General features: G+C 42.0%; 1 protein-coding gene across 2 annotated transcripts; it reads left to right on the plus strand.

Annotated features, from left to right (window-relative positions):
- The first annotated feature begins 9,226 nt into the window (after positions 1-9,226).
- Positions 9,227-116,036, plus strand: FBLN2 (fibulin 2). Of its 2 annotated transcripts, XM_074835975.1 has the most exons (18): positions 9,227-9,386; positions 37,050-38,514; positions 79,720-79,831; positions 83,987-84,116; positions 88,258-88,444; positions 89,874-90,080; positions 92,544-92,660; positions 93,096-93,197; positions 94,587-94,727; positions 100,794-100,928; positions 103,091-103,228; positions 103,548-103,691; positions 107,296-107,424; positions 107,941-108,066; positions 108,708-108,824; positions 109,664-109,792; positions 113,933-114,056; positions 115,093-116,036. In XM_074835975.1, exons 2-18 carry the CDS (start codon positions 37,134-37,136, stop codon positions 115,448-115,450), a joined length of 3,777 nt encoding a protein of 1,258 aa, XP_074692076.1. In that variant the 5' UTR covers positions 9,227-9,386; positions 37,050-37,133; the 3' UTR covers positions 115,451-116,036. The 2 variants fall into 2 exon arrangements, with proteins under 2 accessions (XP_074692076.1, XP_074692077.1); XM_074835976.1 differs by lacking the exon at positions 94,587-94,727.
- Positions 116,037-144,179: the final 28,143 nt, after the last annotated feature.

Raw genomic sequence — 144,179 nt, forward strand, 5'->3', positions numbered from 1 at the left:
ATTGCAGGAGAGCCTGGAGGTGAGCAGGCAACACAGGTAAGTGGGCCTTTCTGCCACGCTGCTTTGATAACCCCAGTTTTCAGTTTACAGGTCTCAACAACAACAACAAAAACAAACGAACTAAATTTCCTCTGTGATCCTTTCTTCTCCCTTGGCTTACACCGGAGACCACTGGAACGGGTTCTGTGGGCAGCTGCGGATCTGCCCACCGCTGCCTGAAAACTTCAGAGCCACACTTTCCCAGAAACTGTAACGTGTTGAGAAAACAGACCAGACTGCTGCAAGTAAAGACCCTTGCTATAGAGTTGGGGTTTTTTTTCTGTTGTTTGGTTGTGGGTTTTTTTTCTGATGGTTATAAAACTAACAGGCCACATTTTTCATTCTCTTTGGCATTGTTAAGGAAAAATAGGGATATAGGGATATCCCTAAACAGTTTACATCTGTGTTCTGAATCTTGAAGAAAACACCCAGCCAAATTTCAGAAGAGAAACTGGAGACAGCTGTGAAAGGGGCGTTGTTGCTGTCTGTTTTATAGGGTCATCTATTCCCTTCAGTAGTAACAGGAGAACCATGTCCAAGGCAATCATGAGTTGGCCTTTGAGTATGAACTAACCAGGGCCACATAGCATTACAGCCTTGTTACTTTCCTAAACAGCAGCATCCATAAATTCAGCAAAGAAGTATGTGCTGTATGCGGATGCCTATTGCATGGATCCAGCTCCAAAGCTGCAGTTTCAGCTACGGTGGAAAAAAAAAGAAAAGGAAACACCTCAGTTGGATTTTTCCAGAGCAGGTAACATTGGGATTACTTTTAAACTTTGAAATGAGATGATTTTGTGTGAAGTAGGTATATTTGTGCAGAATGACATCTTCAAATAGTCCCTGTGGGGCTCATGAGATGGTTTTGCTAAGAACTTGGCTAGCTGTGTGCCTGTGCTGCCCAACAACAAGGATGTTTTGCCTCGCTAGATGATAACTTTCACATGTTGTTAGAGATCCATCACAGCAGAAGTCAGTACTAACCAGCTCACATGGCCTTCAGCTTTCCAAGATTTAATCATCAGGTCTCTAGGCTGATTCAAGTTTTTATTAGCTCCACACCTTATCCAATTTGGAAAGCCTCTAATATGAGGCCTTGTTCCTGGCTGGAGGAGAGCTGTGATATGCCAGCACTTGGTGACAGTCACCCATTTCCCCACAGCAGTCAAAACACAATTTTACTTGTTTCTTTGGATCATTTGCATTTTAAATCAAACAAGGAAATCAGCAATGATAATTGTATACTAAATAACAGTAGGTTAATTTCTAGCCCAATTGGTTTATTTTAACATAAGGCTAGTTTTCCGTGGAAGAGGTTCTGAAAGCCTAAGGCTGATGTTTTTATGAGAAAATAGCTTTTTGGGGGAAAAAAAATGAGAATGAGTATTCTGGTGGTGGCTACCACTGCCTGGTGGGATCAGGAGACAGATTTAGTGGTAAAACCAGCAGCCTGTGCCATGTCCGTCCCCACAGACATCGGTGTGTTACTGGAGGGCAGAGCCAGGCAGTGTGGCACAGCTCTGCCAGCCTCGTGGCTGGATCCACACCCGCACTGGGGCAGCTTCTTGGATGCTTTAATGATAATGGCTTGTAGTAGCTACTGAAAGGCATTATGGCAAGGAATGGTCCGTCATGCTCCTTCGGGATAGCAGGCAGTGTCAAACAGCAGCCTGCATATGGGGTAACTTTGTGACATCTGGAGAAATAGCCGTTTGGGTGGTTTATTTGTATAGTAGGTATTTATTACGAACACAGGATGTTACTAGGGCTCAGACCCTGCATTCTTGGCCTCAATGCAAACATTATTATTTAGGCCATCCAGCAGAGGAAAACAATGATCTGTGTCAAGTAATTATAAGGGTTTACGCACTTCTTTGTCAAAGGGTCCATGCTGTACCTCCCAAATGCACAGTTTATTGCCAATGACCCGCACTCGTTGGCGGCAGGTCTCTGCCTGTGCAGGCTGAGCTGGAAAACTCCTCAGCTGTGGCCGTCTCTGCCTTAGTCTTGTGTGTCACTGTGGCTGGGGTTACACCAGGCTCCCCACAAAAATTCAGGGGCTGATTAGAACAGGCTCCTGTGTAAGAGTCATGTGTGAGGACTGAGCAACGCCCAGTGTCTGGAGCAGATGAGGCAAAACAACAGCCTTGGTTAACAAGGTAAAGTGCTGCTGGGATCTGAGATCCTGCTGCAGAGCAGAGAACTGTGGAAGGCTTAAACAGTGTTTCCCTCCACATTTGTGAGCACTAGAGATGAGGTAGTCTTATTTATGATTCTAGCTGTTTTGAAGGACTGTATGTTTCTGGCAATTTTCTGGTAACTCGGGGAGTGGGCAAAGGTAGTAGGTAACTCCAGATAGCAAAGCAGAAACTGGGGAAATGGTACCTCCCATGCAGTGAAACACAGAAAGATCAGATGGAAATCAGACCTCGCTTCAGGGATGAAGACACACTCTTCCCATTTTGGGTTGGTAATGGAGTGTGTTATGAGGATGACGAGCTTGCAATTGGAATCTAGATGGGAATATTCAGGCCCAGAATGAAACCTTTACAAAATTAATTTATAGTTTGGAAAGGAAAGAAGGGGAGCCTGCATAGGCTGGTACCTGTGAAAAGCACACAGAACTAGTACTGTGGACATGGGAGTGAACCCCAGATTTTACAGGAACACAGGAATGTGCCTGCAGGGCTGTCTGTGCCATGGTGAACACACATGCGATTTTTGGGGAGTTCTGTGGTGCTGGCAGTGTGCACGTGGGCAAAGGTGCTGGCTCCTTCTGATAGCTGCAGGATACTGCAGCAGGAGATGGATACGTGCTCATCTTGGAAGCAAATGCAAGGACTATTAATTTTAAGGTGGCCATACAAATATGAGTCACCATGCTACTCTGAGCAGAAAAAAATTCAGCAGTTGGGAGGTATTTAAACTAAATATCTAAGTAAAGGAATGACAGAAGATACTATTTACTTCAGATTAAAAGCCTGGCAAGTCCTCGCTTGCACTGAAAGGGCAAGGGATTAAAAAAGAAAAACCCACACAAATTTAAGGGAGAGCTTAAAGTTATCCCCAACACCGTGCCTGGGGCTGGCTGCATGCCCCTGCAGCCTCTCCAATTTCATCCTTTCTCCTTCCCTGGCAGGTGGCCGCTGCCCTGCCTCTAGCAGTGCGGCTCTTGGGGGCTGCTGCTCACGGTGCAGGGCCGTGGTGGTCCTGGGCCCCTGGGACCACCCTGCGCCCCTGCCCCATGCTCAGATCCTAACTGGACCTGGAGAAGCAATGGTCCAATGTTACCAAACAGGGGCCTTTTGCTGCCTTCTGTTTCCTTTGCTGTCAATCCCTCTCTTAGTTTTACTGCCTGCCAGTTGCTCAGTCGATGTCCTTTGGGAGATGTCCTAATCCTTAATTCCTCCTTTGCTCTGAAGAGCTCTGGGCAATGCCACCTATTTGCCCTGTCACTAAATCCTCTCCAGACGAATTACTGTCTTGTGAAGTTAATTTGTTCCATGCACCAGTGAGGGACAAAACTGTAAGAGGACTCCAGACTTTGAAAACTGGAGTGGCTCTTTACAAGAACAGCAGCGCAGAGCGTGCACAGCTTCACGGGGCATTTCAGCCCTGCTCGCAGTCCAGCTGCCACACCTCCCCTTGCTTACTTTCTTCTTGCAACCTGTAGTCACCCTGGCTTTCACACTGGCTGCTCTCCTGCATCCTACCTACTGCTATATCCAGCACGGCTGGGTGCAGTGCTGACAGATCTCTGCACCCACAGAGAACCCTGCTGACATTAGCAGAGCTGTGTGTGGGTGCAAAAACCCACATAAAAAGAGCCCACACAGAGAGAGCCCGTGGGCTCTGGGTCCTAGTTGGCAACCTTAAATATTTGTGATGTTCTGCTGAAATGACATTTCAATACTGTTATCCTTTCTAAATTAAGAGCGTGTTTCAGAATCATAATGCATTACTCGGAGGGTAGCTTCACATGATGCAGCGTGTTGGCGGTCATTCTTATGTTGGATGTTTGTTTTGTTTACAACCTGCATGCAATTTGCTGCAGCAAGTCTGAAGTGGATTTCAACAGACTGCGTTAGTCAGCTCATCCGCCATGAAAAGAGCTAGAGCTTCATCTGGTTTTGAAAACTTTCAAGGTCAATACTCAACACTTTCAAAAAAGAAAACAATAAAAAGAAACTCGTCATTTCAATTGCATCCTAAACTTCCTCACTCTCAAAATGTTCAGGTACAGAGATCCTGTGAGAGGAACTGGGATGACCAGGAGGAAATGGGAGATGCCAACAGGGCTGACTGGGGAAAAACAGAACTCCGCCTGCTCACTGCACATCTGTGTGGATGTCAGATTTGAGCCACTACTGTGTAATCGGACATCAGTCCAAAGTAAAGGGTGTCTGACATGCTCAGCTGGGATTTCTTGGGAACTTTACATGTGACAAAAATGAAGGTAACAAGCCCTGGAAGAGGGCATGTTGTACCTGTTTCTGTGGCTATGGGGCAATGGAAGAGCTTGCCTTGGCAGAGGATTTGTCTCAATAGCATCTGCAGTCCAAAAGTTCATCAATGAGGTGACGTTTGCTGGCATCAGAGTGCTGATTTCTGGCAGCCATGCTTTCTGTTGTGTACTTATTGATGGTGAAAAAGTTTGAGAACAAGGCATAGCTTCAAGTCAGTTTCCAAGACGAAGATAATTTTCCTGCTATTTGTCTTGAAGAGCCCTTTGATCTTAGATTTGGGTACATTTCTCAGATACTTGCAGTAAAATGTCAGAATCTGAAAGAATACCTTATCAAATGCTGCTTATAAGTGCTCTTGGTTTGTCAGTACATTCAATTAACAGCAAGTCGTTGTCAGGCACTCTTGCTTCTTGCTCGAAGAATTATGCTTTCCTCTTTTTCACATGCATGACTTTAGTTCCTCCAAGGGCACTGAATGTGTACTGAATTTGGCCAAATACCTGCAGGAAAACTGGCTGATGATTAAGAAAGGGTGATGCTGTTTTCTTCCTAAACTGTCCAAGTATGTAATTCTCACACTGCATTTATCCAGCACTGCAGGAATCTTCTCTTGTAAGCTGTTTCTTTAACTTTCCACTGTTAAGAGTTCAACCATGCAGGTCACGGTGAATCTTTTTGAGTCCTGGTGATCAGAAATCTCTGGAACAGTATAAGCTTTTCTCCACTGGGTTCGGAGTAGACATACATAGTAATTGATTTGTTTGGGTTGGGCTAGTCTATCAGTTGTGCAATTTTTCTCTCATTTGAAATGTGTTAGAATATTGACTCCCTGGTATTTCAAAGCAGCAACATCTGCTAAAAGCTTTTCCTATGTGAGCTGTACATTTCTTCTGTTGCTCAACTGCACTCTGCAATAAAAGGCAAGCCGTTGAATGGCCTGACTTTGGCCAAGCAGGCATTGTTTTCTGTTGCTTTGTAACATCCTCACAAATTCTGAAAAACTGTGGTTGAATGAGGACATGTGAGGAAATATTTCAGTCTGAGTCTGCCCACACTTGACAATTGCTCAGCTCTGCTCTGTGGTTACTCAACCAGAGTACCACTGCTTTAAAGTGGGAATGCTATAGCCATGTGGAAGAGAGAGTCATGGAAGACATGTGGCAAAAGAATTCCTACAATTTACAGTGGCAGAAAAAAGGGATAGAGGACACTGGTGGTGTGGTTCCCACTGGTCTTCAATTAGGAAATTGTTGCTTAGGAAACACTAAAGACTTTTTTTGTGTTAGCTCTGGAATTCTAAAATGTCACATCTTCTCTCCCCCAGTTTGGGTCCTCTTCTTTGGGGCTTTTATTTGGAAAAGCTCCAGTTACTTCTAAGTGGGTCAAGTTCTCTAGCATTAACTAGACCATGTACAGAGGCTTCTCTATGTGTTCTGGTTTCCCGCCTGTCTCTTGGAAGGAGGCAGTGCTACCCCCCCCCTCCTTTGGTGCCCAATGCAGAGTGCAGAGTTTCAGAAGTGTTGGAGGTGCAGAAAATGTCTGAATGGAAGTCCAAAAAAACATTTTTCCTCCTTAAGTCAGACTTCCAAGGAGTTAGTTTTGCTTTCCAAAGCTAGTCCCTGAGTGGGTATGTGCTAATCGCACCAGTGATGATGGCTGCTCTGTATCTTTCTGTGGATTCACACGACCTGCCTTACCCTTTCAGTCCCCAAACAATGTTTTTTGTCAGTTTTCTTTCATTCAGAGATGATGGATATTTCCACTTAGCCTCACTTCATGAAATCCTGGATGTATTAGTTCTTCAGTGTCACTTGAAGTGAAAGCAAAGTATTTTAAGTGATCTTATGATGTTAAAAAAATTACTCTGTTTCTGAGGCATATTTTTATTCAGACAAATTGAATGAAAGCACTGCCTGAGGACAGGCAACCAGCATAGGACTCCAAGTTTCCATTTAAGTTTAGGACTTCCTGGGTTAATCCAGGTGAGTGGTGTTGTGGTGAGGTGCCACAGAGCTGAGCTGGCAGGTTCTTAACAGCGATTTTGCTCTGCTGTGCTGAGGAGTTTCTGTCATCTACAGTAAGGTCCTCTGGGGCTATGTTGCATTTGTTATTGCTGTTTTACACTGATACATAGAGGGATGAATTGGTTTGTCCTAGTGGCATGTCAGGAGATCACTGGTAGAGTCTGCTGCCCATGTCACAGTTACCCACTCTGACAGTGCCATTGCTCTCCTTCAACTCAGTCCTCAGCTGCTGGACACAAGACTGAGGCCGTGCACACGACTTCTCCACACCTCTCCTCTCCTAAAGGTGCACCAACAAACGCTGAGTCTGTGGTCATGTTTCCTCTTGAAGTCCCCCCGTTGCTATATATTCAGCTCTGGGCATAGCAAGGGCATTGGAAACACTATTGTACAAGTGGTGAGAAGGATTTTTAACGTCTGTCTTTAATGGGTGTGGTTGTCGGGATCTGCTGCCTCTACCTGTGTTGGTTGTGTTGGTGGAGCAAAAATGGTGATAACGGTCACCGGGTGTTTCAGGGAGAGGAAACCTGAAGATCTAACACAGTCAGGGGTGCAGCCTGCACACCGCTCTTAGATCTGAGGACGGATCTGTGTGCCTGAAAGCTTCTTAAATATCTTCCATGTCCATCAGTTGGTCTGATGAGAGGTTTTGCCCCTACCTACAGACTTTGCCTTACTGAGGCCATCATGGCTTTAACAACAAAAACTGCTGGAGTGATTTCAGAAGTCTTCTGTAATTCCTGTTTTAGTTTTATCACGGTCCCGGGGTTAACTCCATTGGTGTCTCCTGATCTTCCTCAAACATGTGTGACTCAGACCCCGCGGTGTGGAGCTGGCAGATGTGGGCTCACTCCCAGCTCAGCCACAAACCCACTGCAAAGCCCAGATGAAGTGTTACCACTGGCTCTGCCGCTTCCCATCTGCTCATGGCACAGCTGGGTGACAGCAAGTGGCACTCTTGGGCTGTCACCACAGGATTTAAGGAGACTTTAAACGCTACCTTCAGAGCAGCACTGTTCACGTTGCATCTTCGCAGAAGTAGGGAGGAATCAGAGTCCTCTGCTCTTTCTATGCTTTCTTTTCTCCTTCAGATGAAATTCGAGACTGTGTAAGATCAATTTCGGAGGGTTGATTGTTTCCTCACAAAGTAAATAGCCTTTTTCTCTCTGGCTAAAGTTGCACAATAATTTTGTATAGTTGGTCTAGCCCTGAGGGTGTCCAGCAGTGATCGGCAGCAAACCCCCTCCCCACACACACTGCAACATCACACAATAAGACAGTCCCACTTTCCCAAGCTTTGGCTGGGTCAGAGACAGGATACCACAGTACTCAGAAATGGAAATTCTTACACTGCTACTTTTCCCTAATTGTACACACATTTTGTCTGTGCAGATTTCAAACTTGCCTGTGAATGGGAGCTGCTGAGAGCCAGAGGCAGCCCCAAAGTTTCTTCAATAATGTTGCATTTTTACTGTCACAGACTGGGCTGAGTGGCGTTTGCTACAAGGAGGAGAGGAGAGTGCAGGAAGAGCAGGGCATGACGAGGAACCTCTCCCCCAGGGTGGCAGTGACAGGAGGTGACCGAGCACTGCAAGAGAGTCACCACCTCTCTCTCACTGCAGCAGCAGATGCTGCTCCATCCCTTGGTTGCTGGGAAAGGCAAAGCCAGCAGGCAGACCACAGATGCTCTGCTACATCCATCGGCCGGTTGCGCAGGCAGCTGCCCACGTTGCCTGCGCTCGGGGCAGGCTGGTGGTGCGGCGCCATTTTGGTGAGGGCTGAAGCGGTGGCCGTGGTGGGACACCGAGTGCCCCGCTCCTGCGGCCCTTCCCACACACGCTTGGGCAGGGCTGTCCTCTGCCACCAGCTTCGGTGGGCAGCAAACAGGACGAGCAGTGAGGCCTGGACGTGCGGGAGGTGTTTGGTCGGTCTCCTTCTCCCGTAACTAAACGCCAGAGAAGATGGAGGTGCTCTGCTGTGTAGGAGCAGCCCAGCTGGGTGTCCCTGTGCTGCCTGCCCCAGGGCTTGTTGCGGAGGTTGGGGGCTGGCCCTACAGCCAGGCTAAGGGCTGGAAACTTGTGCTGAAGGGGCAGAAATGCGAGGGGGGAGCTGGGCCTGGTGCCCCAAAGGGAGGTCGCAGCGCTCCCCATCCGGGGCGAGACAGGCCCCCCCTGACCGGGCCAGGGTGCTGGAGCGAGCCCCCTGCGCTTGCAAGCACCTCTCTGCTGCCTGGCGGGGGGGAAGGACCCTGGGTTATTTTTAAGACCCTCTGAGGGATGTTTTCTCGATGACATAGCGCCGCAGTGACTTCGTTCTTCCCAAGGACTTGTCTCTAATTTATACCAGGATGGGTTTCTATAAACAGGCTCTATTGTCATGTAAATATGACAACTGGACCCTCTCGATGTAAAGATTAGGATCAAAATCACCAAATGTTTCCGTGGCGGCTTTCGGCGAGGTAAGTTTGGGGCCACGTAGATCTCAGTAAGCAGCAGTGGGATGAAAAGAAAATTAAAAGCGCTTCTCAGCACAAGTTTGAAGCCACCTTCGATTGACTGAGTGGGCTTAACCTGGGCAAACCCGGGAGCTGAGGCACCTCTGCCCTGCGGCGGGCGCGGGGCTCGGCGTTCATCCCCCGCTTTTTTTTTTTTTTTTTTTTCCCCTTAAATTGCAAACCCCAGGAAATAGGATGCAGACTTTTCTCCTCCACGTGAGCGTTATAAAACAGCGGCTCTCATTGTTCCAGCACGTCCAGCCCCGCTCCGCGGGCTCTCCGGGGCGGCGGGCACTCGCCTCCCGCCCGGCCCGCGCTGCCGTGGCCGCGGAGCGGAGCGGCGGCACCAGCCCCCGGTGTCAGGTTAGACAAACACCCCGCGCCGCCGGTCAGCCCCGCCGCAGCTTTCCGGCCCCTCCCTCCGGCTCCCGGGGTCCCCTCGCCCCTTCCCCCGCGGAGCGGAGCGGAGCAGCGCGGCGCGGAGCGGGGCGGTAAGTGGAGCGGCGGGGGAGCGCGGGCGCGGAGCCCCGGGCGCGGCTCCCGCTCCGCGGAGCCCAGCTGTAGGTGCCGGTGCCGGTGCCGGTCCCGGGCGGAGCCGGCTGCAGCCCCTCGGTGCAGGGGCCGCGATTCAAAGCCCTTTCCCAGCTACTGGGACAAATATGCAAATATTTCCTTACGCTGTTTCTCTTCTCTTTCTCCTTTTCTGTTTTACTTTTTTGTTGTTGTTCTGAAAGTGGCAAATTGTTGAAGAAGAAAAGTTTCTGTAGATGTTTTAGAGCTGTTGCTTTATTGAAAACAACTCCCTGGGTGGAGGCGAGAGCAGCCTGCGGTTCGGTGGGAGTGTTGGCAAATCAAATGTCATTTGGAGGTGGGGGGAAATCTGGCAAAATTGTTCCATGAACACGTTCTCCAAGTTGTACAGACTTGCTCGCCTCGTGTGAGCTTAACGAAAACCAACGGGAAGTTTGAAAGGAAGAGGAGAAAATACATGGGATAAGTAAGAAAAGTGCTCTCAGCCTGCTTTTGCTGGTGTGCGTGGATTCCTGGAGCGAGCTGCGCCGGGGGCAAGTGCTCGCTGGCTGCCTCCCTGGCACAGTGGAACAGGGGGGCTGCATCGTGGAGATTTTGGGGACTAAGCTTGCGGGATCAGTGGAGAAACGCAGCTCCTGGCAGCAGAATCGCTCACAGCGTGGTCAGGGCTTGAGCGAGAGCCAGCCTGCTCTCTGCCCCCATGCCTCCCCTCACCTTATCTCTTCCTTTTGTCACTCAGGGGCTTGTGCTGGAGCCTGTGGGTCGGCCCAGAGCTGAGCCCCCCACCAGGAGCGAGGCCAGAGGTGGTGGGGTTGGGGACATGGTCTGTGCTCCCTTCAGGAAGGTCCTTTGAGCTTACAGGTGCCACACTGTCATTGAGGTTTTTTCTCTAAGCCTTTGGTACTGAGGGAAAAGGTGGTGTTATTATTGCTGAGTTATTTTAGTACTGAGTTTTGGTTCTTTGCATCCATAGGTGATGAGCAGAGGGGTGGTGCTTGAGAGTGTATCCGTTCCTATGATTTTCTAACACACCATCAGCACCTGGATTCTCTCCTTTCCTGCTCTTCCTCATGGGACATTTTTGGTTTAGGCATCCTTGTCCTTTCAGTTGCAGAGGGAGGCTATGGGCACATCCCATAAACATGGCTTTATTTATAACTTGGTTAGACTGTCATTTAACAACAAAAACTACAGCTTATGGTATACAGCTAATAGGTGTAAAAGTATCTGAGAAAGATACAGCTTTCTAGACATAAAACTCTTTTTAATATGAAATACTTTCCCCTAATGGCAGAATGGGGCCTGTAGAGGCCAAAAAAGGGTCTTTTAACAGCTTCTTTTCCCAAATGGAGTCAGCTGGACCTTCAAAATCACTTTGAAGACAGCTACACCAGCATTCATAGGGCTGGTGTTGGTGTAAAAATATCATCCAAAAATCACACCCTTAATTGGCATTACTGTGTTGGCAAACCTTTTCCAGTGCAGCCTCATTCTTCAACAGCCGTATTATTTTAATTGTATCCATGTATTCTGTATCACAGGCAAGGCTCTGAGTAGGATTTATGGAATTCAGTGTGGTGTCTGGAGCTTTACCTTTCTCAGCAAAGACAAGAACTGATGGCAAAGCAGTTGAGGCCTTCAGTCCTGGTAGCTCCTCAGGGATTCCACTTTTGTGGGACTGCTGGTCTGAGCGTGCTGTAGTAAAGCTGCTCTGCAAGCTATACTGGGATAAGTAATAGGTAAACACTAGCCTTGCAGTGTATTTAAATACTAGGAAAAAATGGGTTTTCTTTTAATTCAAATCAGTTTCTGTGATTGGAGAGATCTCTCACTCTTTTCCGTCCATCCATCCGTCCACTTTAACACTGTCTCAGTTGCATTAGGTGATAATGTGGCATGATATACCTCTAAATTTATCTGATCTACTTGAAGCTGGAAGAAGCTGTCTTCATGCAGTTTTGTGCGCTGAGTGGTAGGTAGCCTTTCAGGGGTGATGCGAGTCCCACAGTGTTTGGTGGCATTAAAGGTGACATTCCATGCCTGGCTCAGACATGCAGCATGGGAGAGCAACAACAACCCCCACACCTGAGGGCTGGTTGGGTGAGCGTAGCTGAGGATCAGTTGCCTCGGAGGAAGAAGCCCGTGAGCACACAGGAGTCTGCCCCGGAGTGCTCATGAGTGTAGCTTTACTCCTGCAGAGGCGCCAGATGAAGCCCACCAGACATCCCAGACTGGCTTTTAGCTCGGGTGGTAGATTGCTATAGAACAGCAGCACAGTGAGAAAATGGCATCTTCTCAACTGCTAGCTCTCTGGTTGGTATTGAGCCCTGTTATTATGCTTTTTTGGAAATATTTTGGTTTGCTGGACAGTTCCTCAACAACAGGAGGGTCAGTGCTGGGGCATTTCCATGCTGCCAGAACCGCTCCAGCCCTGTGGATGTCCATTTCTCTGGATCTGCAGGAGCAGATGGTAGTTACATCCCATCTCCAGGCTGTGACCTGCTTTCACTCCATGTTAAAAACTATGCTTTCTGTGCCTTGTTTGTGTGTGTTGGAGCCTCTAAGGGCTCCTGTGCTCCTCATCATTGTAGTGTCTGGTGTCTGCTCTCAGTTCTCAAAACCCTCATGGAGACTGTTGGGTATGGAGGGTCCCTTGGCTGTCTTTCCTTTTCATCCTTGTGCCCTTAGATTTTGCATCCCGTCTAAGCCAAACCAAGCCTACTGCCTACCATGCCTTTCACAGCTGCCAGCCTACTGCCTACCATGCCTTTCACAGCTGCCTTCTTTCCTTTATTCTGGGAGATGACAAATGTTTACAGTCTTGGTCTTCTCTTTCAAGCTGTTCTTTGGAAATTTTTCCATGCCTGGGAGTTTCTTCCCCTAGATTGTGGGTAAGAGGTGGGATTTAACTGCTTCTGGCAAAACCAGAAGTGTCCCTTAAATTATCCAGAGATTTTTGTGGTTGCGGAAAGACTTACAGTGGGCACATGCTTTCTTACAGCTGCCTTCTGGCTTCTCAGCATCAAGCCCTGAAGTAACCAGACTGCTGCTAGCTGGCCTGCCAGTGCTGGGGGCTGCTTGCCTCTTCCATGAGCCTTTGACCTTGGGGCAGCCGTGATGTCAGCTGGCCTCACACTGCCCTGGGAGAGGGCTGTGCCTGCCAGGAGCTCCCCTTCCTCTGTCCCAGGGCTGAATTGTAGTGAGGTGTTTCTTTTCTAAGTTGTATGCAGATCCCTAGTGGCAGAAGGAACCTTGACTCTTAATTATTCTGCCTCTTATCTTCTCTTAGATGTACCAAGCCCATGCGTTTAGAATAAGGCTCTGATATAGTGATATGGTCTCATGCATTCACTTTTGTTTAGCTTTTCCCCTCATTCTCCTGCATTAGAAATTTGCATTTCCTTCCAGCTCACTGGCATAATATTAACCTTTCTTTTCACCGGAAGTGACATGTTGCCTTTAATAACAGGGGCCTGGATTTAATATCCCAAGAGGTCCTTTTCCGATTCCATGTTCATATAGATCAGGAGCTAAAAGAAAGAGACTTCTGAAAGGGGCTTTCCAAAAAGTGGTTTGTTTTCTCCTGCTTACATTATTGTGGTCTTTTTGTAAGAAATCAAACTGTTGAAACAAACATATATCCCACTTAGATATAAAGAAATTGCAGCTCACTTGTGGCCTGGATCACTCCTTCTTCTGCTGAATATCATTAGAGCAAGACCAGACCCTGTGAGATACCTTTTCATTCTTGTGTGTTACAAACCTAATATATTATTCATGAAAATGAAACTGTGTTAATTACATCTCCTGGTCTGCTTTAAGAAAGACATACATTCCTGTCTGTCTTGTTTGCTAATGAACTCTGTGGATTGAATCCAAAATCAGGGAGAAGTTTAAGCACTGTCACTGATCCACGCATGCAACTCACCCTGACTTCGTTGTCCAGATGTGACCTTCAGGCTTCCCGCATAGGGGCGGCTGTGGAAGTAAATGTTTGACCGGGACATGTCACTGACATTTATTGCTGGGTGCACTAGAGCCTGTCGCTTTCATCAGTGTGGTCTCATTTTTATGAATGAAGGCAGGCAACGACTGCCGAGCTGTCCAAACCGGTGCCAGGAATCCAGTATTGTAGAGATGTGGGTGGAGACGGGAGCGTGAGAAGTGCTTCTGTGCCGGCGGTCCCGCCGTGGTACAGCTGCATGCCCAGCCCCAGGCGTGATGGATGGCTGTGCCACTTCTGCCGTCTGGAGGTGGTATGGGCTCAGGGGATCCTGGGGAGAAAAAGTCATGAAGAAGTATGTCACTGACACACTCCTTTTTGTGAAGTGAAGGCTGAATAGGTGTCCCTCCTCACCTCACAGACTCTTTCCTGCCTATTTCGGTAGGAATCTTTTTTTTTATCCTTAGCATGAAACTTTTTCTAGTTCAGTTCTGGTTTTTACTCTTGACTCTGTTCAGTGAACACACCTTGGAGCTCACTTTTTCCTGTATCCACAAAACCTTTTAGTAACTGCTACCCCTTTACACCTGTACATGTATAGTCAAAAAAGGATCTTAACGTGATTTTGTCTAGACTTGTGATGGAGGCAGAGAGAGAGAAGGCAGTTCTGGGGCATGGATACATGACTTTTTGGAAGTAGAAAATATAACCAGCAAAGATTATATCCCCAACAGAGCTGGCAGAAAGGGGTCTTATGGGTGTTCTTAATCCACCTCACTGCAAAGTCAGCCAGGTTAGCTCAAACCACCTTTGTTTTTGACTTAAATTAGCTGAGTCTGCACTAGCGCAGTGAATGTTCTCTCTGTCCCTCCTGCCAGACATGCGGTGGGGGACTACCAGCCAGCTGCTGGTCCTCAGCCAACTCCTGCTATAGCCACATCCAGGAGAGACTGTCTGTGTGTCCCCCAGACTTTGCTTAAATGGGAGCTGAGCCATTTGTCCAGTGTCAACACAACCACGTTTGTCAGACAGAATCAGCTTAAGATGTGCCCCTTACCCTCACATTTAAGCTGTGCTAAATCATTTCAGCTTGGTACCTATCCCCCAGCTCTTAGCTCAGGTCCCATTAACAGTTCTTTCTGGGAAATTTCACAGGTCACTGGTGCTCTGTGGCAGCCATCATGAGTGGGACCAGCTGAAATGTTCAGGTGTCTCTGTGGTTCAGCTATTTTACCTATGGAAGGACAGACCTGTTCTTTTACCTGAGAATTTGTGAACCGTTTAGGATGATACTGGATATGCCTGCATGCACAGAGATTTAGAGGATGCCTATGAGATTTGGATTTCTATTTAAATTAAAAGGCAATTTATTATCTGTGTTTCTGTGACAATCCCGTTTGAAGTGTTCTATAGAAACAGCTTCTAGGACTTTTGCTTTTCTTTACTGTGCACTGGGCTTTGGAGGCCAGGTTACTTATAAAAAAAGCAAAAGAAGATGGAAGCTGGAAAAGTACTGTTTTGCTGGTGTCATGAATCTTTAGATAGGAGAGAGACAGAATACATTTAAAACTCTGAGGTGTTGTGTAGCCTGAAACCTTTTCACAGGAGAATGCTACTTTAAGTACATATCTGGAATGGGAAAAAGAAAATCACTTCTGCAAATGATTATTTTTTTAAGAATTAAAAACAACTGTTTAGAAATGATTAATTATTGTGATGTGTGAGTTCTGTAAAGTTTCATCTATTCACAGTAGTATTTCATATGATTTAAAGTTGTTTGCTCAAGGTTTGCTTTTACCGTGTCATTAAATGTCATGGATTTGTTCCAGCTGTCCTCCACAAACGTATCACTTGTGATGGATTTTGCATGGGAGCAGGCTGCCAGATTTTAGTTTTGATACCAAAGCTGGATTTTGTTTTATTTTTAATATAGTTTTGCTTTGCAGAATGTAAGGCTTTTAATCGAGTTGGCAGAGAAGATGCTAGCAACAGTATTGGGCAGAGTTATTGGACCTGGCTGGATTGCACCTTCTGAAACCCCTTGAGACTGGGGGCAAGGGTGGGCATCTGTGCAGATATCTGACCTCTCTGACCACTACTGGACCTTTTCCCCTGGTATTGGCTGTGCATGGTCACTGCCTCCCGTGGCTGTCACTGCCTCCTGGCAGGAGGTAGCAGTCCTCCTAGCTGCTGGCTGCATAGTTCGCATCAGCACTTCCTAATTTGCTTTAGGCAAAATCAAGTGGATTATCTCAAGCCACTAATTAGACTATTGAAGATAATCCTGCTGGCTTTTGGGTTTGTCTCTTTCCTTCCTGCTGTGAATTAGGGAGGACTGTGAGAAGCTGCTCGACCAGCCACATCTGAAGGGAGCTGGGCTGTTGCTGGGTGTAAGGACAGGCAGCTGGAGGTCTCCTCACCAGCACTGCTGCAGCTGAGAGCAGGGATAGTCACCACAGACTCACTGACAGCCTAATGAAGTCACTATGGAAGGAGAACGTCTTCCTTACTAAGCCTCTGAGGCTCGCCTAGTGGCTCTACCAGGCCTGTTGAGGCTTATTTTTTACTTATTCAATTTTCATAACCAGAACACTTACCTTTGGTAGCATGTCATGTTTTCCTATTCTGAACTAATGAGCCTCATGCATGGAGCTCTGTCATATAATCAATCTAACAAACCATCTGATGATCTTGAAAGGCTGGGTATGCTTAATGTATAGAACTTGGATGGCCACTTGGAAATTATATAATCTGATACTGTACAAAGCACATCGATTTGGGGAATTACTCCTCAGTTGCGAAGTAAATGGAGCTGCTCAGTAAGAGGAACTGCAGTATGCTCTGAAACATTACTTTGCCTTTAGAGCAAAACCAAAAATGCAGTCTGCTTTCTGACATGCGGTTTGGTTCCTGGCATGGCTGCTTGGATATCCAGAAGGATATGTCCTGTGGAAAGGACAGAAAGGTAATAATTTGTGGCCTTTTCTAAAATGAAGACATTAATAGCAAGAGCACATGATAAGCAATCTCTCTTTGGGTTTTTTTTTAAGATTTTTTTTCATTCTTCTCAGTGTTAACATAATATACTATACCCTGGGGTGTTGCAAGCGTCTGAATATTTAGGATGAGTAAAAGAACGAGAACATGTAATAGTGTCTCTTCAGCCTGGGCAAACAGGTTAACTTGAGTGTGTCACTTTTATTCCTACATTTAAATAGAATGAACTAAGATGCTAGTAATCAAAAAGGAAACTCACTGGTATATACTTATATTTACTAAAATGTCTCCTCTATAAAGAGTGAAGGAATAAATTGGCACTTTATGATGTTTAGCATGAAGATGAAGCCTATCTCTACACTAGACAGTTGCATGTATTTAATTCTAATTCTTAGTTACATTTCTATAGTTGGTGGTTACTTGCCTCTGAGACTAGAAATAGCATTTTGTTGCATGCTTGTGCAGTGCTGGGCACTGTGGGACTCTTAACATGCAACTAAGGTTCCATGTGCTGCCATGATTGTGATACGTCTTTGCACTGGAAAAAAAAAAAACTAAAATAGATAGTGAAGTGTGTCAAGCAAGCATGTGGGGTTTTAAATAAAATAGTCTCCAGTGGGTTTAAAATGAAATGTTTCCATTTCTTTTTAAGCCTGCTTTTCTAAAACTCCTTTAAAGAGGCTAAATAACATCTGCCATCAGTAACATCCTTGTGTTTGGGCCCTAGCCCTGGGAGTGCAAAGCACATGACGTTCATATTAGTCCCTAGGAAAGGGTGAAGAGCGAGGTGTTCCCAGGCAAGCGCTTGGGCAGGAGCAGAGCTCAGGATTTGTGTAGTAATGCTACTAACAACTTCTAGTTGTTTTTCAATGGCATTTTTTCCTGATGGGTAAATTAAGTAGGTCTCCTTTCCTCATTAAAAGAAAAGCTAAGCTAAGTTAAAGAAGAAAAATGCCTTTCTGCGACTCACGTCCTGTTTTCCTCCTCATTCAATCAGCACAGATTTTAAGTTGCAGAGTGAGTGTTGTCCATCTGACCTACCTCCCCTCCCCTCCTTAATGACACTGATATTAGAACTATGGGAAAACTTAGACTGTTGGCAAAATGGGTGGAAAATCAAATGTTTAATGTTTTGCTTGAACATTTTGTGGTTTCTCCTGAAATTCTTTGTCTGAAACAAAGGATGTTCTTTGTTCTTTTTGGGGGGGTTGCTTTTTATTTGAAAAAATATGCAGTGTCATTGTGGATTAGAGAAGTTTCTACAGAAGTGGCATAAATTCTCTACAAAATCTTTTTTTTTTTTTAACCTGGAAAAAAAGGAGGACAGTTAGAAACTGCAAAAAATTGTCGGTTTTGATGGTGAAAAATGGTTTGTTGGCAAATTCTTACAAGCACATTCAGAATCAAAATGTCAGTGATTTGGAAAAATCTTGGAGTAATTTCACATGACCCCCTCTTGGAAGCTTCTAGGTTTTGCATTCTTTGCTCCAGCACAGTTCCCACTGAAGAAATACTTCAAAAAACAAGATTATGGAGTCTTTTAAAAATGTCATTCCTTGCTTTTTGGGTACCGCACTGAGTTGTGTTTATATATCTTATCCTGATTTATATGATCAGAATTAAGCATTCATGGATTTGTTTGGAGTCTGGAAAAGATATGAGCTGAACCACAAGATAGGCAGTGGCTGCCCTGCTGAACTCACAGGCTGTGAATGCCCAGGCTCTTCCAGCTGGATGCTGGGCTGCTATAGCGGTGTGCTGCCCTCTCTTCCAGGCATCCCAGAGTTACCTGTCCCCTGGCTGTGCAGCACTTCGAGCGCTCCCTGGCCCTCCTCACCATTTATGGGCCTGAGGAGCAGCAGTGGGCACAGAGGATGGGCTGGAGGCAGTGGTCGGTTCCCTCTGCAGAGCTGCAGCTGGCAAGGGGGGTGTCTGCAACCTGGGGAGCAGAAAAAAAAGCAAAGCCCTAGGAGCAAGCAGTGAGGGGAGGTGCTGGAGCACCACACTTGGCACGCTGAGCACCTGCACAGTGCCCAGTACAGGGCCTCTGAGCTCTAAGGGACTGTCTGAAGCAAAAAAAAAATGGTGGTTTTGTGATGATGTGGGTGAAAGGACCTTCTAGTCACGTATCTTCTACTCTTTCAGCCAGACTGGCTTTGTGATGCTGGCTTGCACTGTTAAGTAGCTGCTAGTTGTCACTGGAAGAGTATTCCTTTGTTATTTCAGAATTACTGAGACACTTAATTGGCTGTTCATTAACTGCCTTAGAGAAAAATAAGATCTGATTAATCATCATTTCAGCAAATTATAGCCTGCTCTACAGGCTAATGAAATTAAGCAGTGAAGAGCTGGCTTCCTGCAGTTAGCGATGACCTGCCCTAGCTGTGCAGCCCTCACTGCCTGGTCCTGACCTGGAGGGCTTGAGGTGTGCAGAAATCAGAGGGGTCACCGACATGAATTGGGAACGGGGAGCGTAGAGTCCCATGTTAATGGGGTGAGGACCATGGAGCGCTGCCCGGGGCACGATGGAGATGATGCCTGTGCCTGGCAGAGGTACAAGTTGACATAAATGCAGCCAGCCAACAAGAGACACATTTGTTGGCCATAATTCTTAACCTTGGAGATCACTTTACTTTTTGTAAGCAATCATTCTTATAACTGGTCAAGATCAAATTTCTGAGCTGAGATCTTGAATTCATCATTGAAGAATGTATATTTTTCCCTGAAATACTGCTATATAGTACATTATTCCAAGTTTTACCTTACACACATGCTGATTTGAAACATAACTGGTTTTAGTAAATTATGCAACGGAAGATGTGACTAGTACCTTTGCTTTGAAACAAAGATCTAGAGTTTGAAGAAAGGAAAACTCTGCGGGTACGTAATACAATTGTTAGAAATCCCACACAAGGTATTTGCAGGTGTTACTCACAAGGCCAAGAATTTAAAAAGCAGGTTCCTTGCATGAAATTGCTTTGCCGCCTTCTGGCCAAGAGTTAAAGCTCCCCCAAAGCTTTTCTGTTTTCTGCCATCTTTGTGTCTTACATCCTTCTTTTTCCAAGATTCCTGACTGTTGCTCCCCTTCAGTCTCTTTCAGGGGCCCTTTCTTAGCTGTTTAAAAGCAGCTATAGCTGCTCTCCCCCCATCTGCCTAGGATTAGCAGAGAGAAGAATAGAAGCCTTCCATTTCTTTGGCAAGTGGGGCTCCTTCAGCCTCCCTGTGTAACTCAATTTAGCAGTGTTTGAGACATTGACATTGTTGACATTGGGATTCTGTGGAATTTGCTTTCAAGAAGGTTGGGGAATAGCACAACCGTTGACAATTTGCACTTTACCTTTTTCAAGACCTAAACATTCAGGAAAAGCCTACACCAGATTGGTGCTAGTTGTTAATCACCTGGGTTTTAGTGTGTGGCACTTAGGACCTGGTAGTGTGGTTGGGGCTGCACAAACAGGAGTGACAGGACTTGAGGACTGCTCAACCCCTTCTCTGTGCCTTCAACGTTGCGTGTGTGTTTGGCAGCTTCACAATTGGTTTAACTCTTCCCTGTGCAGAATTTGGGAAGAAGAGGCATTTCCTTCTTCTCTGAAGTGTAGTCTTCATTAAGCATGATGATGATTGCAAATACAAACCAGAAATAGATCAATAGAAGACTATGGACAGAAGAATTAATTGAAGAAAGTTCAGAGGCTGCTTTTTTTTTTTTTTTTTTTTTTTTGGTAGAAAGGTTTCTTCTCTTAGCAGAAGAAACTGAGATTGTTTCTCACTTAGCTGATGGCAACACTGGAGAGGGATGGATAGGACTCTTGCTGCCCAACCCACGTAACACCTTCATTGCCAAAGATCCCAGACCGGGTGCCCAGGCTACCAGAGCTACCTCAGTGGAGAGCCTTGGTATTGGCCACGGGGATGGTGACGGCCCCAGCACTGTGGTGGCGGCCCTGAGCAAGGAGGGCTGGCCCCCTTGGGTGTGGGGGCTACGGTCCCTTCTGTGCTGGGCACCCAGGGAAGGCGGGACAAGGGCCTCAGTGGCCCAGTGAATCCCCCATCGCAGGGTTTGGTAAGTGGGAATAAGTTGTTTAACAGCCCCATTTGAGGGGAGGAGGAAGCCCCAGTGCTGCCCTGGCTGTACCTGGGTCAGGCGGCCCTAGGCACAGCTTTGAAATGTGAAGCAGCTTCCTTAGGCATTGCGGGGGGTAAAAAGTGAATTAACCATATCATAGGCACATGGTACTTCCCTGCTCAGATTACACTACAAAATCTGGGCAGTTCTTAAGATAGAGCTGGAAAAGGGGATTTGGGAGTGTGAGCAGCACTTGGAGCAGAGCACAGCTGACATGGCTGGGAACAAAAGGTGATAGGAAAACTCACTGCATCTACATTGCTGCACATCCACAGGTCAGCAGAAATCCTTCCTAACTGGACATTTGTTGCAAATTTACAGGGAGAAGTGTAAAATAACTTTGTTTGAGTGCTGGCTTTGCTTTGTGCCTTGTGTTCTGCTAGTTGCAAAGATTGTATCTGGCTGTGTTTCTCTTTGATTTTGTACTTTGTTTTCCAGATTTACTTTCTAACTGTTCATCAGACTCTAAAGCTCTTGTTAAATATCTTCTGTTAGATGCAGTTTAAAGACTTAAGTAGATAGGGGCAGATTTGCTTTGTTAGTTAAGACTGCTAAAGCTGTGTCTACTCTGCTCGTGGACAAAGCTTTTTGCAGTACGGATTTTTTTTTTTTTTTGCAAAATACTCCATAAGCAACACATGTGTTTGTGCTAGTAGTCAGATCTTCACGGACTTTTTTTCTACCTTCTCCTCAGAAGTGAGCTTCTTACAAAAACAATTATTTTTACTGCCGCTTCTGGCCTTTTGACTGGGAATTCAGAGAGCATTTTACCTCACATACTGAAGCGAAAGTTAGGTTTGCTTTTGTTAATGTAAGTCAAGAAGTAGCAATGATTCAGTGTGACAGGCTGAATGTGAGCCATATGAGCCGAGCTGCGCAAGCATAAAGGATGATTGTGCTGCAAAATATCTCCAAGTAATTTAGATTTTGACACACTTACCACTTCTCAAATTGCGTTTCCCCCTCCCCGCCACTCCTGCCCTTCCCCCACCATCCAGGATCTGATGTGATGGAAAAATATATGCATTGTCTCTGGGAGTAGTAATGGTTGGGCTAAAAATGCTTTGCTTCTGCGAATTTTATTATAGCAATGCGAGAGCTTCACAAAGAGATTATAATAATTGTATACGCTTACATACGTAGTCTTAAATAACAACTTTATGGGCTTAAATAGCTAACTTTTCAGATGATAATTCTTATCACTTAGAGCATGTAAATGTCATCTACGTATCCATTTCACTAACGGGTTATGAAACGCACCGGTATATAGCAGTTTTCTGATTTAAGATGTGTAACTTTTGCATGGAGCCACTGGAGCACAGCTCACACGCAGCTCCCGGCGCGTGTGACAAGAGTTGCATGTTAGGGAGGACTGCTTGTCCCCAGGAAGCCCAGAGAACCGGGCAGAGTGCCACTTGAGTCCCACTCTTGGATGGAGGATTTTATAGTGCCATTTTTTTCCAATTAAGCACTATTGATTTATTTTGTGCATGGTTTATTTTTTTGTTGTAGACTTCTTTCCTTTTTTTTAATCTGTGGTTTCTCTGTATGAATGGCAAATGAAGGCTATTTTAATGTTGACTCAAATGATACATACTCATAGTGGGATTTTTATGTCCAGCCTTTTTATTGATTAAACATCTGCATGTCTTAGCATTTGGATGCAGAAACGAATAGCAAATGGCAGTTCATTTCTGGCTAGGGTTTCTTACCAATAAGTTAAAGGCAGGGCGGGGAGGTTTGTGTGTATGTGTATGTGAGTATAATGTATTAGGGTAACATCTATAAAATAAGACATATTTTAATGGCTCTTAAGAGAACAGAATTCAATCTTCAAGTTTATGAAGTATATCATGCAGATACAACAGACACATACCAGGGTAAATGAGAACAGAATTTGGTTTTTTAGTGCATCTGTTCTAACCCATTGGCCCAGTCCAAGCCTCCCCCTGAAGTTATTAGAAAGGACCCTGCTGACACTGATGGAAGTGGGGATAAAGCCAGCCATTAAGATGGTCTCGATTGTGACACGCCTTTGCTCTTTAATGTTGAATGTGAAGTTTTTAAAGAAGCAAACCAAAAATAATACATTGGATACTATTTTTAAGGCAAAATCCCAGAAAAATGTCTGTCATCAGGTTCCAAACGACTCCTTCCTTCACTTTAACAATGAGTTATCCATTATATGGTCTTAATTTATGGAATGTTAAACAGTTTCTGGCATTACTGTGCCCCTGCAGGAAGAACAGATGGTACTTTTGAATGAGTTTTGCTATGGGATAAAATGTTCCAGGTCTTCAACAGATCATATCCATCTGTAAGAAGGGAATAGCATTTGTGCAAAATAAACAGGGTAGAGTCGAACAACTTGAAATCCTCTGCTACAGTGCCTGTAGGCTGAGGTGGTAGTATGCATTGGAAGGTAACGTGGGAAGCTATCGCTTAACATTATTTTAAAGGTAAACACTTACTTTGGTTAAACATCCCAAATGGGAAATCTTATATATCAGGACTCGGAAGGCAGTGGTCAGTATATAACATAGTCAGTATATACTGACAGTAGTCTGTGTATACCAAGAGTATGTTACATTTATAATCAGATAGATTGGCTATGTCTTCGTCTTGTCTCCATGCAATAAAGTTCTGTCTTGTTTGATTTATAGAGCTTTGGCTCTGTGAGAATAGTGTGGAAGCAATGAAGACTCAGATCCTGACAGTCCTTATCATGGCAATGTATCGTGTAGCCAACCCCCTACAGAACTGAGCAGAACATCTCCATCGTGATGCACATCTTGCACCCTCCGTAAAAGTTAGTCTTACAAGTCAAACAGAGGATTGCCAGAACTGTGAGAAGTTGCACCACTTTCCTTCTCCATTCTTCTAAATGACCAGGAACTGCTAGGATGATGGAATCGGTCATTTTTCAGAGCTCTGCTGTGATTCTGCCAGTTGGCCTCTCGGGGAATGATTGCTTTCTCCTCACTGGCCTCTGCACTTTTATGTTCCACATCTGGTGAAGGAATATCCCCTTCAGTTTATAGAACTGTAAGCAAGACAGATAAATTTTGTTCATACTCCCTGTAGAGTTATTTGCAAATTGAAAAATTACAGGCTCTTCAGCTTTATCTACCTGAAAATAAGGTAATTAATCATGTAAGGTCTCCGTATGGTGCATAAAGACAAGCTCACATCTAGGGGGCAATCCATCCATCATAAACAGATTATCAGTGATACTAGTTGCCCTCTGAAGTTTTACCCACCTCTCCACTGACCATAGAGGTAGCTTCATCAGTGAAGTAACTTCTACAAAACTGAAGTTAAATTGAACCTGTGATCTGTAGAGAACTTAAATTCATAGTTCCATTTGTTCTATTCTTGTTCTTTGTGCTTTGAATACCCAAGATCACTGTATCAGCAACTTCCTTTTGGAATTGATTCTGCAAAGTTGTAGTACCTTTATATTATTGGAAATCTAGGGAAAATCTTTCCTCTCCCAGCCTCCAAAATCAGTCAGCTGGGTGTGAACGTCTGACTGGGCTGCCAAAGTGTTTAAAATCATTCTGGGGTGAGGCAAGGTCGTGCCACAGGAAGGCTCTCTGCAGGTGCCTCTTTCTGCCGGACGGCTGCACGTTAGCCTGGCCTTGGAGGCTGCATTTGTAGAAGCACTAATGGAGGAATTTGAGAGAAGACTGGAAAGCTGAAATACCTCTCAGTTCACCTTCTTTACTTTCCTTGGTCTTTGGGATTTGTTTGGGTTTTGTTCTTTGAGTTGTGGGGTTTTTTATACCAAATGTTCTGTGATTTTGGGAGACCTTATTTTATCTTTTGCATATTAGTAACTTTGTCATCTTAATTTTTCTTGCCAGTCATGTGCTGGACTGTGAATAACTAGTGTGGAGGGAGGGAGTATCAGCTCATTCTTCTTCCGTTGTATTAATGATTTCCTTCCCCTTGCATAAATCGTCTTTACAGTTGCAGGATTTGTTCAGCTGGAATATAAAATGGCTTCCTCCCCTTCCAGGAGAAAATTGACCAAACATATATATGTATTTTAACGTACCAAGACCAAACAAATTGTGCGCACTAGTCAATACTACCTTTGTGGAGTATTGTTCATTGTAATGAAAATCAGATTCAATTTACTGTTTGGTTAGGGTGTTCAACAAAAACATGATGTTGTGAAAGGGAAAGAAGTATGCTTATTTAAATTATATGCACATCTGTAAGGTAACATATAAAAATATTCAATCAGCCTTTTATGTTAGCGGGAGTGCCTGCATGTACATAATTTCATGCAAAAATAGTGCTCTCATCAGTTGATTGCTGTGGATTCTCTCTCCAACATTGGAGGAATACCTGGGTGTGGCCTGACATGAAAAGCAAAGTTTACATCAGTGTTTTCATTTCCCAGAAATTTTATAAGAGAATATGGGGCTAGCTTACTTTTCAGTATATTTGGAAGGAGCTGCCTTTTTCTTATAAATGTTGGAGAAATCTGGTAGGTTTCTTCAGTGGTGGCACCTGTTCTCTTCTGGGCAGCACTTAAATTTCCATTTTGTTAGATATCTTAAAAACATAGTATGTTCCCCATTAGAACAAAGCCAAATTTTGTAGTATCAGTGGTTCTGGATTGTCAAGATTTCTAATTTTGAATGTTCTGCCTTTAGTTGCAAGTTATCATGGTTTTACTTGTATTTGTTGATGATCGGTAACTTAAAATATTCAGGAGTATGGGTTGCGTATTTACACAGCAGATCATACTAGTTTCCTGTGGTAATCGAAAATGTAATGTATAACTTACAAAGTAAACAAGACTTGTTCTTCTAGTGTCGTTCTGGTTTGTAGAGTAAATATGGTACAGAACCACAAATCATTATGAACACAAGAACTTCATACATGCATCTGAGGGAAGAAGTCATCTAAATGTATTTAGACATACAGCAAACTATCTGTGGTGATCGCTGAGTATGTCAGTTTGAGATTCTGTACAGTATACAGAAAAAAACCAGTGATCCTATCTCCAAGAAATTATCCTCCAAATTAAGGCTATACCTTGGACAATTTGGGTCTGGTCCAAAGCTACTGAAATCAATGGAAGGAGTTCAGGATCCAGGGTCCGCATGTGCAGCAGACAAAAAGGTTGTGCACCTTCCTTAGAGAGCAAAAGCATGCCAGGGGAGTACAAAAAATATGTGTATTTGTATGTTTCTATATCTGTTTATGTTGAAACCTTTCAGCAAGAATTAATATGAGATATTTTGGTTTTATGAGTTTCAAAGTACCAGTCAGTGCTTTCATTTTATGACAGCCTCTAAATAGCTTTAAATCTCTTTCAGGTTGGTTATAAATAAATTTGCCTCCCAGAAGAGAACAGGTCTTATCACTGAAGAAACGAACCAGACTTTCTCCAACATCTAGTACAATGCCTCCTCTGAAATGCTTCTCTAGATTTTAATCTTCAGTAAACGAGGTAGCATTACTGGCCTTGGCATCTCTTGAAGGGTAGAGAGGGCTCAGAGCACTATCCATCCATGCCCTCTCTGGCAGAGTACTGAATCTCGGTGTCTGTAGGAGCTAGACGTCTTCCTGGTCAGCATCAAGTTTAGTTCATACAGTTGTGTGACAGAGCAGATATAATAAAAGATCCCAGGCAGTGTGTGTGTTCTGGGTGTGTGGGATCCTGACCTGCTTGTCCCATCACCTTTAGGACTTGCTGACCGCAGAGGAGCAAAACCTTCCTCAGCCTCATGCCCAGCCAGTGAAGCACAGGATAGTTTACTTTCCAAAAATGGGAGTCACACAGCAACTCCTAACTTCTCTTACACAACTCTTTGCAATCTTTGAGGATCAGTGAAGAATAAGCACAGGGTGGAAGATGGGAGGTATTGCAAGTGTAACTTCTATTAGTTACATCTGGCATTATTGTTGTCTCTGAATGATAGGCTCTGAGATGAAATAGCAGCGGAGGCATCTTTTTGCATTTTGGTATCCAACAAACCAAATTAATTCCATTATCTTTTATGGAAAGTTTGTGCAGGAACAGTTTTGATTGATGGATTACATCTGCGGCTGCTGACTGATTAGCAGCATGATAGATGTAGCTTCATTTACAGGGATTTGCTTTCATTCATGAGGAAAAATTGAAGGCTTCTTTCCAGCACATTTTTTGCATTAAAACTTTTCAAAGTGCTCAACAAATGGTAGGCTTTGATTTCCATTTGTTTAATGCCTGTGGTAATTAACATTTCTGTGAGAACATTTTAACCAAATGTTCTAGTTTTTCATCCATTAAAATAATAATAATTTTTTTGCTTTAGCTAAAGAATTTAATTGGTATATATAATAACCCTGATATGGGATTTCTTTTGTCACCATATGAGAGGAAACTCTTCCTGAGGAATGATAATTGCTTTTTCTGGACTTCATTAATTTATAATTGGCAATATGCCTCATGGTACATCCAGTCCACTTACTACAGATATGCTCTGTCTGCAGTCCATTGTCTCATGGTGTGGGCGGAGTGAGGGCATATATGTGAGTGCTGAAATAAATCCGAGCTCCTTTCCTTTATACCAAAGAATATCTGGACAGCTACTCAACCACATTAATTAGCTGAATGTTTTTCAACGCAAAATTACAAGGCTGGATCCTTAACCCAGCCTGTCTTTTTGGAGTTTATTTCTAAACCCCTATCTCCTCCTTCATGGCTTATAGAAAACCACAGAAGTGGGAAATCAAGAAACGGGGCTGAGTGGTGGCAGAGCAAAGGAGATGACTGTTTTGTGATACTGGTACCAGTTTCTGTTGGGAGATGCAGCCAACCATGTATTTTTTACACTTCCATTTCATCCTGTATCCATGTTTCTCTCATGCAGGTTCAGGCACAGCCTGGCCTCTGGTAGTAGAGGTCATATGTAACCTGTCCTGCAGTGAAGCTCCAAGATTTTGGTGCATGCCAGGCTTACTCCAGATAAGCCTTATAAGTAGAAGTAGCAGTCAGGACAGTTGTTTCTCTTGCACTGCTTATTCTTGTCCCTTCCTTTGAACAGGAAGTTTCTCTGTTCAGATTAGAGCACCGCAAACTCTCAGGATCGCTGTCAAGGGCAGAACTAGCAAATCTGGGATGATTTCATCAGTAATAACGCGCTCAGGGCTACATAGAGGGCTGAAAATTTTATAAATGAAAAATTCTGAGAACACTTAGTGTAAGGAAGAAAATGAAATCCCAGTGACTCGAGACAGAGATATCTCCTCAAAGCGTGAGGTGGAGATGAAGACGACAGCAATGATGCCTCCAAAACCTGAAAAGGATCACAAGCTGTGGTGTGCTTGCAATGGATAAATTTGAGCTAGCATTTTATCCACCAGTCTTAATAAACTAAGGAGTCTTCCTTCTCCATTTTTTCCCCCCACCCTTTGTTCAGAAGAATAGGGCAGAGAATGCCCTCTCTGTATGGAACAAAGACTGCGATGGCCTTGTGTGCTGTCGCTAAGTGTTATTTATTTAAGAGCCAGAGCACAGGCAGGACAGTGGGTGTGCAAAAGTTCACCTACAGTCATGTGAGTCTCAGCTAGGTGCGTTCTGCAGCTGGGAGAGCGGAAGATGTATTTTCTCAGCTGTGGAGCAGAGTACAGCTAATGAAAGGAGTTGGTTTGTTGCTACAGTTGGTTGCTGAGAGCACATTTACTCTCTTGAGGGACAGATTTGGATCCTGTTGAGTCATAAAGGAAAAGAGCTTGATCTTGGGTCCTTCTGGGGATTTTGCTACATTGTGAAAAATCATTGTGCCTTTTGAGGGGAACATGTCAAGATTCACAGTCTACTCCTAAAGAAATCCTGATTGTAGACAGCAACTGTATGTGTTGTGGATCAAAAGAGATACGTTAACAGAGCTCTGTATAAAAGTTGTGGAGAACTGTGAACCAAATTAGTAAGAGACTATAAAACATTCATTGTACACTACATGTTATTTTCACCTCATCAGGAGACAGAATTTCATTATTAATCATGAAAATGACGAGGCCAGGACACATTTACTGAAAAATTATTTACTACAAACCTACTGTATTGACATTTTGTTTTGACACTCATTTGGAATTAATTGGCAGACTAAAGCAAACCCTTCCAAGTTACTCTGGAGAGTCTCAAATCGAATTCTTCAATTCTGAGGTTGAAATTCAGGTGATGGAAGAACTGCCACTTCTCTGGCTCATGAGTAGTTTTGCCTCACAGGTAGACTGTGGAAAACTGTTGCAGTTCCCTTCAGTCTTCCCTCAGTGAAAACAGTTAATTATTTCCAAATTGGCACATGGCAGTGCACAGGGCAGGAAAGGCCACTTGCTAAGCTGTCAGTTAAATAGTAGACTTTCTTTTGCCTAATTTGTATTTTAGTGTGGGGGTGGGGGAATTTTCATTTTCAACAGTTCCAAAAGGGCTGCCTGATAGAGGTAGATAGTACCCAGATGTGCTTCTCTTTAATGCCCAGATGCTCCAACCAATATGTTTCCTAACAAAAGGAGATCTGTATTACTGACTGTCGCTGCTTAGGGCAGTGAGGTTCAAAGTGCTGGCAGGACTCGTGCGTAATAGAAGACTGGATTAAGAAAACAAACAAACTCAAAGCTTAAATCTGTGGCTTACAGAAAGTTCTAAGTAGCATCATAGTCATTTCATGGAGGAAAGAAGAAATGGGGAGAGGGGATCGCAGAGGGAGTGGAAATGAGATTTTGCATGCCACTGTCCTTGAGGTTTGCAGCTGGTTTTTGCCTTTGAGAGAGTCAACAGCAGCCCTGCAAATATGTGAGCTCTGTAAAACACTGGGGATGGGCAGAGGACTGGAGTATCCTGGAGGAAGATTAGGAAAAGAAGGGAGAAGAGAGAAATGTAATCCAGGATCTTGAAAGCATGCTTTTTGAGGAGCATGGTTATGAGACTGTACAGGGTATGTTCTGCTTGAGTGAGTTACGGTTTCTTACCAAAAAGTATCTAAATAATGGGGAGCATCCTGGAAACTAGGGATTTGTTTCTTCCTGAGAGGAAGGAAGGAGTGGAGCTCTTTAAGTAAATCAGAAAAAATTCTTTCCTTCACTTATCAGAACAGCTACCAGTATTGACAATGTTCACCCCAGAGCATTGAGCTGGTGCTGGAGACAGCACCTGTGGCAGGGCCATCACTGGAGCTGTGCTACCACATCTCCTGAGGCTTTCTGCATATGTGTGGTTGCTTGAGGTGCTGTGGAGCTGAGGGACACGCTCTGCCTGCCTGCTGCCAAAAGAGCTCTCTCTGTGCAAATTAGTTCATAACTTATGAGCTTTGACAAGTTTTTGTTGGCTGTGCCTTGGGAAATGTTTTTGAGTGGCTGTTGCTGAGTTTGCTTTAATCTTTTCCCACATTTTTTTGGCTGTCATGGAAATAGCTGGATTATTTAATTGTGTTTTTGAGGTGCCTATATGGTCACCTGAAACTTGGTGATGTAAAAAAACCAAAAAAAGTATCAATAACCAACACATTTATTTTCACTAAAAAGAAAGAGTTAGGCTCCTTCTGCAGCAGAGGTGCGTGACCCTGGCCCAGCTGCAAGTACATGCTGAGCCTCCTGTGCATGGACTTGCATCGTCCTGAGAGAAACCGGATCTTAGTTGCTTTGTCAGAGACTCCGTGTCAGGGCACTTGGCATGTTTCAGCTCCTCTAGCCCCCCGTCCATGCACAGCCGTGTTGCTGAGCTCTCCATTGCCAGCATGTCAGAGCTGGGACGAGGACCAGCCGCGTGCGCTGGGCGGGACAGTGTTTCTCTTTGCGTTCTTTCCCCCATGTGAGTCGTTTCGCTCCTCTGCAGCTGTCATCCTCCCACTGAGTCACTCTGGATCTGCTGCAGTGGCGACTCCCAATGACACAGAATTTCACTCTTCAGTGAGCCAAGTACCTGCCCTGTTATTTTGGGCTGGTCTGGGGTGAGAGGGAGCACTGACACAATAGACCTTCAAGATACGATTCTCTCCTTGGCTCTGCCCTGTCGTTCACTTGGAAAAAGGCTGCCTTCACGCTCCAGGACTTCAAAAATGGCTTCCAAAGCTGGACATTCTGGAAGAATAAATCCTAGAGCTGCCTGGTCACTGTTGCTAATGCTTGGCTACTTCAGCTGAAATACCTTGGGTGATGCTTTTCCATTACTGCAGAGTGTCAGGTTCCTGTTTGGATGTGAGCGTGGGGAATGTCCTGGAGAGCGTTGGGAGCATCTCTGCCCGGGGGCGCTTCTGCTGGAAAGGGAGGTCTTATCGGAGCTGCTTTTGAGAAACTGCGTGAGTTTTGATCCCGTGCTGCTTGCTCCTTGTTTGTTCCACTCTTGAGTTCTCTGTTGAATTAAGTCATGATCCGCCAGACTCCCAAATGTCCATTTTTTAAGCTTTTTCATGAAAAGGGGGTTAACAGTAACTGATTTCTTATTGAAAATAAAGCTGAGGAAAACCGCCTGCAAAAGCTATGACTTCTGAAAACAGGCTGATTTTGCCAAGAACTGGAGTGTTGACAACACTGAAGTGACTAAGCATCTTGTGCTTTACTTTTGATAAGAAAAAGCAGCTCACTGAATTTGGATTTACACTGGGGCTTAACCTACCCTCTTCTCTTCCTCCCCAGCCCAGGTGCCCCGAATGAGAAAGCTGGCTTCAGCTCATCTCAAATTTCATTAATTAGCAGGCAGAAATGACTGGCTCTATGCACTGTATATTGCATAAGAGAAGTAAAGGAAACCCTTCACCACTTTTCATTCATCCATCTGGTGAATAGCACTTTAGTTACCTCTGCTAGCAAGATGGGCTGGGAGCAGCCAGCAGCAATCCCTTCCAGCGGTTGGTGAGATCACAAGTTTCCGGATTGAGAGGGTGTGAAAGGAAGAGCTAATCCGCTGGCTGGCACAGCCGAGTAAGGAGTTGCTGGGTTTAGGTTTTTTTTCAGTTTTTCATACAAGAAAGATCTCTCACAAATTTCCATTTTCTCTTGCATTCAAAAGGGTTTGTTTTAAAATTGATATTTCCTTCCGTCCCCTCCCTTCTTCCTCCCTTAGTCTAAACTATGACCGCAGCCATTTAAGAGCTGCTGGCAGCTGCAGCAGACCAGAGAGTTCTGGCTGGGGAGAGGTGCTAAAATACACAGACTGGTGAAATACGTTAGCCTTGTTGTTTAGTATGGGTGCGCACATGCGCTTCAGCCTACTACTGTGCTCTACGCAATGCTTTCACCAGTGTGCTAGAGAGGAGATTCAACATTGCAGACCAGGGCTGTGTTTGGCCCCTGGACAAGTACAGTCTGGGCCTGTAAACCAGTCTGGACTGGGTGGCACTGGGAGACTAGGAGAACCATTCATAGCATCTCTGTAGACTGATGAACTTGCTTTGTGCTGCACAGGTGCTGAGTGCCACTACGACATTTGCTTTCCCACAGCTTAGTGCATAGACAAACTTCTTCGCATGCATGAAATCCTGGGTGCAGCTTAATGGACAAACTAAGTGGCTCACCCCCACAGTTGCACCCCACAGGGAGTGTGCTCCCAGTACATGGCACAGGAGGGATCAAACAGATGTCTGCCACTTTCTGCTTTCACATCAGGCTTGCATCTGGCCCTGCACACTGTTCAAAAGGAGAAGATGTATATCAAAACAGCATTTCTATTTTTACCATCCTTGAAAAGGGCAACTTAGTGAAGAATTGAGAGGTAGGATAGAGAAAAGAATTGTTCTGTCTAAACCTGTTTGCAGGGATCTGCAGCTGGTTAAATCACAGGTACATCTTCAAAGCTGGAAGTCAGTGGATTCTCATGTAAGTGTTGTCCTCTGCTGTAGGCTGCATTTATTTATTGCTTTTTGTTTATAAGTGGTTGCCTCTTTTTAGTCCGTGAACATTTGAAAGAATGCTCTTGGTCCTGCAGTATCTCTTCATGCATGCACACCTTCTGCAGTTGTTCTGCCATCTCTGGGGCAGCCTTCACAGAACGATGGTGTTCGTGTGAAGTCTTTGAAGGAAAGTGCTTCCTGTCACCTCTGCTTACCTAGAATAAGCTTTCTGATTCAGCAGTGAAATGAAACCATCTGGAGAAAGAATCTCTCAATAAAATACTCCTCTTAATTTAAAGAAGTTACACATTTAAAATGTCTACATCTTCTCTGGGAACACACTGGTTTCATCAACATTTTCAAGTAATACAGCTGAACTGTTTTAATCAAGTCAGCATTCTTCCTTTTGACTTTATGTTATGGCTTTGATTGAAGTAAATCACTCTGAGTATATTGTTTTGCAAAAATGTCAGAATTTATAACTTTTTGGCCCCACATTGGATTGAAGTAAGCATTGTGAAATCTTGTTTTGTTCTACCCACTTCCCCTGCCAGGAGACAGGAATATGATGTTTTTCAGCCAGTGCTAGTTATAATTTTGATGGTTGCTGCTGTTAGCCTTGGATGTCCTGTCACACAGATATTGGTTTCATCTGCAGCATGAAGCATTCTCATTTCCTTTTCCATGAAGATGTGTGCCTGTAGTTCATGTTCATTTGGACTCTTACTTTTTTAAGCTGTTTTTCCATTAGGTGTCTTTGCTTTGCGTTTCCTAGGAATTGTTTTTAAAGAAGGAATTGAGGAGTAAGGAACTCCTTTGTGGTGTGACCATCCTCTATTCACTGCTGATTTGCCTCACAGATTTACTTCTGTTGACTTTGAGGGACTTTCAGTCCCAATCCAGAGCGTTAGCCCTGCCTTGCATGAGCACTCATGCTTTCTCAGGATGCACTGTGTACACTGTGGCAACTGCTACTTTAATAGTGGCCCAGTACAACCCCACTAAAGCCAACAGGGTTAGCACCTGAACCAAAGGAGAGCAGGATATGCAGCACAGCAGGTTAGGAGACTTCAGAAAGGACATAAATTGAAGCTTTCTGGGTCATGAAGCGATGCATGAGGACTGGGATGACACTTGGGTTACTTTGCTGTAGAGCTCTGTAAAGCTTTCAACAGAGACTTTGAAAGACCTTTATTTTAGGACTTAATTTGTTGTGACATCTCACCCAACTGAGCAGCAAAAGTCAATGACATTGGTAAGAGTGGGTGAAGGACAGAGCTGAGAGTAAAAATACCTGATTCTCATTTAGGTGAAGCCCTTGCATATTGTCCCAGTTGTGTAAAAGGACATTACAGAAAGCATTAAAATAGCTAATGGAAACAAGTTATTCCAATAGGATCTACTGGTATTAAACTCCCCTGTCCTCCAGAGGTAGTGCATTTTTTACCCTCTTGGTATAGACACCTTTACTTAACAGCTCCAGCTTTTGATGCCATGAGCAAGCTGCTGTCTCCAGAGCGTTGTTTCAGCAGTGGGGAAGGGCATCATTCCAGAGGCAGTTGCACATCAGCTGCGTGGGCTGGCAAGAGCACACACACTGTTTGGGGGGATGCATTTTCTCAGTGGGGCTTAATAGTCGTGTCTGTGTGCTTCACTCAAAGCAGTTTTTCTCTGTGCCTGAAGTAGAAACTGTTTCTTTGATATGCAAGTTTATGGGTTTGGTGGGGAGGGGTGGAGAGCAATGGGTGTGGGGAACAGATGGAGAAAGCACAGGGAAAATGCAATGGTTTAAAGGAATAAAAAGAAATACTTTTGTTGGAATCATGACACCAGAAACAAGGAGCCTCTGATGAAGGAAAGTGAGCCTGAGGATAGGGAAGACTGTGGTGTTATCAACAGAAAAAGGGTTTATAAGGATTTCAGCCTTATCAGTTTGAGGTTGGTAGCTTGAGAAACCAAATGTTGAGGGATGTGGAAATGATCAAAAGAGAAAGAGTACAGAGGGACTGAATAAGGCATTGAGCTGAAAGTGTGAGAGACAGGGACAGGGCTTGCTGTGGGAGAGGGGCTGTGAGCTCTCCGGGCCCCTCTCTGGGCAAGAGGCAAGGGAGAGAGGAGAGGAACAGAGTCAAAACTGGAGGTGACCTGACAAGCAAACAAACCCTTGGACAGAAAGGGGGTGCAGATGAGGAGGGGAGGAGGTAACTGTACAGGGGAGGGCAGTCGAGCTGCTCCTTTCATGAAAACAGGACTGTCCCATGATAAACCCTCATCTGTGCTTGAACTTCTAGGCATGCTAGATATAAAATATGACTGGCTTTCTGCTTCTTCCTTCAGGATATGAGGTAATTTGGTGGCTTCTTGTTGGGAGTTCAAATTTATGCCTGATTAGTGACTGCTTGTATTGGGAGACCTGAACATACGAGTAGGGCAGGCAAACACCGTTCACAGGGTTGTCCTGTCCCCATTGTCCCATTTACCTGACTGGCTGTGCTGCCCAGGACAGCAATAGTTGACTGTGAGCAGTTTGGATATAAAGTGGGTGATGTACACAAGCTCGCCCTTTATATGCCCACCGGTGCTGATTACCAAGGCAATGCTGTGCCCTACCTCCATGCTCGCAGAGGCTGCCCAAACCTGGGGCTGTGACACCCAAATGGCCCATTGGGGTCCCAGGGCTTTCTGAGCTTGGGAAACACTGACGTGGGAGAGGGGGGCACGGGCCAGGGCAGAGCTGTGCTCGGCTGCCACCAGCAAGTGCTCTGGTGGGCGCAGGGCCCGAGCAACGGACTTACCTGCGCTGGAGCACGGGAGGTACCAACGGGAGGGCATGGCGACAAAATCATGCTGTGGGATCCTTACAGAAGAAGCTTATCTTTAAGTGTCCTTCCAGTTGTCATTTCCCAGCTAAAGCTGTGTAATAATTACAAATTTGGATTACCTGGAAAAGCTGCTGAAAGTAGGATAAATTATTAATTCCCAGACTGGATTCTGAAGAATTAATTTCAGCACCACATATTGAAAATTCTCTAGTTTTGAGAGCAGTTCTGGAAAAGTGATATTCTTCCAAGCCATTTTTATACTTTCTGACAATTTTATTTTTCCTTCAATCGGTATCCTTTAACACACTCAACTAATATACTCAAATTAGTAGTAGAAAAGCTACATTTGTAAGAATTATATCTCTGTACAACGTACTGAAGTAATTCAAATTCCAGGGCAGAACTGTGGAAATTCTTAGCACAGTTTGTCCGTATCTTATCAGAACAGGCACGCTTTTCCCACGGCCTGGCCGCTTTCCAGCGGGGCCAAAGCAGACTTGTTGGAAGCCCAGTTTGAATGGGAGAAGTAATCTTTCTGAATGGATTTTTTGGCAGGATTCCTGTTGCATGTGTGGTTTATTGTTCTTGGTGATGTGACTACATTTTAACCCCTAGATAAATGTTTTAGGGTCTTTATGTTTTTGATGATGGAAGGGGTTCTGGAAAAATAATCAGATTGCTAATTCTATAAAATTTTATGGGCAAATCTTTTTCTGCTTTAACTACTTTTCCATGTTAATTGTGTAGCTTTTTGAGCATGCCTTTGATACAAAGGACAACAGCTGATTAACTCTCAGGCTTTTCTATGGTCAAAGTAACTAAAAGGCAAACAACTTTTCCTCAACACGTTTTAACAAAGTGTTATTATGCCAATTCATTTTATATATACATATATTTAGTTTTTATTTTCATAGTGTACTAATTCAATATAAAGTATTACTTGTGTTGTCAAAAATAAGAGAAGTGGTTGCCAAAGGTGGCATATCCTCAGTTGGTGTAAATGTCCCATGCATATACAGTTGTAACTCCAGTGAAGTCAGACTCGATCCCTCTGTGCGCTACAGGCCTGCTGTGGAGTTGTGCCAACTTCTGTGAGCTGAGGATCCAGCCTCTAATATGTAGTACAGGATAGCTAATATGATGTTTAACCACACAGTAACCGCAATATACAAAGAAGTTCTATTTTAGCGCTGCTGGGGCAAAAAAATAACTGTTAATGCCGAAGACTGAAGTGCAGAAGATTGCTAAGTGGGGGAAGGGGGCAGAAAAAAACTCCTCTTATTTTGAGTTAACATATGTACAGACAAATTCTCATGTTTCAAGGCTAAGTTTTGTCTAAGAAAGATCTTTAAGATTTGGGTCTTTGTAATTAAAACTTGAAGAATGATTATCTTAAACTTACATCTGCAGAAGAAGAACTGTGTATTTACTTATTATCTGCCAAAAAATCTGTCTCTTTTTAGCTCGAAAGATTAACAAAAAGGCATTGAAGTATAAAGACCTTCTTTTTATTGAAATATATATACATTTTGTGAACAGATTCAAATGAACAGTTGCAATCTTTTTTTCTTTATTTTTCTTTCTTTTTCAAAATGGGGGTGGCGGGGAAGCATGCAACTCCAAACTTAGTGCCTACAATGCTTGGAAGACATTATGATTAATTTTGTACTTAGGTTTCCAGATGTTGGATTTTGTCCCAACTTTTAAAGACCTCTAATGTTTAACAGGATATGCGCTGAGTATAGTCTTTAACAGAGTTTTCTTTCATAACTCTAGGATCTATGAGAAAAGGTAACTCGGGAACACACTGCAGAGTCGGAGCTGAATCTACAGCCTTCTAGGAAAAATAAAATAAAATAAATGTGCAAGTTTGGACTGGAGCTATATTTGTTTGGGAAGACTATGGATAGGCACCAGAGCTGGCAGCGGAGCTGTCTGAATGCCCTCCTCCTTGTGCTGCTGTGGGCTGGCATTTCCCATGCACAGAGGGACTGCACGGGTGTGAAGTGCCAGCCCCTGGACAACTGCATCGAGGACGTGCTGGAGCCTGGCGAGTGCTGTGCCACGTGTCTGCAGCACGGCTGCACGTGCGAAGGCTACCAATACTACGACTGCGTCAACGTGGGCTTTATCAATGGCAAAGTACCCGAAGGGCAGTCTTACTTTGTGGACTTTGGAAGCACTGAGTGCTCGTGCCCTAAGGGAGGAGGCAAGATCAGCTGCCAGTTCATGCTGTGCCCAGAGTTGCCCCCAAACTGCATTGATGCGGTGGTGCCAGCTGACGGGTGTCCTCAGTGTGGGAGAATAGGCTGCCTCCATGAGGGCCAGAAGTATGTAGCAGGACACACTTTCCACATGCCCCCCTGCAAGGTTTGCCATTGCCCAAACGCTGGGGGTGAGCTGATGTGCTACCAGCTTCCAGACTGTAACACGTTCGCCTTAAACACTGCAAGTCCAATAGATGCTGAAGACAGCGAACCGGAGAGGCACTACGACGATCCATACAGCTACGACCAGGAGGCACCAGAAGGAGACAACACCCAGGTGGAGTCTCCAAAAAAATACAGGAGTTATTCGTCCCACCTAGAGCAAGAGAGCATCAGCCAAGAGCAAAGCGAGGATTATGACTACCTACCAGCCAGCATTGCTCCTTCAGCTTTGGCTCCGGCCGATCCGTACACTGAGGAGACGGCTGCACCGCTCACCACACCAGTGCCTAAGGCCTCCTCTGAAGTTCGCAGTGCCACAGAAAGAAGTGAGCGGAAGCGGGTGCCCCGCACCACTGCAGCATCCCTCCAGCAAGCAACACAAAAGGAAGCACCAGTAACCACCAGTGCTCCTCCAAAGCACACAACGGCCACCACTGAGACACCCAAGCACCTGGAGGAATTGGAGAGGAGACCAAAGGGGAAGCAAGGGGACAAAGAGAGGCATGAGCAAGAAAGAGCCCCCCACTCTAAAATGAAAAAACATGCCAGAAAAGAAGACCCAGGGAACAGCATGTATCTAGGCTTGAAAGAGGTGAATTTAACAGAGCCGAGTTGGCCAAAATCTTCCCATGAAACACATGAGGGAAATGCTTTCCCCAAGGTAAAGTTCAGTGCAACAACCTCTCCTCCTGTTGCTCTAAAGGAAGACCGCAGTCAGTCATCCCAAAAGCAGTCACAGACGCTTTATCGTTACCATCCCGAGGAAGATGGGGACCCCAACTCCATTCACGCTAACCCCAGGTTACCAGAAGGTAAGAACTACTTCCAGTGTAGATGTCTAGAGAACATTTACTCATAATAACATTGGTGCATATCCACTGTTCTGTTCTTCTTACTGCTCCACATGGGCATGAAATCAGGCAAAACTCCAGTTGCCTTCTTTCATCTCTTTCAGAAGATGGTTTGTGTTTCATTTGACATAATAGATACCGTTTCACTATTGCCTACCTTGCTTTGATTTTGCAGACTGTGGATGGTGTTTTCTGGTATTTTAACTTTATTCCAGATGATGATTTGTTAAACTCTGACCTTTTCCTTCCATTACTTGCTTTTAATTTCTAATGTGATGTTAGAGAAACATCTTACAAGGATTTAATTAGTTATCTGCTTGGATCCTCCAGTTACCAACTGAATGTAATCACATTTGTAGCTTTTGTCTTTTGCTGGGGAGGAAGTGAAACAGTTGTGCTTCTACTACGAAAATATTTACAGCGCTTGTTGTAATATTTATGCTATGGTTGAAAGGCTGTCTAAGCTCGTTAGTACAAGAACTTGATAGATACACTCAAATACCCCTGAGGACTAGTAGGGAGAAAAAGAACAGCCTCTTGCTTTGTGTTTTTTGGAGGCTGGAAGTTTATGATATTTATGATCAACTGTGGCAAGCGTACGTATTTCCTCTCTGCCTCCGGATTCTTCTTGACATCTGCAGTGGATGTTGATTATATGCTTTATGCAATGCTCATTACTGTAATGAATGCAAACTTCATCGCTATAAATTAGCACATATACAGCTCATATTTCCAATTCATTTTTCATCAAATCAAGAGTAATATCTCCTTTCTCAAGATGCGGCACAAAATGTTCTCATGAGACTCAGATGTATAATACTTGCAGTCTGAGTAGAGAATACTGATTACTCCCTAGCTGGTGATATTTCTTCCTGGGTTATCTAGGTAGCCCTTAAACATCTTGAGCTGCCTAGTCCATCTACTCAAGAAGTTTAAGGCATATAGGAGGAGAGCAGATTTGGAGCTGAGACCCTAGGTCCCAACACAAACAGCACCTCATGACTGTTTACCAAACAAAAGATGTATGAGGTCTGTGAATGGAGATGCTAGCCTTTTTCTTTCACTTCCACTTATGTTTTTATTGTAAATGCTGACCTCACAATTAGTGATAAGAGGTATAATCTGAGTTGGACCTTGACTTCTTGATTTCACCAAAACAATGCTCTAGAAACCAGTCTTACCTGAAGAACCTCACTGCATTCTAGGAGTACACCAGGAGCAGTGTTTGAACACCGCTGCCTTGAAATAAGAGAACTTTAGCTGAACACACATACCATCCAGAGGGATGCCATTAGGAGGTGTAGACTTTCAAAGGTGATTTAATAGATAGTTAATGTGTTCCAAGCCTTACCTCTATGCTACCTTCTCTTCACAGACACCTGTTGTATTTTACTTCTAGCTCCTTTTGTTATGTGAAAGATGAATCAAACAGGGGTCACTGGCTGATTTTCCTAGGGGACTGATTCCAGCCTTCCAGTTTGTGTAACCTGAATAAGACAATCTGTCCATAACACCTTCATTTGCTCTATACAAATGCAGGTGGCAAAAAGCATCTGCCTACACGGTGCACTGAGTTCATCTGCAGTCAGATTTTATGCTGTTTAGTACTACCATGCAGTTTAAGCGCAAAGCTCTTCCCTTGTATTTGTTGCAGCATACCACAAAATCTGATCTGAGCTGTGCATCAAGGCTGTGCATAACACATGGGTCTGAGTTAGGACTAATATGCAATAATCTGTGTTCTGAGGTAATTTAAAAGCTATCTATTTAAAATTAAATTCCCTCTTTTTTCCTCTCAAAAAGGAAAGATGGGTGGAGCATCCTGGAATTTTCAATGAGAGGGTTCACGAAATCCTATTGAGGTGCAAGTGTTTAGCAGCAGAGCTAACTACTACACTTTAGAGTATCCTTGGGTGATTTCCAATCTGTGATTCCTGGAAACTGCTTGGCTGAGACAGGTCTGGTTGGGGTCTGGATTAGGTCGGGATGCCTGTTGGATAGGAGCAAAATGTAATGGATGGCATGTCAGGCATGAATTGTCTAGCCTACAGAAGCAGGCTTGGAAATCACTGGATGCCATTTTTGCCTTAGCTGAGAGATAGATAGAGATCATTTCCTTTAAATATTGTAGAAGTAGAAATGAAAATAAATAGCCCTTGGGAACACCGCGCTTTCTGCCTGGCTGTTGATAATGCAGCTCTGAGGCTGCTGGTTCTCTGGCCCACGGAGTTGCTGCACATCCCAGGAGTGAGCGCCAGTGGCATTGCACCCTGTGCATCACCCCGCAGCTGCTGGCAAGTGGGGCCTGGCCAGGTAGCCCCTGTCTCTCCGTCTGCTCCACCATTCCCATTAGGAATAGCTGGTGGAAGCAGATCTGTACAGGCTGTAAAGGAACTACAGAACCTGTCCAAAAAAGAGGAATCTCCCTAGAGATGGCTAGCACCAGCACTCGTGCCTACGGACTGCTGTATTTACACTTGTTTTGTTGTTTTAGTTGATGTGGTTGTGACTCATGTGAGTAGATCCATACGTTTCAAGTAATAAAACACATCTTCTGTCTCTTTGACTCCTGAGCAAGTGATAGAGGGTGAGTGAAGATATTTGTCAGACTTGAAAGAAAAATTAATTTTGCCTTCAGATATAGAACGAGAACATAAATTTAGTGCATGTATTTCCACCTATAAAATGGCATAATTTACCAGAATTGCCAAATAACTTTCTACACTCAAGAATCAGCAGCATGATGTAAACTCTGTCAATCCCCTCATTTTTAAAACCTGTGAGGCCATTTTGCTGTTTCCTAATGAGGCTGCCATTCTTCCAGCGGGGCGGTGCCGCACCTCTGAGTGCAGTTGGGCTTTTTCTGGGAGGCTGCACACGGGCAGCCCCAAGACCATGTTGAGGTTCTGTCCAGCCCTTTGGGGTGTGACGTGAGCCAGCCCTCAGGCAGGCACAGAGTCGCTCATGTCCCAAAACAAGTGGGTGCTCCCAGGCCACCAGCCGCACCCTGCCCTGCCGTGGGCTCCCAGCAGCCGCGAGCAGGGGTTCTGCTGGACCCGCTCTCAGGAGGGTGCTGTGGGGTGCTGAGGCCATCGCTCACAGTGCGGGGAGGGCATTTTGGCTGCTGTGAACACTGTGATTGCAGAGGGTCACAGTGCGTGGGGAAGATGCCTGCAGCCCGAGGGGCTGGAGGTGACCATGCCTTTCCAGCAGCGGCTGCCTCGGAGCAGGGCTGGTGTATGGGGATGGATTTTCGTTATTTTGTGTTTTTCCTTCCATGAAATCATCAATGTGGTTATTAACATTTCATCTTAATTGCTTTTCTTCTGGAAACATTATTTATTTAAGTTCCAGAGTGATGCATTTTTGTGAAAGTAGAGATATTTAGATACATTTTAAAACTTTTTTTTTTTCAGCCTTTCTCTCCAGAGTTTAGAAAAGTATAGGAGGCTTCACAGAAGCATTTGCTGCCACTAAAAATTCAGCCCAACTTAGATGGCTATTGCATTTGTTCTTCCTATTAACTGTATCCTGGCACCAGAACTCAGCTGTGGTTGGATCCCTGATGCCTTTGGTTAAAAACTTGGCTTCATTACTTATATTTTATGTATCTCACTTTGGTTTTATATGTAGCTGAGTTTTCATCTCCCAAGTCTCTGATGGCTCATATGTAATCTAATGGTGGAAACAACGTGGAGTACTTTGCTCTGGAAAGGTTAATTCCGTGTTTTGATCTCTTTCTCCTTTTGTGCTTCATTTTTCATCTGTGCTGCAGTACAACTCTGTCAGGCTGGCACACAGTTTTCACTGAGGCGCCGTCCCTGGCGAGGCTGCCCTGGGGTATGTGCTGAGCTCTGCCCGGCCCAAGGACGGAAATAACTCTGCATCTGAAAAGCTGCTGTTGTTAGACGCAAGCATATACAACGAGATGTAATATTGCACTGTATTTTGCATCAGCCAGCTAAGATGATCTATTTAGCATCTTCACTCATGGACTCCAGTGAATTGCCGTTTGTTTTGGGAATTTTTTCCTCTCTCCTTTTTTGGCTGCTCTGAGCTTTTCTGGACCAGCCGTTTTGCTGATTCTCTGGGTGCTGTGTGAGGCCAGGCCCTCACTGGTGGCCCTCCGGGGCAGCAGCATCCCTCACAGCCCCCAGGGAGGATGTGGGTGCTGCTGCCATGACAGAATTGAGTCCTGTTGCAAACTCACTGGTAAAAGGATGACTTTGGGGAGCTGGTTTCTCCATTTCCAAAGTGTAAAGTGCAGCACCAGCTCTGCAGGGCTGTGTGAGACCAGTGGATGCTCTCCTGCCTCTGCCCGGGTGACTGCTGCTGCTGGTGGATCTCTGCCACCCTGTGCTCTGTGCCAGCCTGTAGCACTCCCTGCCGTGGAAACGTTTGCCTTTCACTCCCAGTGTGAGTGCACTTGTCATAGATCCTGAATATAGACTGAAGAGCAACCTCCTTCAGCAACATACAGACCTATTGAAGTTTCTGTGGCAAATGCTAATGACTCCATTCCTAAAGGAACTGTAAGTGTAAAGTAGAGGCAGGAACTGTAAGTGTAAAGTAGAGGCAATTACTCAGCTGAGAAAGTGTAAATTAAGTACTTTCACCAAGGGAAGGGATGAGATTGATGGAGACTATTCTCTTTATACAGTCTCTTTCCAAACATTGATCTTAGCCTGTCATTTACTGCAAGAGCAGCAAACAGAGGGAGTTTTAATTTCTGTATTTCCTATTTCCTCATCCTAAAAAATGCCCTGAACAGAGGAAGGTTGAATAAAACATCTTTAAAGATCTTACTGTCAAGTTTTGTTATGATTTTCCCACTTTTCTCCATCTCCCTATGCTCTGCCAGTGGAGTGCTGTTTCTTGGATAAATGTAACTCAGGTAGCAAACAGCCTCATTGTGGATGTTTTATGATTTGCATTCTGGTTTTGGCAGGATGAATAGCAATTTGTGTCTAGCAGGAACCACTGTGTTTCAGAATGGAGGTGTTTTTCCACTTAAACTCATCCACAACTGGGGGTTTTTTATCATGGTCGTTTTTAGAGATAAGGATAATTGCTCTCCAACTGAAGTAAATTGCACCAAGTAAATATTTGCGAGCCAAGATCAGTGGATATGAGAATGGCATTTATTGCATGTGAATCCTGATCAGGTAGGAGGAACTGGGAGGCTCTCATGTAACTTCTAAGGATGTAGTTGAGATTTCAACCAACCCATCTACTCCATGTTTGCTGCTGTTGAGGCTCATGAAGAAAGATGACCTTGAATTTCTGAACTGAGGACAAACAGGAAACAAGATCCATAAAGCAGAGCTGCAGTGAGGGTTTCTGAGGCATTCCCTGAGCACACCAACACTGTTCCCTCCTGTTCTCACCATAAAATGCACTGGAGGTGGGAGAATGCTATGGATGGTGCTTCAGAAACACATTTGAAATTACTTTGTATTTTTTGATACCAGGTGAAGTGTTCTTTCACGTTTACTTGAATTACCTCAGGCTTAATCCTATGTTGTCTACTTTGTCCCAGTTCTCTGCAACAGGAAGAAATCAGCTTTGAGCCCTCAAACTAAGATAACTGAGGAATAAAATTATTCAGGAAAGTGGGGTGCAGGGAGAAAAAGCCTCTGGGCTAAGTGTGAATCAGCATGAATTACAGCCCCAGGTGACATGGCTCAGTTGTCTCTTTGGTAGTTAAAGTTCTGAGATAGTGAGATTATAGAGGAAGATAGTGTGAATGGGTATAAGGCAGCCTGAGATAGAAAGAGGAAGTCTAAAATAATAGTAAAATTAAGAAGTGTTTTAAGAGAGAACTGCAAAATAGATCTGTCTGTTCTGCCATTTTCTGCCAAAATGGCATTCATACCTTATTAGGTAGCCAGATGCTAGTTTAGGAGGAAAAAGAAAAAATGTTTCCTAATTAAAAAATACCATGTATGGTATGGGGCGGGGGGGGAGGGGGCTGATCCTCTCATGGCTTCTAGTGCACAACCTCTTCCTGCACCCCTTCCCTTGCTCACCTCCGTGCTGTGACCCCAATGCCCATGGCCAGCCACCCCCTCCTTGTCCAGCCCCATGGGCCTGGTTGGTGGTGAAGCCATGAGCATCTCCTGCCAGGACCTCTCTCAGACCAGCTGGCAGGTTTGGGCTGCTGGGCCGCTGCCAACCAGCCCTGCTGACAGTGGACCCGTCAGTTCAAGTTTGTGCTTGAGCAGAGCGTTGGCAGGATGAAGCACGGCTGGGTCTGCCCCCCTGCACACAAGGTTTGGAAGGAAACCTGCCCGGGGTGCAGTAGTCACCACAGTTGTGTTTCCCTGTCTTTTTAGTTGTCTTCCTTCCAATATCTAAAAGTGTAAGCAGGGGCTGAGGTTGGACAGCAAGATGAAGGGAACCACTTGGGCACTTTCTGCTTCATCAAGACCAGTAATTTCAAGTGTGTGTGCACTAAACACTGCTTGTGGCATGAATTTGTGAGCAAAGGGTGCAAGGAAAACCAAAGCCTGCCCCAATGACACGGAGGAGCATATTCAGACTAATTGTGTGCAGACTCTGAAATAAACAGTAGCCAAAAGTGTCAAATCTCCAGGCACTGGACTGCCAGATGTGGCCTGGCTTTCTGTTTCCAAAGCAATTGCTCTCAGTGGATGCAGCATTAGGCCTGCATCAAGTGCTTTGAGTAGTCCCACTTGAGGAATTTGAGCACAGATCAGGAGGGCTGATCTAGCCTGCCAGCCTAGGCGTGTAGGCAGCAGCTGAATTGTGAGTATCCAGACTTGCCCTACCCAGGAGCACACTTCTGGGGTCAGTGTTGATGGTTTGGTGTTTGTGTCTAGGTGATCTCTCTGGATGTGTTGCTGCATGACTGCTGCTTGCCTGTTTGTGTTTTGGGAACTGCTATGGGTCAGACCACTGCTCTGGTTTTCCAGCTGGCTGGGCTTCAGCGTGCCTCTGAAAGCTGCAGGCTCTGAATTTAGAGCATTATTCTTTCTTTGCAAGAATCCCCCTGGTGAGCCCAAGCCCTCCTCACCACAGACCTGCTTCCATTCATCATGTGCAACCCCTTGCTAAAATGGAGATACTAACCACAGGTCATGAGCTCCTGATTAGCAATACTTTGGTGTCAGGTTTTTATGGTGCTGTTTTGGTCCTTAACTCTGGTAGAATATTTTAAGTGGTAGCTGTATATTGAACCAGGAGCTCATGATCTTTAGTTAGAGAAAATGGTTTAGAGGATCTTTTCTTAAAGATGTGAAGATCTGTGAAGCGGTGCAAGCACAAGCTTGGTATGCAGAATGCCAAGTTTCAGTGCCATGCTTTACTAAAAACTGTCTGTATAACCTGTCATAGTCAGATGTATGCAGATTTTTAAGAGCCTAAACAATTTACAGAACTGCTTAGGTCTCGAGGTCTTTTCTTTTTAAACCCCAGTACCTGTCAATCTAGTAGAGATGTTTGAGAAGGTGGCTCTCTGTCTTCCTGAGTTACCCATAAAACGAAGGTAACAGCTCCTCACTTCAGCGTGATCTTACAGGTGAGGCTATGAATCACTGGGGACCATGGCAAGCAGGTACAACGTGCAGTACAAGGTGGGACAAACATGTATGTTCCTTCAGATCTTGCTAGTCTTGCCTTCATTAAATACACTCTGAAGAGCAAGGTCTTTTTCCCAGCACCTGGTGCGATGATGTGGTGTAGTCAGATTTCCCATCCGCTGATGGTGCATTTTATACACTGAGTTCTTTTTCCTGCAGCACAAGGACTATTACTCATGCAGTTGGCTGGAGCAGTTTTTTATAAGGAAATTCATTGTGTTAAGTGTTGGCACACTTAACACAGTGGGGAGGTGCAGAGAATGTTTGAAGAAAAAGTGAAACAGGATGAAACATTCACACCTGGCTGGGGAATGCGTATTGGCAGTATGGGTGTCCCATCCTGCCCTGGAGGAGCCCAGCACTGCTGGCGCTGCTGGCACAAGCCCAAAGGCAGTGTCTGCATGGGATGGGTTTCCCACAGTGACACTGAACACAGACAAGGGTTTTCAAATATCCTTAACTTCATGGGATTTAGTTACCAAGATAGTTTAAAACTTCTGTGTTGAAATAATAAATTCAACAGGAGTTGAGCATGTAAGCTATGATGGCATCAAGATATTTTTGGAAACCCATCCCGTGTACCTATTTTGTAGAGGTAAACATCATCATTTGTGAAAAGTTAGCTCCATCCATGATTTGCAACAAGAACATTTGATCTCAATTCTGAGATTAAAACGTGCTGGAGACAAACTATGGAAATAAGATGGGAGTTTTCTTGTACAAATTAATTAACCACTTGAAAAGACAAGGCTGTTGGGCTCACCAGGTTTCTCAAGGGGACTGCATTTGCTGGTTATTTATAGTATGTATCTGAGAGTATTTTTTTGTATGTGTGTTTGATACTTCTTCAGAAAACAGAATGTAAATGAGACTTCTTTGCAATAGTGTTTGTAGTATTCTGATCAATCACTGAGGAATTAAAAATGACCCTGAATATAGCTCCTTGTTAGAGAAAGGCAAATATAAGTAGCAATTTCTGATCCAAATTTTGTGAGACAATAACCTTTTGAACAGTTTCAAATATGTAGGCCAAATAAACGTAGTTTTCTAGCATATGCTTACTCATGAAAGGATTTGTAATTTCATTACCCCGGGCCTCACAGCGAGCAATATCTCTTACCTCTTAGGGATTCTTAGGTAACAAGCCAGCAGTAATTGGAATTTTATAAAGATCCCCTTATGTGTGAGCAGGTTTTATGTTTTATTGACTATTCCCAGTCTGTCTGTGCTGTGCCTGAGATGACCAATTCTCTTCCAAAGCCACCAAAAAGTCCTAAACCACCATCCCGAGGCCCTGGTGTTGCTGGCATTAAGCCAAAGTCTGAGAGAGGGATAGGGGAAAAAAGTAACTGTGCTCTCTTTAGGACCAGCAAAGCTCCACTCCACACTCTCCCCTTTTCTGCCTTTGCCTGGGGGGCCAGGGAGCTGCAATGCCCCCCTGGAGCCACTTGCCTTTGCTCTGACACTCAGTGTGGGGTGGCAGTGACTTGCCAAGCACATTGCAGTGAATGAATTTGTAAGCAGCAGCATTACAGAGCCTCTGGGTCTGCAACTGTTCACTGCCTGGAGGAACTGCTGGGTTTTACTCCCATCACTGGGGCACACTGATGGTGATGATGCCTAATTAGGGGGTAGCAGTTGCTAACGTGGATGCTCAGGGGTGTTAGAGGGAGGCAGCTGCTCCCTGCAGACAGCCTGGGGAGCGCGGGGGTCTGGGGCCAAGGTGGGTGCGCAGGCAGTGTGCTGGGGCTACACATGCACGGCTGCCTCGCCTGCCCCTGCACAGCCTGGGCATGCTCTGTGTTGCTCTGGCTGCAATTTATTTGACCCCATCATACACCAAAAAAGGAGCAATTTAGAAAAACACACAGAACAGTAATTCCTTCTCCCTTGTTGCTATGAGTGCTGGTTGCTCTTGTGTTGCTGTTGTGAACTACAGGGATGCTGACTGTATTGAAAAGGGCTCAGAGTGGTTTGACCATAGTTTTGCATTACGAAGTGCTAAAATAAATCATGGTTCCAACAACTCTGGGTTTAAAACCTTTTAACAGTATAAGTAGTTGCATTGAAAGGGGAAGATTTGCATCAGTAACTTTTAAAAGATGTTACGGAAGTTGATGCTCTTGTGAACTGTTGCTCTGTGTACAACATGCATCTTTAAAATAATGAAAATCATCAAATGAAACCTCCTGGCCTCACTGTTACCATTCATAAGGCAAGTTACTGCGTGCATCTCCAGGGACCAGTGCTGCACAAGTAACAGGTTTGTACACCCTGCTGTATGCCTTTCCACTAAGGTTATTTGAACTGGGCACATGAGTAAGTCTCAGGGATAAGTAAGGTAAGTACTTAGGATAAGCTTTATTTTGTATGAGGTCACTATGTAGAAATTTTATTTCAACAAGAATAATTTGCATCTTCTCTCCTGAGCTAGCCATCTGTGCTGCACCTTTACCTTCCCTGCTTTTTTTGGCTGTCACTAGACCTCACTGTGGAATTTCCTTCTCCTTATTTGCTGCGGGTCTCCTCCTCCCCTTCCTATAGCCCTCAAGGAGCCAACTTTTGTGGCTTTGCAATTAAGGAGATGTTTCTGTTCACCTGAAGTCAGCCCTTTGGGGCATGCTGATAGCTGCAGGTTGGAGGAGGGGCAGCCCCTGGCTGCTGCAATGGCTGTGGGTGGCTGCAGCCCAGCATGGGGACTTTGTGGCCAAGCACAGGGACTTTGCAGCCTGGTATGGCCAGCAGACAGCGGGGACCAGTACAGGAACTCTTCTGGGAGAGCTGCAGGAAGGAAATGGAGGAAGACGTGCCTCCAGTCGTGTTAGGGAAGCCAGCAGGTTACCAAAAACCAAATAAACTGAAAAGGCAACTAAGTGCTCAGTGCAGGATGATCAGTGAGCGCTGTCAAAAAGGGACAGAGGTGGGAAAAAATGGCATTTGCCATGGATATCATACATAGTCCAAGAAATTTTAAGCCAGACCCAGTACAGTATGTCACCGACATGCTTTTGGTGTATTTTTTTGAATAATAAGCTCAATAGCACTGTGTGAGGGCTATGGTCTGGCATTGAGCTGTAATAGCGCTCACGTCCTCCTTATGTCCAGTGTGAGCAACAGCATCAGCTGTGTTTGGAGCAAGGGAGCTGGAGTTTGACTGGAGCTGGAGTTTGACTGGAGCTGGCTCACATGCAGAGAACAGAATTGAGAAGAAAATGAATGAGCTCTTGCAATGAGAACATCTGGCTAAACTTCAGTTTCCTTTTCTTCTCACCTCTCACTATTTATATGTTAGTTTCTGTCTGAGTTTTGAAAGACATTGTATGTGCTACTTACTGGAATACTTTTCTGAGCACAAGTTAAATTGATTATTATTACAGAGTTATACATCTTGTATGAAGTGGAGCATCAAAAATGCTTCTTCTATTTGTATTCTGATTGAGACATCCTACAGGGACTTCGGAAACAATTATATTTTGCTGTCAGTGGTTTGTAACATAGAATTCATTAATACCGAACCTACTGTGTGCTGATAGCACATGGCACATGCAAAAGAAATTCCAGAAACACAAACCTTGCTTCAGTGGGGAACAGAATTTCCTGAAAGCAAACACTGAAAGGAAAAGGATGTTCTCTTCTCCAGCTAGCTTAGCGTTGAAAGAGGATAGCCTTGTGTGCCTGATATATGTGTTTTGGGAGGACAGGTTTTGCAGAAGACTCATGTTCAAACTTGTCTAGTTTGTCATTAAAAAAGTAAAGTTCATTACTGAAAACATACCTTTTTAATGCAAATGGAACTTACTGTATATAATGGTCATTTCTTATGACTCTTTCCATAAGGCTAAAAAGCTCTTTTGCATTGAACAAGCAGAATGGGAAACTTTCAGCTAGTTTAATGGTGTTTAAGAAGCCCTTTTTAAAAATAATGATTCTGAGAAAACACTAGGAGGAGGACTTCTAGATAAGAATATTAAGTCAATCCATTATCTGCTTGGTGGCATGGAAAGCCTTACACCCACCCAACAACTCTGCCAAATGCTGTCAGTATTTGGCTATCAAACTTCCAGTTGATGGCTATTTCTCTCTGAAGTTCAAGTAGACCCAATTGTAATTCTTCAGCTACCTCTATAAAACATCTTGTTTATGGCCTAAAAGCAGATGAAGATTAGTATTGTTCTCCCTCTTATCCAAGAATCCTTCCTCTGCAATGTGCATTAATTTTCCTTGTGTTGGAATTGCCTTGCATGAAACTACTAGTAGTTTTCATTTCCAGCTTCAAAACTACAGTATTCTAGCCAAATGATTTTGTAAGAGATTTACTCTGAGGAGCTGTTTTCATTGAAGATAACATACTTAAGTAATGTCTCGTGTAATGATGATAAAACATGTACTTTTACTGGTTCTGGATCAAATTTGATAATCATTGTCTTAACTCATGGCATTGAAATCAAAAGAAAAGTATAGTAACATCAGCGATGACTAGGTTTTACGTTAGAAGGTTACATAAATGTTTCATTTCAATCAGTTTGGATTGACTGTGGTCACAAACAAATTGTGGTTTTGCTTGTATCTTTTAAGCGAGGTGGAGGATAAATATGGAAACTTTCCAAAATCTTGTGCGCTGGTCTCAGAAGTTTTGGTTGTTGCATTAAACTAATGAATGTGCTTTACATTATGTTCTTGAAATGCAGGCTTTTGTCTTGCTTGGCCTATGGCCCCGGGAAACAATTTTCCTTGTAGTGTCTGCACTCTTTCTCCTTTGTACTTGGCCCCAGGGACAAGAGGAGCAGGTTTGTACTGTGGCATGACCGGGAATCCGCTGTAGGACGGGCAGGGACTCTCATTGCCTTGGTGAAACTAACAATTCAGATGAAAAGAGATATACTGCTGGTTTTCTTATTGTTGATGAATTTAACCAACCAGCTAGAATGAATAGGAGCTTTTGGAGTCAACCAGTTACATTTGCCTTTCAGTGTGAATAATTTTGTATGCTGAAAAATTCTGGCATGTGATAGAGAGGTCAGCTTAGGCTTACTATTTATGCTCACACTCCTGTACTAAGGTTAAATGAGTTTAATACTTTGGGGCTGAACTAAGCATCCTTTAACCTTCAGTCCTGAGTCCCCATTCTCACTTTGGTGAGTGCTGACCTTGCAGAATGCCAGCACAGTCTGGCAGAGCAAGCAGCTGGTGTGTAAGGTAACGTCAGTGACTTTGAAGGTGGAACGCTTCATCAGCACTGCTGTTTGTCTGCGCTCCTTTAAACTATGGGATCTGACCTTTATTAAGTAATATTAAAGACCCATTTTGGTATGGTGAACAGCTTTACATAGTCTTGAAATCTGACCCTGATATTTCAGAGAGATTGCTCACTGTTATTCAGCTTTTAAATGGAGTCAGTAACATTTCTTGAAAAAAGACTTTGAAGGTCGGATCCTGTCCTGTCAATGCCATATTAACTCCATTACTTTCAGTAAGGTATACACTCATTTTAGCTGTATGGCTTCCTCCTATATTACTTTAAAATGGTAAAGGGCAACTGTTAAGCATTAGAAATTCTAAAAAATAAATGTGGTCTTTAAGAAAGAACTCGTTACATCTCACATGAACATACAACAGTTGGTGTCACTTCACAAAGCTTTCCTTGCAGTCAGAAAAAAATTGTTATATTTTTCGGTCAGACTCAAATTCCTCTCCCAGATCTTACAGTTGATTTATAGTAAATGAATACCTCATAAAATGTACAATCATTATACAAAAACATTATTATAGTCATTTGTCTTTTTGCTTGTAAATTCCACCAATCGAATGTCTGGGTAATGAATGTTAATGGAGATGGCAGTCAATAGCACTGACAGAGTCCACAGCACCACACAGTGCTGAGGGTCATGAATGAGCCCCTATTCCCATCACAGGCAGGAAGGGCCTTGATGCCTGCTGATCCGGCATCACAAACCACATTCCTTTAGGAAAAAAGAGCTGGTGTTGATCGATGAATATGCTTCCCCCATCCATGCCCGTATAATAGAACTGAGATTCACACTGCTGTGTTTCAGATGTGACACAGAAACGTCCAGACTCCCCCAGGGAGTTAATCCTGCACCTCACCATAAGTATCTGGATTATGGTCAGTTTTGTAGATGAGTATAGTTCTGTCTTTCAGATATTAGAGGAAGACCAATTAGTTATTTTGCTACTCTATAAACCCAGAGTAATTACACTATCTCTTAAATATGTTGGTATGAGAGTTGTCCTTGTGCACTGCCTTCATACTGGGTCAGAATACTGCTGTTCTGGCAGCAAATCTTGGTTTACTTCGGTCCAGTTGCAATACAGGTAAGCCCTGGTACTGGCAAAGAAATCTTCACAGCACTTTCATATTTTATATTCTTTATGGCAAGAAATGAAAAAATATAGATATGCTGCGAGATTAAGGATTTAGCCATTTCCTGGAAGACCAGAGGACCACACTGCTGAAATGGTGATTGATTCTATTCTCAAAGATGAACTAGGGAGTTTTTCTAAACCCAACTTGTTTGTTTTGGCTGGCTGTTTGCTGCCACCTTGCTGAGATTTTTCTTTTGCTGCTTGAATCGACTCCACACTCTTCAGAACCTGAAAATTGTCAAAGCTGATAACAAATAAGAAGGAGCAAGTGTTGGTGCAGTGGAAGGAGAATGCAAGTTAGCAGCAGGTGTTAAGAAGACCATATTTCTGGTGTCGTAGCCCGTGCCACACGGTGCCATGGGTGTGTGTTGCCCTACCTGTGCATATTCCCAAGAACGGAAAGCAGATTATATGCTTTCATAACCCGTCTTCTCTCTGCTGCTCTGCTAGTTCTAGTGGTACAGTGCAGGTTTGTTCAGCAGTGCCTCTCATGGGACTGAAAAGGTAAAGTTCAGGCTTTATCTATGCAGTATCTTGATCTAATTAGGAGAAGACACTACATGCTGGCTCCTGCAGACCAGTTTCAGGGCTTGTTTATGCATGCAGGTGGTGGAGAGTAAGGAGACAGCTATACCTGCATGAATAGATGTGCAGGCTGAGCTGTAGTATAGAATTTAAAGTTGGTGTTCATTACAGAATTTACACACAGAGAGCATGCAGGATGAATGTGTAAATACAGCCAACAATCTGATGTGTGTGTTTCTGTTGGGTATCAAATGCCTTAAAAAAAGGCACAAAGTAACTTCCAGCTGTGTGCTGGGGAGCTGTGTGATAAGACTGGAAAATGTATTTATCTTATTTGCCCTCTTCTTTTTTACTCCCTGGAAGGAACATTTGCTTATTAACTTTCAGACTGCTGAGCATCTTTTAACTAATTGTGTATACTTAAAAAAAGTCCTCGGTCTGACACTAAAATACTTCCTAACGTTCTCTGAATCAGTCTGTCAAGCAGGGGAGACTTCAGTTCTGCGACAGTGATGTCCATTGCCACAATTTATGTAATTGAAAATAGAAGTTTTGTAAGTAGGAGTTTATAGGTGGCAAAATTACCCCACAGGTTTACACAGTGCTATAGGAATGCTTGCCAGCTCAATGTAAAGACTTAGCATATAGGCAGACAGAAACTTTATTCATGTCCCTTGAAAGTGCAGTGCTGCAGAGAGCCCCATGGGTTTTGTAGCTGGAGGTGAAGCCATACTGCAAAGTATCCCTTGTGAAATAGGGAGCGTTTGCTTGGGTAACTGAGTTGAGCCCCAAGGCTCAGAAAATCCTCAAAGTAATGCAAAGTAGGTCCTGGTTTGCAAAACCAACACAACACAGCAAATGCATTTCTAACTGTAGCTTGATAACAAGAATATGTAAACAGACTTCACCTGGTTTCACACTTAACTGCAACATTTCTTGCAGCTCAGACTTGCCTGGCTTTTTCTTCCGTAAATTAATTAATTTGACAAATGATTAATTTGACAAATTTCTGCCTTTTGTAGCAAGTCATGTTCAGAAAATGGAAGAGTGAAAATCTAGTATGCAGTAAAGGTGCTTGCCAAGTGTTGTGCCACACATGCTTCTAAAGGAGACTAATAAGCAATTTCCAGCGTCGAAATGTATGCCTTGGACATCACCTACAAAATTAAGGAAGGAGTGCTGAATCCTACAACATGTTTCAAATAATCTGATATTTGAGATTATTTGTAAGGTTCCATCTCCCGGAGTCATGTGGCTGCCCCCCAAAAAATTACCTTTCATTTAAAAGATTTAAAAAAAAAAAAAAAAAAGTAGGAGAGCCACACAGTCTTCCTTAAAGAGAAAAACTCAATCTCAAGTGTTTAAAAACAAACAAACAAACCCCACCCCACCTGGTAAACAGCAAGTTAAAAGATTTCAAATATGTATATGTTTCTGCTCAGCCCCTCTTGCAGTCCTTGCTCTGTGGGCACCGTAGGGGGTGGCGCAGGGCCGTGGGGGGTGGCCATGAGCCTGGGGAGAGCCGTCTGTCCGAGCATCTCTCCTTGTGTGCAACTGGAGCACATTCATAAGAGGGTCACTGCAGCAAGGAGGAATCAAAGAAGATCCAGGCAAATTTGGAGTATGAGAGCCAAATTAAGGCATTTGTCTTGTGGAGACCCACAGAAATCACTAAAGAGGGAAAATGGAGCCTTGCTGAAAATTTCAGCAAGGGAAGGGAGATTAGCAGACAGGTATGTCCTACTTTGTCACACACCACGAGCTGTTAGAGGAGTGGGTGGTGGGGTGGGCTTGGTATTTTTTCTATTTTACTTTCAACCTGGAGGCGGCTAAATAGGAATGTTTTAAAATAGTATCATAGTTGCCATAGATACTTGACTAAATTTGAAAATAGAGGTCTGGACCAAGCTTTTAGTTTGTCCGCCAAAGCAAAACTTGGACCTGAGTGATGAAACCTGAGTAGGTTTGAGGAGTCATGCCGAAGCTTGCGTTGCCACAGTCAGTGATTCAGCCGCGATGCAGAGGATGTGGATGTGTTTGATGTCACTGAGAAGCTCCAGCAAGGGTTCACATGGGCCTGGAGACTCTGGGAAGGGAAAAATCCTTCATGCTTCAAACGTTTTCCTCCTTTTTTTGCCCCAGGAGGTCTGTAAAGCTCGGAAAAATGCCATGGAATGCTGCTTTCCTGGGACTGGTTTTGATTTTTATTTTTTAAATGTTACTGTGCAAGAAAGCAGCAGCAAATTTAAAGTAGTTCAGCTGGATAAAAGCATCCTTTTAAGGTAAATTCAGTTTATTTGTCCCAGGAATGTGTGGCAAATGTGTGTCTAATTACAGATAAGGCAACTAAGCCTTTCATCTTCTTTCAGTGAAAAAGAATCTGCAAATAAAGTGGAAAATGTTTTGGTGAGATGTCTGAAGGTCTTTTCAAGGATTTGGTTATCACAAATGAGTCCCACTTAAGGGAACTGGAAATGTTTCACCCTATCCTCCTGCTTTGTGGTGTCTTTGGATGTATTGGGACAATTTCAGCTGACAGTGGAAATCCCTCAGTTTGAGATAAAAATCCGTTGTTCTGCCTTTGGGGGTTTCTAGTTTCATCTGTCCGTTTTTAGATGGGGAGGGCAAATCAGTACGGATCTGGTGCATGTGACGGAGATGCACAGAATACATCGGTTGAGTCTGGCCTGAAAAGTGCATACTTAATATTGTGTCGTATTTCGTCTCCAATTTCTTGCTCAGTAGGTGGTAGAGAATTAGTGCTTAATTACTTGCAGGCTGTGGACAACAACCAGCCCCCTTAAACTGTTTACATTTCTGGATAAGGCTGGAGCTGAATCTTCTTTGTGGTTCAGTCTTTCTCAAAATCTATGGAAGACTTTATAGTGCTTGTTTATCCTTTATACCATATACTGGGATTAACGTTTGTTCCCAAAGAGCTTTTATCTATTAAAAACCCCCCTGTTCATCCACATCTCTATCACATTATGTATGATAAATCTGATTTATACCATTCAACTTCCCAGCTTGTGAAAAGGCACAGTCTGTTGTTCAAGAGGCTTGTGCAATTGTGGGAGTTCATAACTGAGCAGAAAATCAGATCCAAGTCTTAAAGGTGGAGCTGGAGTTCTAGACTTGCTTGGATACAAGGAATTACATCGAGCAAACATCACTTGAATAAAACATTAATTTCCCATTAAAAAACATTATCTTGCTCCGATAATTGTTCCTGTTTTGAGTAATCCTCGTTTCCTGCATATCTCTGGTGACTCATCACAGCAGAGTTCTCAACCATTCTGCTTTGCAGATGCTCTCAAGCTGTCTATTCCCGATCTGACTCAGCTTCTTTATCATCAGCATCTTCTCTTGTTGCTATTGTGCTGTGAAAATGTATGCCTCGCTAAGGACTTCATTCTCCTTCCAGCTTAAAAATGACTGGCACTGTTGGCTACACTTTTAAATTTAACTCAAGTTTTAAGAAAGTTTTGGGTTAAAAATTCACATTTCATGTTTTCAGGTTGTCTAAAGTCTTGAATCTGCAGCTGAGAAGCCCAGATTGCAAAAATGTATGCCTCTGAGTCCTTATCGCTATCTATAATGGGAACAAATCTTTCTTCCTTTCAGATTTTCTGCGAGTAACTTGCCAGTATAACAAATTCCCAATGTGAGCTGTGCATTCTATAGCTTCAATTAAACTTTACTTCAAGGGGTTAAAGGCGATGGGAGGTGCATGGGTCTGTATGGAGTTCTGTGCATGTCAGCTGTTGCCTTTGTAACAAGCTTTGAGATTCTGTTCCTGAAGTTTATAGGTAAATATAAAGTTTTAAGAAAGCTAATTGGTGGACGGTGAGCTAAGCAACAAAACCACAGGATTCAAAGAAATCCTTGGCGAATATACAGCTTAGAGGGCTACAATACTCTGACGTGTTAAATGCCTCCAAGCAGTATGTTCTAGCACATTTAAATGCGGAGCCCTCGGAGCTGTGGTACAGCTGCAGGCAAGTCTCCATGATGTTTGTATTGCTGGTGTGACATGTTTGTCAGCTTTAGGGTGTACAGCAGCACTTTTTATGACTCTCACTTTGCAATTTGGGCTAAAGGAATGGAGGGTGCAGGTGTCACAAGGGTGTAACTCCTGTTAGAACTACTTGACTGTAAATACACTTTTAAGACTTAACTCTGCTCTTAGTTTAAGGCTAGAATAAATTTTTGATCCTGAAGTAACACCAAAAGTTTCTGCCAGGAGTCCTGTGGGTGATGGGGATGTGTGCGAGGAGGAGGATGTGTGAAGGCCACTTGCACAGATGAGTCTTTCCTTCTTCTCTCAATATTTCCTCTGCGTGTTGGTCTGGGTTACTGGTCAGGAGGTTCATTGTCCAACTCACAAGTAGCGTTGAGTCATATGGATAAGCTTTCTTCTCCTTTTTTAAGTCACCTTCATCCTCCTAAGAGCAAAATGGAATGCTGTGTTTAATATACAGTGCACTGCAGTGAATAAATAATTTGCTATGCTTTTCTAGGGTTTTCATTACTTAAGTTATGCATTCTGAACTGGCCTGCCGTTGTACTACTTGGAGTTATCCTCTTGTCACTTGTACTGCAAGATGTACATGCAATTCATGATAGCAGATCATCTTTACTTTTGATCGACTTTTCCACTCTTTGTATTATTGGCAGTTATTTAAGCTTCTTAGGTCATATTTGGGTAAAGGTTTTCTTTCCATACTGAAAATGGGTTCTAATATTAAAAGCTGCACACTGACAATAGCTTTCAATGAATGATGATAGAGAGAGGAGTTTTGGGATAGTGCCATGCTTCATATGGTTCTTTATATATATATCTGTCATTTGAGGTGGTTACCTCAGCTGTCAGTCTGTTAAGATTACATAAAGTTTTTAAATTATCTCCTCTTTGTATGGCCAAAAAATGATTCAGTCCTCTTGCGTATTGTATTACCTCAAGCTCTTGGTATTTATTACACATACAATCAAGAAATTAAGTGTCTGAGGCTTGCAAAGATTTATTTAGTAGCATTTAATAGCTATCTGTTTGCTAGTAATTTGGTTGAACAGAATGAGAAATTTATTTTTGAATTGTCTTTTAATGAGCAGATAAGCAGGTTTCTCTATCACTCTAAAACTTTCGGTTGTCACTTCAGGGCTGTGTTTTTACAAATGGAAATTGTTATCTCTTGGATAGGTAGCAGGCTGTTGTGGTAGTTTCTGTTGGTTTTAATGGAGCTTGATTTTTAAATACCCTCATTAGCGAAAAGAAGAAGAAACTTTATCTTTTACTTTAGAGATATTTTTTTTACTGTGCATTTGATACTTGATGGAATTATACAGCCAGAAATGAACCCCTAAATGATTCCCAATTCTACGAATATCTGTATTTTTGTCATTGTTTTTGCCATTTGCAGGAACAGTCATGTAAGAAAACTTAAGAATATCTTTGTTTTTGAAGGAGTTACATTTAGCATAATGATTTTGAACTTGTTCATCACTGGAGCTGTACTTATGACCTGAGCAGCAGAGTCTGTGGTCCAAGAAAGCCTCTTGCACAGCAGAGCTCCAGTGCAGTGCGAATTGGCCTGGTCCTGCAGCATCTCCAGTGAGATGTCACTGTATTGCAATCGAAAAGAACACCTGAAGGTGTATTGAGAGAAATATGAATTAAGTAAATATGGTGCTGCTTTGCTAAGTGACAAAGTTTCATGGCTGCGCCGCATCTGTGCCCCAGTAAAGAAGGGTTTATGCAAGGTTGGCTCCACTGGTGTGCAGGAGTGACTCTGCCCTGGGCTTCTTCCAGGCTGAGAGCAGTTTGAGACAAAATCCTACCACTGGGAGGAGAGAAGATGATGGCTTGTGACATTGTAATACCTGTTTTTAGGAGGGCCAAGGCAGGCATTGCTATTTCCTGTGTGACAAGCATTTCTGTGACTGAGCAATGTGGTGTATCTGTGTGGAAAATAAAAATAGTTTTGATTAACCAATGAACTAGCTGTGATTTAACTTCATGCTGCTGAAACTATTCATATGTGCAGCTGAAGTTTTGTGAAAGGAAAGAAGGGAACTGAATTGCAAGGGGTGAATTTGGCTCCTGAGTGCCCAGTGCCTGACCTTGTCAGGCCATAAATCAGTGTCGGACACTTGCAGGTTCTGCTGCAGATCCAGAGAGTATCATCTCCATTCTGGCCAAACCAGTTTAGTTCAACCATTCCTTTCCTGGGAGCTTGGAAACTGCTCTGGGGGAGGGGATTTCAAAGTCCAGCAAAGCTGGTTTTCCTGTTCCAGTCTCTAAATCGAAAAAAAATGTGTGTGTGTGTGAGAAGGTATGGTTCTACCAATTTTTAAAACATCAAAGCCGATTTTGCACTTAAATATGGTGTTAGTTGTCCTAAATACTGGTTGTCTGAGCTGAGTCTTGGGAGGACAGGTATTTAAAAAATCCTCCAGAGAGGGTTTTTGTGTGTCTGCAGTGAGGTCCTGCCTGGCACTAAGCTGGTCCTCCCTGGGGCACCGCAGTGGGGCTGCCTATCTGCCCTTGGGCCAGCCAGCCTCACAGCATTTCCCGGAGCTGGATGGCTTTGATAGCGCTATCTTTCTGGCAACTTCAACTGGAAGTCTGGCTAACAACTTAAAAGAACGTATGAGATTGGAAATTGTTATAGAGACATGTAATGTGCAGTTCTGTGGGGCATTTCTGTTTGATGTGAGGTATGAAAGTGAAAAAGCCAAAAAAAGGCAGAGGAGAATCTGCATGCTGTTCCGGTGGGGTCCTGTAACAGCACTTAAGGTTTTTATTTTGCTTTTTCTAATCAGAAATTTAAAATTAAAAGTCATTGCTGATAAAGCCTGTAGATGACATGTGGGGAGGGAGCGACGAGTAGCAAGGAGGCCTGCACAGAGCTATGTGGATTGCTTGCACTTTAGCAAGGTCAAATGTGAGGTCATTCACCCAGGCTCCTCAGCCAGGAAAGAAAAAAAAAAAAAACCTAACTCTGTCTTCTTACAGTCTGGGAAAGCAAACAGCTTTGCATCACACAGGGCTTAAAGCTGCCATGAGGCTTACAGAACAGAGATTGGGGTGATTGAAGATGTACTCAGCATCCCTACTTCAGCTGTCATTACAGTTTTAAGGCTGGTCTTCCTCTGAACAGTTAATGTACACAAAGTGACTTACCTTTGGATACTGTGTTATGTTAAGCAGCATCAATCCCAACAGGTAAATGTCAACTTGTGTCATTTGCAGTTTGTGAAATCCTATTAAAAAAAGAAAGAGAAAACAGAGGAGTATTGTATCAGGGTAATGTAAATAGGTAAGTAATTGGAGCTTCATCTCTGTTTTACAGGCATGGGTATATTTGGCACTTGCAAATTCTCAGATATTTTTAAAGAAACACAGAATAATAAGTAACGTGGGGGGAATTTTGGGTGAATACCCTTATCCATTTTTAAGGAAGTCAGAAAGAAAGATAGTAGTACACGTAGTTCTTACTTTTTGTTGGCTTCTCGCCAGGACATTGCTTTTCTTGACCTGTGTCCTTCAGTTTACTCCAATTATGACTTACTTACAAATGTAATCCTTGGGAATATCATTCAAAAGCCAGGTACCATGAGACAAGGCAGATCTTAATTTTTCACAATGTCAGATTAAGCTGTAGAAAGTGTGATCCTCTGGATCTAATAGGACATATGGCTGGCCTCTTTTTTTTTTTTTTTTTCTCTTTGTCTGCTGAAATAAACTTATAGCTATGTGGAAGTAAATCGTAACTAACGTAATGCTCATACCTGTGAGCTGGAGCTAGTTGAGCCAAGTCTCCTGGGGAGAGGCAGGAATGCATTATGCAGTTGTAGTCAATGAACAATGCACACGGTTTGCATGAACTCCTCAGCATCAGCAGAGCTGTGGATTGCTCGAAAAGGGTAACTTTAGCCTAGAGAGGCTGATCTGTTGGCTTCTTCCCCAGGTGAAGGAGGAACGTGGGCTACCCTAGAGCAGAGCCAGCCAGTGGCCCTGGAGTCCCCCGTAGCCCTGGGCTGGCACAGGGCTCTGCCACTGGGACTGCACAAGGCACCAGCAGTGGGCCACAGGAGCAGCACGCAGGGCTCCCGTCCAGTGCTGGAGGGTCATCCCAGGACCCGGGTGTGCCAGTCCATCCATCCAGCTCGAGGGAATTTGCTGGCACCTCCTGTGCAGAAGCCATCCCTGCAGCCTCCCCTCCCTTTGGCTCAGCAGCTGATGTGACTTGGCACCTGCGAAGGCTTTTGGCACTAGAATTGGCAACCTTCACTTGAGAGAGTGACGTGGAGCAAGAATTCAATTTAAATGTTTTGCCTTGTTGTCTGGAGGAGTCTGTCCCTCTCTGCTGTTGTCAGGAGCCCAGGGGATGCTGGCTCCACTGCTTTTTTATCTTTTGTCATTATCCCTGTACCCTAGTTTCCTCAAATCCTGCCAGTTACAAAAAGAAAATTAATGTGTTTTTTCATCACACACGAAAAATTACGTAAACTTTTCTCTTATGGGGGAAGAAGCATCGGGAGGGGAATTTGTATTACACAATACAAATCTGGTAACTGAAGATTACTGCTATTAAGGGAAAAGTACCTTGATAATATGGTTAAAAATATAAAAAAATTGCATACTAGCTTGGGTTGTACTTTAAAAAAAATCATTCCATGAAGGTGATGTGTGATGGACCCATTTGTTTATCTGAGGTGATGAAGGAAAAGATCATCTGAGCAAGAGATCTAGATGAAATGAAGATGACCTCAGCCATGATGTACATAACTCTATAGATGGGAACAATACCTCATGCTAGCAGTCAAATCAGTTCTTAAGTCACTGAGAAGATTTTCAAAATATGCATAAAGAGAGGCTATTGTGAGTTAGACTGCTGGGATTTAAATTTATGGCCATAGTGAAGGGAAAGTATCCTCAGCTTGAGGTCATTCTAATTAGTGTCAGGTCAGTCTGTCCCCAGAATTTAAAGTAATAAAATAGTTGCTAAGAAAGTGGACAGTGGGAAAAATTGAGAGAGGCTGAGCATTTGTGGAGCTGTGATTGTAGTTATGATCAATAATCATTTTTTTGATTGCTGATTGTACGTAAATCTTTGTAAAATTTCGGATCAGTTGCCTTCCTCCAACAGAGTTGGTAATGAATGGTGCTGGGTACATAGTTCATAAGTTCAATTTATAACTTGTTTTCTTATGCTGGACTGGATTGTGAAAATATTACATCAAGAGTTAAAAATGTTGAGTCTTTCTTTTTAGCAAATGTCTCTGGATGTCAAGCAAACATATCAAATTTAATTGACTTCTTAAACATATGAAGTGTTTTGGAACTATTCCATGGAAATAGCATTTAGAAAGTCTTACCTGTTCGTACTGTTTCTGTTCGAGTTGGATCTGTACGTTGCTGGCAGAGAACTGGGCAACTTGGGCTCTTGCTGGTCTTGGGCTGATTTTGTTTGAAGCCAGATGTTGACTCTTGGGAACTAATGTAACCTTCTGTGTTTAAATGCCAATGTATTTTCCATATTTGCAGTTGTTTTTTACGTGCCAACCCCACTGTAGAGATGTTTGTCAAATAACTTTTTTCAGTTGTCACTGATTCTCAGTGACAATTGATGTCATTAAACTTTTTTGTGTCATAGATGTAAATTGACATAAAGCCTTGGAAAGCTGGAAGTAGCAAAAGTTTCCCAAACCTAGGCAATTAAGCAGCTATAATATGGGTAAAATTGTGGAGAGGAAGAGAATGTGGAAAGCAAAATTGTATTTAGAGTGCTTCTTTTCATTCCTTTCAGTATTCAGTATTACTTCCTCACTAAATAACTTTAATCCACAAATCAAGCGCACAGAGTTGCACTAATCATTACTTTAACAGATGATGGTGTGGAAAAGTAATTAGCCTTCAATAACAAATTGTTACGCTACACCAGGCAGTTTTGCTTTATACTTCATATGCTGTAAATGTAAGTCATCTTAATATCATTATGAATTCATGAAACTGTTAACTCAGGTTTCCATGTTCTCTCAAGTTCTTGAAATATTATTCATTTGGTTATAGTGCTAGTCAGTTCATGTGCAGACACAGGAGATTAAAAGTCATATAAAAGTCAATGAACCGCTGCACAGGAATAAAATCTTTTCCAATTGTACGAATTCAATGCAAGTATCATATTACTTCGATTTCATCCATTGGCTTGAGGCGGTTGCAAACAGGAATTGTGCAGTGGGGTGGTGCAGCGCAGACACAGTAGGTGCTGGTGCTGCCAACAGTATAATGGATCTCCTCTTCTCAGACCTTTAATACCTGCTGAATACGAGCTGAGGGCTAATAGCACTTTTAAAAGCACTGAGCACTGGGAGTCCTGACTGAAATCAGAAGCTTTGCTGAGTCAGCAAGTGAACGTGCAAAAAGACTGTTAAAGGGCTCTGGGAAACACATAGACCATATGAGCAGTGTGGTGGCCAGTAAATGTAGCATCAGTAATTGTGGGCTTGCCCAGGTTGGTTTGTGTCCTGACATAGGTGGAAAGGGATTGTTTTTTTCTGTTGGAGAGTTTCCAAAAAAGGCATGGGAAAAGACATAGCATTTGGGGGAGATAAGGAAAAAGGGTCAAGAAAAATAGGAGTAATGTGTGCAGGTAGCAAAGGGAGAAGACTACGGGACTCAGAGATGGAAACCAATAGTGAAACAGAAAAAACTTCCAGGGTAAGAGCTACAGGAAGCCAGCTGGACACAGATGACATTGCGTAGTGTTGTGGGGCGCTGTTGCTGTTATAGTCACTTCTGTCTGCCCTGGCAGCTGGGTTACTGATGCTTTTGTCAATATGGTACAGTGCCATGTGAGCAGCAGACTCGGCTCATGGTCACAACTGTGTGCACAGCGTTGCCTTTGCCCAGTGTAATTTGGGTGAGTCAAGAAGATTAAAGAGAGTGGTCCTAACCTGAAACATGTGGATGGCACTTTTCTGTTGTTGAAAGCTGAATATTCATATTTTATATGAAAGTTTTTGTAACAAATTGCCTAGAAAGCTTGTGATCCCAAGAGGTTTTATATTGTCTTTTGCAGATAGCCAATCTTTCATTATAATGTGGTTGCAGTGTATTTAACTTGAATTTAAAAACAAACAACTCCTCCCTAAAAGCAGCCTTGCCAATAAACTCTGTTGGTGGTCCTAACCCTTGCGAAGGGAGCACGGCTCAGAGCGGGTCCTTCTCCCAGCAGCTTTGGAGCTCCCCCTGGCATGGCAGCTTTAACCTTTAGTTGTGCTGCTGTTACAGAAAAGCCTTCTCCCATGCCCTTGTACTGAACATCAGAGCCACAGGGACAGTGTTAGGCCTCAGAAGGTTTTCTGTCTCATCTGTGGAAAGGACTGGAAAATCCTTCAAATCAAAATGTATCTTAGATACCTGCAGCTTGGACTAGTTGGGTCAGTGGCCTTCCAGAGCGCTCCTGTGTTGGAAACAGGTACATTTTTTCTTCAAATTTTTGTAAGGACTCACCTATCTGATGTGATAAGAATTTCTGGCTTTCATTTTGGTTTGCAGACACTGTGAAGGTAAGTGCCGATACTCTGCTATAGTCATATATACACCATCTTTCCTCCACCCCTCTTCCTTTTCATTACAGGTTTATACAGAGCTGCAAAGCCACACCAGAAGGAGATTTTGATCCCGTATTTCCAACTATATGGTCAAGGGAAACAATTCTTCCCTCTCACCCCTGCATGGCCTTTGTCCTGTGTGAAAGCTGATGTCTTGCAGTGATTAGGAAACAGCTGAGGGTTAACAAAGAGCGTTTGTTGACTGGGAGAAGCAGCAAGTTCAAAGTTGAACCTCTCCCTTGATTAAAAAAATTGCATTCCTTGCTGGGGGAGGGATCTGGCCGCTGCCCAGCCACTGCCAAGAACGTGCTGTGCCGTTCTGCGTTGTCCTGCACATTGCTCCCTTTCTCCTTCCCACTGAGGTCTAGATCAGTTTATCAGTGGTGGTGGCAGTGGAGGGTGGAAAGCAGTGTAGCAGCTTCTGGACCTTGTGGAGACACAGCTAGTGCTGAGTGCAGGAGGTCTCATCTCATAGGTGTCATCAGAAAGCACATTATTCTGGAGTTCATTGTCTGCATTACATCAGGTTTCATCTCTGAAGTCTTAAAACATTTGAGTTCTAGCACTGTAAGAGAGAGGATTTCCCCTCACATGAGTTAGTCCTGTATTGAGGTTATGAGTTAGTGGATTTAAATGTGACCTGGAGCCTGGCAGAGGTAAGGAGGGTCCTTTCCGCAGGAACTTGCCTCCTTTCCTGCCTCCAAGATCCCATTTGGGATGTGTGGGATGTGCTGCTTGGTTCATCAGAGGCCTTTCTCAGAAAGAGAGGCTTTTTTTGGAAGTTAATATGAAGAAATTGAACCTAATGAGGAAAATGAGGGAAAGAAAATAAGGGGATGCCACTGGTACTTTACTGAGATCTGCGGGCTGCCTGTGGATGCTCCCTGGTGTTGTATTTTGCTTTTAAAGATCCATTTCACATCCATTTGAGATTGCAGATACAGAATAGAAAGGTGTAATTGGAAAATCCAAATAAAAACAAATTAGATTTCAATGAGAAGTCAAAATTTTAAAATTGCTGGAGACGCCAAATATTGTGCATAGAGTCAGAGTCCTGCTTCTATGGAGTAGTTTATAAAAGAACTATTTTGTGCAGATTTACCTTCATGTACATAAATAACAAAATAAATTAGATTAAATCAGGTACAGAACTAAAAATCTACTTTACAGTGCCTTTTACAGAATGATGTCAGTGTTTATAAGTGTTTATAAGTAGTACAGCCAATGTGCATAGCTAGCACTAAGATATTTCTCCTCCTGGCCTGGATCTATTGAAAAACCAAAAGGGATGAGTTTATCTTTTACTCGTCTTCTCAGTACTCGCTGACCTTATTTAAAGAATCTGTTTTTCATGAAGTGTACTGACACAGGAAGAAAAAGGCACTGAAAAAAGTATCTGCCTAGTGATTTCAGTCTCTGTGCAGGATATAAATATATCCCTTTGATTTCAAGGGTGGAAATGCAGCTGGATTATTGAAACACGGCTGAGGTGGTAACCACATACTTCAGAGTTCAGGCTGTGAAGCCACCTCTAGACTGAATGCAGATTATGTAAACAATGCTTTTAACGATGTGTCCGTAGTTACCAGAATGGTGCATGTGTTTGTAGCTCTTCAGCATGCAAGCAGCTCTGTATGAAGTAATTTCTCATATGTGAAGATAAAATTTATACTTCATCGGGCTGTGAATGTATTTTTCCATTCTCTAGAAAAAATGGGCAGATCCCTTCTCAGTGAAGATGCAAGGGTTGTGCTCGTTTTCCTTAGAAGTGAATAGGCTGCTGAGAACTCAAGAGGGGAGAGAGAAAAACTTTTATTTTAAACACATGAAACATTAAAAAAGCTTGACTCTGCATCAACATTTTGTAGTCTAAGACTATAAACAAACACTGTCCCACTTGAAGCTATTGGCTAACTTAGCTAATGGAGCACAGTTGTTAAGCTAACAACTGAAATTCTGAGGATAATGTAAAGAACCTTGGCCTTCCTAAGCATTGTGCTTGTCTACATGGGCCCGTACACTTTGGTGGTGCTCCAAAATGTCTCAGCCACCAAGAGCCTGGTGTTTCAACCACTTGGATCCCTACTTCATGGACAATAACTCGGCAAGTTATTTTCTTTTTGCAGCTATGTCCAGACTTTTCTGGCTTTAAGTATATAGACATTTAGTTCCTTTCTTACATGCTCCCCCAAGAGGTTTCTACCACCACAAAGTGCTTTGTATGGATCTTATTACCAGCAGCCTCCAGTACTGAACTAAGACTGTACACCTATCACCTAGCTATTAGTAGACTGGCTTGAACTAGAAACCAAGAAATTTCAAAATTGAATCATCCTGATACTTTGATCATTCAATTATAATTTGATCTTTAAACACAGAGCACTAAAATCACTTCCCTGCTCTGGTTTTCAGTTAATTCTGTTCTCCATCATCTCCTCCCTTATCTGGCTTCTGTTTCCTCAGCCTGAACTGGTGCTGTGTGTGAATAGACATTGCTTTCCCAGTTCGTGGTTGAATATTAAAAAAGAAAGAAAATGAGCAGTGGACTCTTTACTTATTTACATACAAATAATAGAACCTGGGTTTTGGAAACGTGTTGATGAAGTGGTATGTAAAGTTCTACCTCTTTTAATATTTTTTTTTACTCTGTTTCAGATGTCTCCTGCAGTAAGTAACTGTAATGAGCCTTTGTGGGAGAGATGAAGAGACTCCTCCACCCTTCATTAGAATTTGCCGCCTTATCCCAAATGCTCCAAAACACATTTAAATCAGAGAGTTGGAGCATTTCACAAGTCAGTCCCTTTTCTCTTCATTTCTGGTTCCAAAGTAAAATATGTTCAGGAATGTAAATTCCTTTAAAATTGGCTGCAGTCTGTAGTTTCCAAGTAGGAAGTATAGCCAGAATCCATTGCGGGGAGATCGAATTCCAGTTGAGATTTAAATTGTGCCTGTTTCAGGTGCTGCATGTGGGGTGGTGGAGTGCCCAGTGCTGCTGTGGCACACAGTCCTCCTCCTCTGGCTGGTCGGGATCGGAAAGAGAAACCTCGTTCCCAGCTGTGTACGGGGTGCATGGCTAAGCTGGACCATGGCTCTGTCCTTTCAGTTGTGTTTGTGCTTGTTTCAAGTGGTGTGTACATAAGAGCTTGAGAAGGAGAAGTATTGTGACTATCTCTGCAGCTTACAAAAAGCATAAAATGCTGACATCGCTGAAGAAATAGTTTCTGTAGAAACAGATACAAGCTGTCAGCTAATGAAATGCTGATCTATTCACAACATCCTTATGATTATTGCGTACTTTGTAGGAGACAGATGTTACTTGTTGAATTTTCCCTGTAGGAAACACTGTCATACTCGATCTCACTGCGCCTCATACAGGACTTGAGTCAGCAAAGGACTTCAGCACGTGTCTAAGTTTCATCAGTGCTGCTGAACTAAGGATTTGCTTAAATATAAACATGTTCATAGTTATTGTACATATTCAAGGGCTTTTTGCTTTCATTTTTAGTAAAGGGTCAGACGGGGCCTGTAGGCTTCCATGGGCACTGGTTCAAACCCTAGATTTAGGTGGAAACATTCACTTCTGCCATAGTTTACAAGAATTTGCAAATGGTTGCCTTATTGAAGGTGACTTCAGGAACAGTGCTTGCAAGTATACAATAGTATTGTTAATCTTGATGAACACATACAAGCATGACTTGCTACTTTTAATTAGGAACATGGAGTTGAAATAAAACATGAATTTTGTGTGTGATCTGAGTGGTGTAGGTGACAGGGAGGAATTAGGGAATTAAACACTTCATGAAATTGTATTTCTCTTGGTATATTGTGGCCAAAAGCTCCAGTGGGGTTACACTGAGCTGCACCATGGGAGACCAGATAGTTTGAGCTGGAGATAAAGTCTGAAGCAGAAATGAGTGAAATGACTCACCCAATACCTCCTGTGTGAAACCACAGTAACTATCAAACAAGGTGCTTCATTTAGAAGTTAAAAACTCCATTTTCCTAATTTCCACCCCTGATCATTAATTTCTTAGGGAATTGAAAAACCTTGTTTCCAAACAGCTTTGGTTCTGATTCATACTGCATGGCAGAAGAGAAATTTCCTGCTGTGCTTCCTGCTAGCGGCTGCTAAATTCCCCAGAAACACGCTAGACATCATTATTATCCCATTCAAATTAATATTTCCTCCTACATTTGTGAGGGATAAAAGGAAGTTTGTTTTGTTGCTGTTGACTAAAGTATCCCACTGAATTTCCTTCACAATAACTGCTCTGGCAGTGGGTGCTTCCTGGAGAATTTAAATCTCCTTGGGGTTAATGGATCAAGGCAGAACCACGGGCCATCAACTCTTCCAGCCTGTCATTAATCCAGGAAATGCCCTGGGCTGCAGTCATTATTGCTGAAATTCTTGCACAAACACTGATTGCAGAACTTCATAAAGAAAAGCCAAAGGAAATGAGAGAGCTCTTCAGAACATCATAAAATAAATAAACAATGTAATTTATGATTATAAATCTGACAAGGACTAGCAAGGAGTACAGTGGGATACCCAAATAAGGAGAGCTGGAGCCCTACAACAACTTTTGTGTTCAGTTTAAGCATCCCTATGCACTAATTAGAAACCCAATGAAACTCAGAGGTTTCCTTCCTCTGATGTTCAGAATTTTTTGGTCAACAATCCTCAGCCCTGTCCAAACAGAGCTGGAGGGCACATACTTCACCAGGAATACATCAGGCTCCTGGGGCACGCTTCGGGTCGCTGATTGATGCTATAGTGTAATCTTTTCTTACCTTTTCAAGGTGTGCAAGGCTGTTTGGCTAGGGCTGCTGCTGCTGTTAACATACTGTATCGAGTTACTTTGAGAGTTGTGTTGAGAAATGTAGCGGAGAAAACAAGCTGACACCAGCAGCTGGGGATGAGTCAGTGAGTAAATTTTCCCAGTTTGTTTCAGAAAGTTCTGAATAGAGATGAGCATCCAATTCACAGTGAATAACTTCTCTGATGAATTTTACTGTTTTTCTACTTTGCATGAATTGGTCATGAAGAGAAAGAAAATCTTGGCCATTTTTTTTTCCACAAAAAATGATTCAAGACTTTTTCTGTGAACGGTTTCTGGATGGGCTCTCCTAGAGCGCAGCTAAAGGTGTGTATCTTTAGTCTGTGCTGCATGTGATTGTACTGATCAAAGCAGATCAAGCACTGGTCCTCTGCTTGGGATTTTTTCTTCAGTTACCAAAGTTGCAAAACTCAAATCCCTAAAATCTCCAACCTGAAAGACAAGTGAACTTTGGAATGACTTCATCTGACAATTCATAACCAGTTCCCTCCCGCGTGTTAGCTCTGCCAGCATATGGTGTCTAAACCTGGAATCTGTGCCCCAGTGTAGATACGATTCAGATACAAATGTACCATCCTCCTTTGTGACTTTAAACAAAAGTACAATTTCTGCTGTGAAGCATATGAGATCAAATTATGTATTTGTATGGGTTGCATGATTAAGGTGTCCAGCGTTGTTAACCAATTGAACTCCAGAACGGCACAACAGCTTGGCTTGTCCTTGATCAATGTTCCCAGTCCAAAACAAAGACCTTTTTCATTGCTACAGTCTTAAAACTTAAAGCAGCAACATGTTTTGATGGATGGCTGTCCCTAATATAGCAGTGGGGGGGGTTTAAGAGTTACGTGGTGAAACTAATGAATTTTTTTCTGTAGATAAACATGCAGAAGTAGGAGGAGCACATAAGCTAAATTAAAGCCTTACACACACATCCATTTGCCTCTTCATGCTTGTTTGCTTTTTTTAAAAAAAAGGAATATTATTTCTGTAATTTAATTACTATTACAACCTCAGCTCAATTTGTAACTGGCTAAGAACATACCAAAAGTGCTTGTGTTACTAAATGCTTGAGTTGCAACAGATTCAGTGATCCTGCCTAAATTTCCCAAGTGCTCCGACAGACAGTCCCTGGCTACATCCCCTGATAAACACTATGCCTCTTAATTTGAACTTGAAAATTAAACAGGGCTGGTGGAAATGCTGGCTTTGAAGAAAGGAGCCTACCTAGCCACAAAAAGGAGCATGGAAAGACCATGCTCTCCCCCAAGATAAAATTCTTTAGACAGGAATTACAAGGATAATCGGAACCAGGCTTTCCAAAGCCTCAGCTCTTTTGAAAGTTAATAGCATAAATATACTCTGTGCAATATCTGGGGAAGGAAAGTTGAGGAGGAAAATACAGCCAAGACTATGCTGAAGGGCAAGAAACATTATGCCTACTTTCAGTTATTATTGTAGCTAATACAAGGATGATTGTGTATGAACCGTTTCACTTTAAACTCAGCGACAGGATAGACCCAAATGAGCCAGATTTTTTAAAGGCAGGAGGAGAAATTGCTTAGGTTTTTGGTGAAAAAGGTTAAAGAATTTATCTAGTTGTTTCCCCCCCTGCCTTCTTTTAACCTGGAGCTAATAAGGGGTGCTGTCATGGAAACGTGAAAGACCAAACATAGTCTGAATTATCTGACCTCTGGCACAGGTAATACAAGTTTTGACTTACAAGGATTATCCAGAACTAAAGCCAGAGGGAATATAAGGTTGCTATTCATTCACACTTTGAACAAAATCTGCCAAACAATCCTGGCTGAGGTTATGTTGATGTATGTCTCTATTGTACAGTGCATAGTAAAATGAGAACATTCAGTTTGTTTTATCCAGTTTTTCATTGTGCCTTTGGGCAGACACAACTCTTTATATTTTGCCAAGCAAGCCAGCATAAGGAATTTATGAAAAAAGAATAATGTAGGAAACAGAGTGTTTTCAGGTTGAAATGGAAAGCAGATGCCTCCCAAGGAGCGAAGGCAATATAACAGGAACTTGTCCTGGATGAATGGTGGGATGAATTTCTAAAGAGACGCAGGTGACTTCAGAGGAAGTGGGAGAGCGTAGAAAAATGCTTTGCTGTATGAAGTTTAAAATGAAGGCAGGTTGCTGCAAGTGTGATGAACCTCTTACACTACTGTGGTGATGGCATGGCAAATTGAGTCCAGTAGGAATGAAGGAGGATGATGGAGAAGAGGAGAGAAGGATTAGGTACTGGATTGAAGCCTTGAGATGTGTGTTGAACGCAGAGCTCAGCCTATATTTCTCCTGCAATCTGCTTTTTCATTACTTCCAATGAGAGGAGCCTACAAGTCTAATGAGTGCACGTGGGTTAAAACCCCTTCCCCAGCAATGAGCTAACTGAGAATTTGATCATGGAAACACTCGAGTGCTACTCTCATTTCAGTAAGATTTAGAGTCAAATAGGCTGCTGTACACTGAGGCACTTTGAGGAGCCTGCAGTAACCTGCACAGAATAAACCATGCGTTAATTTATCTGGGAACAGGTCCTGAAGAAAGCTTAACCAATTCTAATGACGTAAGTGATAGTTCAGTTTCAAGTGAAAGCAGCTGGCTTCGGGGCTGTGTTGTCACTCTTCCCCCCCCCCCCCCCCCCATCTTTGCCAAGATAAATGTTCTTCTCCTCTTTACCTTTAGTCATTAAAATGTCTTCATAGCCATCTCAGATAAATCAAGTTAAGAACATGTTACACTGCACAACCAAATGGTGAAATTCAATGAGGGAATTCAATAAAGCCTCTCAGACTGTTGATAAGAAATGACAACCTATTAAGGTGTAAAGCTACAGTACTTTTTTTATTATTTATTAAAGCTTTAAATGATGAAGAGATTAGAGGAGAAAAAAGACCCACTGGAAACAGGTATTCTTCAGTATTTGAAGAACTCCATCAAGTTAATCGTTGTTCTGTGAAGTTCTTCTTCATTATTTGCCATGATATATGGTTTTATGTTCTCAGGCATGTATTTGATAAGGAAATACAATACCTTTTTCTCCAGTGTGAGCAAACAGTTCTTGTGAAATGTATGTGCTGAGTGTATTGCAGGTCTAGATACCCCTTCCTTTAAAAGGAAAGATAGACATATATAAAACTATAAATATCTTTTTAAGGTGCTTTCTGGTTGTTTTATAATGGAGTGGGAAAAAGTCATGAGCACTGACTAGACAGGAAAAGCAGCATTCTGCTTTGATCCCTTCCTTGACTATGTGTGCTCATGGAAAGGTGGTGGAAACTGCTCCCGTTCTACTCTGTACCGTTTCTGTTCTTTCTCCACTCATTTCTGGTGGGTGAGGATGGTTGCAGCAAGTGAAAGCAACCTTTCCCACTGGATCAGCCTTCATAACAATTTTCTTTTAAGGTATGAAAAGGTGCTAGTGTAGTCCAGTATCTCAGGAGTCAGCCTTCATGCTTTGCCACTCGGGAAGTCATGATCTGCCATGGGTGTTGCTGAGGAGACTCACTAACCTCTTTCAGAGGCCGGTTCGTTAACCTCATGTGCTGCAGGTGGCTGCTGCCCTCATGCAGGTGATGCTGGGCTGTGAGGTCGCTCCACCGAGCTCTGTGGGGTGAGTGATTTATGCTGGTTTAGGATTGAGGCAGTTAATGCAGTCACTTTTTTCAAAATTACGTTGTAGCTTGAGAGTTACAGCTGTCAGCTTCCTGTGTGGGTGAGCAATGAGATCCTCAGAATGAAGATGTGTCTTAATGAAGTGCCTCATTTCTAGAAGGTTCCACATCAAAATTAATCTTAGTGCACAAACTCATTTCCCTGCAAGGTCCGGTGTTGTTTGTTGGTTTTTAGTCCCCTCCCCCACCCCAAAGAGTAAGTACTATAGTTTTGGGGAAAATGAATTCTTTTCCTCAGGTATAGGGAGTGAATAGCATGCTTCATCGTAAGAACGAGAGCTCAGCTCAGTTCTGGAGGTATGAACATTCCCTCTTTCGCATGTGAGCGCTGATCCAGCAATAAACAGCTTAAATTAAAGCCAGCAGTGAAGAGATGTAGCAGCCTGGGGCTGACAACATCACGCTGCCCCTGAAATGCCAATCTTCCTGGTGATTCATGCTTCATCTGGAACACTGTGCGCTGACTTGCCTTGGCTAATAGGTAATCCTACTTGGGAATAATATCAGTTTTGAACTTTATATCTTGTATCAAATGGTTATATCCAAACCCTCGCGCTGTGTCTACCTACATGGGTCTGTCTGTAGATAAAAATTACTATCTAATGCGTCATGGCTCCTATAATAATTTTAGTAGAAATGAAAATAATTGTTTATTTTAACTGAACGAAATCTTGGTACTGTTAAAGCTAATGGCCAAGATTTAACCCATCACTTGCCCCTCATGGGTGTAAAGCTTGGATAGATTGGTTAGTGTGATGGGTCAGTGCTCCCTGCTTTCATCATGTGAGGAAGTGCTGAAGTCTTAAAGTTTGTTTGTCTGTGTTCTGCTTAGACAAAAAAACCATTTAGAACAGGAGAATGGCAGGGCAAACATGCCTAATAGCTCAGTCAGTGAGTCCAGGCATTTGCTCAAAGAATGCACAAGAGGAGTTAGTCAATCGATGCAAATGTCTGCAGAGCTGCAAAACTAAAATGAGAATGGAAGTAAGCAATGAAATCGGAGGTGTTAAACCTCTTAAATGTTCTGAGTGGAAATTCAAGTGAAGCTAAAATCAGTGAAACTTTAGTGTCAAAAAAGCTCTGGCAAGCAACTGAAATATTCTATCCCTTCTTGACCCATCATAGAGCTGGCGGATGTTCTATCACTCTCGAAAAATAATTTGTGAACGCTGGAGGGAAAAAAAGAGAGGAGGGGTTTTGAAAATCCCTTTTGTCTCCTCTGCTATTGTAATAAACTTATGGTTCACTGTGTGAATGGGGGAAATAATTTAGTAGCCTTTACCTCTGTGTTTTCCTCAGTGTAATGTTTGAGCTTCAGCTAAACTTTTTAAAATACACACACACCCCCCACCAGATTTTTCTAGCTGAAAGATGAAATTCCTGGGTAGAAGCATGTAAAAGCTGCGTGGGTATCATGTAGCTATAGAAAACATTGATGTGACCCTGAGTCAGTGGGAGGCCATCCCGCCACTAGTCAGCTTTGGAGCAGGCATTGAGACAACATGATGTTTTAAGGCACGGTCAAGGATGAGTTAAAATTCTCTGGGTGGAAAATGTTTCTCTAAATATTTGAATTAAATTATAAATGTCTCTAAAAGACTATACACAAACTTTTGAAATTAGGCCAAAATGTACTTTAGTTCATATCTTCAGAGTGATGTAGAGTGATAATTGTGGGAGATGAGTTACTAAATTGAAAACAAGTGAGGAGACATGATGCTGTTTTATAGTACAGCCTGAAATAAATTACTTTTTTTTCTCTAGTGAAGAAATTCATAAATAGCAAATTATCTGTTAACAGGTGTCCTGTTAAATGACTGTATGAAGTATCAAAGATGCACACAGTACAACAAATATTCAGGATTATGGTGTTCTCAAATAAAATGACTTTGTTTTCCATGAGCAAATGCAAATCTACTTCTAAATCTGCTAATATCATGAAAGCCCCAAATAAACAAAGTTCTGTTTGAATGTTTGAGTATTTCAAAGTCTGTTATACATATAGCTTAAAAGTCTCTATCCAGCAAGGCAGTGATCTTCAGTCTTGTGCATGTATCTGGTTGTATATATTTGTTCTTGCTAATGTATAATCAAAATATCATAAATTCATGCTAATGACTGTGAGTCCTATTATGAATTATTCAGCTTTTCTAAGTCTTGATTGAGATAAAATGAAACAGTTTGTTCATTTTATTATAACTGCATTCTAGATTTAATTATTCATAAGATCATAACAAAAGGCAATATATTTTGTAAATATGACTGCTTAATAGTATAGCACTTCAGTACAGCAATCTGATACTGAATCTTTAGTGAGGAATGAGTAATTCATTTTTATTTGAATTATAAATCATGTAGGTTACTGCAATATAGATTAGTAAATTCTGCTGTATTCTTGTGTTTTAAACCTAGCAATACTGTAGCAACAAATGTGTTTCAGCACTTGGTAAAATGAATGGAATTTCCACCAAGGGACTGAATTAAAACTATGTTGAAAAAATGTTTTATAGCAATGTTTTGTAATTATCTGGTACCAGGTGTATTTCCTGCCTAGTTTAACTGCATATATCATCCCTCTCATGTCATAGAGCAACTCTTACACGTAATACAGCTTTCAAGACTCAAGTTTATTTTTATGAAAGCGTTACATAGACTGATGTCCAGTTGCAGTTTGTTATGGTGCTATGTGCCCTTGTGTGTGAGCATGGATGTGGCAATGTGGGAGGGCAGAAATGGCTTTGGTCATTGAAACCCCTCTGCAGCGGGGCTCCACGGGGTGAGGCTGCAATGGCTTCAAGACTGTTTGGGGTTGTCTCTCCCCGAAGCCTTAAAGAAAACAAAGTAAAATTTACAGAAGTTTGAAGTGCACCCTGTTTCCCCCATCAGTCCTTTTGGTTTTTTTCCAGCATATAAATAAGGACTTAGGGTAGAGGTGAAGCTCTGTGCCATGATCTTGTCTGCAGTCCTTACTGTGCATGGGATTCTTCTGCGGCGTTCACTTGCCATAACGCCTCTCCCCTTCTCTTTGTATCCTAATGGAGTCACACGACTGGAGTTTGTGGGCACAAAAAGGCTGGGTTTTGTCCTGGAAGACCAAATCTCCCTCTTGGTGTCAGCTGCCAACACTGTTGCTACTTTTTTTGAGTTACTGTTGATTGATGCACTAACAGAAGATGCATCAGGGCGGGGGCAGAAGGGCACTTAGGTGGCAGGTGGTGGGGGGTTTGATGCTCAGGGCCACAGGGTTGCTGCTGGTTTGGGCACACGTGGCAGCAGCTGTGAGGAGCCACGTCTTGTCACTTGCTGTAATCTCCTCCTCTCACCCATCCATCTGAGTTAGTGATGAAGAAGGTATTTTTCCACAGACTATTTTCTCTTTTCAGGGAGAAATGTAATTAAAAAGTGGAAATATTTTCAACAAGAAGCGTGGTTTGGAAATGCTTAACATCCCCATCCACCCACAAGTGTGGGCTCTATGTTGGAAATGAAGTTCCCACAGTACCACTGAGCAGCCGAGAGCAGAGCATGAGGCAGCAGCCCTCACGGAGCCCCATCCCCTTCCGCAGGTGGCTCCCGGCTTGGCCCCGAGCTTACCTGCAGGAGGAGCGGTGGCAATCCTACCTATCCTTGGTACCATAATCGTACTGCAAGACTGTCCCCCAAACTGTGTGTCATCTGGCTACTGGAGTGGTCAACACTGCTCAGCCAAATTTAACTCAGATCTGGCAAAGCACTGCTATAGAGTGTGTGAAATGGACCCTATCAGGGATCAAAAAACACAGAAGGAAATGGCACTTGTTAATTTTTCTCCCATGAGCTCTTGGTCAGTGATGGGACATCTTTCTCCCCCTCATTTTCCCTCCTGTTGGATAGTTTCTTGAAGTTGTTTTCTCATGAGCAGGCATTTCATGCTAGCAAGCACTATATTTTGTGTGTGTTTAATTTTTCTAGTTGCTTTTTATAAAGCAAGCCATGCTGGTGATGAGAACTTTCCAGTTTCCAAAGTGTAATATTATCTGCTAAATTAACTGTAACAAGTATAAAGGAATAGTCTTCTGCTGAGGAGGTTTGTATTATTTGTGTAAGTGCCAGTATTTTTTAACATTGAAGATAGCACTACATTTCACTTAAACTTCTTACCCTTGATATCTAATGACTATTACTTAGCTTTACAAGACACTGTATAAAGTTCATATACTGTTGTTTGAAACACAGAATAACTGCTGTAAATACATGACAGCAGAAATGTGCTGGTAATGTAGGCTGTCTCTGTTTCTTCTGAATTGTGCAGCGTGGATACCCAGATGTTTTGAATTGTAGCCATTTCTAAAAATGTCTCACAGCTAAGTGTTACAATTCTGCAAAGAAAAATTATTTGACTTGATACCATATACGAAATGCAGACAAAAGAAAGGACTCTGTTGACTTTTTCATCAAATCTGGCCTGTTGGAGAAGCTGTCATCTAACACTGCTGTTAACATGCAGGAGGAGAGGCTTCTCAGTTCAGATGGGATGACAGCAGAGTCCCTCCTGACAACCAGAATGTAATTCCCTGACAGATCAAAATTGTGCAAGGCCGGTCCAGCAGAGGCTGGCTTCCAAAGGCTTAGCTTTCATGCCAAGTCTTGACAGGAGAGCGCTGCACCTTCAGCAGTGCCATTCTGCAGCAATGGCATTTTTCCTAAAATCCCTGTAGAGAAAGAGGTTCTCCCCTCCCACTATAAGCAGAACTGATTCAGGAGAGATTTATCTAAAAACTGACTGAGGGTTCTTGAAAATACATTGTTCTACAGTGTGGGTTGCTGGGTGTTGGTCCAGGAGTGCTCAGATGTGGAGCTACCCAAGGTCCATTGCACCCAGACATCTAGAACTCAATTATGGGGTGGTTTTGTCCTGTTTCCTCGTGATGGTAACACCAAACTATGACAGAGACTGGCCTGGAAGGATGAATAAAATGCACAAAATGTTCCTTATATCCATATAAATGGCTTTAAAAGGAACGGGAGCACTGCTGAGGAGCCAGTGGAGAGAGCAGATGCTGCTCCAACTCATCAGCACAGGGCCATTGACTCTTTGTGGAGAAAGCAGAGCCCTGTGGTCTGATATACCATCTTCATTATGTGTATTGGCATGTATATCAATACTGTGAAATCAGTCCCCAAGCAGTTGTAATGTACCTCGTGTCACTCTTAAGGCACCTCTTAATCCTTTTCTTACCTGATATCTGTGTAACTGTTCCCAAAGCAGAGAGCTCCTGCTGCGGACCTGTTAGCTGGTAAGGGGGAGACCACATGCTTCGTGCAGTGGAGCCCATCCACTGCGTGAGCAGTCGCAGGAGAAACCTTCCTGTAGACCCAGCACAGCACTTGCCAGCTCCTGCCACAGAGCAGGCTCCTTGCACTCCAGCATTGGTTTAGTTGGCTTATGTTAGTGCTTGTTTGGTGTTTGCGCCACAGCAGCATGGCAAATGTCCCATCGTGAAGTAAACTTCTGTACAGACTCCAAAAAATACTGTTTCTGCCTAGTCTGATGTGACCTGAGTCTGTTCTGTACAGTAGGTATGTAGTATATTGCAAATCCACTAGTTCAAGTCATTTTTCATTGTAACCTGAAAATTTACATCTTAAGTGGAAATCCGCAAGGAAAAATGTAAAAACTAGTGCAGCATTTTACATGTCCATCTCTTTTACTACATCTTGGTGCCAGTGTTTTACATGAGCTCATTAGCAGACTCGGGTTATGTCTCTCAACCCCTTTTCATTATAGTTTTAAACCAGCTGAACCCTCAAATTCAGCCATAGGGCACTCTAGGTATATGTACTCAGGTAATTCTGAGGAGTGAAATTTCTTAATCTGTCTTATGGAAACAATTTCTTAATGCTACATATGTCAAGCCTACTAAAACCACCCTTGCTAAATACCAAGAACTTTAAGGGACCGTGACAAGGAATACATTTGGGTTTGTTGTTATTCATCAGTGAAACTTCATATTTACAATTTGGTGTAAGGGTAGTTTACTGAGGTTTGTATGTGCCATATACCAAGCTCGTGTACACTCTGTGTACTGTATTTCATTTGCTGTGAACCTTACTTGGAGACCTTTATGCTAGCCCAGCTAGTGGTAGTGAAGGCACTGTTACAACAGCCTAATGACTTATTAAATCAACTTGCGTTAAGTGGCCAAGGATGATTTTTCAGGGGTTTTGGTCAGAGATGTCAAAGGTGGAGTTGTCTTCAAACCAGTTATGTCTTTTATTGTATTTAAAAATCTAATTTGCTTCTGCTGTTTCTCCCTGAAAGACATTACCAGGTCATTGATTATGTCAAGATATGGCAGCCATCGGTTGCCTCTTTCTTTTTTGCATATAACCAAATAAAATGTGGAAAGAAAAAAAGAAAAAATAAGAAAAAGCTGAACTATTGTTATTTTAAAGATCTTCTCAATTAAGAAAACAGAGTTAAAACCAATCCATTCCATACAAAAAAATCTGGGTGTATGTTTTATACAGGTTCCACAAAGGAGTTGATTGAGAGCTGCTGTGGAGCTGGACAACAGTGGGCTATAGACAACGGGGAGTGCACAGAAATCCCTGTAAGTGGAATGGATGGTGATATTTGCAGGTACGTAAGGCAAAACCAAGCATTTTAGATTAACAAAGAGCAGCCCTTTAGAAGAAATCAAATGATTGTACAATTCGTGAGATGTCCAGGAAACTGAGAACTGTTCCATTCATTGTATAAATTATTGGTAGGCTGGCATTATGTCATGGCAAATTAGAAAGAATGATTTTCCCCCTCCCTTTCCCCAAAGTCTAATCTAAACAAAAGCCTTTTAAGGTTTCTTTTCCTCTCTCATGTGAGCAGAGCACAATTTTTTGTCTCCCAGTTTTATGCGCATCTGTGGAGTTGCAGATAAATAGAAGGGCAGAGTTTGTCTTCCATTTGGCAAGTGCTAAATGCAATGATTATCCATATCATTAAATGATGTGTTTATTGTCCAATATGAATGGCTGCTGGTTCTGATGTCTGCGTTCAGCCGGAGGGGGACCATTACGCTGTGATAATGCGGCTGGTATCAGTAGCATCTGGTCTGAGTGAGGGTGCCAGATTCAAACTGCACAGCAAGAAAAGAAGAATGGGTGCAGGGTAACACGGACAACATCTTACACTAGCTGCAATTCATCCCATCTCTCTCTCCTCCCTCCTAGTCTGAAACAGGCCTTAGGGAGGGATGAAGGCAAAGTTACCTGAGTCTCACATGGTGCATCAAAAGCCAGATGGATTTCTCTAATAGCCATCCCAACATTTTCAGCCTTAAAAAAGCTTGGCATAATCGGTTTTATCAAAGTCAGTGTCACTGCACCTTTCTGAAGTTAGTGGGAGATTAAAATCCTCCCCACTGGGATCTGGCATGACATAACTGACACATACCAACTGTATATGAAGTAAAGACAGATTAAAAAATTCCAGCCTTGGCCTAAGTAGGTGCAAATCCAATACCTTAATGAGTTGCACCTGCACATCTGAGGCGGAGTTTAGATGAAAAAGCCAGGTTCTAAATGTTTCAGTCCCTGTAAATCTACTGGGATTTAAAAGAATAAGAGATCAGGAGTTCAGTTGTTTTACTTTCAAAATTTCAGTTGTGTCCCTGCTTTAAAGATTTAAAACCACCTGTAAATATTCTGTGTAAAGAAAACATTTCATGTAAAAAGTATTCAAATCTGTGCCCTCAGAACCTTGAAAGCGTAGACAAAAACTTACTGCTCCCACTGGGAGACATGCCAGCGTGCAGAGCTGGTCACTGTGCACATATCCAAACTTAAGTGTACTGTTCTGTCTGCCAGAATGCCTGCAAGTAATGCAGGCTCCCAGGAGTCTGCCACGACCTCGATTCAGTATCTAAAGATTTTTAAAAGTAAAAGATACCTACTAATTGTAAAAATTAGTTACTGTTCTGCCATAGTTTTCTGTAAATACTTGGGTTTTACAAGTGACCATCACTGCACAGAAGGATTGATTTTTTCAGCTGAGGCAAATGAGTGAAGCCTCCCTGTGTCTAATGAGGCTGTAGATTGTTTATATAGAGGTTGCAGATTGAGGTGTCTGTTGTATCCAAATGTCATTTTGGGGTTTTCAAGTGGCAAAAACTTAAAGGTACTTGTTGATGTATCTTGATGTCTCTGGAACATTCATGTACCAACTTGGCCTATCTCAGTGTAGTGACCAACAACACTAACTGCAGAATGGGAACTGGGACTACCTAAAAGAGATCATGGGTAGTAACTAGATGAATGAATTTCAAATAAAGCAAGTTACAGGAAATCCTTAGATTGATAGCCAGGTGTAAAATTACTCCCAGAGCTTGTACCACTGGATCTATCAGAAATAGGATGTTAGGCTAGATGAAATCTCATCTGACCCAGTATAGTAGTTTTTATCTCATAATCGGTATGTCTTTTATCATAACAGAACAATGTTTCTGGATGGCACTTACATCAGCTGTACAAGTATAAATCCTGCTTTTTGCTGACATTGTGTACCAATTAGAGACTCACATCAGTTTAATATATTGATGTAATTTCACTAATCTTAGCTCATTAACTCTTTCCCTAAAGCAGAAATGATCTGAATCTTCTTTGAACCAACAACTCATTTATCTGGTCTTTGAAGAGTAGGTTTGTGAAGAAACAAGAGAATGTGGTTAACATTGTTTGTTCCCAATTCATTTTCTGGTAATAGAGTAGCTTATAGTTAAAGAAATACTAAAATAAAAAATGGCTAGTGATACTCCAGTGCTCCAGACAATACTGTTTCTACTATGTATTTCATACATGAAAGGAATTTCTTGTGGCCAAATGTCACATTTCAAAAGAACATGAATCTATAGAGATTTCAGTGTTTTAATATGGTAAACAATTTGCACATATAAAAATGCTTCTAGTATCATTTTGTCATTTCTGCAAACAATAATAACTTTCAGTTAGGTGTTTTTTTAATTTATTTTTTTAATGAAAGTTTGTACATCTTATGTAAGCAATAATAGTTAAATTACTGGTACTTGAATATATTTGGGTAATAACCATTCATTGCTCAAAAAATTGTATTTCCCCAGTTGGCAATTAATACTGGATTAGAAAACTAATTTCCTTGAAAACAAGGCACATGGAGGTGGTAATCCCCTTCCTGTAATCAAACTCAAACCACTGCTTCCTGGTTACACCTCTCTTATGCTATCCAGCATAAAAATATTAATGTAAAGCTGCTACAACAGGCCATTGGTATCAGGAAAGTGTCTCAGTGGCTGTCGCTGGCTGGTTTCTGCTAGAATAAGAGACATCCCTTTCCTTTCCCTTTTTTTTTTTTTTTTTTAATTGAAGCACTAAGATGAAAGCTGTGAGTTCTTCTCAGAAGAGGTTTTGTGTCCTAGAACAAATGTATTTTATTGCGGTAATAATGGTATCTGACTGACAGAAGTTGTTTGCTTGCAAATATTTCTGTTGCAGGAGAATTGCTTTGCTATGAGGCGCTGGCTATTAAAATGCATCAACCTCCCATTCATCATTACCAGGGTGCCCCATAAGGCAGCGTGCCCTGTGACAATGCATCAGCAGAAGATAGTTACACATCAAGGTTATTCTTGAGAAAACAAACACTTTGCTTAATTTCTTCATGCCGCCAAAGCTGTCCAGAACAGAAATTTACCCTTATTCATAACATAATATATCATTTCATCTGAATTTTAACACGTTCGTCTGTGTCACATATGCCACATCTACAGGTCATGTGCTCAACGTAACCTGGTCAGGAGAATTCTTGTGGCCTGCAGCTCTCAGTCCTCACCCTTCCCCATCGTAGCGGCCCTTCCCTACCCTGGGACCAGACACACACCCCTCCTGAGGTGCTCTTAGTCTCCATGCTGCGTGGGCTGAGAAGCAGGGTCATGAAGTAAAGCCAAAGGGACTGTGTGATTTTGTCTGCCCTTTGTATATGCATGGAAGAAGCACATACCTCTTGGAAGGGGTGGGGGGGAAAATCCACTATAGACTTTAAAATAGTAGGGAAGAGTGTTTTATTATTTCAGTGACCATCTATTAAATTTCGTTTAGGAATTTGCCACTTAGATTTTTAATGTTTCATTTTAACCTTCACTGAATCTTCTTAAAAGGTTTGATTCGAAGAGCCATATATAGGAAATATACATTCCCTAAGTATACAGTGATCAAGTCACCCATAACCTTCTCTTTGATAACTGAAGTTAGAGGAAGGCTTAATCTGGAAGGGTTACAATCTGCAGGGCTATAAAGGAGAGTTTCTAGGGATTTTGTGATGTGACACTTTCCTTAGGTCCTGTCCAGCGTTTCAGTCCTCTAGTTGGTGAAGAAGTAAGTGTGTACGGGTGTGTTTCCCTTTCCCCACTTCCTAGGGAAGAAGGTTTTTGTCTGTTTTCTATTTCTGAAGACTTCTGAGAAGCAAAACGTGGGAAAGACGGACTGTTACCCAAATATAGATGAGCTGTAAGGCATATTGGTGACGAGACTTTGAGAGACAGTGACCTAAACACGAGACTACTTCAGCATTTATCAGTACATCTTTTTATTAGAAATGAGAAAAAATATATCCTGCAAATATTTAGATATCCAGTGGTATCTTCTGTATTATACTAGTAATGACACACATGTCAAAGAGAGACCAAATCTGTGGAATGTATTACGAATCCAACAGGTTTGGGTTTTTTTTCCATGTCAGTGAATAGTTGACCTCTGTGATCCTTTGCAGAATTGCTCAGAAGCAGTGTTGTGTCTCCACCGTAAAGGAGAACAGCTGCCTGGCTGGCATGATTGCTGCAAAGGAAGGAGACGTGTGCGGACCAGAAGAGAGCGATCCCTGTGGAGGATCATCATATAAGGTAAGTTTCTCTGATGCTTCAATAGGTTTTGTTCCGAATTCAAGGTATCCTCATTTCCTGCATTTAGCAGTAATTTCTTCATACGTTATTATAGAGCACAGGAGTTGCTCCATAATAAAGTTGCAGGAATGTGGCAGGGAAATTACACTATTTGCATTTAGGTTTCAGTTGGCTGGTGATGCAGCCCCTTTTAAAACTTTACGGTAAAGTTGGATCGAATTATTTCCATCTCCATTTTTAAGATTTAACTTGCTGTATTACTTTTGCTTCCTCACTTTGGAAGTAGCTGAAAAGACCATTTTAGTTTTTATATCTATGATGGGGAAGGATTTACAAAATGATAGGGCAAAACTTAATAGAAGATATAATGCAAAACCCATTACTGAACAGTTTGCTTGGCTACAGTGTTGAAGTGCAGCCTCATTTCTCAGTTAAACAAAATGATGGGCTAGAGGAACAAGCATTTTAGATGATGATGGAAGCTTTTGTTCATAAATAAAGGCAGACCATTAACGAATGGTTCAAATCACAAATCACGAGCCACAGCCTCAGCTTATATAAATGAGATTTGCTTCATGAAAATCAGTGGAGCCAAACCAATTTAAACCAGTTTGAAGATTCAGCATCTTCCTTGATCGCTTGTCTTGTTTTTACCAGAAGGGTGCATTTCAGAAGTCATTTCACTCTGATAATAATTTACATAGCTATATCTAAGCTTAAGTGCAGCTTCCGTTGTCTCAGCAGGAAACTGATTAGTTCTGTCTGTTCTTATACATTGGTGATTCTTGCAGATAATTGTTCATTGAAAAAGCAAAATACATGGATGTCTACCGCAGAGTTTAAAGTTTAATTAGCTATGCCAATTTGTCATTTTCAGAACTTATTATTTACTTGGGTCTGGAGTCTACCATTAGAATAAAAAGAGAATTTGTGTATTTGGGAGAAGACATTAATATTTGTGAAGTGTGACAAAATTATTATTCTTAGGTTTTCACTGTGAGTCTTTTGCATGCCAGACAGAGCACAAGCCGTAGAGTAAGTGTTATCACACATGCTATCCTGAGAAAGAATCGGAGAGGAAAAACTTCATCATTCCTGTCTGAACTGAAACAAGTTACAAATAGCTCCTCATGTCAGTTCCAGTGTAATGTTTTCCTTCAAGAGAAACCATCTGAAATGATAAAATTGTTGAAGGAACAGCTTTGCCCTCCTCTTTAGCTCATTCAGCTCTTTAGTCATTGCAGCTACTGCTTGAAAAAAAACAATAAAAATTAATAAATATCGAGACTTTAAGAAAGGCTTTCTAATTTTATTATAGTTAAACATTCTTTCAGAGGTGGCCTCGCAGAAAATGCTGACAGTGTATAGCTGTGTTTCCCCTGATCCGCTCCTCTATTAATGACTGCTCTGTGCAGATGAAGAAGTTTGTCTGGAATGTGGAAAGATAAGTTCATTGCCCAAAGACTTTGCACGATGTTTACATTGTCCTGCCAAAAGCCAAGGGTTTTACTTCCAGGTAACAAACGTGTGTAGGTCTTCTTCAGGCATGTTAGATATGGGGTCCTTAGTTTTGCTTTAAGATGAATGCAGCAGTGCCATTTCTTTAGATCCAGGTATTCAGCTTGTGTTCAATACAACTTAATCTTAGGCTGCTTTTAATAATTATTTACTCTAATACAAAAAGCACATGCTTAGGGACTTTTTCCTAGTAGATGGGGATGCCACCATCATAAATCAAATTATGCTGGATTCCAGCAAAGATAGCTTTGATAGAAACATAGATAGTTGTGAATCAAACAGTGGTTCTTAAGGTATGTTCCTTGATTGCAATGTAAAAATAGTCATATTTTTTATTATATCAGTTGTAGAATTCTGGTGAAGTTAAAAACATAGCTAATAGAAGATCAAGATATTCAAGTTTTTGCATTTTAAAAGGAACTTTTTGACGAACAAGTTTTTTTTCACTGGAAAATGAGACACTTGTATTCATCTGGAAAATATGTGAACCCAAAGGTGTATGACTGATTTAATACTCTCTGTGATGCCTGCACATGGGATAAATTGTGAACCAAAACTATGACTGAAAAAAGCCATATTCTTTAAGGCAAATATTCCATCTTTTTTACAATAATTCAGTAAAAATATGTATTATCCTTAACTTCTTTTATTTTGCATACTGAAGCTGAAAAAATTGTACCAAAACTAAAAATATTTACAGAAAGTAAAATTTTGGGGGGAGGATAAAACCGGGATCTTTCTCTTTTCTAGCATGACAACAATCCATTATAGTTAAATCTTTTTTCTTTTTTTTTTAATACTTTTTTTGAAAAGATGATTTAGTCCATTTAGCATCAAAAATAATTCAGCATCTTAAGGACCTGTACTGTAAATTTTTCACAAACATGTATTCGGGCATGTAAAGGCAGCTCTATATGGCTGTGCATATTTGCAAATGTGAATGATGTCTACTATTTATGATGTCTGAGGATTTTTCAGATTAGAAAGCAGGGACATAAAACATGAGCTGTAGTCACAGGCACTGGACTGAGCGTGCAAGGGATACATACTGCATGTGAAATGCTCAAGAAGCCCTAAAGCTACAGCATTTGAATCTTGAAAAAAGTGACTCAGCAGACGAATTTCTGCAGATTGAGCTGTTAGCAGGCAAGTTTCCCTGTCTGCCTAGTGGAGACAGACTCTGGTTTATTGTGAATGCCAATCTAGGATTGCTAATCATGAAACGTGATTCTTTTCCCTTTCCATACTGCGTCCAACCCTTACAACACTGCTTCTCTTATTGGCTCTCCTCAGGTCAGAGATCTCTCGTGGGAAGCAGGAGCTTAGTTCAGTTTTCTTCTGTTCTGTCCTTGGTCTTTCTGTTGACATAGCTAACTGGTGCCAGTTTGAATTATGACCTTCATTTTATGTGTCTGACGCCTTTTCCTAGACTGAATATTTGAATAGACTGAAATTGCTTCTCTTGGTTCAGGGAAGCTGTTTCAGTGTAGCTGCAAACTATAAATGAGTGCTGCTGGGCTGGATGTCTGGACTATCAAAGGAGTTGCAGGGGGAAGGAGACTCTGCATTTTATAACTCTTCTGTCAGTGAAAGCACCTAAATATATATAGATGAGGGTTGTCAGGACACTTACATTTAAATCCAGACAGGCATCTTCACTTCACATATGGCTCCTGTGTGCCTCTGTAGCAGACTTACAGCTCCTCAGCTTCCTTGCTTGATTAGGTATCCACCATGCATATGCAGTATGGACTTCTTGAGTTTGATATCATTTATCTGATGTATTTTTGTCGCTTGACTGTGATTTGTATGTGGCTGACTAAAGCACAACACAGTTTTTGTCTGCCACCTCCAGCAGAGGAAACTGCAAGAGAGGCTACATATCAGGGATGCCCCATTGCATCAACCTGTCAGTGAAGCTGCTGCGTAGAGGCACTCAGGAAAGAAAAGGAGGGCAAATAGCTCATAAAATATACCTTGGTCTTTCTCTAGCCACTGGCTCAGCGGGATGCTGTCCAGGACAGTGCAGTGATTAAAGGTCAGTATCACAGAATCACAGAATCAACTAGGTTGGAAAGGACCTTGAAGATCATCTAGTCCAACCATTAAAAAGTAGGTTTGCAGGGCAGTGGTGCATAGAAGAAAGAGTCTTTGCTGACATACTGACAGAGCTCAGACGCTGCTGCCAATCCTCATGTCCATGCAAGATATTTACAGTTCCTTTCACATGCTTCAAACAACTAACCATTTTTTGAGATCTAATGCGAAGAGGTATAGATCTGTATTATTTTGTTTATAATACACTATATCCAAAGCCACGGCTGTGTGCAAGGGCCAGAAAGAGGTGATCTACAGCACCGCTGCTCCCTTGCACGCGAAGTTGCTGGAATCGTTGTCACAGCGAGGCTTTGTGTTTAGCCTGGTTGCAGTTGACCCGTTTGTGCAGGATGACAAAAACAAGCACAAGTAAAGCTTTGATGTTTGCAACTGTCTAAACCCTAATTGCTTTTCCAGATGCTCCACTATTAAAGAAAGTGCAGAGCAGTTCCAGGGGGGTGTGTGGGCTCATACCTGAAGCGGATTGTATTAAATCCTTGTTACTGATAGTCTCCTTCTTTTGCAGCAATGCTGCGATTGCTGTAATCTGGGCCTGCGATTAAGGAGTGAGGGGAAGACCTGCGAGTCCAACATAAATCTGGGCTACCCCTGCAGTCATGTGATGCTGTCCTGCTGTGAAGGGGGAGATCACTTTATCCATCCAGAAATAAAACGGCATCCTGAACCATTGCCAACAGTGACACCTGAGAAGGGTAAGTGTCCATTTATGATTCGAAGACATTACAGATAAGGTCTCTGCCTCGCATGGTCCTACAGAGAGGTGCTGGAAGGAGTAATGCTACAGAGGCACAGTTGCCTTACCTCTCAGATAAAGTATAGACTTCCTTGTTCTTAAAACAGTTTTGAAAAAGAAAAAAATATGTGGTTTTGATCCTTAAAACATACCTTCTTTAGTAGTTCGGGGGTTTTTTTGTTTTTTTCCCTGAGTCACATAGCACAGAGACCTACCACAAGCTATTGGTAAGAAGCAAAGTTGAAGCTGGTCATTGTCTTTGAGCAGAAACAATCCTGAAAGATTCTGCATAAAACAAATTATGAAGTTTTTCCGACCAAAGTAGTCCTATAGATTGTTGTGATACCCGTGAAATATCCTGGGAATAGATTTCCTGTTGTACTGCTGAACATCACAGCAGCTCTCTCACAGCACACTCTGGAGAAGCCCCAGAGCAGTGCAAGTTTCTTTTCACTCTTTCAACATATGAACATAGTGATGCTAAAGAGTCAAATCCCTGCAGCCAAAGAGACATGACAAAGGCACCATGACAAATCTGGAGCTTGGACAGCTGTGCTTCCTCCCTCAGCCTGGGGACACGCTCCTTCCAGTATCACACTGCAGCCACCTGTCATGCATGAGTTGCATGGTAACCTCCTGCATATGCTAGGGTTCAATTTTTGTCCATTCTCTTCTCATGAGCGAAATGTGTATTTTCTTTTGCCAACAAATGTAAGGGTTTATTTTGACCTAGCTGAGACCTCACTGAGCAAGGAATTTTGCATGTATGTGTTTAAGAAAAGCTGACTGAGAAACTCGCTGAACAATTTATTTTAGTATCGCAGAAAGTCTTGTCAAACTTGGTCAGGAAATGAAAAGGACAGTGCTTTTGCCAGTGTTTAAAAGCAGTAGGTAGGATAGCCATGTCGCTATTAAGTGGGTCCCATAATGTTTGTAATGATAGCTACAGAAGTAGCCAATAAATTAATAGTGGTGTCAGAAAGACTTTCCAAGCCAGCTGGTAAGTTTTTCTCATGAAATTAGAAATTCAGTGTGGTTCTTCAGTGGGGCAAGTTTCAGATGGGACTTCAATGTGATACCTTAGTTCAAATAGCACTAGCAATGGTGTTAGTGGTCAGTGTGAAAGGTGAGCTTGTGACCTCCCAGGGTCACCCCATTTCTCAGTGGCGTTTGTAAAATGTCTGTCCCTCCAGCCTTATGGAAGGAGGTGGTAGACCTCCAGCACAATGGTCTTATCTTCAGGATGGGTTCATTTGCTCTTCTTCTTGGAGTAACTCTTCTGGGTAGATTTGACTGTATCTAGAGTTTGTGTGACCAAACAATTCATACTGTACAGTCCTAATGCTAAAACACCTGTTAGAGAACCAGCAAGTGTTGTTCTGTTCTAGTTTCAGAGACGGACGATCACAACGAAGCTTTGTCCATCAGTAATGAAGCTGAACTGTCAAATAACCTGCCTGGAGATGACCTGGATGAATGTCTTATCTATGGTGGGGAACTCTGTCAGCACTTGTGTATAAACACCGTGGGGTCCTACAAGTGTTCGTGCTTTCCAGAATTCACTTTGCAAGATGATGGGACTAGCTGCTCTCCAGGTGAGAAAATGGGCAGGAAACACCATGAATGACGGTATCTTTGTGCCACCTGCGTTGATCTACCAGGCTTTTCATTAGTTTCTCTGTAGTTTCTGTGAGGTTTTTTTATGGGTGTTGATGCATTGGACAGGTTAATAACGTAAAGAAAAACAACCATTTAGGAAACTTGGTTATGCCTTATTACTGTGTATTGGCAGCATGAGATCAGGGTGGTATTTAATATGTTCAAATCAAGACTGTTTTCAATTTTCAGAAGAGGATTTCTGAAGATTGTTAATGAAATACCTTTTCTTCTTAGAGTTGTTTTGTATTTTACAGTTAGCATTCCTTTAGATAAACTTTACTCAGTTCAGACAGACAGCATTGCTTCCTGAACTTTGATTTTTATCTAAAATCATTAACATCTTTCAGTTGATACAAAATCTAAGTATATCTAGTGTGGTGGAAGTCTTGAAAAGAAAGTCTGTTGTGTTGTAATTGTTTTGATGTCTGGAGTTCTCCAATGGCAAGATTTCAAATCAGATAACTTGAAAAGTTGAAACCTTATATCAGTTACAAGTGCTTTCAGTTATTTAACAAGCAAAATAAGTGTTGCCATCCAGTGACAAAATTCCTTAGACTTCAAATACTTTCCGCCCAAGCCAAACAATGAGCATTCATTATGTCATTCTCCTCAACATGATGTTACAGCACTTATATCAATAATGTGTTTGACAGTGTTTCTGCGGCAGCTGTCTGCTCTGTTGTTTATATTAAAATTCTGGGGAAGGAACCCAATCCAAAAGAGGCAAAGAAAATGGTTCTTATTTTAGCACTGCAAAATTTGGCTTGATGGTTCACCTGGAACATATGTGTGTTTTTGTTTTGCTTTGCTTTGCTTCTCCGTTGAAGTGCAGATTTGGGTTAATACATCTTGTATCTGGGTAGTCAGTATTCTTGGCAGATCTGCAAGACTGCAGTGCTTATGGCTGTGCCAAGAAGTGTAGAGGGATTTACAGAGCTCAGCTGAGGTAGAGGATTGCGAGGGTAGGGAACTGCAAGTGAGATGTCTGGGACACATTGGAAGAGTGAGGTGAGGAAGGGTCATTCTGGAGCCCTGGGTCACATAAAAGGCTGGACGAGGGAGATGGCAGGGCAGGACACCTCACTTGCCACACTTGCCTAACTGTATGTGCTCTACCTGGCAACGTGGCACGTTGGCCTTTTATTTCTCATTTTTCCTCTGTGTATGTGTACATCTGTCATGTGGTCTGTGCATGGAGACCCACACCAAACAGTTTTAAATCTCATACCGTTGGTAATTTTTACTGCCGTCATTATATCTGATGCTTTTGTATTTGTACCTGTCCCAGTACATTTCCTGCTCTTTGCCAGACCGTGAATGGTTTTGTATTTAACTTTTGTTTTTTAAAATGTGTGTCGCTTTTTCATGAGGCTTGAAAGAAGTGATGTTCTTGGAGTGGCTCTATGAGGCAAGGAGAAAGCATGCATTAATGAAACTTCACAATCTGCTTCTCACTTCTCTGCTCTCCTTCTGGGGAAATCATTCAGCATATGCCACAAGCAGGTGTCTTGTATTTACCTCTGTGTCACAGCCCATTGTATATCTGTGATTTAATTTTTTTTTTTTAAATGAAATCATTCTTCCTGTACCCGAAACCTGTATTGCAATCACTCTTCATCATTTAATATTGTCATTGTTTGGTGGCTCACACTTTGCTCCAAGTGACACTTGAACTCAAATCAATGGGAACAGGACCATCCCTCTTAAGGAAGAATTTAGCCTTATGGATTTACGCTTCTGTTTTGATGGTATTGATAAACTGGATTACTCTTATTAATGTAACAGAACTTTTTTTAAACTAGTTTGATACCTTTAACATTACTGTTTGTTGAAAATCTTCATGACAGATAGCAACTGTCATGTTTTCCCCTTGGCTGTGTAAAAGTCATTCCAGAGTATCCTGTGCTTGTAAAGGTGAACATCTGCTTTTCATCTGTGTTGAAACAGGATGTACAGAATAAGTTTAGACTTGTTTTAGGTTCAGCTATTTTTTTTGTCATAGACTGAATGAAAGACAGCCACTGTCTTTACAATATAGCAGCATTTTAAAAATTAAAATTAACACTTTCTGTTTGATTCATTAGGTGTTGCAATATTTTACTCTACAGAAGCTATTTTCAGCCAAGCTCCCTGATTTGTGTCCATGATGTTTGTGAGCATCTCCATTAACATGCAGCACTATGTGTGTATGTGCTGTGGGACAGTTGTTCACATCAAACAGACGGCACCTTCCAAAACTGACTGTTCACCTCCAGGCATAGACAGTTGTCCAGGTCACCAAAACATTTCCTCCTACAAACCATGATGGACTGGGATGAATGGGACCGGGACCCTTGTCATGGGGTGCCTGGTGGAGATGATGCTGTCCCTGATCTTCATCTGCCTCCCTTGCCTTACAGATCCTGACAGAGGACAGGTGACAAGGCTGGAAGCAGAAGCCACCATCCCTCCGGCAGCCTCTCCTTCTCAGCCTCTTCTCATCATGTCCTTACAAGAAGAGCAGGATAAGTGTAAAGGTATGTTGGAGGTGTAAACTGCAGATGCTTAGAGAGCTGGAATAAAATTCCACACATCCCTTCACCAATATGATTTCAGCACACATCCTTAATCTGTTACCTCTGGCATAAGGCAGAGGAATTGTCAAGGGAAACCTGAGGAAGTAATTTGAGGCTGTACTCTGATTTCAGGGTTATTACACACCTGCTGTTTAGTTTAAGGTAAGCAGTGCAGCTGTGCAGCATAATGTGCACAGTACAGGTAGGAGTGGCACAGGTGTGTTTCTGTGTAATAGGAGGGTTGTAAGTAGTGATTAGGGCTGCCTGGACAGATTGTTTACAAATTGCATTCCCCATTGCCTAAACTGAGATGATATTTGGATGACCTGGAGGTTTGTAACTTCAGCTGATCTGTGTTGTGAATGCTAATGTGTTTTGCAATTTTGCTTTGTATAGATAATGGCCCCTGCAAGCACATCTGCAGTGTTGTGGAAGGAAATGTTGTATGCTCTTGTTTGTCTGGATATACTATCATGGCCGATGGGATTTCTTGTGAAGGTAAGTGGTTCAGGTTCACCACAGAGACATGGTTAAAACACTTTTATATAGATCTCATTGATCTCACACCGCTATGCATTTCTCCAAGGGTTCCTTATTTTCAGTGTTGTGAATTGCAAGTGGCAGCACAGAGACCATTTGGCAGAAGGAATACCAGATCTGCTTCACAGATAACTCCTGAAGCACAGCTATCCAGTGGGCCTATTACCTGGGGACTTCAGGTGAAGGCAAGCCTGGATTTGTGCTCTTTTCCTCTGACATTCCAGGCTTTTTTTCAGCCATTTTGATTTCTCTTCACACTACTGTTCCTCCCCAGGGTCTCTGTACACAGCTATGGACATGCAGCTTTTCTTCCTGAGGATGGGAGCAGCTAGCAGGACATGGGCATGTTTGCTGTCCTGAGGAACCCCCTCAGAGCTACAGCTCTGTCACCTGTTTTGTTTGGTTTTATTTCTGCCTGCCTTGAAAACCTGAATTCAGTGAGGCTTCAGTGCTGTGAAGAATGTGCCATTGTGAGCTGGTCCAGCTCCGTGTTTTTCACTTGACACTGAAGTTCAGGCCTGCACAATGGGGAACAGTGAATTCTAAAGCAGCATCATGATCATTCACATTATATAAATTTTAAACAGACATATTTGGGTAGTGACAAAGGATATGTTTGCCCAGGAGAGATTTGGGGGTCAGAAGCAATGCCCTGTGACATACCCTAATTATAAATCTGTAAGTATGGGAACAGTAACAGCCAGCAGTGAAATGCAAGTAGATGCTTCTGATGCTCAGAATTGCTCACAAGTGATCCACATCCCTCATAATCTCAGATCTTATTGAATAACAATTAATTTTCATTAAATTCTAGATAGTCTGTGAAGAAAATGGGAATTTAATATCGCCAGATAAAATATTCACTTTGCATTGCTTACTCAAGTGTGGTGGAAGCTAATTTGATTAATTAATGTCAGAATCAAAAGGGGCATTACAAGGCAATCATTTTCCTACAGGAGGTGAAAAAATTCAGAAATGTCAGTGGAAGTAGTGAGTTTAAATTGTAGCAAGGGACATTTATAATCTATATTAAAGTAAATATTTGATGGTGGTGCACTGGAACAGGTTTCCTGCAAAGAGTGCATCTGTGTGACTGCCTGTTTTTAAGAATGGCTCTTTCTGGAATTACAAAAGTGTAGGGCTGCAAGCAAGGACTAGATGATCTCTGAGGGTTTATTCCAGCCCTATTTTCAGTGTAACACTGTATATATTATAGCATGGTGCTGATGCGGTAGCTCCAACACACCTCATTTAGACATCTCCAGTGTGAAAGAAGTGTTGTTTCATTTCAGAAATTGTTCTAATAGAATTCTGTTTTTCCCTTTTGGTTGCAACACGTTGATATAGATTTGGATGAGTGCCTCACAGGTGCTCACGCTTGTTCCAGAGGACAATTATGTGTGAACACATTGGGATCATTCTACTGTGTCAACCACAGAGTGATCTGTGCAGAGGGCTTTGTACTCAACAGGCATAGAAAATGTGTTGGTAAGATGATAGGTATAAGCCATTCACCACAGCATCATAATTCTTCATGCTCTGCAATGCATTTAAACCATTTGTGCTAAAATGCTCTCTGGCCATCTTTGCATATGACATTTCAATATGCATTAGTAAAAACACATGTGCACCATTTGCTCAGCCACTTAACATCATGAGTTGTACGCTATTTGGCTTTTTCCCTAGCAATACATTCTCAGGACACATATAACTTTGTGCAGAAGTCATAAAGGTTCACAGGTATGATGGCCACAACAGTACTGATGACTATTAAACTGGACTAAGAAAACATAGCAGTTGATCTCACCGGACAGCATCAATACTGCCAAATCCACAGACATCATGAAACAACAAAACTTCACAAATACAGTTTGAGAAATCAGCATAAATCTAGGCAGTGGTAAAGATCCGTTCCAAAGTGATTGAATTTTAAAATTCAGATTAGTCCTTTGTTGATTCTGGCACAAATTTCTTTGTGTAAAAGTCAAAGTTGCGTCGTAATTCCGCTGTATCATCCCTTCTATTTAAGTTCATATAAGAAACCAATCTATTTTTACAAGTGTATTTATGAGGATTTCATTTGATTCAAAGTGCCAAGGCCCAAGCTTATGAAATAGTTTCTATTTGGGGTACTTTTCTAGAGGCTGCTTTAGGAGGCACCTGAGCTGCAGCAGTGTTGTGTGGTAATGCCTGGAAAACTGGAGCACTGGAGACCTCTAGTAATTAATGAAAGCAGCAGTGCTTGTGGCTATAATGTCATGTGTGAATACATTCACCTTCTTCCACCCTTGTCCTTCTCCCTACATTTATAATGTTATTTTTCTGACCATCACAGCTTTGGTTTTGTTCCTGTCTTTCAAAGCTCTATGATCTCATATTATCAGTGAGCATCATATGGCACAAGGGCATGAGCAGGAAAGTTTATACAGAGCATAGCTTAGAGCAGAAATGTGATTTACTATCTTCTGGGTCTTTCCCAGATTTTCTGTTTTCAAAATAGGATTTTTAAAAAAAAATTATTTATTTTGAAATCAGAGATACTGGTAAGCATGGAAAACTAATGAAATTATTTAGTTTAAATTAAATGGCTGAGAGAACACCACTGGAAAGAAGCCTTTCCAGAGAAAATACCAGATTGTGAGATGGAAGATGGTATTTGTAGTTGGCCACAGTCTGCATGGTGTATTTCATGGCTTTCACAGAGCCTGCTGCATGTACCACACTTCTGAATATAAGGTCTGGTAAGTGAGCAGTGAAGAAGCTGCCTCACCTTGCTTTCTGCTTCTGAAAATCTTGCCATTTAATCCCTTGACATTTTTCCTGGACTATGCAGTAGGGATACATCTGTCCTTTTCTACATCTCAGGCGTGTTTTGTTCCAAATTAATGCGTGTTTGTCAGCAATTTTGGCAAAAGGTGCTATAGTAGATGCCAAGTGCTTCCTTGTATTCACTTTCTTCCTCTCCTGTCCTCTACCTCATGATGTTATAACAGAGTTTTATTGTGACTGATACAAGATAAACCTCAGGCATAGCTAGTAGAATGAAAGATACAACTCTCATTTCTAAAGCTAAAAGACCCTCTTCTCCCTCACTAAATAACAAACCTCTGTACTTCTCTAATGCAAGTCAGGTTTTTATAGGTATCCTTGTAAATAATCTAGAAAACTTTGAAGTGTCTCTTTCTTTTTGGATAGATACACCCTGTGTGCTCCCTACTTGTATGCAGCTCTGTTCTGTGTGTGGTGGCTGGAGAACATTTGCTGTATTTAACATTTTTCCTACTTCTCTAGTCAAAGGGGAAAGCCACAAGTGTACTGTGGTTTCTGTTTTGTTGAACTGCCTCATTGCAGCCATATTCGCCTAAGGTATCCTTTTTCCAGCTTAACTGCTTTTTGTGCTCCATCTTGAGCTATCTGAAACACCACGAGGAAAGCTTTGGTAATTTGTTTGCAAATTACTGTTGTTTTAATGATGTTACTCTTTGCATATTTTAGGGACGGGAGGAACAATCTTTGCACAGCAACAAAACAGCTGATAACCTTTTATCTGTTGAATTTCCTTTAGTCAAACTGTAGAAGATGATAACTCCAGGTGCATTCACGAGCAGATATCCAGAATTCCTGAAAACCAACCATGCACAATGAAGAGTCACCAGCTGTTTAAATAGCTTGCACACACCAGCTTTGTGTAACTTTGTGAACAGATATTAAAATGTCTTTAGGCTTAAAAGCTCCATGTTCTCCAGAGATAAGAGCCAGGTTGGGTGTTTTTAATGTGGATTGCTTTTCCTGGTGACTTTCAGGCAAAGTCGTTACCACCACCCACATGCACACTGATGGGAGACTACTTTGCTACTTTCTTTGTTACTCCCATCTAAATTTTCCTTCCTGCCAGAGTGAGCAGTAAGTGGTCATTTTATTGCTGAACCATAGGGACTGTGCGTCAGCACAGGATGGGTGGTTGCAAAATAACAACGGGTCTAAATAAAACAGATGTATTCCATAAAACAAATTGAGCTGAAGTAATTTGAAGAGAAAAAAAAACATGACAAAGTACATATGCAGGACAAAACAAGTCTGCATTTCACATTTTTATAAAATGTGGAAAAAAAAGCTTTTAATGTTGAATTACATATTAAAAAGCAATAGATAAATGTTGATATTCCTTTGCAAAAATGTCAGCTTCTTAGATGCAACAGATATGCTCAGGGATCATGTATATGTTGCTGTTTTCAACAATTCCAGGGGAAAAAAGAGAGCTTTCACAATAACATTTCATTCTGGTTTTTACTGACATAAAGTGAGCAGTGTTGTTGCCACACACATGGACCTAGTAGGTTTCTCAAAAATAACTGTATGACTTGTTTTTAATATATTACTGCATTATTTTCCCTCTTATTCCTTTTTTTTTATAAATATAATCTTGCCTTACCTCACAGTCCTAACTGTGTTGGATGAAGACTACAGCTGGTCCAATGTTGGGAATTAACTTTGTTTCAAACTGCAAACATAACTCGTATTTTTCCTAGTGCTCTGTCAAGCATCTTACTGACATGTTCAGTTGGTTTCCAGTACTGAAGAGAGACAGGTTGTGGTCCCTCTTGATTTTATGGATAATCAGCAGAGAGTCCTCTTCTATAAAAATGTATTCAGTCCTCACTCCCCTCTACCTTGGCAGAGCAAAATGATACTAGGTGCAGCCTGGGCTGAACAGAGCTAATACAGGTGCTCGTGTGCTGCCCCAGCACAAACTGGGACTATATTCACTCCCACCCCCATGCTCACGCTAAAGGATTTGCAATAGGCATTGATAGAGCAACGACATGGACTGATGGGAACTCATGAGAAAGACGCTGCAAGTCTGCTGAGGTCTCATGTTGTGGCATGACCATTTAGGAATTTGTTTAGGAAAATGAACAAAAAAAGGCAATGTCTGTTTAATAAAATTAAAAGGAAACTTTGGTGGGCTGGCAACTGGCCTGACATCAGAGGTGGAGATTCATCCCCTAAAATTGGATAGGACAGTGCAGAGTCTTGCATACTGCACGGCTCATAGGTTAAGCCTTGCGTCTCAGCCCAGGTCACAATCATTAGACTTTAGAGATCATCAGTGTATCACTTGTGCACAAAACTGTCATTGAACACAAAAATTTGGCATGTCATCTTCCAGTTTCCATAATTTTAATTTCCTCCGATGTGTTCTGGCCAGCTGTACTTATTTTCTCAAGTACTAAGAAATTTGAAAATTGAATCAGAAATTATAGACAAAACATGGAATTACAAGCGATAGGACAAGAGGGAATGGCCTCAAGCTGCGCCAGGGAAGGTTTAGACTGGATATTAGGAAGCATTTCTTTACAGAATGGGTTGTTGGGCGTTGGAATGGGCTGCCCAGGGAGGTGGTGGAGTCCCCATCCCTGGAGGTGTTTAAGAGTCGGGTCGACTTAGTGCTGAGGGATCTGGTGTAGTTGGGAACTGTCACTGTTGGGTTGATGGTTGGACTGGATGATCTTCAAGGTCTTTTCCAACCTAGACAATTCTGTGATTCTGTGATTCTTTTCTCTGTGAAATCTTAACCTTCTTTTTACCTGTTTACACCTGCTAATCAGGTGGAATATTTCCTACATTATTTGGGTAATATTTCAGACAAACATGTTTTCCTCTTAGTGGCTCTTTTGACATCATACTGAACTGACAAGTTCACATGATGCAGCATAGTGCTGACTGTTTATATGAGAAGGCTTTTTGTGGTTTGCAAGATAAAATGGTCTCAGATCTGTTGTATAGCCTCTTAAAATCAGTAGAAAGTCTTGCACTGACTTGGATGCTGTTAAGTGGCTATCCACAGCCATTTTTGTCTAAAATTAAAAAAAAAAAACACCCTCAAATTTATTTAAGAACTAAGTCTAATTAGGTGGGAGGAGTCTACCACAGCAGCTCATATTCTTATCCCAACACGTGAGGGGTTTTTTAGTTGTTGGGTTTTGTTGCTGTTGTTCAGTTTGGGTTTTCTCCAAGACCACTTATGAGAATATTGCTGCTTACACTTCAAGCTAATGTGTAAAAACTGGAAACTGTACAAGCATTAGGAGGACATAACCCCAAAAACCTTTGGGGTAGGGAGTTACCTGCCAGTCAGTGAAAGTACACAAACATCTAGTGGGACAGGCAGAAAGATATCCAGCTGATGGTAGTGACCTTGCTGTGGATTAATCAGCTGGCTTTGGAAAACAAGTACACCGTGTGTGAAGAATAACAATGGCTAACAGAAAGAAAACACAAATAAATGAAAAGTGAAATGGCACCAAGCTATCGTAGTGGTCTTGCAAAACTAAGTGCACATCAGAAGTTAGCTGACTTCAGCAGGAACTGAAATTTCTTGGTACTCATCTTCATCTGTTTTGTAGAAAACAAGCTGACACATTTTCTAAGACAAAAGGCTTTTAAAATGTTTTTTCCTGTTTTCATGCTCCATGAGGGGAAGCAATATATTTGATGTTGTACTTATCTGGGAATGAGGTTCTACAGCCAAAATGAAAATCTGATTTAAACAATACTTGCTTTATTGTGTAGTATGAAAACAGCTTCATGTACAGAGAGGCTGGATGATTGGTAATAGTTATGGTCACATTTGGCTTTTGTTAGCTCTAGAAGTACTTCTTAGCTTTATATAGAACTGTGAACACGTAAGATTTTGTGGAGAATGGCAAGAAAGTGTCTCTTCCCATCTCTACCCCTTTTTGTGGCTTGTAAGTATTTTCTCATCATGGTATTCCTAACTTTCATTATTAACATAAGCAAAACCTGAATTTGATCCAAGCCTATCAAAATGTATCATTGTAAAGGTGTGGCATATTCCTTTCCAAATTGCGTCCTACATTCTGTGATCTGGTATTTAAGTGAGTTTTTTCAAATAACATTTCTACTACTCCACCTGTTAAAATCAGATCTCTTTAAAAATTTAAATACAACTTTACAAACTTGATGGAGCCTTCAGGATTCCTTTCTCCATATTTTCTTGTGTATCCAGTTCTAATGAGGCATTCCTTCGGAAGCAGTTATGTTACCTGACTCCACCTGCAGCCAGGCTCTTGCAGTTCCACACCAGCAGCTCCTGTCTATCTGGCATGAAGCAGCAGGACTGATATATAGCCTGAGCTATGAAAACCTGGTAATGAGCAATAGGCTTTAATCACTTTCTCATTCAGTTGTCCAGGAGGTTTCTATCCAGTATAACAGAAGCTGATTATCTGCCCACCCTGCATTTAATCAGCTGTGTCCACCCCTTGTCCTCAATGCCTGCACCATCCACTGCTCATTTGGGGAGAGAGGAGGAGAAGGAAATCTCCCTGTGATTTGTGTCTCAAGTTACTCTGTGTTAACAAAAGATCCTGGAATAAACCGTCTTTCATCATAATACTGTAGCAAAGTCTATCTTGACTATCTTTTGGAAGAAATGGTTTCACTTGAGCTTTTGACTCCTTCCGAAAGAGCAGGAAGAGGCAGATCACTTGATAAATATGTGGCACTGAATTGTTTAACTATTTCTTGTAGACATTAATGAATGCGTAACAGATACGCACACCTGCCAACGGAGAGAGCACTGTGTCAACACGATGGGATCATTCAAATGTCTCCAGGAACTGAGCTGTCAGCCAGGTTATGAACTTAAGGATGGAGAATGTGTTGGTAAGACAAGTGTTTTTCAGCTGATGCAATTTCTGTTACCAAAAAGGAAAGGAAAGGGATTGAAAGCATTTTATTGTTGCTGGTCTGTGATATCAGGATTGTAGCTAAAAAAGGCTGATCATTGTGGAAATATTTAGCTTCATGAGCCCCTTCTGTACATTCATTTATATAAATTACTTTCCAACAATAACTATAAATAATTTGGAAAATGCATGAAACCTTACAAATTAGGATTTACCCTGTTTTTAAGGGGTTAGAGAGAGATCTTACTGATGGAGGAATTCCTGTTACGCTCCTTTGGGTAGCTCTGCTTTGCTCTGAAGGGTCTGAGACTCTTTGCTGTTGAACACTGAATCACAGCCTGAATGGATCATGGGGCTGACTCGGTCCAGACCTTCCTGTGTTTAGGAGGTCTGTCTGCATTTATTTACAATTGGAATGGTCTTGGGGTTAAGAAGTTATTCTTCATCTCCCCCTTCTTGGCCTGTATTGAGGTCTAATGGAGGAGCTAACAGCAGTAGTCATAGCACAGCAGAAGTTGCTCTGCAGCACAGGAGTATGCAAGAGACACATGTGCTCTGCCTTCCAGGGCATAAGTCAGTGCTATTTACTCCTAAATGTTTTACACAAAGAGTGTCCTGACAGCTGGAGTAAGAGATGTCTAAGGAAAGAACTTAGGTCTTGACGTATAAGGTTATAAAATAGAAATGATCAGAAATCTTGCTTTATAGAGAGCTGTCATAAGTAAACCTTGGTTTACTTGAAGAGGCTGTTTGTGAACGTCTCATTCTGTTGTCTGATTCTGTAGCTTTGTAGCATTTATTGCTAATCTAAATTGCTTTCTAGTCTTAAAGTTAGATTGTAACAGATTATAAAATTTACAGATTGTTTCAAAGTAGCCTTTAAATTAATTGCTTACAAGAGAGACTAGAATTCCAGAACTACTCTGTGTAAAGTTGCCTACAGATAACTATTGAACTTGCAGAGGTTTATGAAATACTGAATTCCACATTTTTTATTTGTCTCAGTCAATAAATATGGTAGGAAGACCATATAGTACCTTCTGGGAGACTGGTGATGTTCCCTCATGACCTTAACATTTGACTGTGGAGTTAGGATAGAAAGAGAAGTGCCAGCAGTTCTCCCCTTGTCTGCCTGGAGGAGTGGGGACTCCTCGGTTGTAGAGTTTCCTCCATTTGTCTTTATATTCTAGTAAAGATGTTAATCATAGGGAGTGTTCTTAAGAACCAACATATGTTAAAGCAGCATTTGAAAATAATCACAAGAACCGAATTTCGAACGTATTTATAGCTGAATTCTGTTCCTAGGTGGGGTTTCTTCAACTGGAAAATGTAAGCAATGCCACTATAGCAGCTGATCCATGCAGTTACTCAACACATATCTGTTGAGTGTAAATTTATAAGTTTGAAACTTGCAGGAAGAGGTTTCAATGTGCCTAGAAAGCAAGCATTAAGTTGGTGAATATAATTTGATAAATAATTTCATATACATAATAAAAAATTTAAAAGCTGTGTTGGGCTCTAACTGCAGAGTAAGGAAAAAAAAACCTAAATTTGTTACTAATATTACTGCCTCTCATTCAGATTTTTTCAGAAGTTTTTCGAGTCGAATAAATGTTTGTTCTGTGTACATAAGTACATATGTATATACACATGTGCCTGTGTACACAGTGAAATCCCAGCCCTGTTCAAATGAGGTGCCCTATTAGTATAAAATTCAGTGGAGTTGACTTTCTACCTAGAATTCCTGAGGTATGTAAGGAATAAGAGACTGTTTTGCTTTTGATAGAGTGTGGTGCACATTTTATTATGTGTACCTTATTCCTAATTTTAATTCGGGTCTTCAGGATTTTAAAACTGCAGACGTTTCACTATTTGTGGTTTACAAGAGATGCTGTGAACAAGGCAGTAGGGACCTGAATCAACTTTGCTCCAGGACCTGACAAATTCTGAAGCCTGTGCTGAAGTGGATGTCCAAGAGCAAACACACCTAAATCTCAGATTTCCCATAGCCAATGTTGGGTGTCTGGTTTAAATAATGCTTAACTTCTTTCTGAGAAGTTAACTAGTCATGAAGACATGAAGACTACTAAAAATTATAGCTTAACTAGTCACAATTTGGTGTTTTGATCTGATTAACAGATATCAATGAATGTGAGAGAGGAACTCATAGCTGTAAAGTAAACTTCATTTGTCAGAATACAGAAGGATCATTCTACTGCGAGTCAAAGCAACGCTGCATGGATGGATTTTTACAAGACCCTGAGGGAAACTGTGTTGGTAAGTGTGACCAGCAATATATTTGTAATATGTGCAGCAGCACTGGCCAGTTCCTGTTCCTTTCAGCCTGTCCAAGGAGTATATGTTGACCACATGTAGTTTTCCTCAAATCCTGCTGTGAATTTAATTTAAGCATTGCTGTCCTTTTAAAGATATGCATACTTGCGTATTGAATTTGAAAGTGTTACTAGAGCAGACCTTCATCAGCCTTATCTTTTCAGCACAATAAATTCAAATGAAGAAAAAGAAGTGACAGCTGGAAGAAAACAGACCGTAAAGGTTAGCTTCTCTCACTATTCTAATTCATTTTCTTCACCAGATATTAATGAATGCACATCTCTCCCTGAGCCGTGTAAACCAGGATTCAACTGCATCAATACCGTTGGGTCTTACACCTGCCAGAGGAACATGCTGACATGCAGCAGAGGCTACCACTCCAACGAGGAGGGAACCCGATGCATTGGTAAGGTCAGACTCCAGCGTCTGGTCAGGTGCCCTCTCAGAGGAAAAAGTACATTTCAGTCTTAAAAGGAGGTTTTCAGTTACCTCTGGATTCCTAAATGTATCTGAGGAATGGGAATTTGTCGTATGCATTTGCTGTCCAAGCAGCTCAGCAATTTGTTTATACTACAGGTTGCTGCACTGCTGTCTGACTGCTGCATGGAGTTTCCCTTTTTGACTGCATATGGGATTTACTGGCTTCTGTTCTGGAGTGAATGGAATTTAGTTGCTTTTTAAACTCATGCTGTCAGTAAAAACCATGTTCCTTTGTATTTTTTGCAGTATCTCACTGTAAGTGATACGATCTGAAGCCATGGGAGAGGGCAAACGAGAACCGCTGAGTTTGTGGACTCATGGGAGTAGTACTCAGTGGATGTTCTTTGTAGCACCACGAATGGTGCTCCCCATTTACATCCAGTTGTGTGTATGCTTAGGATAAATTCTTACTTTCTTTGTGAGGAGAATGTTGAAATATTCATACAGGGTGGCATGCAGCTTGATACTGATTTGTATTTGTTCCAATGTGTTTATGGAGTTACTGACTCAGAATAGCAGATTTCATCTCTTATTAGCATTTGTTCTGTAAACGAGCACACTCGGCACACAGGAATTGAAAGCTTGGTCCTTGGTGCCCAAGGCAAGGCTGGCTATGTATTTTTGAATTCCCTATGTTATGTGTTACATGAAATAGGAAATTATAAAACAACTTCGGGAAAAAAAAAAAAGACAAATCAGTGTTTTGCTTAGTGATTATATCCCAGTAATTCCTACTTATGTTTCTTTTTAACAAAAGGAAGGATGAAAAAATAAACAAAATATAGTTTTGTGATGCTACAGATGGGTGGAAGCCTTGTTGGTCACGACTAGCAACTTGTAGCGAAAAATAGTGGTATAGCTAGAAAATCCCATTTCTGCATACATTTCCGCATTCTCCTTTTGCTCTTCGTTACGCTGTATCTCCCTTCATGATTTTACCCCCAGGACTATCCAGACTATGCTTGGCCGGTGAGAATGTGGGGAAGATTTGGAAGTAGCAGAAGATGGGGACAGTTTATGTGTGTAACTGAGGAAATTGAGAAAGCTTCCTGCCCTCTAGGGCATTGTATTTCATAAACTCAGGGCAAAGTAGTGCAGTCTTGTTTTCAGTCTTATTATATAGCAGCCTGAAATATTTTGCCTGTACAAAGGGAAGGTCCAAAAGTCCCATCTCTCTCAATTGCTGTGAAGATACAGTTCTTCAGCTGGTTTCGATCAGTCCTGTTTCAGCAAAGTCAACTGGGCTAGGTATGTTTGCACCACCTGAAGTGTGGTGACCCTGAAACTGGTTTTAGGGTTACCACCATGCCAACATGTCCATGAATACCATTTTTTTCACAAGTCGGCAGTCGCCGCTGAGCAGCTCAGAAGTCCTGGCTGTAGTGCTAATGGCCTTTGTTTTCAAGCCCTGCTAATGGCTAGGGTAAATTATGTTCCTAAATTTCAAACTGATGATTTATAGAAAGAATCCAGCTTTTTTCCCCCGGTTGTTCCTAAAAGAAAGTGACTGTGTGTAAAGATGTGACAGAGGAGGAAATTGCTATTATTCATACAGCATTTGTGTCTTTAAAGCATGATGAGATAACACAATGTATTGTAATTACTGATGATACTTTCTCTCTGCATGATTGACAATGCTTTTAAGGAGCACATCTAAGGAAGCTTCCTAGTTTGATTTTGGGAAAACAAATCTTCAATGTTAATTAGTGATTTCTCTGTCTTTGCTGTATGTGCTCTGTTTGCAGTCTATATCTTTTGGTATTTTTCTGGTATGACTTTCTCTAAGTAGACAGAAAGCTTGGAGAGGAAAAAAGAAAAGTATATGGTCCTAATTTCCCCTTTCTGTTACAAAGACTAGTTTATTTAAGGCATTACAATAGCTAATTAGATTCCCGATTCAGATTTATTCACAGTAGTAAATACGTCATCTGCACATGTTTCTCCAGCAGAACTACACTTGTATGGCCATCTTCTCTGTTTAGAGGATTCATCTCTCTTTAAAATGTTCATATTTTCTAATTTAGTAAATGAGTTATTAAAAACTACCTCTTACATTTAACTGAAAACTACTGTAACTATCGTGAAATATAGCACACTTCTGACAGTGTAATACCCTAGAACTAATTGAAGTCTGAACTCAATGGAATATATAATTTTGAACAAACTAATGAAATGGTTGCACAGATGAATTCAATGCAAATAAAACTGCTACTTTACAAACCTGTATCTGCATTAGAAACTTCCTTGGTTTGATGCTACCTCTGATCTTAAACGAAAGTGGGGAGACAGTGTTTCAGCAGAAATCTACGAGCCTGTCAGGAATTCCTTGCTTGGCGAGTGGCATTCCCTGCCATCCCTCACCCTGGTGCCATCAGGAACTGCGTTGGTGGGAATTGGTGCTGAAATACTGAACAAAGGAGTTGTTGGCGCCTCTCATCAGGGTCAACCCACTTTTCCAAATCCAAGTTTCTGTGATAAGTAACTTGCCCTCACTTCCCTATCATTTTCTCAGCAAATGACTGCTTTCTGGACCACTCTCCAAGGCTGTTGTTTGATGGAGAACTGCCCAGAAACCCTTTAAAATTAAATAGTGCTCACATTTATGACTTCAGATAGGGCGTTATGGAGAACCCCCAGCTCCAGACTACCATCCTAATTAATATTACATGAACAGGGATTTGGACTGTAAAAGTAGTTGAAGATGTGAATAATAGGAAGGAAGCAGGTTCTGATGGCTTAAGAAATGTCAGAACTCAGAATACTTGAAGAAATACAAGTTTCTGATGGTTAATCAGACTTTTTAAGGCTTCTTGTCACAGATGGTAACAGGGATTTGTTAGATACTGATGAGCTATTTAGTCATGTTGCAAGTCTTGTAAATCAGCGTGTATTGAAAACTCTCATCTTCATCTGAGGATTTTTAAAATGAGATTGGAAATGATGCATGTGAGTGGAGAAGTGACTAATTTGTTGGTATTGGATTTTGGATGAGAGGCCACGAGGAATATCAAAATCTGAGTAGATTGAGAAAATAAAAAAGATCAACATTGGGAAAGAGCAAAGGTAGACAGCAGAAGCAAGATTGAAAGGGCAATTGGAGATGAAAATAGCAATTGCTTTAATTGAAGGGATGAGCAGAATTTCTGGCTAGTTCTTGTTTTGCTTTAAATGGCTTGCCGTGACTCACATAATGGCAGAACATCAGAATAGGGTGTTTAAATGTCATGGTTTGATGAGAATCAAAATGGGTTTACATTGAAATGCAGAATATGCTGGGAGAGCTCTATGCAGTTACAGTTACCATTTGCACTTTTAAGATAATGTATTGCTTTTGAGAAGTTTGACTTAGAGATATGTAACGCTGCCTCTGAGACGAGCACAGTGGGAAAAGCTGATATTGTCTGTTCTGTCCCGGGGACAACCCTAACAGTTTCTCTTCCTGTTATTTAATTAAATTATATTTTTTCTCTTCGTAAACATTGATTTTCAGCAAACTATATTTAAACTAATTCCTTTCTCTGGTTCTGCAGATGTGGATGAATGTCAAACCGGTGTACACCGTTGTGGCGAAGGACAGATTTGTCATAATCTTCCTGGGGCTTATCGCTGTGACTGCAAGATGGGATATCAGTATGATGCATTCAGCAGAAGCTGCATTGGTATGTAAAGTGCAAGATGAGATGAAATGACTGATTGATTGAGCCTTGGACCTCAAGGCAGCGTTTAGCACCATTGTAGTGTGCAGTTATTAGTTCTGCAGTGCAGTGCCTCAAAAGATAATGGAATCACCTCCAAAGCAGCCGTCGCTCAGCGCGACCAGAGCTCTGCCGCCCCGTGCTGTGATTTTGGACCAGGTGCCCTTGGTTTGGTTTAGCTGCAGGTTATCAATTAAAGTCATCTGCAAAATACTTTCTTCTGGTTATGCTTCTGCCGCTGTAGAAATTTATCTTTCTGAAGATTTCACAACTTTTTTCATAAGAGACTATGATACAGCATTTTGTATTTTACTGCTACTCTACACCAATTAGAGCACAAAGTCAGATAGCATAAAACCTGAGGTTGCAGCTTTTCATGCTCTGCAAATCAATCTCTGACACTTTTTTAATTATCCTCCTGCATCTTCTTTGATGCTTTTATTTCTAAGTTGATTGTATATTTGCTTGTTATGCTGGCAGATATAAATGAGTGCTGGAATTACCCTGGACGCCTGTGTCAGCACACATGTGAGAACACCCCTGGGTCCTACCATTGCACTTGTTCTTCTGGTTTCCGCTTGTCTTATGATGGGAAGCATTGTGAAGGTACCAGACATTTTTTCCTTGAAGAATAAATTACAGTGTGAATTAAGGGACTTTAGAGAAGGAGTTGAGGTGAAATATAAATAAACCCATGATTTACGTGTGCTCAAATCTGCAGTTGTTCAATTGAACGCTCAAACGGTCAGATGAGAGGCAACAGGTTTCTCCTCTGTCTTCCTTTCCCCCACATATATTTTTCCTTTCTGTCCAGATGAGAGAAAAGGAGAACATAACAAAGTTAGAATAGGAGACTGTTCATTCAAATGTTAATACAGATGAAACTTGCTAGTGACAAAACTTGAAAAAGTTTATTTTAAATCGAAAGGAAATTTTTTAAGTTCATGATTTTTTTAAGGCAATGATTACATTATGTAATCAACCTCAAAGTATAAGGTCTGAAACACGTGTTTGCATGTGTATGTGTTTTCATTGGCATATATAGAAATGAAATTCAGGTGCAACAGACATCCTTGCACTTCTTGGCATTCTGCCAAGGAGTAGAAACAATTTCTTGGGACAAATTATTCCATCCTTACTCACTCTGACCAGAAGGATCTGGTAGCTGCTCTCAGAGGCAAGAGATGGTGGAAGATACTGTTCTGAACCATTGTGGCAATGTCTGCGGGTTTGTTTTTTGGATACAGATGTGAATGAGTGCGATACTAGTCCCTGCAGCCAGGAGTGTGCCAATGTTTATGGTTCCTATCAGTGTTACTGCAGGCAAGGTTTCCAGCTAGCAGAAGATGGGCATTCTTGTAAAGGTAAGGCCGCTGCTTTGTCAGGTCAAGTTAAATATGTGTAAACTCTTTAACAGTCAGGGCTGTCTAACTCTTTAACAGTAAGTGCTGTCTAACTCTGAGCAGCGCCTAATGCTGCACATGATGCCTAAGGGTGATTGTGAGTTACAGCCCGCTGCAGAAGCTGCAAAAGGTAACTCCAGCTACCGGAAAATGCAGTTCATTTTCATGTCTCCTGCTTGGGGCTGGAACACGCTTGTGTGACTGTAGAACCAGTGAGGTTATTGTTTCATGGGGCTAGAACTTATGACTGAAAAAAATCAGAAGGGAAGATACATTTACCTATACTGCATCAATTAAAGCCTCCACTCAGCCACAGTTGAGTGAAGGTTTGCTCTTGTTCATGGTGGGTGAATGAGGAGTAGAGAGATCAGAATGGAGAAAGGAAGGCTTTTCCCTATTTTCTTGAAGTTACCAATACTGACACACTGGAGAATCTCGATTTAAGAAATGGTGAAGAAACCCACGTTCTTCCCAGCACAAGAAAGCCCCCAAAGCAATCCTAGAAGAATTACAGAGGTACCAGGGAGAGGTTTTCAAACTCAGATGTGCCCTAGACTTGTTCTTTTCCATGAGTCCATCCTACTTGCAACCAGTATTTCTGGGAGCCGTCTTGTGTTCAGCATTTCAGAAAGCACCATCAACAGTCCTAGGCCAATGTCAAACTTTCATGCTTGCATTGTTGTTTAAGAATATATTATAAATGCATCAAATAAGAATTGCTTTGTGTTCTACACCCTCCCTTTTCAGATTTCTGTTTTTCTTTTTTTATATGTTTGTGTTTGTGGTTTTTTTTCCCCCAGATATCGATGAGTGCACACAGAGTGCAGGCATTCTTTGTACTTTCCGCTGCGTGAATGTTCCTGGTAGTTACCAGTGTGCTTGTCCTGAGCAGGGATATACCATGGCAGCAAATGGAAGAACCTGTCGAGGTAATGAGGAGTTTAGGACCTGAAAGGATTATATAATGAAGCTTTGATCATTGGAATGATCTAAGCCATTATGGTTATTCAGTCAAGTCTCCATGTTTTATATTAGTCACTGTTAAAAAGCCAGTGTTTGGCAAAGTTGCCACATATTGGTATCTGCAATGTCAGCTTTTTCCCATGTTAGAAAAAAGTACCATGGCAGCTCAGCTGTCAATGTGAGCTAATTGTTTAAATTAATTCCTAAGGGAGCCCACTTCATTCAAATTCAGGCACTGGATTATTTGCATGAGCTGTATGTGCACCTTGGCACAGCAGGAAGCGATCTGGTTTTTCAGAGGTGCCAGGTGTAGAAATCCGTGGCTTCATTATGAGTCGCAGTTTCCTGCCCCAGAAAATGGGGAGAGTGAATGTGGAAGCTGTAATGGGGACTTGGACATCCAGAAGTCTGCCACCTAAACTTAAATATGTTGGCGTTAGTTAGATGTTAGTGTAAATGACATGTATCCTCCCCACACACCCCTTTTCTTCAGAATCACAGAAATGTCTTCTGGGTATGTGGTGTTTTTTCATCTGCTGCACAGCTGTCTGGTTTTGAAGTAAAAAATCCCCATTTGCAAAGGATGCACTGACAGTGTAATTATGATTGAAGATCTGACTACCTTTACGTACTCTACACACATTCCTGCAGTCAGTTACGCTAACTACCAGGCATTTCCTGCTCTTAGTTTTTCAGGAACCCTTCACATAACTTTTGGTTATGTATCTCCTTAAGCTTAAATTCCCTTCTCAGTGGTAACAGCAGTAAATTTACACTGTGTAAATTATGAATAACATGAGCATACCTGCTCCTGGAGCAGAGAAACAGACTAAATGAGAAAATCTTTTTAAAAGGTCTTTTTTTTTTTCAAATGTGTTTTTAAGTATGAATGCGGTTATATCCATGGGCATTTAAATTCTTACATAGAAGTCACCTTTAGAAAACTGCAGCTATAACTCTCCTCAGGCTTTGTTTGTTTGTTTTTTTCATGCTAACTCTGAGTGCTGGCACGTTAGTTGCCACCTCTGCCAGCAGTGAGATTTGAGCTGAGGACTGAGGACATCTTCCAGAGTTAACAGTGTGAGTCACTGTGGTAATGGGCCAGCACAGCTCTCCCCAGCCAGAGGCACCCAGCGTGCTCCAGGCCCTGGAGGTGGAGGAAGAAGGTTTGCCACACCGACCTGTGGATCACACTTGCGTTGTTGGTGTGGTGTGACATCCTGCCTGCACGCTCACCCTGTCTGGAGAGGGTTCCTATTGTATAGACTAGCCCTGCTAAGTGAGCTATAGAGTGACACTTGGAAAAGCTTTTTGAAATCCCTGTACCACCTGGTACATGCTTGGAGAGCAAAGTTGGTCTAGTTGCACAGCTTGGTGTGTGTGTGGCAGCTCTGTGCACGGCTGGGTAAGCTGGCGTTTAGTCAGGCGCTGGAAGTAACCCCTGGGTAAGTGCCACTTTTTTGAGCTCTGCAAGTCTGTAGTTACAAGTTTGGGCAGGCTTATATATTGAGGTCTCTCTGCAAATGTGGTCAGAGAAACTGATGTCGGCTTCACTAAACTCAAGAAGACTATATTGGTTTCCAGCTGAAGATCTGGTTCCAGTTGCTCCTCATCTTCAGTTCTTAAGAGTTACTGGTGGTACATTCTTTGTACCTTTTTTTCAAACAAACGAGTTGCATCTCATGTAATAGCATCTCAACATATGGATCTTTTTGGAGAAACTGCCTATGGTATTTTGCAGCACAGCCAAACTGGTGAAGTGAGTGCTCTCATGGCAATGATTGCAATATGGAAGAAATTTTCTTTTCACCTAGGGGCACTTCTGAGAATCAGCAAGGGATTTCATTTACTTTGATTCTCTCCTACTTCCTATTATATACTTTTCTTTGCAAGACTTTTAAACCAGTCAGTTCAGTGTATGAGATCAGTTCTCATCCCAGGGGAATGGAGGGAGTGGGAGTTTATAGTTTTCCTCTAAGAATCTCTCTCCTCTGTGACAATTGGCAGAACTGCAGAGCCCTACACAGTCCACATGGTTTGTCTGTTAGCATTTATTTCATTTTAAAGCCTCCGTGCGTTGTCTAGACATTTGGGAGTACACAATGTGACTGTGAGATCTTTGCCAATATTTTCTGCTCAAGCTGGATCCTTGTTACTGCATCTGGTTTTCAGCATTTTAAGGTCCATGGCTTGGGCTCATGCTTATGTATTATTTAGGTAACCACGTTTATGCTCTAGGCCATAAAGTGTCTTTGAGCTTGAAGTGTTCAGTTTTTTGTCTTCTGCAACATTACTTCTCATTTCAGGGAGATATTTATATTTAACTTAAATTTTCAAAAATGCATGCCTTGCTCTAAAGTGTTGTTCTTAAGTTCCCATATTTCATAATAGTCTGGTGGAGCTTACATCTCCTGGATCATGCAGCTGTACAGCAGTGGTTATTTTGCTTTGCGTTTGCCCCCTGCTTTAATCCAGAGCAACCTTCATGCATAGATAAATTCTTCTCCTGATATAACCCAGCTTTCTCAATTCTCAAAAAGTCAGTGAGAAGGTCCTGTGGCTTTTAACATGGGTTGGTTATATCTGATGGGATTTGTTTATACCTGAGAGATAGCTTTTGTCACAACAGGCTGTGAATGGCTAACGTGTAGGCAGACATAGGGTGTCCCTCCCTCCGTTACGTGTGTCTGCTCTGGGGAGGGGAAGGCCTCTCTGCAGACTGGATGATGGGGGGATGTTTGCTTGGGATACATGGACATTTTACAGCCTTGTCCGTGAAGAAGGAGCCATTGTGATCACACACATGTTATGCAGGATATGAGTGATTTATAGCAGTGGCTACCTTTCATCAAGGACTGTGGCTCATACTCCTGTGCTTGTATGTGGTGTCTGCACATGCGCAAGTCCGTGCACATGCTCTGCTGTGTGAAACCCGTTAGATGCTTCCCCCAGCTATGGAGCTTATCATACGTGCACTGTGCTCACGTGCTGAACAGCATATGAGCACCACGCTTGTTTAGAAACACCTCGTGTGACATAGGCTAGCTCTAAGCATGAAACTGTGGTTCAGGGAGTACCAGTGACCTGTGAGGCTGTAAAAATTGACGCATCACTTTCAGGAAACTATTTAAAAACTATCTTCAATCAGAACAGCTGTGGAAAGCTTACACAGCAGCTGCAGGGATGGACAGTTTGATTGGTCTGAGAAGTTTAGGGTTCCACTGCCTGAGACTACCACCATCTACTTATTTTATTCTATTTCCCTTCAGCCTAGTTTATAATATTACTTACAACACATCTCAGGAGCAAGGGAGAATATGACAACACAGGCGTTCTGTCTAGATGTTCATGTTTGGTGTTTATTGCAGTGGGAAGTGGCAAGATAGGAGGATCCTGGGTTTTGAGAACTTATTTTCTTTCTCGTGTTTATTCTCCACTGAAAGTTAAACCCCGTGTTGCATCAGATGTGTTTGGAATGAGAATAGCTAGGTTCACAGGAGCATGTCAATGTTTGCAAAGTACAGGTAAAGAAACAAACTTCCCCTGTGGTAGAAGACCAGCCCTGGCCGTGTGCTGGGTGGCTGCAAGTGGCCACGCTCTCTGCCAAGCTGGGGAAGGACTATCAAACAGCATGAAAAGGATCACAAGCTGCTTGTAGGAAAGAGTGGGCTCCCTTGTTTATTGCAAACACTGCCAAGTGATACTGGCATCTCTTATTAACTGATAATGTCAAGGAAGGAAGTTTTTTTCCACAGAAGACACATGAATTGGAATCAGCGTGATTTACCCTGTCACTCCCAATGCCAGCAAGTGTCTGTGCACAGAGATGAACCTGACACACTGCACCTGAATGTGCATTTCATACCCCGGGTGTTTCCTCCAGGGGTCTCGCAGCCCTGGTCTGCAGGCAGCAGGCACAGGTACTGCAGAGGTAGCACACAGCAACTGAGTGGTGAAGACAAGAGCTCTCAGCTTGCAGAGCCAAACCCACAGACTCCTCTTGCTTCTCATGCACACAGGCTCATAAGCATACTACAGCCCATAAATAGTGATTACTTCTTATTTTTGAACTTACCATGTATTTTCCTTGTGTTTCTCCGTGTTAGATATCGATGAATGTGCAATAGGAACCCATAACTGTTCAGCTGCAGAGACTTGCTATAACATCCAGGGCAGTTTCCGCTGCCTGTCCTTCGAGTGCCCTTCCAACTACAGAAAAGTCTCTGACATGTAAGTATCGCCGTTGCAACAAAGCGAGCAGCCCAGTCCAGTGGCTGTGGATGTTACGTAGTGCTTTAGTTTGTGGGCAGGTGTAAGCACTCAGAGCTCTAACAAGATGCTTCGGTACCTGGAGTACATAGACCTTTCCCATATAGAGTTTCTGTCTGGTTTTGCCTCTTTCTTCTTCCAAGCCCTAAATCCCCCATTTGCCCTCCAACTGCTGCTATAACAGCAGTCATCGGAGCTTGCAGCTCTAAAAGCACTCTGTTTGTTTAAGTTTGTGTAAATTTAAAAAAAAAAATATGCTCCTCTGTGCTGCTCATGTCATTGCAGTAGCTGCCAGGCTGCTCAGTGCACCACTTTTACAGCGGTTTGGGGGCTCCCTGTTTAATATTCAGATTGTGGTTCCTTAGAGTGTGTTGAAACATTGAAGGGGAGCAGGAGAATGAGCTTGCCAGGCTACAGGGTTCTGGGAATGCTACACCCCCACAGCTCCCAGCTGCTCAGTAGCTGAGGCTCGGGAGCCCCAAAATCTCCCTACCCATTTCCTGCCTCGACGGCTGACAGTGCTTTGGGAAGACAGCTTTAGTTGCTTATGACTTAAAACATGCTTTTCCTGCCTTATGGAATTGAGCAGCTTTGCAAGTTGAGGAGCTTGTTTCCCATTCCCGTGTTTTAGCTGCCTCTCAAAGTGTTTTTGTTCTTATTTTCTTGAAGCACTGTCCCAGGCTTGTGCTATCAGTGATGAACCACAGACTCCTCTTCCAAGCTCTGTGCTGCTTGCAGCACGACTCTGGCTCTTTCCTTCTTGTGGAGCTTCCCAACACAACTCCCCATGTCCAACACAACTCCCCATGTCCATGATCTTTTTCTTACACTGTTGTACTCTGACAATTACAAATGCTTTGTGGGCACTGTAAAAGCAGAACAAGCAGCCGAAGTTTGGGACTCCTGTTTGTCTAACACTTTTGCAATATTCTGAAATACCTATGTTTTTACCTGCTGTTACATGGACACTGAATGTCCTTCATTTCTCATCTCTCAGGAGGTGTGAACGAATCAGTTGTTTTAATTATGTGGACTGCCAGAATACCCCGGTGCGCATTACCTATTACCAGCTGAACTTCCAAACCAATATCGTGGTCCCAGCTCATATTTTCCGTATTGGACCATCGCCTGCCTATGCTGGAGACAACATAATCCTTACTATCAACAAGGGAAATGAAGAAAACTACTTCAGCACTCGAAGGCTGAACTCGTACACGGGCATCGTCTATCTTCAGCGACAAGTGAAAGAGCCTAAAGACTTTTTGCTAGATGTTGAAATGAAACTGTGGCGTCAGGGAACATACACTACTTTTCTTGCCAAAATTTACATTTTCATCACAGCTCATGCGTACTGAAGCATGTATTGACATTGGATTTTATTGGTGCTATGCTCTTTAACTGTTCTACCAAAGCTTAATACTGTCGAACTGGCATTTAATGTATCTAGCCTTTATATTATTTTTCTATCATTGCTTTAAACTTTTTTATCGGTTGTGTAAATTAAGTTAATTTTTATCTTTTTTTTTTGTTGTTTTCTTATGCAATTCTTTACATCATCATTTGACAATGAACGAAGGAAGGGTTAGAAAGGCAGTACATACGTTGTGTTAAATGCTGGAACCTTTTCTTAGAAATTACTTTTAGGTTTAGTCACATCTGCAGGGTGTTGCACTAGAGAGGAAAGATGTTCACTTGGGAGTATTGGTTTTTGCCACTAAGGGAAAAAGCCTTGAGCAATTTCTCTTTATTACACCAACTTATGGTTTGATTTAGCCACTGACTTCGCTGAGGTTTCTCTGTGTTGAGATGCTGTGTCAAAGGCCGTACGTGTACATTTGACGGTTAGCTCACCTCATATTACCATTTTTTTTCCTCCTTCCAACTTTCATAATATGTTGCCTAAAAATATATATAAATAAAAGAAAACTCCAACAGTGAAAAGCCTATGAGTGAGTCTTGCTTTAGTAGGACTACTCACATGCTAAATATTTGCAAGACCAAGGCCTTAAGAGAATGTCGTGCTTTAGGGTAAAAGCTCACATATTGCCATTTTTAGTAGTTGTCTTTATAGGTGCTGGGATTCCTCTCTAAAGAGACTCATTCTATTTAGGTACCTATAAGTGCAGATTAGATGCTTTATAATTCTTAAAGAAATGTCAAAGAGGAAACATGGAAATAATGAAATAATAAATTACTGCTCCTTATTTTAAAGCTTGGGTGTGCCACTGAGAAGTCACTTGCAATTTTAAGTAAACAAAAAGGGGAGTTGCTTCTATTCTTCAGGAAAATTACTTCTGTCGTGTTATTAAATGACACAGAGGAAAATGCTAGTTAAATTGGCAGTTTGTATTATGCCATTTAGAAAATAGCACAACCAAAGTTTTGAGCTAGATTTCCTCTAGTTCTACAGAAAACTGGATGAGGTCCAAAGTTGAAGGCCAGATGTGGCAAAGCAAAACATCAAAGTATTTTCTAGAATTTAGACATTGATATCAGAACTTCTTTATGACTGTTTTCTTTTGTTTTTCCTCCCAAAAAAGCAAAAAAAAACCCTCCAGTGTCAAAATTTTCTGAGCTTCCCTTGTTCCAGCTATAATTATTCTGCAAAATGTTTTAAAGGAAAAACATAGCTACAATATATTGATGTTTACTACACTGAAGTTTAATAATCATGGAATACCAGGTTGGAAGGGACCTCAAGGATGATCTGGTCCAACCTTTCTTGGCAAAATAATAATCTGTTCTTTTCTACAATTGATCTTATTTCGACCAGTGTGTACACAAAAAAAAAAAAAAAATGGAGAATTGAAATCTTATGGCTTTTTATGCCATAATCAACAATTTTATTATATTGTAAAGTATTTGTTTGAACTACATCTTAAAATCTTGTAAACACCACCTATATGGTGAGAAGGGAGATGTTCTGCATTCACTGTTATCCCAAGGCCAATTTCAACCACTTCAAGTCACTTCTTTAATTTGGACTCTCTTATCAATAATAAAGTGCAAATCTTCCTGTATCTGACTTCATAAAGACTGATTACCAGGGAAAGATTATTGCTATTCCTCAGCTGTAAAATATGGGATATCTGTGAGTTTGCATACATAAAGCTTTCCTTTGTTTTTTCTATAAAAATCATTTTGTAAAAGTGATCTTCTTCCATCCATCTTTTGTTTTCTGTAGTTAACAGTTTCATAAGCATTTAGCAGGGAAGTGCCAACTGAGAAACACATGTTTATGCAATTTGTCATTTCGGTTAATGCATATCTTACAGCTACAGGCCTGGCAAGATGAAGAGGCAGCCGCAGCAATGAGTAGGAGAGCCTTTCAGATCCATTATGCAGTATACATGTTAAGTGGCGATACATTTCTCCATGCCCCAGTGGGGCACATCAAGAGTCACTGAAACCCTGAGTTTTCCATCAACGTTAGTATTTGATTGAGCGTAAATGATATTCAAGCCTCAACAGTCTTTCTTGTCAGAGAACGAATGGACAAGCCATTTGTTACTTGGAGACCTTTTGCTGACTAAAAACAGCCATAGTCAATCATATTAAGGATCTGGCAGTTGTAACACTGACTTTTCATTTTCTAGACAGGTAATTGATTAAGAAAGTTTGAGGAGAGGCTTTGCATACTATTATAAGAAAAACGCTATGTTATAAAAAAACATGTCTTCATCAGCACTGTGTCCAGTAGGCATTCAAAAAGGTTAGAAATAGTTGCTCGGTGCAACTGGTCGAAGCAAAAGAAAGGCTTATGGAAGATAATTCTACATTCTTCTGTTCCCCAAATCACCAGAGGAATCTTTTACCTCTTACCAACCCAAAGTGCCTGCCCCGTCCGTTTCAGTAGAAGCTGCACTGCGGGACAGTTAGCACTGCATCCTTTGCTTGCTTTTTCTTAGGACCGTGCTCATGACTGAACTTGAACAGACACGTCCACCAAAGACCCACTGACCAGCGAGGTCACAATGGCTTTGGACTGGAATTTTAGTCTCCTTCAACTGGTCTAGCTCCTAGAAGGCCCAGTTACCATCTTCAGTAATGCTCCTTCGGCTTTATTTGTCTGGGTAACCTAGACAGAGAATGAGAGTGTGTATCCATGTACACAAAGGTCTCAGTGGAAAGAGTTCAGACCTGGACTGTGCCTTTATGGCCTCTTACACTTCCTTCAAACAGCAATAGCTTTCTTGAATCCTCTCTTGAACAGCCATATTTTTCTTTCTTCTTTTTTCTCCATTTCTAACAAGTGAGTTAAGTAGCTTTTATGTATCCCTTAGCTTCTTCCTGCCCCACCCCCCCACCACCACCCCCCCCCGCCTTGCCTGGTTGAGGTGAATTAAGAACGACTACGCAAGAACTATGCAAGCTGATAAATTCATGAGGAAGACAACAGCTGCAAACCTAATAAAGAATTATAGCAGACTTGGGTCATATGGTTATATATGTGTAAAAACTCAGATTATTAGTATGTTCCCAAAATAGGAAATGGCCTTTATGTGACCTGTCTGAACAATGCATGTTCTGCTTAGTTTTGCAGGTTACTTACTCCTGCCTGTATGAAATCTGACCTCTCTCTACTTGGTTGTTGTATTCCTTGAGAGATCCAGTGATTCCAGAGACTGAGGAAGGTCAAATGTGTCACTGGAAGGAAGAAGAAATTAAAATCTGTGTGTTTGCTGGCAATTTGAATGTGTCTGTCACAGAATGATGCATCAGGTTTTGTTTTGACTGGAATTTACATAACATATAGTTGAAATAACAGTAGATGGGTGAGAAAGATGTTTTTACTAGTATTTTTAAAGGTTTCCTTTCTGCACCAGGGAAGAAGTGTTTTACAATCTCTTTGCATGTGAAAAATACATGTATGTGGATTACAGCAGGTGCTGACTAGCCTGTGGTAGCATCCCTCTGTGAGCCTGATGTAGAGAGAAGGCATTGCTCAGCTTGGGCCTTGCTCCTTCTCCTCACGCTGGAGGACCAGAGCACAGCTCACCCATCACAGAAGAGCAAGCTGTTAACTGTAATGAGCCAAAATTCTTCTATTAGCTCCAAGATCCTGCAAACAGAACTTCATTCACTTCTTTTTCTTCTCCTTTATATCAGTTATTCCTCAGCCTAGTGATTTAGGACAGAAGCAGATTTCCAACTTAACGTGGTTTGGATCATCCTTTGAGGTTAAAGCTGTGATAAAGGACATACTACAATAATGGCTTTAACATCAGAGCATAAGACAGTCTCCCCTTCAAAGGTCCCATTCAGGATACCTCTATCAGCACAGATACTGGTGTTTCAGAGAGCGGGGGAAAAGCTGAGCTGCTTCCTCCTCACCCCTCTTCACTTAGGGGGGTTTGTTCGAGGAGCAGAGAGAGCTGGCCGGAGTGCCCCTGGCTCCCTGGGACGGGGAGCACACAGTGCACTGCCCTCCCGTGGGCTCTGCCCCAGTCCTGGGGAGCAGGGGGACACTGCAGCTGCCAGGCTGCCTCCCTCTCCCAGCTGGCAGAGCTTTGCACCGGGCAGTGCTCAGCTTTTGAGTGGAGCTGGGCCCCTGCGCGGTGACATTTCTCCTCCACACCTGCTGGTTCACTGCTTGTGCTTGCACCTTTGCTCACTCACCTGGCCCTGGGGGCTGGAGTGCTCTGAAAAATGCTGTTCTTCACAGTCCAGCCAAAAGCAAGAGTGCTGAGAACTGTGTGCACAAGGTGGAAAGCAGAGGAGGAGAACAATGAAATAAAACAAAAATGAAGTAGGATTTTGCAGTTCACTGGTACTGTGATAGGTTGTTATGGTGCTGAATTTGAGGTTTTGTGTGGTCCTGGCGTAAAGGCTTGAGTATGTGATTAAAATTGGTGTCCTTTGTGGGTGGGTAAATATTGTACTTTCCCTCATACCTTTGCAGGGTGCAGAGTTGCTTTCATCTGGTTTGCAGAATACAGGAAATCTGTTGCATAGTCTTTGTCTCCCTCCTTATTCTCTGTAGCCTATGTGAGAGGCCCTGGCTGTTCTTCCCCATTCATTTTTCTTTTTTTTTTTTTTTCCCCTTCGTCTTTCCATTGCACACACCCATGCCATGAGGAAGAGAAACTTCCAGCCAGGCAGAATTAGGATTCTGGAGTAAAAATAGATTTTGAGGTTAAATAAATAATATCTTCCCACTTTCAGTGTTCTCTGCTTCACTGTTTTGAAGTGGCTGTTGAAAACCAGGTTTTAATTATACTCAGCTTCAGTGATGTGAAACTGAAGCCACAAACTTGAGCCTTTTGTCTTCTAAAGCACAGTTTTTTATCTTGCATGTTCTCTATAAATGCAGTCAATGAGTAGGACTATTCCAGAGCTTTGGAGCCCTCTAGATAAAGCTTCAACCTCCCAGGGCTCCTGCCTGATGTCCCCTGGGATGTGCTGCTGGAGGAGCTGGCTGGCAGCCCCAGGCCAGCTCAGTGTCACTCCCTGTCCCAAGGCTGCCCCATGGGCTCTTCTCATTGCTGCTGGCAGTGTGGGAATCACAGAGTATCTCCAGTTGGAAGGGACCCTTACGGGTCATCGAGTCCAACTCCCAAAGAAGAATGGCTTCTTCCAGCTGCCCCCCAATGCAGACGCTCACTTGGCCCAGGGGGTTTTTCAGGGAAGATGGTGACATTGACTTCCCATAAGCTGAGGAGCCCATCATAGTGGAGTTAAAGATTCTAACATCTGCTGTGGATTTTCTTTTTTTTAGCTGGGGTTGGAGAGGAAGAGGATGCCATTGTGGTGCCCCACATACTGTGAAGGGAGGGATAGGAGGAGATCCTTTGTACACTAGTGATTCTTCTGTGTCATAGCCAAGAATTGTGCTAACTGCATAAATTCACAGCAGGATGTTTTAATTGCTTGGAGCTTGGGGCAGTGTAACAGTAGTGGTGGGCTGAGAGAACTGAACTGGTGATGCAGGGCTTGAGGGAGCTGCTGTGGCAAAAAGGGCAATCTGATCTAACAGACTAAGACCAGCCTGATGGGAAAGTAACCCTGGGTCCACCTCAGGTAAAGAATTGGTCTCAGGTGAGATCCCTTGTACTTACAAGTGATCCAGGGCTAGGTTAGTCAACATACAATGTATGAGAAGGCAGATGGAGATTAGTTCTGTCCAAGGTTCATGGAGATTTGTTTCTTTGGTAGTAGTCTATAACTAAAGCATTACATCAAATCTCACAGAGAAACACCAAGTTTCTGAAGAGAAACACTGATTTTGGAAAGGGCCATCAGAAGTCAGACTTTAACAAATTGTTCCCAATAGAACAAGTGATGAATGCTACCCGGGACGGCGCAGGGAGGGGGGAGGTAAAGATCTAGAATCTAATTTTATTTTGGAATAATAGCCAAATGTGCAGAGTACAGAACTCTCCTCTGTGCCACCATTTCTAGAGAGTAATTATGAAACATGTTGGTAACACCAGTTGATCCAATTTAAGGAAAATACATCCAAAATGGAGACATAAATGCTTTGAGAGAATTGGAGGGTGGAGATGCCTTTCTCTATGTCAATGAGGGTGTCCTGCAGCAACAGGGGACTCCACTGGGCTACACTCCAGAGAGGGTTTTTGACTCACTGTAATTACAGAACTACTGATTGCAGACAGATGCACCTTAGAAGAGGATAGATCCTCCCCAGCATTGATGGCCAGGAGAAAAAATGTACATGGAATACTTTCAGTATGGGAAAAAGACTGATAATCTTCAATGAGGTACATTTGAAGTGGAGCATTGCCATTTCTGGAGTCTGAATAAACTATGTAAACTAATGGTACAGGGCTGATAAACACAAAGTGATCTTTTGAAGGTAGCATACCATGGTGAAAAGTTTGCTTTTTTGGTGATAACAAAGCTCTGATCAACAGATAAAGATCGTAGTAGTGAGAGGCCCTTGGGGTGCATGACTGGGAGACTGAACAGACCATTTCCCACATCTAACCGTGGCTGGAATATCAAATGGACACAGCTCACACAACCTTGAAAGTGGAGGATGTGCCCACTGACCTCCTAGTTTTGGGATGGTAAAGCCCAGCTCCCAAACGAATTTCAGGGTAGATGAGAATATGCCTTCCTGTGCTGGTATTGGAAATTTTGAGCGTCTGGGGCAGCTTGTACCATGCCAGTGCTGCAGCCACTGAAATGTAAAATTATCATTTTCTTCTCTTATGGACATTCTTCACAGCAGTTTTATAAGTGTAATACCATTTAATCTTAGCTGTTGCATAGGTCTGTTACAGTTAATTCTGTTATCTTTCAGTTGCATCGTGGAGAAACAACTTTCACATTGACCAGGAATATTTCAGACAGAGTTTCAAGTTGACTAATGTAGAAGTGTAATTCTGGAGTAATGACACAACATAGTCTAGAATTGCTGCTATGAATAGGGGAAGGACTGTGCCTAGCCATTAGTATAATCACCAGCTACATGTCATAATAACTGAACTGTACACTGCAGATATTTGTCTAACTTAGATTTAGGGCAAGTATGCAATATTATACCAACGTACTGTAATGCTTAACCCAATGTGAATGGACATAAAGTGCTGTGGTATTGCTGAGAGCAAAAGGTAGGCTGTAATGACACATGCTCAATTATCACTCGAGTCGGGAGGGCACAAGTGTGGAGTTCAGTCACAAAGTTTAGGGATTCCCAAAGTCATCATAACACTTACTACATTCACAGACCAGGGGAGTCTGTAACAGGAGATGCAGATATTCATAAACTTTTCCATAGCAGACACTCTCCTGTATGTTCCCATATATTAGACAATGGTGCTCTGAACTACGATCCACATCGGCAAGAGTCTGCACTCTCCCTTCATACAAAAGGAGCAGTTATTGATGCGAGTAATCCCATTGGCTTGAGTATTCGACTGGGATTTGGAAGAGCTGGAGTCTTTTCTGAGCTCTGTCCAAATGGATAACTGAGAGCAAAGCAATTGTGATGCACATGGTTACAACCTCTATGCGTCCTTGCATCCAGTATAAGAGTTATAAAATAAACCCTCTACTTCACCCTGTAAGAGTATTTGTGGTCGCATATCTATTGTTACCACGTTAGAGGCTGGAATAAATCCTACTGACTGTTCCCTGTCACTGAGGATCTCCCGTACCAGACACCAGAGATGGTGCCGGTGGCTGAGGGGGTGAGGGTGAGGCTAAGTGTGTTCTCAAGGTGTCACAAATGTACAGCTGTTGTGGGCTGTGCCGTGTACCACATCATCTGCTAACTCAGGTAGCACTAAAAAAAAAAAAAAACCAAAACAAACCAACCTTAATAACCTTGAAAATAATGATTTCCTAAGAAAAATACTTAATTAAAAAAAACAGAGTTTTCTACAGTTTCCCAACAGCTGTTGATGCAGAGCTCCATTGAAGTGAATAGGCTAGGTGCCGTGATGACACAGCTTTAATCATAACTTAATCTTCCTCTGGGGACAGGAAGAAAGGCACATATGAAGCATGTAGCGTTGCCTGAATCACACCTGGGTGACTCTGACATATATAATAATGAAGGCAGTTTAAAAATATAATTGCTCCATATAGGTACCTGTACCATAGTTCAAAGAATGTCTTTTGACTTGTAAGTCAAGTGATCAGAAGAGGGTGAAGGCCAGGCCTCCAGTTCAGAAGGACACTGAGAAGCTAAGAGACAGTATTAGAGATGCCAGACTGTGCACTGCGAGACGCACCCCCACCCTTCCATCAGTCTTGCACCCTGTATGAAGATGGTGTGTGGGGAGTTTGTCAGTGGCAGTTGGACTTTGGGGGTTTTGTCTGTGTGTTTAGTGATTTGGATTGGTGAGCGTCCAGAGAAGGAGGTAGTGGGCATCCACATCTCTGCCACGGGTATGTTGTGCAGGTAATCTGCACGCCACTTGGGTAGAGCCTAAGTCCTTTGGCATGTGTTGCAGAGTTGCTTTTTACATGTGGTATTTACCAGCTCAGGACTGAAAAAGCCTCCCTCAGCCCCACTTCACAACATTCCCGTCCTTAGGAATCCCTGAACTTCACATTGTATTTGGTAACTTTGGTACTTTTAACCCACTTCATCTCTTCCTTTTATGAATTCCACTTGAGGCCTCTCGTCTGCAGTTGCCTCCTGTAGATTGTCTTGCTTTTACCCCATTGCCAGGAGGCTTTTGTTTCATCACTTCTCTCCCTTTTAAAAGGGCACAGGTCAAAAAGAGAAACATCCAAAAATCCATCAACCCTTTTTCATTGCTGCCTTAGAGACTGCACCAGTGTTAGCAGCTCACTAATCCACTGGCAGTACCATTGAGCTGCCAGTCCAGAATCTGAAGAATAATATTATTCTAAATTACACTATGGCTTTAAACTGTGCAGTGTTGCAAGTTTGGAAGGCAGCTGTTCTGTGCACTTCTGGGACTTTGCAGAGTGCGTTGTTGAATGAGCGCCCTGGGAAATCACTAATAAAAGATGATTTATATTTTCCAAAATTCCACTGATTTATTCGGGAGTTTTTTTAAGGCATTATGTTTCATTCTTTCTTGGAGTGCTTTTGTAGAAGAAACCAAATGTAGAGTTTAATGTTAAATATTTGTTCCCACATGTTCTTCAGGTAGATGTTTTTTTTTGAGAGGGTATTGGGTTTTCCAGTTTATGTCCTTAAGCATCATCTTCACTATGGGCCACCATAAGAAACACCTTGGGGCAAAGTGGTGGACGCTGCCGTGGCAGTGTCTGGCCCAGCCCACAGTTGGTGTTCAAGAATTTTGGTCAGTTTTGGCCCTGTTGCAACTGCAGACCTGCTTGGTTTTATTCGGGGTGGTTTTAGTGGTGGTACAAGCTGACTGTCTAGAACGATGGAAGTGGGGACGTTCATGGGAAGCAGCAGTAGAGTAATAGTGGGCTCGTAAACTGGTCACAAAAACTAAAGGAGTGGCGGGGGGATTTCTTCTTCTCTTTCACATGCTGGCACTGGAAGACTTTGAAAAGCAGAGTCCAAGACCAGTTGTTACCAGCAGTCAGTATTTTCTAAAACCTGTCAGTTGACAGTGGGGGTTTTAGTTTTGTTTTTCTCATTACAATAACTAGATTATTTTGCAGATCACTATATTCCCCTGCCCAGGCATTTTCAAATGCAAATCAAGGTGATTCATTATCTCCATCGTATACTACAGCTTCCTCTTCAGAATCAATAATGTAGAGATTTGCAGGCAGGCTCATTTTCTTTTAACACTGATCTAATTAGTTAAAAAAATAATAGTTTCTCCCCTACCTCCTCCTTCCCCCTCATTTCTCATCTTAGCCATGTTTTCTCTGTTCTCGTAGAAAATAATGCATTTACACTTGCCACAGCAGTTCAAAGATACCAAGAATATATTTTTCTTATGCTGGTAATTGCTTTTCTTGGCCATTAGTTGATCAAAGTGGAGGAAGTAGAATGGGGGCAGTCAGACTAAATAATAGATGTTTGGAGTAGAACCAGGACTAGAGCTTTCTCGGAGTTTTTGTTTTGCTTTCAAAGTGCTAAATTATTCATTCTCTGCATACGGGTGTCTTGCTGGTGAATACATGTGTAGTAACTGTGAAGGTAGTAGGATAGTTCCTCCACAGTGTAAAAAAAGGCTTAGCCACACCAGCCTGTGCAGCTGTGCTGCTGTCTACCAGGGGCTCCATTGGGACCACGTTGTTTCTCCAAATTCTAAATCAATGTTTAGGCCACACTGCAGTCTGAAGGAGTGTGTAGCTTTAACGCAGGTTTCTCTTACAAGCAAGATGAAACATTTTTTTTTCCAACTCTGAAAGCCTTTTTTTACCTGTCCTACAAACTACACAGGCTGTAATGAAAAAATGGGGAGCAGGGGTTTTGTTGGTTTGGTTGTTGTTTTTTTAAAAGAGGTAAAATTTAAGATCATTCCTCCGTGTTTTCTGGCACTGTTCTGGTTTGAAAAGCTTGTGTGGAACGTGAAACTGAAACTTTGAATTAGCATAAACATTTCACGGTCTTTCATCAGATCTGTTACACTTACTGTCAATGGATTTCATCATTGTTGCTCTGTAATGAGATTTTGCTGGTACTGGCTAGACAGGCAGTCATAAGTTCACTCTGTTGCTTCATTTGGGTTTTCTTGTGGGTTTTTTTTGCCCCCTCCTGTGTCCGGCTCCATGAGTTTTGGCGGATTTGCTTGGCTCCAAGGGTGCCGAGACAAACCCGTTTCTAGTTTTCTCCTTATTTGGAACAAGTGCCCTTATCACTGTTGCCAAGAATATGTTGCGCTGAGTGGCAAAGGTCCAGGAGCTCACTGCAATCACTTGGAGGGCTGAAGTTCCTAGAGGAAGTTTGGGCTGGAGCATTAGTGCCGCAGTACAGCCCCTGACTGAAGGTGTTGGATAGCCTTTGTGCAGCGCAGACTTTTTCCTTGTCATTTCATAAACACCGTTTTCACAGAAATGCTGACATCTTTAATAATCCTCACATTTTAATTTGATGCTGAGATGAAAAATAACTTTTTGTCTCAAACAAAGCTTGACTTTTTTGGTAGAAGCCTCTGTGTTTACTTGAGTTGGCATGTAATCATCTCAAGATCCATAATACATGTAAAGACTCCCAGAAATGTGGGAGATTCTCTGATTTGCTCTTTATTTTTTGGAATAGTGTTCTGGAATAGACTAAAAGAGGATTTTTATGAGTTTCCTGGGGAAATTACTACTGTCCTTCATTCTTGTACTGAAGGGCCATCTTAGAAACAATGAACAACTACTCAACTCAGAACAAAAGGGGGAAAGTGTCTGAAAGTATTAATATGTACTTACTGAAAGAGAAGGCATTGAATCTTAATGATTCAAGATGGCACAATGTTTTTCTTGGAGTATGAAAGAAGTTAGTTTTGATGACCTGACTCAATTTCAGTTGGGGTTATAACTCTCTATACCTGTCCCGCACTTATGGTTGGCTCCTGTGTTCTTTGGGGGGTTGTGGTACAGTTTTTCTGTGGCCTGAACAACTGTTATAACTTCCCCTGCAAGCAGCAGAAGGGGTTCAGAGCCTAACAGTCATCCCTGTGTACATACCTGTGATCTGCATTTGCATGTATGAACATGAATATTCCTCTGTGGGTATCCTGGGAAAGCAGAGGGCCAAACTCATTTCATTACATTATCATTATCAGTTTGCCAGAGAGGACCATAAGAAAGGAGTAAATGGAAGAACCACATAAAAAGAAAAATAAATGGGGGGTGTCACCCATGGAAAAATTAAGACTTTCTTTTAAGTGCAATTGGTAAAAGCAATGACTGAACTAGTTGCAGCTATCCCAGCTATGCTGTCAGCTAATGATCTGCTAGCAGGCATAATAAATGTTTAAAACTAGCCTTAACAGTGTAAAATTTTAAGGACCCTAAAACAATAAACTGGATGGTTCATAACCTACTTTTAATTAGTACCAGTTTGGGAAGTAGCACACCTCCAGGCATTTCCATTCATTCTGCCATGCCCACATTTTCTCATAGAGAAGAGAAATGCACATCAATAAAGCCATGGACAGAAGGGATGAGCTGTTCACCATGCAGTGAGCACCAGCTCCTTGCACAGTGGCATATACATCAGAGACTGAATGTTGGGACAGCCATGCTTCTGGAGGCTTTCCACTGTGAAGTGTTGGAAAGCACCATTTTAGGACATCACTGCCAGGAATTACATCCCTCATACCATAAGCGCTGAGGTTTACCATGGTTCAGTGGATGCAGTTTAGTTCTGGGTTCTTGGCAAGATTAGTCTATAGACTTGCATGAAGTCATCACGTTATGGCATGTGGCTGGCTTAAAAAATGGTGCAAAGCAAAACTCCCTCTTGCTGAAAGCTGGCAGGAACAGAAGGGAGGAATATTTTTGACTATATGAGTGCAGGGCTTTGACGGGGGAGCTAGCTGGCTTCACTGGTTTATAACAGACTGACATAATGTTGAAGAAAGGAGCCAGAAGTGTGGGTGGATTTCTTGCTGGCACTCCTGAGTACGCGAGTGTGGCTGGCATTTGTAATATGAGAGCTCAGTGTGAGTGGGCTGCTAAAGACTGGGCTGCCCCAGGTATCAGCCGTGGCCAGGAGACAGCATCTTTTCCATCTGTGCTGGAATGCAGGTGTCACTGCATTTGTCTGTGACCTTGTCCCCTTATGTTTGGCTGGTGGCACTGCCTGCATGCTGAGACGGAGGCCAGCCCAGAACATGGCAACTGAGTTCTTGGGCCTCATTTTCACTGATGCTGAGGTCACCATGCACCACCTTAGCAGTGTATAAATGAATTTCAGTGGACATAAATTGTACCTATCATCTTCACTGTAAGGCCACCTTACCCTGGGAGAATGATGCAAAGTGGTTTGAGTGTAAAAGATGCCTTGTTGGTCGAAAGGCCTGTCCTCTCTTCTGCCCTCTGTAAAAACATGGTGGGGTGTTACCCGAGAGAGCTGTTTTGGCTTTGGCCCTCCATGGGGATGCTCTGTCCAAAGGACAGAGACCAGCTGTGGTATGGGCATCTCCTTGGGAAGAGACCTGTGCTGCTACGGACTTGATGTGCCTGGGCAAATCAGCTAAACCCCCTCTACCTTGCTCTCCTTTCCAAAATGGAAAATATACCATCCCTTAACCCACATTGCACAAACACAGAAAATGGATTTTTAATATTTTTTTTCAGTTATAACAAAAATAAATGCTAGCTAAGCATCTAAAATATGAATTTAGGGTATTTCCTGTTTGCTTTAGTTTTTCTTATTTCTTTTGGGAAGAACTGAAAGTAATTTTGCTACACCTACCAACTCTTTACCTCTTAACTCTTTTTTTCTAGCAGAAGATTTTTCTTAAAGATTTTAGACTGATTTTACTGTACACATATTGCACTGAAACAACTGGTAACTTTTTCTTGTGCCTACTCTGAGAGCTGGGTCCTATAAATAGAATTTCATATGGCAAGCATATAATACCCATGCTCTGTGGTCTCTGCCACTAGTTTTGGATATGGAAATGAGGTTAATGTTCATCTAAAAGCCATAATTTATTTGGAAACTCTTATCTACAAAAGTGTACCTTTTCCCACGTTGCTGTGGGAGGGGTGAGAAGCAGTGATGGACAGCAGCTTCATCTCTGGGAACAGATGGAAGGTGCAGAGCAGACATCTTCAAGAAGAGTTGACATTTTAAGCACTATAAAGTCTTCAGGGAGAGATAATATCGTTCCTGAGATATAATGATATACTTGGAAAAAACAGACAAGCTTTAGAGCATGCAAGCTGAAAAAGCATTTTGAGCCTGGATATTTCTTTCTTCTTACCAGTTTATCCTTATGTGCAATAAAGATGTTATCTCTTTCCTTCAAACCTGGTCTTGCTTGTATCCCGAGACCTTCATGTCCAGAATTACACTAGTAGGATTTGACTTTCTAACTTGTTTTCCCATATTTGATATCAATGTCTGTGTTTACCCACCTTTAAGGCATGCTGTCTGTCATGAACACTTGGCAGAGGATGGGAGAGTAACGGTTTATTTGTGGTCCTCATTGTTTTTACTGATGAATGTTTATTTATCCACCAAGTCAGAATAAGCAGTTATTTGTACTGGATCTTAATTTAGATTATGGATATCCTAAGTACTTGAGTAATAATGTCACTGTTTGTTATTAGGTTTTAAGTAACAGGCATGAGTAAATAAGTAAGACAATATAAATATAAACCTACTTAATTATCTGAGCCTTAAACACAAGGAAATAAAACCGAATCTAAGAAAAGAAAACCATTTGAGTTACTAACATCGGAAAAACTTCAGAAAGAATTTGTCTCTATTATTAAAGTGGGCCAAATCCTGCAGCTCCTCAATGCTGAAGAGAGGTTTGTCCAAGGATGATAACAGAATACACCATGATAAACGATGACAGAATGTGGTGATAAATGCAAATTATTGCTTATTAGGAGAGGCAAAGATAGGATGGTAAATGATGGATACCGATCTAACGCTTTATTAGCAGAAGAATTGAAAAACATTCAAGCTCTAACTTAAATAAATGCATTTAACATAAACTGTATGTTGGGGTGTTATTAAATAAATTTGTGCAAAAATGGAGCCTTAAGAGTACCGTTAGGCTTGCTGAAGAAACTGGGACCCTTGCAGGAACTCTCTATTCAACTCTCCTCCCACCGCTTTTATTTTGTCTTTAGGTTCTACCAAGGCTGTCAGTAGATTAGGGCTGGGAAACATCAAGTTACAAATGGAGAAACTGGCATTATTATCACATCTTTATCATCATGCAGAGTAACATAATGTATTCAAAGAACAAGAATGCTTAGTTTTTTTCCTTCATCGGTTTACTGATGGAAGACATGAGTCTCATTAGAAGAGGAATGGGTCAGGCTAACCTTTTCTGGTACTCTAGGATCGTTGTCCCTCAGCTCCCTACAGTTTCTCTTGACTCCTGGGCTTTATCCTAATGGCCTCCCAGGCACCAGCACTGAGGAATGCGGAAAGTATATGTATTCTCTTGGAGACAATGTTGGCTGTCTCCAGTTTTGACGCAACTTGTCTTCCCTGTGACAAACACACAGAATCTTTAGAAAGAATTTGTTATAAAGTAAAAACATAAATGCAAACAGTAAACACCACTGTCTTCATAAGTTTATGCAGACCACTGTCATTGCCGTGAGGTTTGCTGCTCCCAGTTATATGCAACATCCAGACTAACAAAGTTAGAGCAGTCACTGATCTCACTGTGTAAGCGATGGAGTAGTGTAAGCTGAAACCAAAAATAAACGTATATGCTATCAAGGACAATTAGCAGCTTTCAGGGGGGATTTCAAAACAGATGGGCAAAATGGCAGTGAAAGAGATGCTGCTTTTTTTCTTTCAAGGAATAAGTATGGAAAGAACACAGTTGCCTCTTTCCCGCCCCCCCCCCCCTCCTTTCTCTCCTTTAAAAGTTGTCCCTTAGCCGTGTGGTTACTGTTAAGGCAGTAAGGGTGTTTATTTGCTCTTTACGTAGACGACTGTCAAGCTAGATAGGTGACAAGATGCTCACAAGGTCTGGGAGACCTGAGTTTAATCCCTTCTTGCAGAAGACATCCTATCTAACCTTAGGCAACTAGTTTATGGGTGTAGAATATTTTCAAGATAGAATCTTTATTTATTTCTTTTTATTTTATTTTTTTTTCCCCTAAATTATATAAAATGTTCAGACTGAAAAGTGTTCGTTGCTTGTCCAGCCCACCAGCCTTGCTATTTCAGACGTGCAGTGAAATATAATAATGTTCTTCTGCCTCGTACAAGTGCTGTGAAATACATTCAGGGTGTATGTTAAGCTAGAGAATTACATAATCATAACAGAGTTGAATCTTATGTTATCCATCTTCTATAGGACAGAAGTGAAATTAACAACATTAAGGAATAAATATGTATACCCAAACTAATCAATGGAAATGACGCCCTTAGGGATTCTCTGTCAGATATGTTTCAAAACCTCATAGGAAAAGTTTGGTGTTTGCTAGATGTTTTGCATTAACTTCTCAAAAGTCCACCTTTGTGTGAAGCATTAATAAGTAGTAAAGTGGAAAACTGACAAAAATCTTCTGCATTTTCTGGGTTTCAGCTCTTTAAGTTGATAACACGGTAGCTCTGAGCCCAGCCCACTGCTACTGTAAAGCACAGGCAGTGAGCTTCAGCCGGGAGCTCCTGACAAGGCCCAGGCCGCAGCTCCGCTTCCCTGGAGCACAGGGACCCCCATGCACCATCACTGCACTGGTGTTTCCTCCCTTTCTATTTGAAATGGCAGGAATAACAACTATGCCAGAGTTGAACCCTTTTAAAACATTGCCTCTACTTCTGCAGTAACATGGGGAAAGAAGAGCTGACGTGAGAAGAAATCCCTTTTCTTGTTTTGTTTAACCTCTTGAAGGGGTGACGGGTGCAGCTACGCCTACACAGTGTTTTCCAGGAGAAAACTGGATTATGGTAACTGGAAAGAAAGAAATGGCAGCCGTAGCTGGGAGGGAGATAGGACCGCTCTGCCAGCAGAGGAGCGACAGCAGACTGGGTGGGGAGGAAGGACGAACCTGCCCAAGGAAACCAGCCTTCAGGGAAAGGAGGACTCTGCCCTTGACATATCAGAGACAACTAAGACCTGTTATATAAAATAAATGCAACTTCTCCAAGGCTTTGAGCATGCCAGTGCTCCTCAAATTATCTTACTTTCCTAGGGGCTTACCAGCAACGATGAAAATAATATGATCTTTACCCCACAGATACATGAAGGGAAACTAATGTTTTCTGCTCCCTTCAGAGTGGGAATCTAGAGGGGCTGTCATGAATGAGACAGAGGAGGGAAATGGGTAGCAGGACAGTTTCTAAAGATAAGTTAACTGTAAGGACAGGAGTGGGAACTCTGCTGCGTGGGCTGAACAGGGGTACCACCACATATGGCTGAGAGGAGAGCTGATTTGCAGTTATCTCACTCCTTTGCTAAGATTAAAATCTTGGAGTCTTTCAGAAAAGTATTGCAAATCTCAGAGCAATGTCGAAGCTGCAATTTGGCTGTTTCAGTCTGCATGGATGACAGAAGCAGCCTTTTACCTAAGCAAGTATTTTGGTATTGAATTAATTAGCAGTTCTCTTACCACAGCACTTTCTCAGAAACTGCATCCCACACCTGCACCTCTTCACCTTTTTTGGCTGCAGCCCCAGTCAGTTAGTCAGCCAGGCTTGGAGTGTGCCAATACCACTTACACTGGGCCCAAGTCATTCCTGATGTAAGCCACCAACTTTACAGAGTTATACCCACACTGACCTTGCTTAATTATCTTGCTGCATTGCATAAATTGGTGCTAGATCAGATTCTGCAAACTGACTGATGCTGCACTAACATTCGAGGTAGACTTTGTTTTTAGTGGGCAGTTAGTGATGTTCTCACAGCATGCTCACATACTGCCCAATAATATAAGACAACATTACAGCTGTCATTCCCCTTTTGGTTTCTTCATTCCCTCTGACTGCAAAAGTTTTTGGTTTTACAAGACAAAATAAAATATGACTAATGACCACTGCCTTCAGTTATGGCATAAATCCATTTAGTTAGTTAGTTAGTTTGTGAACCAAGTAGGCAAAAATTGCAGGATGCTCAAGGGGCAACAAATAGCTTTCAAAGACAATCTGCAGTACAAAGTGCTAGTTTTCATTTAACTCTAGGGTTACTGGTAGCCTCTTGTTTCTGTACATTTCCTTCATTCCTAAAGTTCTGCCTTTGTATTGTTGCCCCTTCCCCGTGCAGATCTCATGGCCTTAGAGGCAGGATCAGGCTGCCTGTGGGTAGCAGACAGGCTGTGAGGCTCTTCTACGTTGGCGTTCAGAGCGCTACAACCAAACGATTCTGCATTTCTCAGATAACATTGTTCTGAGTGGAAACAACATCTAAGTATTATAGATAGGCCAGAATGAGAACAGTATTGTTAAAGATTTTGTCATTTGTGATAAATTGTTGCAAGAACTGTTTCTCAGCTTCAGAGGATAAAGGCCTCTTTTTAAAGAGGAGCATCAGCTGATCTAAAACTAGATAAAATTCATAGCATGACATTACATTCATCAGCAGAAATAGTCAAAAAGATGATGGGTACCACCATCACACCCAGGAAGAGAAGTACAAGCAATATCAAATCACACACCTCAAGGGTTTCTTTCAGAACTAAGCAACCTTCCAGAAGTTTTCCAACCAGAGATTAATTTCTCTTGTGATCCTGCTTTTCTGGCACAATACAGTTACAGGGCTTTCAAATAGGGGTACTTCAGATCTTGAGGGATGTGTAAACCATGCAACCCTTTCTTCAGGAGCAGCAGGGTTACAAGGGTGGTCTCTTTTGCATAAGCCTGGATGCCCTCTTGAGAGGTGCAATCCAAACAAGAAACCAGTTTGTTGGAATTCTTCCATCCAAACTGGTGTTCTAAACTCATTTATTCATATGAATAATCTAATGAAAGTCAATGGAAATGCGGAATGAGATCTCCTCAACCAAAGGTTGTTTTTTTAGAATCTTTTAGAGTTGTGCAGCTTCGCAGTACAACAAAAGGTAAGAGAGAAAAGGAACATGCTGGAGATGCTGTAGTGAGTAATGGTAATTGTGATGAATGTATTTCAGCTGCTATAAATATACAACTTACTGTAAAAGATCTGCAAGGGAAAGTAATAAACAGACAATCTGAGTAATTATTATCTTTTTCAACATCCTCCAGAGTGGCTATTTGTGAAAGATGTGCTTGTTGTGTTCCACTTATATAAAAAAATGTACGTAGGCAGGTTTCTGAGCCTCACGTACTCCACAGTAGTTTGTGCTGAGGGTGTATTTTTTGTTTTGGGGGTGGGGGACTTTGACGGGGGGGTGTTTGGGGTTTTTTGTTTGGGGTTTTTATTTGTTTGTTTGTTTGTTTCTGTATAGCTTCCTATGAAATAGTGTTGAAAGCAGGAGGAGTACAGCCCGTCCCTTCCATGGCAGCAGGGAAGTCAGCAGACCCTCTATTATCTCAATTTACTAAAGCGTAGCTCTAAGAACTGATTAAACTCTACATCAAGAAGATGAGCACATATGTATTACCCTACATATTGGGTAGGTTGGGGGAAAATACAGACAGACTATACTGTAAAAGTACTGGGTACAAGCAGAAAGAGAAGACTTCGATTTCTCTGTCACTATTAATTTATACAGTCAGCCAGAATTTTTTCTCTCTCTAATCTTTTCTTCTGATTGCCTTCATATTCGAATTTAAATTAAAGAAAATGAAAACTGGCCAGAAGTTCACACCTTTAACTTATATGCTCTTTTACTATCCACATCTAGCAGTGTGTCATATGGCAATGGTGCTTCTACCATAAAGGAGCCTGCTGGCTGAAAGGTTTTAGAATGAAGCTTCAGTGATACATGGCTCATAAATCTGAGAAATTCAGAGTTCTGATTTACACTTTAATTAAAGTATGTATCACACATATATTAAAATTCAAATGCTTAACTAATATAAAGGTCAATGGAATGCGTAAGATCCTCTCTTCCTACATTTTTAATCTCCACGTTTTGGCTCACTCAGGCAAATGTTCATACAGAGCAATCAAGAAACTTAATCCAACAGTTTATAAGGAAAGCTATAGTGATGTGTCTTAATCTAAATTCAAATTACTTTCTTCTGGGGAAAAAAATATAGCTGTCAAAAACATTGCTGTACTAACTATAAATTTATCACTTTTGTTACATAATCTCTGGGGAAATGGGATTATAAAGCCTGTTTATGATTCTTAAGGCCTACACACCAAACAATAAAAAATGCCTTGATTCATAACCTGTTACACTTGATTTAAAAAAAAAAGAGTCTAGAGATTTACAAATAACAGTGACACTGACATAGCTTCATTTGAAAAGAAATTACATTCATAGCTCTGCATTAATCTGTAAATGCTTATGAATGAGAATTTATTTATAAATGTTAGGAAAAAATATTTGTAAAATTTACAAGTGAGATATGATTTATACCAAGGAATTTATCATTTCAGTTCTATACAATTAATACCAGCCATAATTTTAAATTTCTGGTTCATGAAAGACTGTGCATATTGATTAGTTCTTTCTTATTTTTCAGTTAGACATTAAGAAAGTTGTGCTTTGAATAGTTTTTTAGGGACTGTAGGTTTTCATCATGTAATAGCAGGCAATGCCACAGATCTATTTTATATGGTATAGGTAACACCCAGCTCCTAATTAGCCAAGTACAGAATTCAGGATTTGCAGTGGCAGAATATTAATGTGATGGCTAAAATCTTTGCTAGTGAAGGTGAAAATGTAATTTTATAACTGTAGATGTTGTCTACATGGTTTCTCCTTTTAAGACTGTAATAATATCAGTATGCAGTGTTATCCTTGCAGTATCTGCTTGGTTCAAGGCACTGGTTAAGTATCTCTGGTACAGGGAAGCTGTGCTCAGCAGGGACAATGGGGGAAGGACACCATCCAGCCACACCTTTCTATATTCCACATCACAAGGTTGCTGGGATGAGGTAGTTTCTTGCCCACACTAGATCAAGTTGCCTGGATGCTATGGCTCCAAAGGTTTGCTTCCTGCAATAGGGATGACCAAGGAACAAAGATTTTCTGTGGAAACAACCTTTACTCATGAAATCTTAGGTTCCAGAGACTGCAAGTGCTACAAGGATGCAGCTACTGTGCTGGGTTATATTTGGAGAAAAATTTGGTTCTATCTGTGTTTTATACCCACTAAAGCACCAGGCCAGTTTCCTGTTCCAACATCTTTGACCTTCTGTCTACCTAAAGCCTGAATCTGAAATAGGAGGAGGGATGTCCACACAGGAATATTTTAGCAACCTCTGTGAAGATTGGACAATGATATGAGAGTATGAGGGTTTCTTTTAAATACATGATGTAGAAATGTAAATAATTGTAGTGTCTATGAATGTTTTCAGACTGGTATCAGAGGAGAAAGCTGTTCTCTAGGCCCAGAAAGTCTTCAGTACAAGACAAGTACTAACAATCTAAGTTTTCCCAGTTTGACAATGTCCCTCAGTTCTCTCAATGTCAAATCATTCAATGCATTGCTAAAAATACTTCCCTTATGCACAAAGCCAGCCTACATGAAAGGCAGGCATTCTTTGAAGAGGAAAGCATCGTAGCTGTCTGCACTGATTGACTACCCCAAAAAAGCATTCTGCAGATAGCTGTTCAACTTTTTGAATGGATTAGCTTTGGGTATGCTCACGCTCTCTTTGTATTTTCTTCTTGTACGAACATACAGGCATTAGGGGGTTTTTTGCCGTGGGTATGCTCACTGCAAACTAATTTTAACTTGGAAGCATGGACATCAGCAAATGGTGACTTTTAATTTTGCTTTTGAGGTCTATTTTGATCAAGAATATAAAAAGTTATGCTCATCTTGTTAGGAAACTAGAGCAATGTGTGTGTCTTGGGAATAATCGAAGCTGCTGTTACTTATTTGGGTAGCTCATTAGTACAACAGTAAAACCTGGCAAATAAATTAATTATTCAAATGTTAGTTGATGTCTGCATTTGTGTAGTATTTGATCTGAGGCTAATAAAGGTCTGAATGAAACAGCGTTTAACCTTTGGGAACTTCCGTTTTTCACTTGCAGTGAAGATCCTGTGCTCTTTGGTACAGCTGTGGCATTTTAGAGCACCATAATATTAGATGACGTGCACTCATGTGACAGGCTGTCCATTTGTGAAGCAGCTGGAGTATAGGTTATGACAAGATACAGTAACTGGATGAGACAGATTGAAAGAGGAACTGAGGAGGATGAAGTGGGGAACTAAGCAAGTGATATTGATGGTTTTTGTAGTCTGAAATAGCTTTTTTCAGCAGCCATTGTCTTACTCAGATGCTGCGGTAGCACTGTGAGGAGGATGATGGAGTTTGGAAGTGCCATGTTTCAAACAACTGAAATGTCCTGGATGGATGGATGGATGGATGGATGGATGGATGGATGGATGGATGAAATTCTTCTGAAATTTGTGTTGAAGTTTTTTGCTATTTTTGGAAAGGCAAATAAGCCATATCTCAAAATGGCAAATATTTGAATGTGCTTTAATTTGACCATAATGTAAATTCATATTTTTTTTAAGATAGGCCAAAGTTGCACTAGAGGGAGAAAGAGAGAGAGATCAAAGTAGACTGGAGCCAAATGCAGGTGAGGGAAATGTGAAACTAATTAGGAAAAACCCAAAGCACTTTGTGATCTGAACAAGAGATGAATACTGGAAACTGTAATATGGTTCCTACACGGCAACGCCAACAGTACTGAGAGATTTGGTTCAGCAGCTCACTTACATATGAGCCAGTCTAGGCAGTATATGGTTCAGCTGATGAGTATTTGCTTCTTTAAACATTTAGCTGAGTTGGTCTTTGTGCTTTCACACTCACTGTCTCTATTTAGTGACACACTCAAATTGCATTATTAAATGACTTTGTAATATTGTCTTCCTGAGTGTCTGCTGAGAACAATTACCTCTTCAGGAATCTGTGGTATTGTCATTATTCCTAAAGATAATCTTTATATTCTAGAAGCTTGGTTTGGCTTCTTCCTATTAATTCAGTGTTGTGACTTGCTATCCTGATGAAGTTTTCAGGCATCTTCCAACAACAGCCCATGGCCACAGTAGTGTCACAGGAAGAATTACTAGCATGAGGGTCCCCTAAGGCCAAAGGCAGAAGCCCAAAGTAAGGGGAAACCTCCTTCTCTTTTTTGAAAACTGGCAATGTCTAACACACAGACCTTTCTCATTTAGATTAGCCAGGCCCTGAATCACACAGCTACGATAACAGTCAATCCTGAAGCCAAAATAGTTGGAGATGCACGTATAGGACAGTACAGAAACATGAGAGCAGCCTGTAACACTCCAGCTGATCCCACAGAGATGCCCTTTATAGCACCCATGTATGTCCTCTGTTCAAGGCAGGGCTTCCGAGTATTCTTAACTTTCAAGACCCAGGCGAGCCCCTGGTGTTCTGGCAGGCGCTGACAGCTGTCCTGCACTGGGGGCTGGCTGCTGCATCCTCAAGGGAACAGCAGAGAGCCATTTGCTTCAAAATCTCTAGCCAGGTTCTCAGCCAAACAAAGAAGAGTCTTTGATAGCTGAGATGCTGAACATGCTGAAACCCATCTGTGTTACCAAATAGTTTTATTTCTTCTTTAAAGATCCTTTCAAAAAATGTTGAATTAAAAAGCTTTTGAAATCACATGCATTTACATCTCTTACTTGTATCTCTCTCTCACAAAAGAAACCGCAGTCGTTACTACAAAAGCTAACATTGTCTGCTAGTGATGGATGTGTGCAAATGAGAAGTGAAAGATCGTTTTATTCTTAACAGTCCAGTGCTACAGTCAAAGTTTCAGCCTCTTAATCAATCAATGTCAGACAGTGTCACAGTCACTAAGCGCCACAGTTAGCACTGCGCTACCCTATTACTCCCATTACTACTCCTGCTATTAAACGGGCTCTGCTTCACAATTTCTTTCATCAGAAGACAGACTAGGAGTGTGTGAAAAACTGTTTTGCTGAAAATACTTGCTGGGCTTTGAGACATCCAGATGTCTGCTGTCTTCTCAGCTGGCTTCAGTGGGCAGATGGCTAGGAAGAAAAAGTTTCTGCACAGGGGGCACAGTCAGTAATGTTGAAAGACAATAGATCAGCTAAGGGAAGGGAAGGGAAGGGAAGGGAAGGGAAGGGAAGGGAAGGGAAGGGAAGGGAAGGGAAGGGAAGGGAAGGGAAGGGAAGGGAAGGGAAGGGAAGGGAAGGGAAGGGAAGGGAAGGGAAGGGAAGGGAAGGGAAGGGAAGGGAAGGGAAGGGAAGGGAAGGGAAGGGAAGGGAAGGGAAGGGAAGGGAAGGGAAGGGAAGGGAAGGGAAGGGAAGGGAAGGGAAGGGAAGGGAAGCATAGGCAAAATACACCATTGTGGGTGACTCAGGATAGTACCTGAATCTCCCATTCTGGTGTAGTTTCTGTCTCTATTGCCGGAATTACTAAAGCAGGCCAGCTGGTATAGGGAGGGATGGCGTGATTGCTACATCACTTTACTGTTCTAACCCTGCTGGTGTGTCATGGGCAAGGTACAGGCTGCCCTTCAACAGTGCTTATCAGCTCTTGACCTTCAGGTTTATTGCAGTCTCTAATGTGAGGACTGAAATTTAAATCAAGCCAAACAGATTGGTTTTGTCATTTAACTTCATGCTGCAGTCTCACTGCATTGCTCCCACTCGTACCTTCATTTTTTTCATCTTGGACTCATGGCCCAAAGGAGTTAGGGAGAAATATTTTTTTGAAAACACACTGCTTCTAGAAATAGGAAGACAATAGAGGGGGGTTTTTTTACGGGCTTGCTGTCAAGTATGGTCTAGAAATTTTTTCTTTGAAGAATGTAAGGTTTATACAGTAGTCTTAAAAAAACATAGTTCCACTGTGAAAAAGATAATGGTAGAAAAATAATTTTCTACCTAACAAAGAAGCACAGCTTGCTACTCTGAAAAAAGACTGAGGGATCCAGTGAAAATCTGAGTCTATTCCCTCCTAAACCAGGGCCTCTAGGAAAACATTAACCTGCAGCTTATGTATGGTTGTTGCGGAAGATGGAGGGTTTTCACCCTGCATAACCCCTCTTCAGATGCAGACACCATGCCAGCATTTCATTCATCATCATGTCCAGTAGACATATAGCCATGAAGCAGTGAGAAGGCCCTGCCGCCTTCCCCTCAACCCCATCTATCAGCGCTGCTGTGGTGCTCAGAGACGAGCTTCAAGCTGCTAGCTTAAAGATGATGCACAGAGCCTTTGCCTCCCCTTCTTCCAGATAGCGACTGCAGACCATGCCTGGGATCCCTCCTGGAGATCCTCCTCAGCCAAACAGCCCCTCTGAGCCACCCTCCCTCCTGCATGGAAGAAAAGTGGGCCCTAGTGAGCGTAGTGGGGAGGACAAACTCACCAGTATGGACAATGAATTCTGAAGTAAAGCTCTACACGTACCAGCTAAATGTTATTACTTTAAATACTGGGCATTTTTTTTCTCTCCACGGTGCTTTGGAACTCATCATTATCCAAACATGTAGCTGCACTGTTCTGTAGTGGTTCATGACCACCACCTAGTGAAGAGTTTTGTTTCACTGCTGCATTCAGAAAAGCACAGTATTTGCACAGGGTCGTTCAGATGGTCTCCCTTTACTGTGGAGCTTTTCAAAATTCCCAGTCCTTACAACAGAATTGCTTTGTTTTGCTGCATATGATCATGATGAATTGTAAAGAAAAGAAATTTAGTCCTCTGTGCAGCAGTAGTCCTATGTGTAGCAGCATTTTAGGAGACTTAAGAACTGCAGGGGCACACGTTTTGGGGTTTTTCATGATGCATCAGTAGATCTGTACTTATCTCTGTAGAAATGTGCTCTAAATAATATTTCCATCACAACTTTTTTTTTTGTTGTTCACAGTGTCATTTTTTGTGTTTATCAGTCATTTAGCTGTTTGGATACAGATGGTGCAAAACCTGTGAGTGTTACTACAACAGAGACTATAAATACCAAGAGTGAACGCATACTGCAACTTCTTGCATGTTTGTGTGGTACTTCTGTGACTATCAACATGAAACCCTTGGGGAATGTCTGTACAGGCAATATCTTAAGGCTCTGGTTTGTTTTGAGGTCCCTTTGTGCATGTATTCCCTCTTGGGTGCTGATTTTGTTGTGAACCATTTAGCTCTTTCTGAGATGAATTCTGTGCGGGTCTGGGGGTATCTCACCAAGGAACCCTCCCCAGTGAGCAGAGTGCAGGAGACCAGGCCAGGTCTAGCTTTGTCCTGTACAGTCCTTGCTACCCCAGAAAGACTTGCACCTTCAAATGCAAGGCACACAGTACACACATTTGGATTCATTCCAAAAAACCTATGATCCTCGTGGCCTGCAAGAAAGGCATCATTTTCTTTCAAATGCTTTGGAAAAAAATCCTCACAACAGAATACAAATCCAGAAAGAAATTATAGTAATGTCCTATGACCACATGATCATCTTGAGAAGCCCGGAGAAGACTTGGAGAAACACCTGGCCTAAAGCAGGCCAGCCCTGAGCAGTGTGCATAAAAACACTCTGACCGTTTCATTTAGGGACTAAGGGCCACTTCCAGACTAGGTGCATTTAGCCATAAACATATGCTCCTATCTCCTTCTTACATGTTTGTAGTCATTTCCATAGTTCCAAGCAGAATCAGGCACCGAGGATGGTTTTTGACTTCAAGCAATGTGCTAACACCAGAAGCAGGTTAGCAAGGACTATCTGTTACTAACCCTATAGGTATTGTTAGTGTTGAAAAATGGGAAGGGGAAGAGAGGAAAGTTATGATTTACTGCAGTGCACTGCTAAAACAGAACTGACTTCAGCTGATGCAAAGCTGACAAATTGATATGAAAGACTTCTGAAAGCAGACTTCAGAAAAAATATTATATTAAGATACTTTAGGACAGTTTGGAAAGGCTTTTTTTTTTTCCTTAGAAACAAGTGGAAGGTATTTTTTATTAGGATTACAACTTTATTCTCAACTAAAACTTGTTAATAACTAGGCAAGGTTATTAACCAACTGTAAAAGATGGTTAGAGACTGTCCTAGTCCTAAAGACATGAAGATCTATTTAGATGAGTCTGATGAGAAACTGCCACAGAGATGAAGCGATTTGCACAGAGCCATACAAATCAGTAGCAAAACAAGATACAAAAGCCTGGTTTCTGAATTTGAAATCTTTATCAACATAACTATGTTTCAAGGTAAGTGTCCTAACAGATGTATGAATTGCATGTGGTTTAACTGCAGACATGTATTCCTGGACATTTGTTTCCAATGAAAAGTTATACTGAAAGTGTATTTTAAAGAGTGAGGAAGGGCCGAGATACATGCTCCTCTGAGACACAAGAAAGCACAAGGCACACATTTTCATGCTTAGATGATGAAGAATTTATATTAACTCATTAAACAAGAGCCACCTAAATAATCTCATTGCTGAAAGATTTTAGTGAGGGGATTTTGTTTTTCTTAGGCCTGGGAGGAGATAAGACCAATACAGAATGCAGCTCAGCACTTTCAGCTCTGCTTCATGGTTTAGGCAGGTTAATCATGCCTTGGGATGTTAGCCAACCAATCTGATTATTGAGTTATTTATTTATTCAATACTTATTTTTTAAAATCCCAGGCAGATTAAAATTTGGCAAACATTGGCTGCTAGAGTGAGTGATGCACAGTGGATCATAAATGGTGCAAAATTAATTCAACTTCCTCTTGGAAACTTTTCAAATACTCATATTAAAACATGCTTAAATCACAATGAATATAAAGTTCATGTTCATGAAAACATAATGCCCATTTACAACCTATGTTCCCCATAAATCCATAGTTTACAAGGTATGTAAATCTTATGCAGGCCCACCTCCACAGTAATTCAAAACTAAGAGAAATTGCTGTATGCCAGAAGCTACTCCATATTTCTCCACAGGCTGTTTTGCTAAAAAAAATCCTCCAAGAGAATCTGCACTGTTGGGCAGGATAGAGACTCATTCAGCCCTTAAGGAAGAACTGCTTTAGAAATGCTTCATTCACATGAGAGAGGTCACTTCTTACATTTAGTAACTGCAGCACCGCTCTGCCTTGCCTTGCTCCTCACAGGCCTTAAGGTGCCTCCAGATCCCTACTCCCTCCTCTTCCTGACAGAGCCCTCCTATTCCAGCTCGTCAAATTATTCCAAAGAGTCGCTGTCAGTTCATACTAAATATCCTTCCCCCTAACTCCTAGCATGCTTAGATGTGAAATATATTTGTAGGTTTGGGAAAGAAAATGGATAACAATGCAGTAGGCAAAGTTGACTTTCTGCCTTGGGAGATCAGCTGCCCATGTTCATCAGCTGTCATGTCCAGTGTGAGTCCAGCTCGTCATAGACAAGCCTAAGTCACTCAGGGAGTTGTTGGTTATTCAGTTGTTACTGTAAAAGAAAAAAAAAAAGTGAAGAAAACTTTCTGAAGAAAGGCCTCTTAGATTTCCATGTTTATTTGTAAACTTCTCTATTTGTACATTCTTAAAAGCTATGGAGTCAAGGGATTCTTGTTTTTAGACATCTTTTAAGAGCTCCTGGGCTGAGAGCCAGAATGTCAAGCATCTACCTACACGATTTTATTTTTTAATGTTAAAAATCAAATACACCTGCATCAATCCTGAGAAAAACATTTAGAATAGAAATGCTGGGGTGGTTTGGGTTGGACTAGGAAAACTGACCCAGATTTTGTAGGGTGCTCTTGCCTACAAAGAATGAAAATTCATGAAAATAAATAAAGGGCATGGTGGTATGCTTGAAGGAATTATCTGAGTTCATTGTACCCCTTTAAAAAAAAGTCACTTACATGCTTCTTGTGATTTCATTTCTCACTTCTGCTCTATTCTACTTGTTTTTTCCCCTTAGCCTTAAGTGGCTCACCTGTGCAATTAATACTACTGTCTGCTATGATAGTTGTCTGTTGTTTTGTTTTTTTTTTTTGGATGAGGGTATTTAGTTTTGGGATT

This window comes from Strix aluco, chromosome 11 (genome assembly GCF_031877795.1).
Source record: "Strix aluco isolate bStrAlu1 chromosome 11, bStrAlu1.hap1, whole genome shotgun sequence".
In the NCBI taxonomy this organism is placed as follows: domain Eukaryota; kingdom Metazoa; phylum Chordata; class Aves; order Strigiformes; family Strigidae; genus Strix; species Strix aluco.

Excerpts from the sequence above, each read along its gene's own strand:
- FBLN2 (XM_074835975.1), top strand. The coding sequence starts at position 37,134 with ATGTGCAAGTTTGGACTGGAGCTATATTTGTTTGGGAAGACTATGGAT. Across the intron at positions 108,825-109,663 it reads AGATGGGCATTCTTGTAAAG|ATATCGATGAGTGCACACAG; the intron begins GTAAGGCCGCTG and ends TTTTTCCCCCAG. Across the intron at positions 114,057-115,092 it reads TACAGAAAAGTCTCTGACAT|GAGGTGTGAACGAATCAGTT; the intron begins GTAAGTATCGCC and ends CTCATCTCTCAG.